The 144,179-nt window shown below is 40.9% G+C and overlaps 3 protein-coding genes across 4 annotated transcripts in view; 2 read left to right on the forward strand and 1 right to left on the reverse strand.

The window, feature by feature from the left end:
- Positions 1 to 35,342: 35,342 nt before the first annotated feature.
- Positions 35,343 to 91,094, forward strand: PARD6A (par-6 family cell polarity regulator alpha). Its single transcript, XM_063437244.1, has 4 exons — positions 35,343 to 35,428; positions 86,854 to 87,076; positions 88,810 to 88,884; positions 90,088 to 91,094. Exons 1-4 carry the CDS (start codon positions 35,366 to 35,368, stop codon positions 90,876 to 90,878), a joined length of 1,152 nt encoding a protein of 383 aa, XP_063293314.1. The 5' UTR covers positions 35,343 to 35,365; the 3' UTR covers positions 90,879 to 91,094.
- Positions 91,095 to 102,796: 11,702 nt separating this feature from the next.
- ENKD1 (enkurin domain containing 1) lies at positions 102,797 to 124,034 on the forward strand. 2 transcript variants are annotated; one of them, XM_063437745.1, is made up of 8 exons: positions 102,797 to 102,870; positions 105,070 to 105,167; positions 111,882 to 112,100; positions 113,303 to 113,478; positions 114,036 to 114,182; positions 116,216 to 116,379; positions 122,011 to 122,147; positions 122,953 to 124,034. In XM_063437745.1, the coding sequence occupies exons 2-8, from the start codon at positions 105,092 to 105,094 to the stop codon at positions 123,111 to 123,113; spliced, it is 1,080 nt and encodes a 359-aa protein (XP_063293815.1). In that variant the 5' UTR covers positions 102,797 to 102,870; positions 105,070 to 105,091; the 3' UTR covers positions 123,114 to 124,034. The 2 variants fall into 2 exon arrangements, with proteins under 2 accessions (XP_063293815.1, XP_063293816.1); XM_063437746.1 differs by having other exon boundaries at positions 113,303 to 113,472.
- Positions 124,035 to 143,751: 19,717 nt separating this feature from the next.
- Positions 143,752 to 144,179, reverse strand: part of GFOD2 (Gfo/Idh/MocA-like oxidoreductase domain containing 2) — a 15,741-nt gene continuing 15,313 nt past the window's right edge. The window contains exon 3 of the mRNA XM_063438710.1: positions 143,752 to 144,179. This exon is cut by the window's right edge and continues 964 nt beyond it. The gene's annotated coding sequence lies outside the window, so the exon portion shown is untranslated.

Consider the following 144,179-nt stretch of genomic DNA (forward strand, 5'->3'; position numbering starts at 1 on the left):
TATGACCAATATCTTTGATTAAAGTATATAGCTGAAAAATCTCTTTAACTCGATCCACACATTTAATGGATGGTTGGTTGTAATGAGTCAATAGAGCTGTTGTCTGACAGAAATTTAAGAAGGTCATCAAATCCCTCGGTAGAATGTTCATGGCTGGATCCTGAAAGGAGAAGCATGTCAAAGTCATCAATTTCCTCTTGTAATCCAGGTTTCTGGGGTGCATTTCTGGTGGTGGTGATTGTTTTGGAGCATCTGGATACCGGGTTAGTATTGGTAACAGGTATTCCTTTAACATCATTGGTTGCCATAAGGACACTGGCACCTTTGGTCTTGGTATTTGTCTTTGCATGTTTCCTCTTCCGTGATACATTTTTACACCTCCTATAATGTGTATAGATTGGATATATGTAATGATAATTGTTCTGATATTTCTTTATAGAACAAAAACCTTTGTTGGGTCTAAAGATATATGGGTTATTGGAATCAGCAAAATATTTATGGCAATTCCTACATTGGTATTTAAAATAATATTGTCCTGGTATAATTTCTTTAAAAGTTAAGATTGTTCTTTTATGCAAAATTTCTCTAGATCTTTTTGGTATAGTGGATAATTGAAAACAGGTAGAAATGAATTTATTCATGTTTCTTTGCCCTGTGAGGGAGAAAAGAAATTATTCTCCAAGTTACAATTAGTAAAAATATAATAATTATAGTTATCATTATTGGTTTCAAATACCAAAAAATACTAAATCCTGTTCCTATTACCCCTTTAACAAAATTTGCCAAAGAATCAGCTATGCTTTGAACAGTTTTACCAATTGAAGGTAAAATAGGAGTCAATATCTTACCAAGTTCTTTCAGCCAATATGGGAAATCTCTCTCGTGGGCTTGAATATTGAGAAGAGAAAGCCTAACCCTTATTAATATATCTTGCACTTGCTCATGGGTGGAGCTTAAGGTGATCTTGAATTGTTGTAAGTGAGCCAAGAAAGCACTCATGTATGGAAGTTTTAAAGATATTGAGGGTATATGTATTTTAATGATATCTGTTAGTTTATAATTTTGTAAAGGAGGTTTTAACAATCTTCCATAACAGTAAATGTCATAATCCGTGGTTACAATTAATGGCTGTAAAGCAGGTAACTTGCAATCTGAATAAGGGCTCATAATTAAATAAGAGCCATTTCTTAAAGATTCAAAATACAGAAAATCATTTTGTATTGGTTCTATATTAAGTAAGCAATCAGCTGATGTGGCAGGATTATTTCCACAAGGAGTCTGTACTTTTATATCTTCACATATTACATAACTTTTTTCTTGGCATCTAGAAACAGACAAATAATATATCTGATCACATGTCTTTGATATATATTGATATGGATGTTGTATTGTTATCTTTGCCAACTTTTCACCTGTTTGTAACAGGTGACCTATATTATCAAGCTTCCAATTCGTAGTGTATATTTCACCTGGAAGAGTTAACTCATAATAGATTTTAACTTCCCACTGGCTAACCTTGGCATTGTTTAAATGTTTTGTTTCTCTGATATCATAAACAAAGGTCTGTGAAATGTGCAATAACACTTCAATTTGTTTCTTAGTTAATTTTAACTTTTGAAGCACTTTAGTTATGTTAACCAGACTTGTATCAATTAAACCATTTTGTAAATTTGATCGAATATCAGAAATCTTCTGATTTAACATAGATATTTTCACACTTTCTTCTAGTGTAGAAATGTCATATATTAATGCTGCAGTAAGCGTTATCAGGTGGTCTTTAAGAATCAATATACCTTGACGTAGCAATTCATCATTTAAATCAGAATAATGGGATACAACCTGAATAGCTTCGACAAGTAATTGGCCAGTATGTATGAAGGAGTTTGTATTAGTTAACAAAGTCCTTCTTCTGCGAGACACACTTCTCATGTTACATTCATCTGGATCACTATTTTGTATATTTTTATATGTAATATCTAAAAATGTTTTATTGGTAGGCCATGCTGCGCTTGCAAATGGCATCTCTGCAACATTTTGTGAAGTACAGGTCTGAAACTCACAAGGTCTATCTTCATTAGCAATTAAAACATGCATTTGCGTTTTTATACCATTAATTACAATATCTGTATTATATATCATACTGTCACTGACACATTTCTGATACAGGGAGTATACTGAATAATTTGCAATACTTATCGGTTTTCTCTCGATGCACCACATTCCTGGAAGTCCAGAATATAGCAAAAATCCTTGGTCTATGTTTTTAGGGAGCCATTTAAAGTTCTGATTGGTATAATTGTACCAGAGAGAGCAAGGGGCACAACGATAAATTATATCTGGATTAGAACCATTACAGATTCCTTGCTTTATTAATGTCTCTGTAGTTATATTACAGGAATTCCTTGCTTTGCAGGTATGTACATAATATGTAGAATTAAGGAATGCTGCAAATCGGGGTTTAGTACAAGTGTCCCATGGTGTCAAATCTCTAAAAAGCTTTTGCTGACCATTTATATTCCATTCTTTCGGCAAGGCTTCTGCTTTTAGTAGGCCTGTCTTGTTGTTGCTCATCAATTGCTGCAAAGTTTCTATCATTAATTGATGTATTTCGTCTGAATTCAGATTCACACGCCACCATGAGTCATTATAAAGTTCATTACTACAAAATATGGTTCCAGTATGGTTTCTCACTCCACCAGGATATCTATACTCCTCTTCTTCTGCTCCTTCCCAGTAACCAATGTTTTCTGAATTGTAAGTAAAAATCCGTGTCTTATACTGAGAGGTGCTTAGATAATCGATTAGGTATTCTTTATATTGTATTCCATCTTGAGTAATACCTGGGCGTGGACAGTGATCAGCCTTTATTTCTGATTCCGGCCATCTTCTGTTTGTCTGGAAATTAACATAATAGCAATGTCCAAAAGTAGCATAGCACGTCTTTTCAGCATAAGAAGGCTGTTTGCGATAGTCATCCAATGGTAAACTATATGGCAAAGTCTTTTCTTGAATCACCTTCATGTGTGCATCCAAAGTTTCTTTGACAAGCATCTGTCCCGTCTCGCTCCTAATTCCAGCATCTTTAGCCATCACTGCTGAGTCTAATATTAGGATTTGAGATAGTCCAATCACCTGTTTCTTGTGTATAATCGGTTTTGGGTATGGTTTCCAGTAGGTTCCTTGTGGAATACCAGAGTAAGTCACATTGGCTATTACTTCGCTGTGAATTGTGTCTCTTTTCATAAGATGGTTCCTGGAGGTCATCCTCACGATCACGGAACTTGTATTGTGTGCAGTCCAATTCAATACAGGAGCTTCTTGGTTGTTAACATAATCCCAGTGCAGTTTCAAAACGACTACTAGGGTTGATGTTATCATGATAATGCTGCAGATAGTAATAAAGAGACACCACATCCAATTCTTTAGTATCCATTTGCTTCCATCTTTGCATTTCTTTCTTACTGTATTCCATAATTTATGTACAGTCTGTGTTTCTGGTAATGATGATTCAGATTCCAATTCTTCCATATCAATTGTAAAAATATCATCGTCTGTCCGTAGATCCTTCTCCTTTGCAAGCATCTGGTCATGAGTTAGTCTATTGCGAGGCTGTGAGACGGGTTGCTTTTCCATTCTCTTTTGCGTTTCCCTTGCTTCCTTCAACAGTATCCATTGTGTCAGGGTCAATGGCTCTGTGGACATTTTGGAAATGCTTTGCTGGTTTTAAATTATCAATGCTTACTGTTCTCTGTTGGCCTTGTTGGTTCTCTGTAATAAAAGTTCTCGGATTTAGAATCGTCACTATTTTCACAGGCTTTTTCCAGCGTGGTCGCAGGGGGCGTACTGTATGGACCCTCTCCAGGACGAACTGGCCAACAGTAGGAACCCAAGTAGTAGGTGACGGATTGTGGTGCGTCGTGGGTCGAGAAAACAATTCTCTAATTTCCTCTAACAGAACCAGCTGTTCTAATCTCCCTGGTGCAGAAATATGTTCAGTAAAAGTTGTGTTACAAGGGACACCATACAACATTTCATATGGAGTTTTACTATTAGTAGTATTAGGTATGTTGTTAATGCCCAATTGTACTATAGGAATAAGTGGATACCACTGTGTGGGGCGAGCAACTAGCAACTTGGTTAATAGTCTTTTTACCTCAGCATTTTTCCTTTCCACAACCCCACAACTTTGGGGGTGGTTAGGTGCACTGATTTCCCAAAGTAACCCAAACGAGGTTGCCCAGTTCTGGGTTTCTTTTGCAGTAAATGCAGGACCACCATCCGAGTGGATGGTCCTAGGTTTACCAATGCATACTAAGGAAGTGAGACTAGCAATCGTGGTATTAGAGGTCGCACTTCGCACAGGGTACAACCAAGTAAACCTGGTACATGCATCAACACATACTAAAACATATTTATAACCATGGGATGGTGGCAATGGTCCAATATGATCAACATATAACAAGTCGAAAGGTACATTGGGTATTGATTTTTCAATAAATGGTACGACTGAATGATTCGGTCTATTCACTAATAAGCATTGCTTACAATTACCAATAACATGAACAACAGTCCTTCTCATATTGGGCCACCAGTATTTCTTTTTTAGAGTAATAAGTACATTATCTCTACCCAAATGAGCTTGTGCCAATCCCGAATGAGCCTCTAGGGCAAGTTTTTCCCTCTCCTTTACAGGGGGAACAATGAAGTTATTACCATCAATGGTTACTATACAATCAACCCCTTCTAGATGATAAGCGTATTTGGTAGGATAGCCAGGTGGATTAAGTCTGGTCTTATCCAGGCAAGCATTTAACTCTGCATCTACTTTGAGAGAAAGGGTATGTTTCTGTGATCTAGTGACCACATTAACAGAATACCTGTGGCTGACACTCTGCGCCAAAGTGTCTGCCAGCTGGTTACCAACTGTATGAGGTGAAGAACCTAACTTCCTGTGTGCAGGTTCATACACAATTTCAATGTCAGGTTTCTTTTGCAAATATGCATCAATTTGTTTCCACAAAGAAATATGTTTCAACGGTTTACGTTGTACAGTAAGAAAACCATTTGAGCGCCAGGCTGAGAGGTCTTGTACAGTGGATCTTGCGAGATAAGCTGAGTCTGTCACTATCAAAACCGGTCCCACTATTGACAAACTTTCCTTTAATGCATGTGTATATGCATATATTTCGGCATACTGTGCTGAATGATCACCTATGGGTATTGACCAAGTCTGATCTACTTGTCCTGGCACACATTTTACAATACCGCAACCTGCAGATTTATTTTTGTTTTCGGCTAAAGAGTTTACAGCCGACCCATCTGTATAAAATATAGCTTTATAAAAATCATTAGGGTGTGTCTGCCTTTCCCATTTATTTTCAGAATCTGATGAGGTTGGTAGATCATCTAATGTTGGTAGTGTTTTGTCATGAATAAAGGTCAGTTGTGGATCTTCTAGCAGAGCATACCATTTTAGCCAACGGCCTTTTAGAGCCTTTCTTTCTGTAATCGTTTGTTTTTGCAGAGCATTTAGTGAAGCAACAGGTGTATATAACACAATATGTTGTCCTTGAGCTATGTCTCTTGATTTTAATAATGTAATCGAAATAGCTGTCAAAACCTTTTCCAGAGTAGTATATTTTAATTCAGTTTTAGTAAAAACATAAGATAGTAGACATAAAGGAATCACGTCATTATCATTATATAAACGTGCATATGCTACATGTGGTGAACATGTGATTATAGCTATGAGCTTTGTATCACAGTTTCGTTGGGCAAGATATGATGTGTTATTCACAGCATTAATAAGAGCTTTTAATGCCTTGTCATTTTCTGTTGTCCATTCAAAAGCAATTTTATTGCGTTCGTTGTTAATTTCTCTTGAGATGGCTGAGTTTAATGAGACTATCAGTTCTTTATAGTTTGGAATAAAAAACATTGCATAATTTAAAAGGCCAACAATACTTCTCAGTTGTTTTAAATTCTTTGGAGCAGAAATATTCGATATCTTATCTTTGTAGGACGTAGTCAAACCACGACCTTGATTCGAAATTTCAAATCCTAAATAGTTTACAGTATGTCTTGCTATTTGTGACTTTTTTAATGAAATGATGTAGCCAGCTATTTTCAGTCTGTGAAGAACTGTTTTCAAAACATCCAAATGTTCGCTTTCAGTGTCATGTGAAAAATATATGTCATCTACATAAACTTCCACATTAGGAATGTCAGTTAGCAATGAAATAACATCCGCTGTAAATAATGCGGGAGAATTAAGAAAACCTTGGGGTAATCTTGTCCAAACATACTGTTTACCTGCCCAGGTAAAACTAGTTATATTATAACTTTCAGGACTGATGGGATGGCTCCAGAAACCATTGGATAAATCCAATGTAGTTTTATATTTTCCTCTAAACATATGCTGTAATATGGATGGGGAATGTGTATTCTGAGCTGCTACAGGTGGTGTAACTCTATTCACCTCTGTATAGTCCAATACCATTCTCCATTTATGGTCTGATTTTGGTACAGGATAGATGGCGGAATTCATGGAACTATATTGTTCCTTAATAACACCTTGTTTCAGCAAGTCATTTATTACGATCTGTATATCAGGTATTGCAAGTGGGTTAATTTTATATTGTGCCTGTTTCTTAGGTGCAAGTGTACCTGTTGCTATATGATGACAAATGTCTCTCCTGTGTCCTACTTGATTTTCCCATTGTTGAAAAACATCCTTATTCTGCACTAGAATTTCTTTTAATTTTTGTTGATTTGATAATGAGGTGTAATTTAGTTGATGTTCTATTTGTGAATCAACATTAATTGGTACAGTAAGCTGTAATGTAGGTTTCGAAACTATATCTATGAAATGTGAAACATCTTTATAGGCAATTAAGAATGAAACATCCAAACTAGGATGTTCAGCCAGTTCAAGATTAACCTTCCTTCCATTAACTTTAATGGTCTCATGATATAAAGGATATGTACCATTGCCCTCTAACGTTTCAATAGTAACATTAGAAAATGGATTGGTTTTTAATATGTTTTTCTGTACAAGTGAGATTTCTGCTTGTGTATCTAAAACCCCTGCATATGTCCTCAGATCATATGTAATCTGCAAATCAAGATTATTCATCCTGATTTTCTTCTTGTTCTGGGTTTTGATTCTCAGTTTTCTTTATTTTTTGTATCTTTCTGGTTGTTGCTGGAGGATGTGGTGGAGGATGTGTAGATGATGATGATGATGATGTAGTAGGAGTTTTATCTTGTCCTGTATCTAGGTCTGTGTACTTAAATCTGGTAGAATATTAGGTAGTTCTGTAAATGTTGGCTGATCTAGATCCACATTTTCCGCATCAGTCAATTGAATGCTGATTACAGCATACCTGGCTCCTGCACCCCAAGGGCCTTGTACAAGTTCACATAGTACCATTTCTCCATGATGAAGATCTCTCTGTGCCTGGGCTGCAAATAGTTCATTAAATTCTCGATATCTCAAGAATAATTGTCCCATGACAAAGAATTGTGTCTTCTCTTACGTATAAGAGGTTACCTAGGTAATTTTGTTTAAAATGCGTAAAGTTAGTGCTTCGAGCCCCACGTTGGGCGCCAATGTAACCGCTTGTACTCCTATTTACCGCTATAACGTCTTAAAACCTAGAATTTAGCAGGGCTAACCATACAGATATCTTAGCTAAAATTTTGTATAGTCGGTATAGAGTTTCTCTATTTAAAATACATAAATAATTGAGAATACAATAAAAATAGGAGTTGGAAGCAATAACTTTGTCTTTAATATAGTTTATTGAATATAATAATCCATCAATAAATCATAAAGCAGAGTATATAAAATTAAATGAATAAATGCTTGCAAAAGTATTTAGTATAACATACCCTCCTGCATATACAGGTAATCTCTCAGTATGTCACCTCCAGAGTCGGTCAGTAAGTCTCTACCTAGCATTGATTATGCATGTATATATAGTATAGCATTTCTAATTACTACTGGTAATGTATGGGTTAATTAATCTTAGGGTTAAAAGCAGTTCATATATTAAAATAAAGGAAAAACATACTTAACAGTCTAACAGTCTAATGTCACCCTGATCAGTCTTATGTCATAACCCAGACATCTTTAATCTTTATTTGGACTAGAGGTTAGGTTGACATATACCTTAGGGTTGAAAGCAGTTCATATTTAAAAATAAAAGAAAAACATACTTAACAGTCTAATGTCATAACCTAGACATCTTTAATCTTTATTTGGACTAGACGTTAGGTTAACATAGGCAAAGCCTTGATTTGTTATTGCATTAGTCTAAAGACAAGATGGAGTAAACATGTTGTGTACTGTAAATAGGTAAAAGGTTATTAGTTAAAGAAACAGTTGCAGTTTAAAGAAATACGATTTAGCAATGTGTATTATACCTACAATTGCCCATCACAATATATATATATATATATATATATATATATATATATATATATATACATACACACATTCAACATATATATTTACATATATATTTAACTATTAACTACATAATTATTTCATTTTTTAATTATAATTTGAGGGACCTGCCTGACAACCCCGGCAAACAGTCCAGAGAATTTAATTTGCAAGCTCTAAATTTAATTGACCACTATAGTGCCAGGAAAACAAAGTTGTTTTCCTGGCACTATAGTGTTAATAGGTCGCCCCCACCCTCATGGCCCTCCTCCCGCTGGGCTCAAGAGTAAAAGTATCACCAGTAAAAGTGCAGTTTTTGTTTAAAATAAAAATGCAAAAGAAATGCAAAAGACAAATATGAATGCTAAGGATAAGTGGCTACTACAAAAGACTAGAAATTCTTAATTTTGAATACCCTGGGTTGTCTACTTTTTCAAATGGTATGTCATGGTGGGATTAATTTTCATTTCTGGGCTGCCATACCGTCTCAAAGGCAACATACATAAATAGCAATTTACAAAAACAGAAATTGGTAAATTTTATGTTTGAACTTTCCAAATCACCATAAAACCTGTACTTGAGGGGTACCGTTGTACTCGTGAGACATTACTCTACACAAATATGAATGTTTTAGAAAAGTAAAATGTATTATACTGATAATATCAACAGTGAAATGGCAGTTTACGTGTGAAAAATGCAAAAACAACAATATAAATGCTAATTTTGGCCAGGGTTTGTGACTAAGTGGATACTAAAAAAGACTGGACATACTCCATTTTGAATATAGTGGGTTGTCTACTTTTACAAATGGTAATGCCATGATGGGGTTAATTTTCATTCCTGGGCTGCCATATGGTCTCAAAGGCAACATAGGCCCAGCAAACCAATCTGGCAAATTTCAATGTGCAAACATGGAAAAGGGGAAAGCCCTACATTTGACCCCTGTAAGTTTGCAAAAACCCATAAAACCTTTACATTGGGGGTACTGTTCATCTGGAGATGAAGCTGAACACATATCGGGGTGTTCTTTGTCAGTAACACATAACAGGAACTGATAATCCATGCCTAAAGTACAGTGTGAGAGAAAAATAACCCAAAAAAATTACTACCCAAAAGTTTGCCAAAGACTGGTGGTAGAATCAGTGCATAGAAAGTGTTAAAATACCACAATTTGAAATACCTTAGAGTGTCTACTTTTCATAAATGTATGGTTTGATGTATGGTTTGAAAATTCCAAGTTGGAAAACTGGAATGCGCACCCTTCAAAAAGGTCTTTAGCCCCCAGGAAATCCAACACACCTATACATGGGTTGTATCACTGTACTCAGGAGATGTTGCTGAACACATATTGCAAAGAATAACCTTTCTTACAATTCTCAGTATATGTATTCTTAAATTGCTATGTGTGTCAAAAAATAAAAAATAAATGTTTTTCATTTGGCTAACTAAGGGGTTGTGGTCGGTGAGGACAGTAAATTCCCTTCCCTAGAGGTAGGGTTGGAACCTTTTAAGAGCCCACACAAAAGCCAGGCACTCCTTTTCAATAGCTGCATTCTCCGTATAAGGAAGTAGAAAAAGGTGGCGCCACAGAGATAATATGTACAATTAAAGGATCACTATAGGGTCAGGAACACAAACATGTATTCCTGACCCTATAGTGTTAAAACCACCATCTAGCCTCCCTGGGCCCCTCATGCCTCCATAAATATAGCAAAATCTTACTGTATTCAAGCCTGAAGCTGTAACTCTGCATGTTGTTTGCCTCAAAAACAGGGCCGGACTGGCCCACCGGGATACCGGGAAATTTCACGGTGGGCCGTCGGCACCTGGGGGCCGGGGTGACCTGCGGCCGCAGGGAGAACTTGAAAGGCGGCCGCAGGGGAAGCTCTTCATGAGGCGGGAGCAGGCTCTTCTGGGGGAAAGAGAAAGAGACCGGGGCCGGAATATGACGTCATATTCCGGCTCCGGTCTCATTAAGCTGCGCGCGAGGGAAGGGGAGCAGAGACAGAACAGCCTGCTCCCCCAGAAGAGCCTGCTCCCGGCCTCATGATGAGCTTCCCCTGCGGCCGCCTTTCAAGTTCTCCCTGCGGCCGCCAGCACAGCTACCAGTCTGCCCACCCACAGGTACTAAAGAATATGTATGTCAGTGGGAGTGTGTGTGTGTGTGTCATGCTGTGTGTGTGTGTGTGTGTGTGTGTGTGTTCCATGCTGTGTGTGTGTCTGTCTGTCATGGTGTGTGTATGTGTCTGTGTCATGCTGTGTGTGTGTGTGTGTCTGTCTGTCTGTGTCATGCTGTGTGTGTGTGTCTGTGTCATGCTGTGTGTGTGTGTCTGTGTCATGCTGTGTGTGTGTTTGTATCATGCTGTGTGTCTGTGTCATGCTGTGTGTGTGTGTCTGTGTCATGCTGTGTGTGTGTCTGTGTCATGCTGTGTGTGTGTGTCTTTGTCATGCTGTGTGTGTGTCTGTATGTCTGTGTCATGCTGTGTGTATGTCTGTGTCATGCTGTGTATCTGTCTGTGTCATGCTGTGTGTGTGTGTCTGTATCATGCTGTGTGTCTGTCTGTGTCATGCTGTGTCTGTATCATTGTGTGTGTCTGTCATGGTGTGTGTCTGTCATGGTGTGTGTGTGTCTGTCTGTGTCATGCTGTGTGTGTGTCTGTGTCATGCGGTGTGTGTGTGTCTGTCTGTGTCATGCGGTGTGTCTGTGTCATGCTGTGTGTCTGTTTGTGTCATGCAGTGTGCGTGTGTCTGTCTGTGTCATGCTGTGTGTGTGTCTGTCTGTGTCATGCTGTGTGTCTGTCTGTGTCATGCTGTGTGTGTGTCTGTCTGTGTTACGCTGTGTGTGTGTGTGTGTGTCTGTATGTGTCATGCTGTGTGTCTGTCTGTGTCATCTGTGTCACGGTGTGTCTGTATCATGGTGTGTGTGTCTGTCATGGTGTGTGTGTGTGTGTCTTTGTCTGTCATGGTGTGTGTGTGTGTCAGTCATGGTGTGTGTGTGTGTGTCAGTCGTGGTGTCTGTGTGTGTTTTTAAAAATAGTGTTTTACTCACCTTTTTTTTTTCCCAACGTCGTGCTGGTCTCTGCCTCTATGACTGAGATCATCAAGCTTGATGATCTCAGCCAATCCGCACTGACACAGGAAGCGCCTCTAGTGACCGTCTGAGTGTCTGTCACTAGAGGTGTCACTAGGAAGCAATGTAAACACTGCCTTTTCTCTGCAAAGTCAGTGTTTACATTCAAAAGCTTGCAGGGACAGTCTATAGACACCAGAACCACTACATTCAGCTGTGTGTGTGTGCGCCTGCTAGTGAGCTTGCTTGCATGTGTATGTGTGTGTGCCTGCTAGTGAGTGAGCTTGTGTTTTTATGTCAATGAGCTTATGTATATTAGTAAAATTGTTTGTCTATGAGGCTGTGTATCAATGAGCTTGTGTGTGTCAGTGAGATTGTCTGTGTCTGCATGTGAGTATGCTTACTGTATAATTAAATGTTTTACTCTGAAAGGACCAATGTATTATATTAGAAAAAGCAATATATATATATTGCGACAATATATGGCGCAATGACTTATGGGGCTGGCATAGATTTTTGTTTTCCAGGGCTGCTTTGTATCCCCAGTCCGGCCGTGCTCAAAAAAACAAGCAGTCTGCTGACATCATCAGAAGTGGTAGCCTGATCCAATCACAATGCTTCCCCATTGGCTGAGACTGAGACTGACGAGGAGGAAGATCAGGGGCAGAGCCAGCATGATTCAAACACAGCCATGGCAAATCAGCATCTCCTCAAAGAGATGAATTGAATCAATGAATCTCTATGAGGAAAGTTCAGTGTCTGCATACAGAGGGAGGAAATACTGAATGTTTGGATGCATTTTAGGCAGCTATGACCCAGGAAGCATCTCTAACAGCTATCTGAGGAGTGGCCAGTGAAGTTATCACTAGGCTGTAATGTAAACACTGCATTTTCTCTGAAAAGACAGTGTTCAGGGCCGGCGCTACCATAAGGCGGCCCAGGCGGCCGCCTTAGGGCGCACCGGCCCTGGGGGCGCAAAATCAGGGTGACCGGAAGGAGGGAAGCGCACTGCGCTCCCCTCCAACCGACGACCTATTGTAGCGTGGCCGAGCGCCCGGTTCTGCGGGCGCGCGAGGGAGCACTCTCCCATGTGTGCTTCCTCTTCAGCTCCCTCGCGCGCCACATACTGATACCGGAGCCGGAAGATGACGTCATCTTCCGGCGCCGGCATCCCTACGCGGTGCGCGAGGGAGCTGAAGAGGAAGCACACATGGGAGAGTGCTCCCTCGCGCCCGCCCGCCAGCCTGCCTACCCGCCCGCCAGCCAGCCTGCCTACCCGCCCGCCAGCCAGCCTGCCTACCCCAGGAGCCCAGCAGCACCACTGGACCCCAGGGAATCCCTTCAGCACTCCAAAAAGGTAAGGAGGCTGAGGGATTAAATTAAAAAAAAAAAACATGTGTTAGTGTGAGTGTTAGTGTGTGTGTGTGTGTGTGTGTGTGTGTGTGTGTCTGCTAGTGAGTGTCAGTGTGTGTGTCTGCTAGTGAGTGTCAGTGTGTGTGTCTGCTAGTGAGTGTCAGTGTGTGTGTCTGCTAGTGAGTGTCAGTGTGTGTGTCTGCTAGTGAGCGTCAGTGAGTGTGTCTGCTAGTGAGCGTCAGTGAGTGTGTCTGCTAGTGAGCGTCATTGTGTGTGTCTGCTAGTGAGTGTCAGTGTGTGTGTCTGCTAGTGAGCGTCATTGTGTGTGTCTGCTAGTGAGTGTCAGTGTGTGTGTCTGCTAGTGAGCGTCAGTGAGTGTGTCTGCTAGTGAGCGTCATTGTGTGTGTCTGCTAGTGAGCGTCAGTGTGTGTGTCTGCTAGTGAGTGTCAGTGTGTGTGTCTGCTAGTGAGTGTCAGTGTGTGTGTCTGCTAGTGAGTGTCAGTGTGTGTGTCTGCTAGTGAGCGTCAGTGAGTGTGTCTGCTAGTGAGCGTCAGTGAGTGTGTCTGCTAGTGAGCGTCATTGTGTGTGTCTGCTAGTGAGTGTCAGTGTGTGTGTCTGCTAGTGAGCGTCATTGTGTGTGTCTGCTAGTGAGTGTCAGTGTGTGTGTCTGCTAGTGAGCGTCAGTGAGTGTGTCTGCTAGTGAGCGTCATTGTGTGTGTCTGCTAGTGAGCGTCAGTGTGTGTGTCTGCTAGTGAGCGTCATTGTGTGTGTCTGCTAGTGAGCGTCATTGTGTGTGTCTGCTAGTGAGCGTCATTGTGTGTGTCTGCTAGTGAGCGTCATTGAGTGTGTCTGCTAGTGAGCGTCAGTGAGTGTGTCTGCTAGTGAGCGTCAGTGAGTGTGTCTGCTAGTGAGCGTCAGTGAGTGTGTCTGCTAGTGAGCGTCATTGTGTGTGTCTGCTAGTGAGCGTCATTGTGTGTGTCTGCTAGTGAGCGTCATTGAGTGTGTCTGCTAGTGAGCGTCATTGAGTGTGTCTGCTAGTGAGCGTCAGTGAGTGTGTCTGCTAGTGAGCGTCAGTGAGTGTGTCTGCTAGTGAGCGTCAGTGAGTGTGTCTGCTAGTGAGCGTCAGTGAGTGTGTCTGCTAGTGAGCGTCAGTGAGTGTGTCTGCTAGTGAGCGTCATTGTGTGTGTCTGCTAGTGAGCGTCATTGTGTGTGTCTGCTAGTGAGCGTCAGTGTGTGTGTCTGCTAGTGAGCGTCAGTGAGTGTGTCTGCTAGTGAGCGTCAGTGAGTGTGTCTGCTAGTGAGCGTCAGTGAGTGTGTCTGCTAGTGAGCGTCAGTGAGTGTGTCTGCTAGTGAGCGTCAGTGAGTGTGTCTGCTAGTGAGTGTCATTGTGTGTGTCTGCTAGTGAGTGTCAGTGAGTGTGTCTGCTAGTGAGTGTCAGTGAGTGTGTCTGCTAGTGTCAGTGAGTGTGTCTGCTAGTGTCAGTGAGTGTGTCTGCTAGTGTCAGTGTGTGTGTCTGCTAGTGAGTGTCAGTGTGTGTCAGTGAGTGTGTCTGCTAGTGAGTCTCTTACTGAGTGTGTTTGTGTGTGTGTATTAGTGAGTCTGTTTGTCTGTTAGTGAGTGTGTGTTTGTCAGTGAGAGTGTATGTTTTGTAAGTGAGTGTGTATGTATGTCTGTCGCTGAGTGTGTCTGTCAGTAAATGTGTGTCCGTTAGCTGGTGTGTATGCATCTGTTCGTGAGAGAGTGTGTGTGTGTCTTCAGCACTTACCTTTCTCCCTTGGCGCTGGGGATTCCTCCGCCTCTCAGCTCCGAATGCTCTTGCCGCGCACGCATTCAAACCGCCCATAGGAAAGCATTATTCAATGCTTTCCTATGGACGTTCAGTGTTTTAGAATAGCGGAAGCTCCTCTAGAGGCTGTCAGTGAGACATCCACTAGAGGCTGAATTAACCCTCGGTGAAACATAGCAGTTTCTCTGTCAGGGTGTCAGGGTTAAAACTAGAGGGACCTGACACCCAGACCACTTCATTGAGCTGATGTGATCTGGGTGTCTGTAGTGGTCCTTTAAGTGTGTGTGCATCTGCATGCACTGGCGTACATACCGCGGTCGCAGGGGTCACAGCCCTGCAACCCCTGCGACCAGGTGCCCGGCGCCATGTGTTGCGGCCCCGGCCCGCGCAGAGTAAGCGCGAGAGTGGGGGGGGGGCACGGATCAATTTGCGCACTGGGGCCCCATGGGTCATGTGTACGCCACTGCACCTACCCTGGTGTCTGCCGCAGGCTGTGTGGAGGGGGCGAGGATATGAATGACATCATATCCCTGCTCCCTGTGTACCACACAGCGTGGCTGGCGCCCTGTGATGGGGCTGGGCTGCAGGACAGGACTCCAAGGAGCCAGACAGCATGCATCCAGGGGACAAGATTGAACTGATGTAAGTATGTAATTGTGTATGTCTCTGTATGTATGTATGTATGTAGGTCTCTGTATGCCTGTATGTCTGTACAAAATGTATGTGTCTGTATGTTTCTGTATGCCTGTATGTCTCTGTATGTACAAATGTATGTGTCCGTATGCCTGTATGTCTCTGTATGTACAAATGTATGTGTCTGTATGCCTGTATGTCTTTGTACGTATGTGTCTGTATGCCTGTATGTCTCTGTATACCTGTATATATGTATGTGTCTGTATGACGGTTTGTCTCTGTATGCGTGTATGTCTTTGTATGCCTGTATGTATGTGTCTGTATGCCTGGATGTCTCTGTATGTATGTTTCTGTATGTCTATGTATGTATGTATGTGTCTGTATGACGGTATGCCTCTGTATGTATGTCTTTATATGCCTGCATGTCTCTGTATGCATGTATGTCTCTGTCTGTGTCTGTATGTCTCTGTATGATTATTTCTGTGTTTGTATGAACCTTATTTTAAACGAGGGTGGGGGGCACCAAAATGCATCTTCGCCTGTGTAACTAAAAATCCTAGCACCGGTCCTGACAGTGTTTACAGCAAAAAGCCTGAAGGTAATGATTCTACTCACCAGAACAAATTAAATAAGCTGTAGTTGTTCTGTGACTACAGTGTCCCTTTAAATATAAGCAAGTAGTAATATAGAAATAAACAATGACATATGATACAGAGAGCGAACAATAAAAATAATAGGCATATATATAGTCCAGTAAAACCTTAGGATGAGAGAACAATCACAGTTCTATATGAGGTAGAGACGTCTATGGAGTAGTGGGATGAAGGGGTTTGTGGGATCCGTATGAAAGAGAAAAGAAAATCTAACAGTGCAATAAAAGAGCAGCCATATTGGGAGGGGAAACGGAGAAGGGGAAACTAGCTCAATCTAATAGAAAAAAAGTGAGTGATGGGGAGAGAGTATAATAAATAACAGCTGATAACAATAATAAACAACAAAGGGACTAGTAAACTAGTTGGGTAAAGCAATAAAGTGCATAAGGAATAAACCACAAAATACATATATAAATGAATTAATAAAACAGATATGTGACAAACAGCAAGTGCAAACATGGTTACTTAGACCAGGGTTTTGTAGCATACATTTTAAAACATGATAGTATAAGATTGTAATAAAAATAAATATAAATGGTCACAGTAAATTGCAAATGTCACAGAAAAAATGCTGAAAAGTATAACAAATAATAGAAATAATGGAAAATAATAATACATGTAAAAAAAGATAAAAACTATAAAAAAAAACTAAAATAAAAATGGATATAAAGAAACACAGAAAATTACAGAAAATGAAAAAGATCAAAATCAGCATTAAGTCCGTCAGGGGCAAGGGTTTTTAAAAGGAATACCCAGGACATTTCATTTCTTCCAAGAAATTTTCTAAAATCACCACCGCTCCATGGAATCTTGCATTTTTGGATGCCGATGCATTTAAGATATTTGGTTTTTTTGTCATGTTGGATGAAGTGTTTTGAAACTGAGTGATTAGGATAGCCTTTAATGATATTCCAACAATGTTCTGCCAGTCTAATTTTGAGGCATCTTGAAGTCATTCCTACATACAGGAGGCCACAAGGGCACTCCAGTAGGTAGATAACATTCTTAGTGTTACAGCATATGAGGTCTTTGATAGGATAAGTAATATTAGTATTATTAGAAGTAAAATGTGTGGTTGTATATTTGATGTGTGGATCTGTTGTTCTACATACAATACACCTATTACACTTAAAAAAAAAAACTCTTGATTTGGTAGCAGCAGGGTCTTTAGTATAATTTTTGGTGAGAATAGATCTAAAATGAGGGGCTCCTCTAAAAATGACATTGGGTTTCGTTGGGATAATGTATTTTTAATATGTCATCCTGCTTTAGAATGTGCCAGTGTTTGTTGATGATTTTCTTAATAGTTTTACTTTGTTGGAATATCATTAAAGGCTTTTGTTCTTTTTAATTTTCTGTAATTTTCTGTGTTTCTTCATATCCATTTTTATTTTAGTTTTTTTTTACAGTTTTTATTTTAGTTTTATTATTTTCCATCATTTCTATTATTTGTTATCATACTTTTCAGCAATTTTTCTGTGACATTTGCATTTTACTGTGACCATGTATACCGTATATACTCGAGTATAAGCCGACCCGAATATAAGCCGAGGCCCCTTATTTTACCCCCAAAACCTGGGAAAACGTATTGACTTGAGTATAAGACTAGGGTGGGAAATGCAACAGCTACTGGTAAATTTCTAAATAAAATTAGATCCTAAAAAAATTATATTAATTGAATATTTATTTACAGTGTGTCTATATAATGAATGCAGTGTGTGTATGAGTGCAGTGTGTGTATGAGTGCAGTGTGTGTGTATGAATGCAGTGTGTGTGTGTGTGTGTGTATGAGTGCAGTGTGTGTGTATGAATGCAGTGTGTGTGTGTGTGTGTGTGTGTATGAGTGCAGTGTGTGTATGAGTGCAGTGTGTGTGTATGAATGCAGTGTGTGTGTATGAATGCAGTGTGTGTATGAGTGCAGTGTGTGTGTATGGATGCAGTGTGTGTATGGATGCAGTGTGTGTATGGATGCAGTGTGTGTATGGATGCAGTGTGTGTATGGATGCAGTGTGTGTATGGATGCAGTGTGTATATGAATGCAGTGTGTGTATGAGTGCAGTGTTGGTGTGTGATGCAGAGTGTGATGCAGAGCCTTGGTGGGGGGGGCATTTTTATTATTACTTTTTAATTATTATTATAATATTAATTTTTTTTTGTTATATTAGTAATATTTTTTTATTATTTTATTTTATTATTTACATTTGTATTTATTTTTTTTGTCCCCCCTCCCTGCTTGATACATGGCAGGGAGGGGGACTCTCACTCCCTGGTGGTCCAGTGGATGGGCTGTATAGGAGGGGGGCTGGCAGAGAGCTGTTACTTACCTTTCCTGCAGCTCCTGTCAGCTCCCTCCTCCTCCGCGCCGGTCCGATCAGCTCCCCTGTCAGCTCACAGTGTAAGTCTTGCGGCCGCGCAGAGCGTTGCCACGGTAACCCGTGGCAACGCTCGGACCCCGCGGCTCTCGCAAGACTTACACTGGAGGAGAAGGGAGCTGCACGGACCGGCGCAGAGGAGGAGGGAGCTGACAGGAGCTGCAGGAAAGGTAAGTAACAGCTCTCTGCCAGCCCTTTGTCTGTATTATGGCAATGTAAGTTGCCATAATACAGACATTGACTCGAGTATAAGTCGAGTTGGGGTTTTTCAGCACAAAAAATGTGCCAAAAACTCGACTTATAATCGAGTATATACGTTATTTATTTTTATTACAATCTTATACTATCATGTTTTAAAATGTATGCTACAAAACCCTGGTCTAAGTAACCATATTTGCACTTGCTTTATGTTACATATCTGTTTTATTCATTCATTTATATATATATGTTTTGTGGTTTATTCCTTATGTACTTTATTTCTTTACCCAACTAGTTTACTAGTCCCTTTTGTTGTTTAATATTGTTATCAGCTGTTATTTATTATACTCTCTCCCCATCACTCACTCTTTTTCTATTAGATTTATCTAGTTTCCCCTTCTCCATTTCCCCTCCCAATATGGCTGCTCCCCACCTTCCACTGTTTTTTATTGCCATCCCTAATATGGCTCAAACAAGTTTTATTGCCTTCCCTAACATGACTGATACATGTTCTATAATAAAGTTATGGGGAAAAAACCATGACGTCATTTTGGCACCAAGAATTAAGTAATTTGAGGCCTATATAAAGCCAGTTGTGTCAGGTACATGTTTTTATGTACTTGAGAAAGCCCTAAGGGGAGAAATGCGTTGTGGAAGTTTTAACTAACTGTATGTTAATAAAGGTATTTTGGCCACTTTCTTTGTTGTGAGTTAGCCATTTTATATTTTTTACCATTTTTATTATTTTACTACTTGGCATCTGAGTTTTACTTGTTCTAGAGAGATACTACTCCAAAGCATCCTTGGTGGGATTATACCACTTACGCCCTATCATTGAGCAGTACGTCTGCCCAATTAAATGTAAGTAACCATTTGGTATTTTTATTTTTTTTAATTCTTTATTTTCTGTGTGCATGGAATAACAGAACATCTTATGTTGCCACAACAGCATTAATAAGTATAGCAATAACACAGAAGGTCACATTTGTGGCTTTGAGATAACGGCACATTTTTAAAAATATTATTACGAAAAGCAAGGTTGTTACGCTATGGCAGTGTAATTTAACTCGGGTTACAAGCTTGAGAGTGCTGTGATAGCTGACATTTAAGTTAGATCAGATCATAAGATTAAAGTCAAACAATACATTCAACTGGTGCGCTGACTGCAGCGTTGAGTGCAAGCTTACAAATTAAGTTAAGCAAAATGATATGATTAAATACAAGCAATATGTAACTGCAACGGGTGCTCTGAGTCTAGGTGTATGTGGACCTTGAATAATCAGAGACAGGGTGTCCCTGGGTGTGTGAGGTCAGCTCAGGCTGGCGTGTATCCAAGTGGTGGTTTACGACAAGTAGAAAGTTATGCGTTTAGTAGTTTAGATTCCCTGCACTGTTTATAAAATTAAGTTTGAACATCAGAATACTCGTGTGGTTAGAATAAAAATAAAACTGAAACTACATAATTATCAAGGCAATAACAGTAAGCTGAATAACAGATTATAAGTGATTAGTCTGGGTACAGTCTCGGACCGGTTGAATACTGTCCTAAGCCTATGCCTGTGGTAATCAGGCTGGGTGAAGATTATGTAGCAGGGTCCTGGTCGGATCCACAGTGGTGAGTAAACCCTAAACAACTAACAGTAGCCCTGTACAAAATAACCACATAACTTTTTATCCAACAAGAACTTTTCAGAAAATTTGAAAAATCTCTATCCTCTGAAATAAACTAAAATGGGAGAAGAAATATATAGATGAACAAATCACTCTAAGAGTTCTAAGAATGCAGAAATTACCTACCTCAGATCAAGACGATGGGGAATTTATTTACGAGTGGTTAAAAAAATTAGAACTGTGCACTCTTAGCCTCATGGAAACTCTAATTACAAAAAGCTTTCTGTTCTAGACATTGAAATTAACAATCTCATGGATAAACTTCTACCATTTACAGAAACCCAAACCTATAAACAAAACTCCATCCTCATCCAATGCAACATTGAAAAAGTGGAAACAGACACAAAACATATTAAAATTAATAAATATATCCGTGACAAACAAAAAAGCACACAGTCCCCACCACCACTTTCCTGCTAGAAACAACAACAAAATAGATGCAAAAAACTCCAAAACACTATTACAAAGTTAACACCAAATATTATCAATCACCTAAAAGATAGTCACCACATAAATATTGAAAACCATTTCAACAAACAACAAAACATTTCACACAATCACCAGACTACCAAGACTACCCTAACCAAACAAATACGTCTGCAACAACCTATAACCAACCTATACACAGACAATTCACAAAGAACATCACCACAAGACCACAAAGACGAAGGTTTGGCCACAGAAAGTACATCTACCCAAAATTCAGTTTTAAGTAAAGGCTTAAAATATGAGCCCACACCACCCTTTTAAACCTTTCCAAGCTTTTTTAGACATCAATAAGTTTGTAAGGAAAGCAACCTTAAAAAGATTTTTTTATCAATAACACAAACTCAAATGCTGAAATATGCAATCCCAATCCCACATAAAACACCAACCCCTCCGTAGTTAGAACCAGCCTAAAAAATCACTAACATTTTTGCCCTTCTAGTTTTAAGTCAGGCCCCATTGAGGTTTTTGAGAAACGTCTATTAAAAGATTTTGAAAAAATCAAACATTAGAAATTGATCACCAAAATCTATCAAGCCTAGAATGGAGAGCACTTAAAGAACTACAAAACAACAAGGATATAGTAATTAGGCCAGCAGATGAGGGATTGGGACTAGTCATCCTATCAAAAACTATGTATATAAAGGAAGCAAACTGGCAATTAGAAGACAGAGGTATATGAAATACTATCAAATGACCCCATCCCTGCCATTAAAAGTAGTCTTATTGAATTTCTATCAAAGGGTCTAGACTCCAAAATTCTCAATAAACAAGAATTTGATTATCTCAATATCTATCATCCCAAAATTCCAGTTATTTACTTTCTACCCAAATTACATAAAAATGATAAAGACCCGCCAGGCAGACCCATTATCCAATCTTTCGGAATATATAGATATCCTATTACAGCCTTCAGTTAAACGTATGAGATCCTACCTCAAAGACTCTATGACCCTCTTATGATTTTACTTGGCTTCAAGACTACATTTTAGTTACTTGTGATGTTCAACCCTTTATACTATTATACCTCATAATAAGGGATGTGAAGCAGTTTCCAAAAATTAAAAAAACTGAAAACGTAATACCAGAACATCAAATAGATTTTGTTATACAAGGTATTCAAATGATTTTAACTAATAATTATTTTTGGTTTTTAGACTCGTTTTATATCCAAAAAAGGGGTACTTCTATGGGAATGAGATTTTCCCCCAGCTATGCTAATCCCTTTATGGCCGATTGGGAATCCTCAGACGTTTGGGGAGGGGAACATGGCTGGCGGGCAAACCTTGTTTCCTATTTCCGGAATATTGACGACCTGTTTTTTATCTGGCAAGGCTCAGAAATAACTCTCAAACTATTTATTTATTTATTTATTTTTTAATTCTTTATTTTATTTGTACATAGAATTAACAATCAGTTTTGTACTGCCACGACAGCTGGTACAAACACAAAAGAAACATGCGGTAACAGTAATGTGGCATAAGAAACACTGCACTTTTTTTTTTATATAAACAGGCTTAAGTCACTACGGTAGTTATGTGGTTTTCATCATACAGGCTATACATTATCAACACCCAGTAGGGTGCTAACTGCTTAATAAGTTTTAACCATGCCTCTTCGAGGTTAACTATGCTTAATGCGATTCAACTATGCGTAATAATAGATTGCCATGCTTGAGTGAAGAGTGGCGATGTAAATAATCTAGGCTTTTACCAGGGAGAGACAGTGTGAGTCATGAGAAGAGTGACAGCAGGACATGAAAAATAAAAACATAAGGTATATACTAAATAGGTGCTAGTTTTTTTTTTGTTTTAGTCAGTTCTATCTTCCAGTGTCAGGCAAAAACAAAACTAACAGAATCAAAAACATCAAAGAGAGCAATAAAATGAATCCTACGCAGAAGCCTCCCATTTAACTATAAATCCACTCTCCTAATATCCAAGCTGAAGTCATGGAGCTGATTTTTAGCCTCAAATGAAGTCTGAGCCCTGCCCCTAGAACTCAAAAGCTGCACCCTCTCTAGTAAATGATAGCCTTCGTGTGGAGTTAGAAAAACAAAATTCTACTGTTCAAGATAATATTTCAATCGCCTAAGGGTGGTCCAAGTAAGACTGCTAGTTTATATATAGGCAATATACAAATTAACAGTAAAGCAAATAATAACAAACAGAAAAAGGAACGTTAAATCCTAGAAAATATAACTGGCTGATACCCTTGTTATACTGGGTCTGGTGTGAGTCCGTTCATGGCGTTCAACCTATGCCACTTAAAGTCCAGGTACAATGAGGGAGCCTGATACCAGTCCCTGTTTCCCCCACCTGCTCTCTCTGTGTGCGGTGCAGCGGCAGGGGCAGGTGTGTCCTCCGTGTGCCGTCGGTCTCGTCTGCCGTGTGGCTTGAGGGGACTTTCCCAGGGTTGCGCTGCCCCTGACGGGTGAGTCTGGAGCTCTGCGGTCGAGGTGAGTAGAAATGTCCACGCTGCTGGGCTTTTTGGGAAGGTGGTGCTCGCCGCTGTGATTCCTTGTGCCTTTTCCTTTTGGTCATGCGGGGGGGATGGTTCTTCATGTCGCTATGTGTAGCAGGGCGGCCCCCAGTAGTTGCTGGGCTTTCCGCAGGCTTACGGGGTAGCTCTTTGGGCTGCTCTCCCTCAGGAGGTCGGCGTGTCGTTGCTGTGATACGGGCCTCCAACTTGGCCCAGAAGTTTGCAAAGATTGCTTCCAAGCGCTCCAGCACCTGTTCGGCGGCCCCTCCTTGTGGCTCCATCGGCTGTTTCAGGCTTGGTTGGTGGGACAGAGGTATTGCCGCCATCTTAAAGTAGTCAGCCGCGATCAGGAGTCTTGGGGTGGATTTCGCTTAGGGTCGGTATAGGCTTCAACCAGTGGATACCGGGATAACCCCCACCGGTCCAGAGGGGGGGGGGAGGATAGTTTTAGTCCCGAGTCCGTTCCGTTCATCCGAGGAGCTAGGAGAGCGGCCGTCTCCCCCAGCTCAGGCTTGTGTAGGCCGCGTGCCGCTACCAGAACGGACCGGGGTCGGACAGGCTCACAGCGGGTATCCTCCGGTGCACCGAGGACCCCTTAGCAAGATGTGTGCATATTGTAGCTTGGTCGCTGAGTAGCCCGGGCGTAAAACTTGATTTTGTCGGGCCAGAAGCAGGAGCTCTTACAGAGCACGTCTGGCTGCCTCGGCTGTCAGGCCCCGCCCCCCCTTCAAACAATTTTTAAATCATCTTAATTCTAATGATCGAGGCATAATTTTAACCTCAGAATACAGCAACACATCAGTTAACTTTTTAGATCTCAATATTTCTATTCAAGATGGCTCTATTCAAAAAGATTTTTTTTTTTTTTAAAGTATGCACAAATACCATTATAGATCAGTCCAGTTGCCATCACAAACCATGGTTAGAAAGTATTCCAGGGGGCAGGGGCGGGGCGCCGAGCCGACTGGAGGCCATCTGCTTCGGCTCCAGATCTTCTGAACCCGTGAAAAGGGCGCAAAATGCAGTCAGCAATGCGGAGATACACTCCATGGAGACACCCGAACAGGAGACGCTACACAAGTGAAACCTCCATGCATGGAGCAGTCACCTGGCTCAGGGCACGGCCCCGCTCCCCCCTCCCCTGGCCGGTGAGGGTCATCCCGTCCACATGGCGGCGGCTCTCACTACTGCGGAGGGCTCCCGCGGTGGCCACACGCCGCGCGCCTGTACTGCCAACGGACGCAGGAGGAACAGCCGGCCAGCGGACATGAACACAGACATGGAAGGGCTAAAGGGACGTATGCTACCTCTTTTCAAACTATATATAACACTAAGCGATTATAAAAGGCAGAACAAATTAACACCCTCTACACAAATAGCAAGGAAGATTGCAGAAACAGAAAAACAGATAAACAACCAGTTAATGAACAAAGCAGCTAAACAGTTAGAATCATTACAATCCAAGTGGTATCTAAGGGGCAATAAGCCAGAGGGACTAATGACTAACAAACCGAAAAAAGATGCGGGCGGCACAACCAAGAAGACACGCAGCGGTCACCTAGACGAGGGGTGAACTGCGGCCCGGGGCACGGCCCTGCCCCCCCCCTCTCGGCCGGTGGGGGTTATCACGGCCTCCAGGCGGAGGTGCGGGCCGCAACGGAAATCCCCGCGCGGCCCGGATACTGACCGTCTGCACTGGCACAGGCTGCGTAAATATCAGCCAGCCAGAAACATTGGAAGTCACCGCGGAGGGGATGCCACATCAGGAGCACCCCGATCAAGCACAAAGTGACTCGGGCACATACTCCACAACGGCGCTACTGCTGAGTCGGCGGAAGGAAGGTGGAGAAGGCAAAGCATGAGTGACCGATACTAAGAGCAATACTCACCAGGGGGAGCTGACCTGGACGGCCTGTGTGTTATTTGGCACTGATGAGGGCCGGACAGACCCCCCGGGATTGCAACTGGCCCGCAGGAAAAGTGAGTGCCCTAATCTCTGGGTATGTGGGGTCCCCAGAGAGCTATGTCCCTGATGCCGCGAGCCCTGTGGGGCGGGATAATGCGGCCCTTCCGGCGGACCGGTGGCTGGGAGCGGCGAGCACTGGCCCCAAGAGTGTGGCCGGCACCGGGAGAGACATTGGGACACGCGCTCCACTGAGTCTAAGGTGGTGATGGGGAGGTGCAGGGAGTGAGTGGCCCACGGACTCTAGGTGTGGGGGTCGAGTGGACTGATTCAACTCCCGAGTGCCCACAGCGCCGCTGAGGACCCGGGTGCTGGGCTGGAGTAGTCTCGGGGGGGACGGATGGAGACTCGAGGTCTTGAGTGACACACTGCGACCGCGCCATGGGAGGCCCCCCAGGGACTGACATCAAAACTGGTCTTGCTCCCATATTGACCTGCCTATTTTCATCTCATAATTTTTCATTTTCTCTTTTAAATGTTTACTTCCATCTGCCCTAATGAGCATTCTCTATAAGACTGCATGTTATTAATAAGTGCAACAGGACGGACTGTACAACAATAATGTTTAGCATGCTTATAATGTTACTGCAGGACCTGCCCGTTAACCACTGCTTAGGCTATCTGGGCAAATAGCTACATAATAGATATCCACGCGCATACAACTCCATTATGGACAGTTCTGCTTTTATATTGCTGTAATTCTTATAGTTGATAATTGTTTACGCATTCCTAAATATCGTAAGCCAGAGATGAGACACGCAATACGCGACCAACGCACTTACCATAAGTTCTTAATGCAAATTAAGGTTTTTAGTCTTAACGCTTTTTTAAATTCATGATTGATGCGAACATATTCTCACTCTGTCATTTAGACACAGTTTAAGCTGTTTAGTAACCAGCAGTAATTGCATACTTATGCCGCTTAGAATGGCTAAAATGCCCCTACAGGAGCTAAACTATACTGTTAACTGTTTAGTCGCACAGCCGTATACGTCACTGCTACATTGACATACTGGAGTGACTCTCCGCATTAGCTCCAGTATGCTTACGTCATCTAGGGTTGCTTATTAAGCGATAACCCAATTTAATTGCATATATCAGTTGACAATACGAATCAATATGTTCTGCTATACAGGCTATGATAAATCCGCTTCTGCGTAAGCGACAAAATGTTTGCACCTTTATTTACCAATGCTAATGCCCCTGCGCGGGCAACTACTTGCTTTATTACAAATCAGTTTGCTAAATGCGTTTATATTGTGAAAACAATAAAAATATTCAAAACAAACCGAAAAAAGAGAAACACAAAAGAGTAATATACAAAATAAAAGATAAAGAAACGTATTTAATGGCCCCAGAAAAAAATAGGAAGAGTGTTTGAAAGATTTTATCGGGATCTATATAACCTACCAGAAGAAATATACGGCAGGGAAGAGGAGATTGAGAAATGTTTCCAAAACATACATATGCCAAAAATCCTACCTGACCATTTAAAATAATAAACCAGCCCATAACAGAAGTAGAAGTTAGTAAATCAATAAATAAGCTGAAATAAAGACTGCTCCAGGCCCAGATGTCTTTACAATTTTTTTTTTAAATTAATGAAAGATCAACTGAAAGATGAACTCTCTAATATCTTTAACTATATAATGAGAACAGGAGGCTGTCCTGGAGAGTTATTGAGAGTGAATATTATCCCCATCCCAAAAGCAGATAAAGATTCAGAATTTATTGGCAACTATAGACCTATTTCGCTAATCAATACCAACATTAAAATTTTATCTTCTATTCTTGCTGAAAGATTAAAAATAGTTATACCACAATTAATCAACAATGATCAAAGATTCATACCAGGGAGGTCCTCAATCAACAATCTCAGAAAAATAATAAACATATAGAAGAAATAGATAACAATGGAACCCCTCTAATGTTACCGTCAATAGATGCAGAGAAAGCATTTGACAGGTTTGGTTAGGGTTTCGTGTTCGCTACTTTAATGCTACAAGCTATATCTGCTCTCTATAACTCTCCATCAGCAAAGGTCACAGGGTCAGGATTTACATCACAAAACTTCAATATTAAAAATGGGACAAGACAAGGGTGCCCTCTTTCCCCTTCATTGTACATAATGGTGTAAGAAACCTCTAGCAATTTCAATAAGACAAAACAAAAAAATTAAAGGTTTCATGAACTCGTAAGGACAAACAAAACTAAATATCTATGCAGACGACATTTTATTAACATTAGAAGAACCAAAAAATTTGGTTCCAGAGTTACTGGAGGAGATAAATAAATACTCAAAAGTCTCAGGACATAAAATGAACCTAGAGAAATCAATATTCAGCGCTAAAAATATGAACAAAAGATTAATTAACTTTCTTGTACAAAATATCGGGCTCCCTGAAAATAAGGACAGGCTAAATTATTTAGGCATAACCATAACCTCAGATTTAAAAGACCTAATAGAAGCCAACTTCTTACCCTAACTAAAACAAACCAATAAAAAATCTAAGGAAATTTTGCAATGTTATCTGGCTAGCAGACTTTTCCACATATTGCTCTCTCAAAACAATGCGGCAAACCAATAAATATGGTACAAAATGGATGTGACAAACTCCCCCTTAAATGGGGGAGTTTGTCACAATGGAAAAAGCTAAAACTGGGGTATGTAATCTATTTTTACTATTCTGGGTCTTAGATTTGAATAAAAAATGTATTAAAGAGACACAAACTAAAACACAGAATTAACGAGCTGGTGGGATAAATTCACAATTAACATAGGACTCAGGAATACAATAATAGATGTGCTTCCATTTTCTACCATTTTAGATATGTTAGATAATATAAAAATAGATGTGCAAGCAAGAAAAAAAAGTATAATCACTAAAGATATAGAAAACGTATAACTGGAAGTAATCCCAAGTGTACTTCACAACCACCTCAAGAAATATACAACTAAACAAAAAAGTGGAAAACACCCAGAATACGTAAAATAAATATAATATAAATTGAAACAACCTGAATTCAAGTTGAATATCCGTGGATATAAGCTGTATAAAAATCAGATAGCTAACATAGCGTAAAATAGTATAAAGCAAATAGTGTGAGTAAATATAAATATAGATACACTCACAAACGAATGTAAGATCAGGCTTGTCACCCTCTCAGGGGTAATATGATGGATATGAGCTGGTATATCTTACAATAAAGCATGTGGAAATAAAGGAAATCAAATATAGTGAAGTTTGTTGGTATAATATACAATCACATTTATTGGTTGCACTTACACATAGAAGGTATAAAATTAGCGTGTCTCCATATACTCATGGAACTCCTGAAAGATGGTGTTGAATTCCTTGCAGTAAGGATCCAGGAGCAGTGGTATAGAGGCAGCCAAAAGACCAAAATAACAATAAAATACAAATAAAATTCCAAATAAAATATACAGGAGATGAATCCAACGCGTTTCGTCCGGTAAGGTGCTGGACTTCTTCAGGGATATCTCCATATTCATCCTCACTGGTATAAATACCGTAACCAATCTCCATAAATCCGGAACACTTGGCGTTTGGCGTGCGTTTCATCCGTGGAGCGCATAAACAGCGCAAAACAGTCCAAGATTGTTCATAGTAGTTCCGGGTTGAAAAAACGCATGCGCGCGGTAAACGCGCATGCGTAAATGGGAAAAGACCGAAAGCCTGGAAAGGGCAAAAAAACATAAGGCCTACTCACGGCCCAGTTTGGAAATTTGAGATAGGAAAAAAAAGTATAAATTCCATGAATGCTAATGACCCATTTGCTCACCAGGAGAAAGATCTCATTTGAATGAGTGCCAGTTTCTATCGGTCAAAAATTCCATTATTGTAGCTAAGTGAGTGAGTAATTAAGATTTCTATTAATTTCAGCTTTTTATTTTTAACAGTTGTTGGTGTAAATTATTTGTCATCTATTTTTATGTATGCACTGTGACTGTTTTGTTCATAATAAATATTGCTTATTAAGTTCTGCCAATGTCTAGTAGAATCATGTTACCCTAAGAGACCAATCTAATGGTATTTTTAAATTGCATAGATGTTTTGTTTGTGAGTTTTTAATCTGCCTTGCTTGGGGAACCAATGCTTTCCATCTTATAAAATGCTTTAGTGGTGGCAGGTTTTGATACAAGAGTTAAATTTGAGTAATATTAAGAGAGTTTTTATATCATATTTTCAGTCTAGTGCAGACAAACGGTGATTTTTAAAAGTTTTATCAACGCAACCAAGTCGCAAGCACACTTGCAGTAGCGTGCAAACATGAAATTTAGTAACAGGTTCTTGAAAATAGAACATCTATTTTTTTCAACTTTTTTAGTTGAAATTACTCATTTTAGCGCATGAAGGCGTTACGTTGCAAAAAAAATTGGTATTCTGTTGCTGGACTTCTTCTGTCTAAGCCAATTCCCAATATTCTAGGGATTGCCTTCAGCACCCACACCCAAGCCACCCTCTGGACAATAGCAGGTGATGACTGAGATTTTCCGTTTCTGACCTAATGGCAGTAACTGAAGTAAGTTGGGGCATGTTATTCTGTAGACAATATTGACACCTACAGGTAGCTGGTGCATATCCTAGCATTTGCCTACTCAAGGGTGATTGAATACCAAGTCAGGATTTGATTGACTGGGACTATATCAATTGTGTAGCTAGCTGTATTGTATAGGAAACAGTTTAAGAAGGAAGGACAACATATTGTGCTGTGATTTATTCCTACTATGCACACATAAGGCCACTAGAAATGTATGGATAGACTGAAATTGCCATATATGTCAGATGCTTCTCTTTCACTCATACACATGTACTCTATTGTTAAAGAAATATATTTCAAGCCACTTAAGTAAGCATAGATTACTGAAAAGATTCTCAGTACAGATTCTAAGTACTCAGGGGTGCCTTTTTACACATCACCGGCCCTGCATACCCCTCAAAATCACAATCCCATGAAGTGGGATGCTAAGGAGCAGTGTAAAACACGACAGGTAAGTGATACGAATCACGTCATTGGCAAAGGGAGCAGACCTACCTGGGAGGGGGTGGAAGAATTAACAGATCAACCTGGTGTGAGTTCTCAAATGCGTTCTCAAATGTCGTGTTAACCTGTGGCAACGTTCCAACGAGGCACACATGCCTAGAGAGAGAAAGGACCTTTTTCCTGCTGGAAGGGAAAGGTGGCATTTAAAAAAAAAAAAAAAAAACTTTTTTCCCACAGAATGCAGCCACTTTCCCACCCCACATATTTACTTACGCACATTGCATCCACTATACAAAAACACACACTGCATCCACCACACAAACACTGCATCCTCTACACAAACACACACTACATCCATTACACAAACACACACACTGCTTCCACTAGACAAACACACACTCTGCATTAACTTTACACCCTGAATCCACTACAAACACTGCATCAACTTCACAAACACACAATGCATCCACTATACACACACTTCATCCCTGTAGGCTAACTCGAGGTGGGACCAGGGGCCCAGACCTTGATCTATGTAAGGGGCCCCAAAATTTCTGATAACCATCCTGGCTGTGTGTAATATTTGTAATGTGTGTGTGTTATGTGTGATTTGTGCAGTGGGTGTTTATTTTTATTTAATTGCATTAATTAAAGAAAAATATTTGTTACTTCTCCTGCTTAATTATTTTGCAGGGAGGGGACTAAAATCTCTGGTAGTCCAATGGGTGTTCTTCTCTGGTATCCAGTTGGGTTTCATAAAACTCAGATGGTCTGATGGGGTTTAATGGTTATCTGCTGGTCTAGTGGGAGGGGGTATTGATTCCCTGGTGGTCCAGTGGGGGTTATAGATCCCCTGGTGGTCCAGTGGTGAATAACATAGCCTAGTGAGGCTCCTTCTGCTTAGTTAGCAAGTCAGAGCACAGGCTGAATGTGTTCTGGATCCCTCACTGAGCATGTGAAACACAAGTAAGCAGTTAATATGATCTGCAACCAGCCAGAGTTGCGGACCATGTGCTCCACCACCAGGAAATCATTTTTATTTACTTAATAAAAACAAAATGTCTCTTTTGATGGGGGGGCGGGGATGTACCTTTGAACATTGGGCTGCCTGTGTTCCCTAAAGCAGTCAAGCTGTGTCACCTTATATTATTGCTGCAGTCGCGTCACTGGGGGGGGGGGGGGGGAGCAAAATGAGGCCATGGTCCCCCCTACATCATGCAGTGCTCCACCTTGTGCCTCCCCCCAATGAAAATTGAAGTCGGGAGCACTGAGTCTCCCTTCACAAGCTGCAGCAGCACTGTCACTGTGGAACTGTGCTCCATCCTTTTCCTACCAGCTGGGAGGACTTTCTCCCCCCAAACGCCCTGGCAAATGCCCTGCCAATCTCTTGTCGTGAGGGGCTCATGAGCTGGCCGGGTGGCCACCTCTGCCTCCCCTCCCCCCCAAAGCTGGCATGGGCTGATGTGGGAGGCGGGTGGCAAGGGAGCACTCTGAGCTCTTCCCTGCTCAGTTCCCTTGCGCATACCGCAGTGATGCCGGAGCTGGAATATGACGTCACTCAGGCATCACTAAGAGGTGTGCGAGAGAGCTGAACAGGAGGATCACTGCTCCCTCACAGCCTCCACGATGAGCCTGCCTGCCCGGGTGCCTGCCAGCCCAGCCAGCAGCAGCCCCACTGGACCCCAGGGAAGAAGCCACAAAATGTAACCAATAATAAAAAAAGTGTTAGTGTCTGTGTTTGTTAGTGTGTCTGTTAGTGAGAGTGTTAGTGTGTGTCTGACAGTGAAAGTGTTAGTATGTCTGTTAATGAGAGTGGTTGTCTGTTAGCATGGGCGTAGGAACCCAAAAAAATCTGGGGGGGATAGCATTTTTACTCGCCGGGTATATTCTTATTCCGTAAACTAGGAGTTGTTTATCCCATTGTACAGCGCTACGGAATTTGCAGTCGCTATATAAATGATTAAATAATAACATTAAAGGGTCACCACAGGGAAGGGGTTTTACTTACCCGGATACAGCGCCGGGATCCTCCTGATTAGAACCACCCCTACCCTTCCCATGAATATTAGAACCACCCCTACCCCTTCCATGCACAAAAGAACTCCACCTACCCCTTCCACGCACATTAACTCCCTACCCCTTCCATGCATATTAGTACCCCCCTAACCCCTTCCATGCATATTAGAACCCACTCTACCTCTTCCATTCATATTAGTACTCCCCTAACCCCTTCCAATAATTTTTCTACCTACCCCCTCCTCCCATCCATATTAGTAGCCCCCCTAAACCCTTCCAATTATTTTTCTACCTACCCCTCTCCCCTATCCTTATTAGTAGCCCCTCTAACCCTTTCCAATTATTTTTCTGCCATGTTAACTAACGCCAGTGCTGGAGTGCCTACATTAAAAGGCCTGCAGGGACAGGCTATAGACACCAGAACCACTACACTAAGCTGCAGTGCTTCTGGGGACTATAGTGTTTCTTTAATGTGAGGTAAATTAGAGATTAGTGCAACGAATAATATGCTAGATTGCCTACTTACAACCAGATGAGGATGATGATGGGCTCTAGCTGCAGTCTGGCTCCACTGGTCTGGTGTAGAACAGGCTCTCTGGAGGCTGTTTGTAACTGTGGTCACAAAAATCAATGTTCTGTGAGAACGGGAAGCAGCTCCATTTTTTGGGGGTCCTTTACACAGCTCAAGGTCTGGATCCCAGGGTCCACCTTCATGTTCCACCAATGAGTTTGTTCACAGGGGGTGGAGTGTGTAGGGGATGTCCTGATATGTGTGTAAGGAATGCATTGTGTGAATCTGTGTTTGTATGTGTAAGGGCTGCAAGGTGTGATTCTGTGTATGTACGGGATGCAGTGTGTGCGTCTGTAAGGGGTGCATTGAGTGTATGTACGGGGTGCATTGAGTGTGTAAGGTTGCATGATTGTGTGAGTGTGTGTGTGTGTGTGCACGGGGTGCATTGAGTGTGTGTAAGGATGAATTGTGTGTTTCTGTGTGTGTAAGGGTGGTATGATTGTGTGATTGTGTGTGTGTGTGTGTGTGTGTGTGTGTGGTGGATGTCAATCTCTCTCCCTCCCTTGTCACTCTTTCTCCCCCCCCCTCCCTGCTTCTTTCTCCCCCCCCTCCCTGCTTCTTTCTCCCCCCCTCCCTGCTTCTTTCTCCCCCCCCCTGCTTCTTTCCCCCCTCCCTGCTTCTTTCCCCCCCTCCCTGCTTCTTTCCCCCCTCCCTGCTTCTTTCCCCCCCTCCCTGTTTCTTTATTCCCCCCCCCCCCCTCCCTGTTTCTTTATTCCCCCCCCTCCCTGTTTCTTTATTTCCCCACCCTCCCTCCCTGTTTCTTTATTTCCCCTCCCTCCCTGTTTCTTTATTCCCCCCCCTTCCCCCCCCTGTTTCTTTATTTCCCCTTCCTCCCTCCCTCCCTGTTTCTTTATTTCCCCTCCCTCCCTGTTTCTTTATTCCCCCCCCCCTCCCTCCCTGTTTCTTTATTCCCCCCCCCTCCCTGTTTCTTTATTTCCCCCCCCCCTCCCTGTTTCTTTATTCCCCCCCCCCCTCCCTGTTTCTTTATTCCCCCCCCTCCCTGTTTCTTTATTCCCCCCCCCTCCCCTCCCTGTTTCTTTATTTCCCCTTCCTCCCTCCCTCCCTGTTTCTTTATTCCCCCCCCCCTCCCTCTTCCCCCCTTCCTGTTTCTTTCTCTCCCTCCCTCCCCTACCTATGATGTAGCGTGGCCGAGCGCTGTATAGTCCGCCGGTACAGGTAGCTTTTGTTTCCTGTACCCGGCGGACTAACAGGAAGTGCACACTCAGTGTGCACTTCCTGTTAGTCCGGCCGGGTACAGGAGACAGATGCTCCCTGTACCGGCGGACTATACAGCGCTCGGCTACGCTACAGTGAAGGAGTGACAGGAGGGAGCGCTGAGCGCTTCCCTCCTGTCAGCTCCTCTCTTCATGCTGCGCCCGGGCGGTGCGCTCTCATGGACGCACCAGCCCGGGCAAAGCTGCAGCCGCCTGAGGCTCTCTGCAGAGCGCTCGGGCGGCTGCAGCATCAGGGGGGGGGGGGGCGGCGGAGCTGGGGGGGATTTCCCCATACCTGTCCCCCCCGCATGATTTGCTGGGGGGGATGCGTCCCCCCCATCCCCCCCGGTTCCTACGCCCATGTCTGTTAGTGAGAGTGTGTGTGTCTGTCAAAGAGTGTGTGTATGTCTGTCAGTGTGTGTATGCGTGTCTGTTACTGAGAGTGTGTATCTGTCAGTCAATGTGTATGTCTGTTAGCGAATGTGTGTGTCTGACACTGAGTGTATGTGTCTTTCAGTGAGTGTGTATGTGTGTTTGTCAGTGTACGTCTGTCAGTGAGTATATGTGTCTGACACTGAGTGAGTGTGCGTCTGTCAGTGAGTGTGTAAGTGTCTTGTCAGTGAGTGTGTATGTGTATCTGTCAGTGAATGTGTGTGTCAGTTAGTGTGTCTGTCGGTGAACATGAGTGTCTGTGAGTGTGTATGTTTCAGGGAAAGTGTGTGTTGGTTAAACAGTGTGTGACAATGACTGTGTATCTGTCAGTGAGTGTATGTCAGTGTATGCATCAGTGAAGGTGTGTGTCTGTTAGGCAAAGACGTGTTGGTTTTTCACAAAAAGTTATATTTAGAAGGTGGGGGGGTCCCTGAGTTTTGTCATGCCTAGGGCAGCACAAAACCAGAATACACCACTGATCTTACTGCAATGTCCTAATTGCTGTGGTTTATTGCAGCCATTCACAGGGTACAATCTTATGCATCATCATTTCCCCTTACTACACTGTGTGCATATCACAATCTAAACTTACTATTAATTGTCGATAATTATATTCATTCCACTGCCCTTGGCTTGCTTTCCTTAACCTCATTCCAAGTACTAAAACCGCTCTGCAACCTCTAATCCCAAACAACGTGACATCGTCTGTGACGGAGCCAGTGACGGAGCCGACTCTCAGCTACTGATGCTGGTACCTCCTGCGTGTCAGTCTCCGGTTACCATGACAACCACATCCAGCCTAACTCTACTCCGTGCTTATTTATATTCACGGTCCTCCCCCTTTTGCCTAACACGCCCCCATATAACCCCCTGGTGACGTCATGGCTCCTGTGTAGCTCTGGAGCGGGTACCCAGAGCTGCCATCAATCTGTACCAGGGAGATGTAGGGAAGGAAAGGGGGGGCGGGCGGGCTTGCACCTTCTCACTACAAGGTCCACGGCTGGGTCATCATGGCTAAGCACCACAGGACCCCTTACCGAAATGCTGGGAGCATCATCGAGGTGAAAAGCAAAGTAAGGATCCTGGCACAGCCAGCCTGGCTACCTCCTTCCCCACCATGTCTAGTGCATCAGTGTGCATTCCCTGTGCACCACACAAGTCCATTCCAATAACAAGTTATATCCTCACAAGCATGCAGGATCTAAGCAGTAGCATTACTAGGCATCTTAATGGGCTCTTACCTGATTATCTGCATTCCTCTCCATCGCCTGGCATTTAATATCCTCTGTTTACATTGCAATACCGTATCAGACACGGCACATCTTGCTGGGCTCCTTTATTATGACCAGTGCAGCATAAAATTAGATGCAAATTGTGTGTTGTGGGGCAACACAGGCAATCGTCTGTTCAAACAAAGCAATACACAATATACCCCCACAAAACATGTTCATAAATAATTGGTTATATGTATATTTATATCCATTCTCAAATCTGATTAGATTCTATGACATGGCAATCCATCAAAGCAAATCTAGCTCATAAAATCAGTTTATTTATATACAGTTCATCCCCATCCATCACCTTGTATTCACCAAGCTCTTTTACTGTAATGTGGATGGCTTGAAATATTGTGTACATAGCTCAACAAGCAACATGGTTTTTTTTTTTTTTTTTTAAATATATGTTGTAGTGTATGTATACTTGGCCATGCACTCCATAAATGCAGAGAACTGTTCAACATTCTTGCTGTAAGATTTTCATTCTATAAAAATGTTAAATTCAGATTGCATCCCTTAGTGACTTCCTCTTGGCGTAAAGGAAATAATGCCTACATTGCAGTATATTTGCCAACTATAAGCTGTGTTAGTGAAAACATGAATTAACTAACCTTGGTTGGAAGAGTTCACGTGAGTATAAATATACTGAAGATTCAGAGCCTATTATATCTCTAAGAGTTTAGTGAGGTGTTATGTGTAGAAAAGGTATTGATGTCTGCAAAAACACACACTCTCTCACACACCACACACACACACACTCACACACACACAAACACTCTCTCACACACACACACACACACACACACACACACACACACACACACACACACACACCACACATACACACACTCTCTCACACACACACACACACACACACACACACTCTCTCTCTCTCTCTCTCTCACTCTCTCTCTCTCTTGCAAGCACATTTAATGAAACAAGCAACATATAAAGGGTTATTTAATGAAGCGAGAATTGTTTGGGATTTAAAGTGAATTTAAAATGCATGGCAAAAATAGCTAAACTAGAAAATGAATTTAAGCTTCCAGCTTGCTACTTTGATCTTACATTTTAAATTCCCTTTGGATTTACTTTGCATTTCTGACCATTCTCACTTTAACAAATAACACTGATAGTTAAGTACTGTAAGAAAAGTAGAATACGGTATCTGTATTTAGGATAACACTCAAAAGACCCACATAAGGTCAGGACATGCCATGATACACCTCTTCGCTCCTTTAGCAAGTTTGACCTCTAAGAGCACATGTGAAAAGACTGGAGGTATAATTTATAATTTGAAATACCAATAGCAAACCTTCACTGCCTAAAAAGCAGTGGTAAACCAAATTTAAACCAAATTCTAAATTGATTGAAACAGGCCAATAACTCCATGGTCATACCATCCTATATATTCATAAATTTAAATTGTAAAGTTTTAGACTTTGGAAATGTTGAGGGCCCTACGTGAATCTCCAGTCAATTTTAAATTTGGTTATGTTTCATGTTTGTGCATGATTTATTCCAGTTTCTTTTGCATATGGATTTATATGATTTGCTACTTATGATTGATGGTATTACACTATCACAAGGCTATTCACTAACCATACCTGCCAAGTGTGCCTGTTTAGGAGGGACTGTCATTATTTTGGTCCCAAATCCTGCTTTCCCTCTTCTCTGTCCAGGGACGGATCCAAAACCTAATCTCAGGAGGGGCACTGGAAGATTATTTAACCCCTTAAGGACACATGACATGTGTGACATGTCATGATTCCCTTTTATTCCAGAAGTTTGGTCCTTAAGGGGTTAAAGAAGCAATCCAGGCACAATAACCACTATTCGGGTGCAGTGTGTGTGTATTGGGGGCAGTGTTTTGTGTATATTGGGGAGCAGTGTGTGAGTGTATTTAGGGAGGGTGTGTGTATTGGGGACAGTGTTGTGTGTGTATTGGGGGGCAGTGTGTGTGTATTGAGGGCAGTGTTTGTATTTGGGGGCAGTGTGTGTGTGTATTGGGGCAGTGTGTGTGTGTATTGAGGATCAGATCAGTGTGTGTGTGTGTGTATTGGGGGCAGTTTGTGTGTGGGGAGTTATTATGGGTTGCGGGGCAGATAAATAAATTAATATATATGTGTTTTTTTTGTTTTTTTTTAATTAAAATAAATAATTTTTATATCACCCCTCCCTTCTTACCTTTGCTGAGGGAGGGGGGATATTTCCTGCACTCCCTGGTGGTCGGGTGGAGAATCTCTAGTGGTCCTAGTGGTGAGAGTGAACTCTAGCCTGCAGCTCCTGAGGCTAGAGTTCACTCTCGTGAGAACGGAGCGTTGCCGTGGCAATTGCGGCAACGCTCTGTGCTAGCAAGAGGAGGACCCAGAGGAGCTGAAGGTTGAGCTCCAGGGTCCTCTCTCCCTTCCCTGCCGGCTGCCGGCAAAGTGCGAGCGGACCAGTGAGAGAGATCACTGATCTCCCTTCTGGTCCGTGAAGGCACCCAGTAGGGCTGGCAGGGGAGAGCAAGGTACTGTTGTTTCTTGGGGGGAGGGGGAGAGGGGCAATTGCCCCGTTGCCCCCCATCTCCTCCCGGATCCGCCAGTGTCTCTGTCCTTGTGTCCCTATTTTCTAGAGGTTCCATATTGTTGTTGTGTCTTGAGTGTATAATAGAGTTCCACAGCAATAATATTCACAGTTATGTGTCCTTGAATAACAATAAAGGTATTTAAAAATCAGTCTGTGTAAATTAGATACATTGTTCTGTTCTAAATTGCAGTTTAAAACCTTTAGTATTGAGACTATTGTATACGCTCTGAACCAAAACAAAACTTGGAATTTGAGCTATGTTTGTTCAACCACAATTTACCTCTTTCATATTAGGCGCACCCACACTTATTATATATCATGCTGTTCAGGAGAAATAGGGCTTTTATGTCACATCAAATATTTATATATGAAACATAATTTAAAATTAATAATATCTAAATCAAGTGTGAGAAATTAAGAAATGTTATTTTCCAAGTTTTGCATGCCATTTTACCGTATATACTCATGTATAAATCAATCTCATCTATAAGTTGAGTGCCTTTTTTTGACCAACAATTGGGAAATATGCTATGACTTGTGGGTCGAGGGTACATGTTCCCTTATTTGTACCTTGTTTCATCTGATATCCCCCTGCATTCGCATGGTATTGTTCCCCTTCTGTTCGGTTAACGAACAGACTCTGTGTGGTCCCTCTTGTTAACACCTTGTAATCACCGACCACCCCTGGCTGTTAACCACAAACAAGCATTCCCTAAGTGGCCGCCATTTGTATATGCAAACGCACGTGTTCAAACAAACTTGTCTCCCGAATGCAGGCAGTGGTACATGGTCGTCGACGGCATGGATCTCTGAGTCGGCTACGCAAGCCCTGCTGAAACTTGTACCCCTGCCCTTTCAACTTTCAGACCAGCTAGGAGAAAGGCGTTCGGGGAGTCGACATTGCCCCGCTTTCAATGTACAAAATTCTATCAACGCTAGAACTGACCCGTGGATAAAGGGACTGCGTTTTAAAATACAGTTTATGACTAAAATTATACACGAGTATATATGGTAACTGTGAATTTCATAATTATGTTGGTTTTTACTCCAATAAAAAACACACATATTTCTGTTCAGCAAAGTGTCAGGAGTACAATAGTATCCCACATGCACAGGTTTTATAGGATTTTGGAAAGCGACAGGGTTAAATATAAGGCTCTTCCCTTTCCAGTTTATACATTGAAACTTGCCAGATTGGTTTGCTGTGGCTATGTTGCCTTTGAGACTGTATGGCAGGCCAGGAATGAGAATTACTCCCATCGTGGCATACCATTTACAAAAGTAGATAACCTAGGGTTTTCAAAATCCCCAGACATTTTAGTAGCCACTTAATCACCAACACTTGGCAAATTAGTGTTCATGTTTGCTTTTTGCATTTTTCACACAAAAACTGCCCTTTTACCGATGATATCATCAGTATAAGTATACTTGCATTCAGCAATGTCTCTCATGTATACAACAGAATACTGTACAGGTTTTATGGAATTTTGGAAAGTTATAGGATCAAATATAGGGCTTGCAATTTAAATTCTCTGGACTTTCTGCCTGGGTAAAATCATACATAGAAAGAAAATACATAAATAATAAATATTGATGTAGAATGAGATGATATATATATATATATATATATATATATATGTATATATATTCATTATTTGTACATGATTATATCATTTTATAAATTATGTTTGGGGATATGCCTGACAACCTGGACAGTCCCCCTGCAGGTAATCTGTCAATCATGCGTCATGTGATCATGGTGTCATTGGATAAGCAAGATTGACGGCAGGGAGTTAGCAGGCAGTCCCTCCGATCTGATCAGGCGAAGATGGTAAGTATTTCTGCTTCAGGGCGGTTGCAATCGTTAGGGCGCTCAATGCTGCCCTAGAGGCTTTAAAGCCCTCCTTTTGTAGGATGGCATAGCAGGCCATAATGTCGGGAAAGGGTTTATTGCAAACATTTTTATTAGCAAGTCACAAGTCATAGTTTTAAAGCAGCCCCACTCATGGCCACCCCACCACTCACACCCATAAAATTGAAGCGTCCCTCTTTTTCAATTTAAAATAAAAGGTGAAATTGCAAACTTGTGTAGACAGTAGCAGAGCTGGAAATAATGCTGTTTGAGGATATTACCAGTTTGGTAACTTCGGCTTAAAATTTGCAGTTTCTTGGTAAATTCCCAATAGTTCATAATTTAATGAATAACTCTGACTGTCTGAAATGACTCTGACATATCAAATCTGAGGTTGTCTTCCATAATATTTCCACTCTGGTAAGAGTGGAACATGTCCCATGACATGTCGTAATCAGTCTTATGAGCACAGAATGCATATATTGTTTCTGCTACTCTGTTAACTGTAACTTTCTTTATAATGTTTGTTTTTGTGTCTTTATCTGGTTTCATCGAACTCTGGAAGGGAGTATTGCTGGATTTCACACTTTATTGTACCACAGGCAAAGAACACATTGAGGGCACCTTGGGATTATATCCCCTACACCCCAACCTGTTCTAACATGTGTTACTAACAACAGACATATTCATGTTTTTAAGAAATTTACATTAAAACAAATAACTCAAGAGCATTTTCAACTTGAACTTAGTAGCAAGCTTAGTCATGATATCTGCTATCATCCAGTCGATAGGATAGTAATCAAGGACCATACCACTTTTATTGATCACTGACCGAATGAAGTCATATTTGATATCAATATGTTTCCATCTTTGACAACAAACTGAGTTCCTTAGAAGAATTATTGCTCCCTGATTGTCCCCCAAATCTTGCACTGGTTCGTATTGACATTGATTGTCCATTCCCCTAAGTACTTGTATCAGGTACAAACTTTCATGTGTAGTCGCAGCTAATCAGTAGTTTCTTGCAATCAGTGGACCCGTCTGTGTTAAACTAAAGCAATATCCAGCCATGCTCCTTCTATCATGCATATCAAAGGCCAAATCAGCATCACTTTATGCTTCTAGTTTAAGGTCTTGATTATACTTTTTGTAGCAAATGATATTTCATGGTATGTTTTAAGTATTTCATCACATCTTTAATTTAGCTGTGACCAAAAGTTGTTCTGTTGATTCTGAAAAATTTTGTGATGGTTTACTAATTACCTAACTTAAATATGGCCTTGTGTGGGTCATTGCATATAATACTGCCAATTAGTTCTTGATACTTTTTTTTTTTTTTTAATTCTTTATTTTGTTTGTGCATGAAGGTAACATACATGTCTGCAATGCCACAACAGCAGTAGCAGGTAGTTCAAAGCGTTTAGAGTCATAACATAGGATTGAATTGCACATTTTGTTAGGTTAACAGTTCGCTACGTATCATACTTTAGAATAAGTATAGTTTAGTAGTACGAGACAGCTAAAACTGGCATTTTGTTTTACACTTTAAGGTAACAGTGTTTGAAAATAGTAGGTCGAAAACATTAAAGGAATAGTTTGAGAAGATAAAGATGATAATGCTAATTTCCCGAGTGGGATCGTGTCGGGTCGGTTTGGGAGTTGCTATAGGGCTGGAGGTGTGTGGGAACGCTATCCAGTTTTTCTGTAGTTGTGGTGTGGCTGTCTAAAGATGGCCACATGTAGTGCCTTATATACTATTATTGCCAGGCTATATTATGGGACTGGTCTCACAGAGTAACAGAGCAGTTATAGCCCGTTTTTTACCCCGTTAAACTGTGTATATATTTATCACCTCTGTTCATGTCGTGCATGTCGCCTTGCTTCTCCCGGTCACTATTTTACCTCATTCACGTTCTCGTGTCTCTGCACCCTGTTCAGTGGTCATGCTCTCTCCCGTCCCACCTGCCTGGTCCCCTATTGTTATCCGCCCTCTCTCTGTCCTTGGGGGTGGTACTGTACCCGCTTAGGTTCTCCTGTCCTCTGCTATGTCCCTCGTGCGATTTGCTTATGTGTGGTTTGCCATATTGTAGCCTACTAGTGAGGTTGTGCTCTCTGCGGGACGTCTATCGGTCTCATTGAGACAGGTGGCCTATATGAGTCTTGGTGTCGTCTGACCTTTAAATAGCCGTAATGTGGCCAGCCTTGTTGTGTCATGGGTCCCTGCAGTGATGTGTCCTCCCCTCCTCCGTTCCCTGTATCGCTCACACTTCCCAGTCACTCCTCCTATCTTAGGTAGGGGCCGTGTGGCGAAAGGATTGGGTCTGTGGCGCCAAATATAAAATATCAAATTTTGCGTCTCTGAGGAAATAATTCTAAGTTAAGAAGGAAAGACAAAGGTGGGGAGCATTAAAATTAACGAGAAATTCAAAGTTTGAAACTTGGGGGTCTATAATGGGCTTGGTTCTCCCAATTGTCACCAGTACGTCCATCGGGTAAACGTGTGATCAGCCCTCCTGCGTTCGGACAGTCCTATGGAGGGTTCTGTAGACACAGCCTTCTCTGCGCTGCTGGGCCTTTCTCCTGTTCAATGGTGTCGCCGGTGACGCTTGGGGTCTTGTTTCTCCCTTGTCCAGGGGGTACGGGTTGTTGGAGTCGGAGCACCTGTAGAAAGTTCTTTGGGTCCTCCTCTGCCGATAGCGAGAGAACTCTGTCTCCATGTGGGACCACTAGGGTGCCCGAGGCCCCCCAGCGGTATCTGATGCCAAGGTCTCTCAACTGCCGGGTGATTGGCAGAAACCTTCTTCATTCAAGCAAGGTTGTAAATGGTAGGTCGTCAAATACCTTGATCTGGATGTTATCCACGGTGGTGGTAGGCTCTTTCCTTGAGTGGGCCATAAAAGCTGCTTTAACTGAAATGTCCCGGGTTATGGCGATAATGTCCCTGGGTGCGTCAGCCGGAGCGGCTACGGCCTTCCGAATCCTGAATGCCGCTGTGATGGGCCATGTTTCGCCATGTTTCTTAGCACCCATAGCGATCGCCATTTTTTTGGTGAGCTCCAGCAAGGCTTCTGGGCCTACAGTTTCTGGCGCTCCGCGGATGCGGCCGTTTCTCTTACGGTGCCTCGCCTCCATCGCGGTCACAGTGCGGGTAAGTCATAGGAGTTGCTGAGACAGGGAGGTCACCTGGGTTTGGGTCTCTGCGAGTACAGTGTCTCTATTGCCTTCCCGGTTCTCCACTTCTCCAAGACGTGTTGCGATCCCGGATATTTCAGTTCGCACCTCGTCCAGGTCCGACTTCCACACCCTCCGTAAATCAAGCAATAACTTTTTAATATCGCCTTTTGTTGAGGGCGAGTCGTCGGAGTCAGAGTCTTCTGTCCGGTGCACTGCATTGGCGGACGGAGGGGGGTCCTCTGCATGGGCCGATGCATCCGATTCACTGGAGCTTCGGTTCCCAGTCTGTGCCATCTTAGGCTGTGTCTGTTTTGGCGGCCTATTGAAGGACCTCCTAATATCTGGCATGTAGGAGCCCTCCAGGCTGGATATTTTTTTGTGTTTTCTTCCCATCTCGCTGCCGGGGGTATCTGGGGCAGTAGTAATCTAGGTTTCAGGTCTTTTTGCTGCAATTTTGTGGCAATTTTATGTTTTAATAAGTGTGTTTCAGCCGGAGCTCCACACCAGCACGTCTTGTTAGCTGCCTTGATACTTTTTTTAGTTCTTAGAACATACATCGTTCATGCAATAATAATATTATTATTCTTGCAAAAGCAACTGGAGATGCAGCCTCGAGTATATATGATATAAGATACCTATAGATTGTAAGCTTGTTTGAGCAGGGTCCTCTTCAACCTATTGGTCCTGTAAGTTTTCTTGTAATTGTCCTATTTATAGTCAAATCCCCCCTCTCATAATATTGTAAAGCACTACGGAATCTGTTGGTGCTATATAAATGGCAATAATAATAATAATATGATATGGTTAGGGTAATCTGTCTCCCCTAGGAATGTGTGTTGCTTAGAGTAAGGTAATATCTGCTTTCATTCTCTAAACAGCAATCACCGTTTCAAGGTGAGTTCAGCCCTTTTACATTTCAGGAAATTACATTAATGGTCTTTGGGGACACCTATCAGGGTGAGTTGTTGGTAGATTAATTGTGAAAATCTTAGTCTCTCTATAGAGGAGAGGAGATGAACACGTCTAATTCTTAATGAACTGCAGTAGGTGACTAGGAAGATGAAAAGAAAAGAGAAAAAAAGGAAGGAAAAATCAATAAACATGTAAGAAAAGAAAAACCAACAGCCTGGTCTTACTTAACCACTTCCCTCTGTGGACTGGGTGCTACCTGGCTGCCATCATACTCGAAAGGATGGCTACTGCTGCTGTTAAAAAGGGCAGTAACAGCCATTATCCCAACCGCGATCCATTTATTTATTACACCCCTATAGTGAATCAAATTAATGACAAATTATAACATTTTGTAACCTTAAATGAGTGTAACCTTCTCTGTCTAGACAAGCAGCCTCTGATCTTGAGTCCATAGGACCTCTTTATCCCCTTTCTCAAATGTGTTTTATATATTTTTATGTTTTATGGTGCAGCGTTTATGTAGTTGTGGCATTTTACCTATCATTCTATGTTTTGTTCTTGTTGCTAAGTTTACGTTCATTGTTTGTCACCAATGTTTATGGTTTTTAAACAATTTTTGTATTTTTTTTTTACAGGTTTTTTTGTCTTTTTATACTGTTAATTTGTTGTTTGTGTACAATGATTTGTAGTTGTCGTGATAACTAATAAGCTTGGAACTTGAGTTCATGTGATCTTAATGAGAAGGGTGTACCTAACGCATATGTGACTTTATACTGACATGTGTGCATTGCTGTGTGGTAAGATCCCTATTTTATTCTAAATATTTGACCCTCTCTCTCTGTTTCCAATACGTATCCTCCATCCGCTTTCTTTCCCTGCCAGTGAAGGCCGACCTTTTCTGATAGCACATACGGTAAAATTAAGTCCACCTTTTGCAAACGAATTGTGGGTAAAGCTAATAACTTTGTAGTCTGTCACGGTCTAAGCACCATGACTATTTAAAATCAGTGAAGTGGTCATGGTGCTTGGAGTAATTCTCTAAGTTTGTGCAGCGTATGTTGTATACCTATACAGTTTGTTGATTGTTACCACTTGTACCAGATGTTAGGTTTTCTGTTTTTTTTAGAGGAAAGAAGTTCATTGTTTTACATACATATTGGGGAGGAAAACATGTTTTTAGGGATGCTATTATCTATTTTATCTTGCATTATTTCTGATAAGGCCTGACATGCAATAAGTTTGACACATATTGCTAAATACAAATGGTATATTTTTAAGGACCCTTGTGGGATTTTTGAAACAGCAATATCCTCAAAAGGCAGTACAGTTATACAAAGCATCTGTACAAAACACACACACACATACAGAGACACACACACATACATACAGAGACACACACACACATATACAGAGACACACACACACATACATACAGATACACACACACATACATACACACACATACATACACACATACAGAGACACACACACCCATACAGAGACACAGACACACACATACATACAGAGGCATACACACATACATACACACATACAGAGACACATACATACACACATACAGAGACACACACACACATACATACAGAGACACACACACACATACATACACACATACAGAGACACACACACATACACAAAATGTTTCCTACCTTTTGTGACTTTCCCTGGGGTCCAGTGGTGGCTCAGCCTGATGGGAGTCAGAGTTCCCACACTGACTCCCTCCCCCTTCCTCCCGCGCGGGCTCTCTGTATGCTGGGAGGAGTGACCGGGGAGTCACTTCCTCCCAGCAGTGATGTTAAAGTGCCTAGCGCTGACCGGGCCCCCTGATAATCCATATCCATCGGGTGGTCCTGACAGCATGGGCCACCCAATGGACCCCTTAACAAGCGGTCCCGGTGGTTTGCCGCGCGGGCCGGGGCCGAAAAAAGTGGCAGCTGGTACCCAGTCGCGGGGGTCCGCAGGGTGGCAGGCCCCCTGGAGTGACGGGCTCGGTCGCAGCTGCGACCCCTGCGACCGCGGTATGTACGCCATTGGTTTCATATACAATGTTCTTGTTCTAAATTACATTTAAGTTACATAAATTATTATTAGTCAGTCCAATTTTCGCAGAACAGTCCTCACCCACACCCCTAAAATTAAAGTGTCCCTCTTTCTCTGTTTGAAATGAGCTGGAGCCAGATTTGTTTGTTACTAGCGGAAAAACCACAAGCAAATACGTTTTATGTTTACATTCATTGATTATTGGATATAAAAGTGTTAAATCTTTCATCCACTTTCTTTGCACTTGTGTTTTGTTTTGTTTTTCCAATAAAGCATATTCATAAAAATGCTGTCTCATTGGGAAACTTTAAAGGAACACTATAGGGTCAGAACATGTATTCCTGACCCTATAGTGCTAAAACCACCCTTTTAAATGGTTCCTCCCCTCCCCACGCTTGCTCCCTTAGAAAGAGTTAAAACATACCTTATATCCAGTTTGCCATGGGTCTGCAGGCGCTGGATCTGCCCTCCTTGGCTGATATAATCAGAATTAATGATTTCAGCCAATCCAATGCTTTCCCGATTGGCTGAGATTGTCAAGGAGGTGGTACGGGGCCAAACACCGCCCTAGCAGTCAGCATCTTCTCATAGAGATGCATTGAATCAGTGCATCTCTATAAGGGAAAGTTCAGTGTTTCCATGCAGAGCGTGGAGACGCTGAACATTAGTGCTGCTTTAGGCTTTAATGTAAACACAATCTTTTCTCTGAAAAGTGTTTACTTCATAAATGCCTGTGGGGACTGTTTATACTCACCAGAACAACTACATTAAGCTATAGTTGTTCTGGTGACTATAGTGTCCCTTAACCCCTTAAGGACACATGACATGTGTGACATGTCATGATTCCCTTTTATTCCAGAAGTTTGGTCCTTAAGGGGTTAAAGTCTATTCTATACCTTTTGGTCTCTATGTAGAATAGTATCACTTAATCTAAATGCATACCTCCCAAGTGTCTGAGTGTATAACAGAGCTGTACAACAATTATACTCCCACTAAAGTGTCAATAAATGTGTTTAGAAATCAGTCTGTGTAAATAAAATTTATTGTTCTTGTCCTAAACTGAGTGTCAGGAAGTCACATAAAGTTACTCAGAACAGTCCCACCTCTACTCACACTCCTAAAATTAAAGTGTCCCTCTTTGTACAATTGAAATGTTTAGAGGTATGCAAACATCATATTTTAGATTATTCACTAGATTTGTTGAGACTTGGCAATACAATTGTAATTTTAGATTAAATTGACTGTAATGTCAGCTATATTTGTATCTAAGCAGTATGCCCTATAATTTTCAGTAGCACACAAAAAATTGTCTTATTTAGAGATCACAAAAATCCCTGTTCAGTGAATCACTTCACTCTGTCCATAAAAAGGGCAAACATTTCAACAAAGATTCCTTCAGTTATGTTATGTTTTATTATTTAAAAGTCTTCCATATTCCTTATCTCTCTTTGCTACTTATTTTACTTACCTCCTAACCAAGTTTTTGTGGCATGTTTAAATATATATATATATATATGAAAGCATAGCCTGTAATTGTGGGAGTGGTCACCTGGTTATAAAAACTCAGTCATTACTGGGTTCATTCAGAACTCTAGACTTCCGGTTCGGGTTCACTCACCTGAGGGTTCGTTCCCTCGCTGTCTCCTTCGAGCCAAGTTTTCCCGGCAAGAAAGACTACTTCGCCCCAGGGCCAAGTATATCCAGCCTGATTGGAATACTTACCTGGCAGACCCAGATCATCGAAGTTCAACCTAACTTGATACAGCCTCTGTTTCCAGCCACACGCCCCGCTCTACTCCTCATTCCTGTTTGAGCCCACCGGACCTCTTACCTTACCGCTGCTTCCGGGTTACATTCTTCTTCCCCCAAAAGGGTCCTTTCGAACGCTACGTTCAGCCACCGCTCGGCTCACATTCTTGCGAACTGTCAAGACTACTAATGTGATTCCACACGCAAAACTATGTAACATCTACATAGAATAAAAAAATAGAACATAAACAGGTCTTTAGAATGGCTGGATTAATACGTTGAAAGACAGAGAATGGTCAATGGAAAGCCAAGGTCAAGGAAGCCAGAAGTACACAAGATTGATAAGAAAGCCAAGTCAGGAAAACCAGAGATCAGAATAGTCAGGAATAGCCAAAGTCAGGATACCGGGAATATCAATAACAAGGACAAGAAAACGCACTCTCGGGAACCAGAAACGGAAACCACGATAGGGCAATGAGCTAGAGAAATCCAGGGGTTTAAATATCCCTCCTTGGGCTCTGACCCCAGAATGTGCGTGTGCGTCGACATTGTGACGTCACATGCACGTTCGCGTGACCTTTGGAGGTGGAGCTACAAACGGCCGCGACCTCATGGTCGGCACCATTTTTGATCCCTCATGTGGAGGGGACGGATTCCCCAGCGGGTTGGCTACCAGCTCGTTGCTGAACAGGTAATTCCTCCAACCTGTCAGCGTGGTCGCACCGATCGGGTGAGACCACTTGCAGCCATGAGCTGGGGGCCATGACACGAACATACACTTCGTGTCCTTGTTCATCCCGATTCAATTCGTACGTTTCTGTTCTATGTTTCATGTTCCCGTTCAGGGGCATTGGTCTCACTGATCACAAGGCTCTAGATGTCTTATTTCCGACCCCTAGCGGCAAAACTTTGTTAAGACAGTTAAAAAATACCTTCATGTATTATTTCACCAGTATTGACTTAGTTAAAAATTAGGTGCTCTTTATTTGTAAATCATGAGAACTGCATAAATTACTGTTAATTAAGGAATAAATTGGAATATATGCAAGCGTATTACATATAAGAAGGTGGTTAGTCCTTATTAAGACATTAGAATTTTATTTTATCCAGTTGTTCTGTCATATTGTATTAAAGGGACACTCCAGGCACCCAAACCACGTCTGCTCATTGGAGTGGTCTGGGTGCCAACTCCCACTACTCCTAACCCTGCAAGTGTAATTATTGCAGTTTTTTATAAACTGCAATAATTACCTGGCAGGGTTAACTCCACCTCTAGTGGCTGTCTACTAGACAGCCACTAGAGGTCACTTCCTCCTTCATGGCACAGGAAACCTGTGCTAGAGCGTCGCTGGACGTCCTCACGCTGTGTGAGGACCTCCAGCGTCGCTCATTTCCCCATAGGAAAGCATTGATATAATTTTTCAATGCTTTCCTATAGGGAGACGTAATATGCGCATTAGGTCTCCTCGGCCGGTTGGCGGGATCAGTCTCACCCACCGGCCGACGCAATGCAGAGGAGGAGCGGCGCGGAGGAGGAGACAGCGGCGAGGGACATCGCCGCTGCCTATGGTAAGTGACTGAAGGGGTTTTCACCCCTTCAGTAACCGGGGATTGGTGGGTGGGAGGGAGAGGGACCCTCCAGTGCCAGGAATACGGATCGTTTTCCTGGCACTGGAGATTCCCTTTAAATTTCATGCCTTGTTTACCAAAGTCCCTTGTATTATTACATGTTCCCTATGCTAGGTATTATCAAAACCGTATAAATCCCTCACAGTCTCATTCGACTCCTGCAGTCCACTAAGCATCCCTTAGTGACGTATATGTCTCCCATACACAGGGTACGTATAAATTATATACGGTATAATTGTGCATTCTCTTTAGCATTGCTATTTTCAGGAAACATACCCCATGTATCTCTTTATTCCAAAATTCTCCACTAAGTACGGCACGTATACATAGCCGTATCTGCCCCCAAATGCACCGATCGCCACTGTGGCTATTCACTGGCCACATTCCTAGGGATTGGTAGGCCCCTACACCCCTACCCCTATTTTATAGCATTACCTATGTAAACTGTATACCTGATGAATCATTGTTACACACACAGGCATAAATGATTGAAGTTATGTCTTATTTCCACCATGCAGGTACATTTGCATGCATGAGAGTTACCTCACGTTTCCTTACGTTCTTGTCCATACTCTATTTTAGGTTTTATTACCGTTACTACTCTCTCCCAGAACTTTGAGGAATTCATTGGATTTCTTGCTCCACTCACGATTAACAGGTATACCTAGTGACACATATTCTTTACTAATTCTTAGAGGATAACTGTAGTTTTATCCTCAGATAATCACTACTAGCAACTCTACTACGTATCACTGTCATCTTTCTACAGGAGAGTTTTTCTCACAATACAGTACAAAAAAATTAGGCCCAAACACGACATAATCTTCCACATTTAGGTTTGCAAGCATTCATCCTTGTCTATGAAGAATCTTAGCTATATCGTAAGCTACGTACGTCTCCATCATTACATCATACTCCCGTTCCATCATAGGCTAGGATTAGTCAACTGGATATTTTAGTTTATTGCATTGTCCATGGCTTACTGTAATTAATCTACTCCTGTGAGGCCAACACCAATCCTCAATGGAGGTATATGCCCCTTGGACCAACGCATAGTTAGAGCCTCACATCAACCGCTGTTGGTTACTAGTCAGGGCTTCACAAAGTCATGCCCAATTATATAATGTCTTCTGTCTGTCACTGAAAGGCCAACGTTCCCGCCACATCATTCAGTGGCCCCCGCCCACTCAGCCCTCCTCATATTTATTTATTTATTTATATATATATTTATAGTAATTAATAATAATAAGGCTTCAAGAGATCTCATTTTTAGAGTTGAGCGGAAACCTGGATGTTCGGGTTCGCCAGGTTCGGCCGAACTTCGGCAAAAATTCGAGTTCGGGACTCAAACTTGACCCGAACTTGACCCCGAGTCCCATTGAAGTCAATGGGGACCCGAACTTTTGGGCACTAAAATGGCTCTAAAAAAGTCCTGGAAAGGGCTAGAGGGCTGCTCACTGTTTAAAAAAAAAAAAAAGGACCTATTGTCCTCCCCCCGGCCCCCACCCATGAGCGGTAGGTGGGGGCCCTAAATTCGAACAAGGGGGGCACTATTGTCCTCCCCCCGGCCCCCAACCCCGAGCGGCGGATGAGGGCCCTAAAGTAAAATAATGGGGGAACCTATTTTCCTCCCCCAAGCCCCCACCCCTGAGCGGCAGGTGGGGGCCCTAAATACCAATAAGGGGGGGACCTATTGTCCCCCCCAGGCCCCCCCCCGAGCAGCGGGTGGAGGCCCTAAATTAAAATAATGGGGGACCTAATGTCCTCTCCCCTGGCCCCCACCCGTGAGCGGTGGGTGGGGGCCCTAAATAAAAATTGGGGGGTGGACCTAATGTCCTCGCCCTTGGCCCCCACCCCTGAGCGGTGGGTGGGGGCCCTAAACACCAATAGGGGGGGAACTATTGTCCTTCCCCTGGCCCCCACCCCTGAGCGGTGGGTGGGGGCCCTAAATAAAATTGTAACCCCCCCCACCCAGGTGACTAGGGGTCCCCAAACCCCTAGTCACCCCTCTCCCCCCAAAAAAGTAACCCCTACCTACCCCCTTCACCCTAAAAATAATGAGGGGGGGGGGACTTTAACTAAGTACCTGTAAGAATAAAATAAAACTTACCATTTGATGTTTTCTTTCTTCTAAAATCTTATTTTTTCAGCCCCAAAAAAGGCCAAATAAAAATCCATAATAACCAACGCAAAAAAAAAAAAGAGCGCAAAAAAAAAATAATCCATCTTCACCCATGGAGGGCTCAGCGCAGACTGAGCTCTGCAGGGCGGGGGGAAGGCTTATAAAGCCTTCCCCCCACCCTGCAATTAGTCTCAGAGCACTCTGATTGGTGGGTTTAAGTCATCCAATCAGAGTGCTCTGACAGGTAAATGAAGAGACTGACAGGTAAGTCTCTACATTTACCTGTCACAGCACTCTGTTTGGTTGGCTTGAAATCCACCAATCAGAGTGCTCTGTGTCATTTTACACAGCGTGGGAAAGTTCTTTGGAATTTTCCCACGCTGTGTAATTTGACTCATAACACTCTGATTGGTTACTTAATCCACCAATCAGAGTGTTATGAGTCAAATTACACAGCGTGGGAAAATTCCAAAGAACTTTCCCACGCTGTGTAAAATGACACAGAGCACTCTGATTGGTGGATTTCTAGCCAACTAATAAGAGTGCTGTGACAGGTAAATGTAGAGACTTAAACCCACCAATCAGAGTGCTCTGAGCCTAATTGCAGGGCGGGGCAAGGCTTTGTAAGCCTTCCCTCACTCTGCAGAGCTCAGTCTGCGCGGAGTCCTCCATGGGTGAAGATGGATTTTTTATTTTTTTTAAGTGCGTCGGTTATTATGGATTTTTATTTGGCCTTTTTTTGGGCTGATAAAAGAAGATTTTAGAAGAAAGAAAACATCAAATGGTAAGTTTTATTTTATTCTTATTACTCAGTTAAAAAAAATTTCGGGAGGGGGGGTGACTAGGGGTTTGGGGACTCCTAGTCACCTGGGTGGGGGGGTTACATTTTTATTTAGGGCCCTCACCCGCTGCTCAGGGGTGGGACCCAGGGGGAGAACAATAGGTCCCCCCATTGTTATTTAGAGCCCCCACCCGCCACTCAGGGATGGGGGCCAGGGGGGAGGACATTAGGTCCCCCCTCCAATTTTTATTTAGGGCCCTCACCCACCGCTCAGGGGTGGGGGCCAGGGGGGAGGACAATAGGTCCTCCATTGGCATTTAGGGCCCCCACCCACCGCTCAGGGGTGGTGGCCAGGGGGGAGGACATTAGGTCCCCCCCAATTGGTATTTAGGTCCCCCACCCACCGCTCAGGGGTGGGGGCCAGGGGTGAGGACATTAGGTCCCCCCTCAATTGGTATTTAGGGCCCCCACCCACCGCTCAGGGGTGGGGGCCAGGGGGGAGGACAATAGGTCCCCCCACCTTATTCTAACAGGCTGCTCACTGTTTAAGAGACATGCCCCTACTAGCTTATATAGAGGCTAGGTCACATGCTGCAATCACAGCCATGCCATTAGTAGGCATGGATGTGATGGCTTCTAAGGGCACACAAGTCAAACGCTTGTTGATTGGCTGCCCTGCAGCTTTTCAAAACACGCCATTAAATCGCTGAACACCGAACTCGAACCCGAACTGTTACTGAAATGTCCGGGCTCGGGTTCGGGGTCAATAAATCGTAATGTTCGCTACGAACCCGAACTTTACAATTCGGGTTTGCTCAACTTTACTCATTCTATCAAAAAACATCTGTTTAATATTTGTCTATCTCTTTCTTTGCAAAACACCGACAGTGAGTCATGGCTGGTTGGTGGGTAGCCTGGTGACACAGACCATGTGGTCTGTTGTGTGCCAGAATCTAAGGTTGTGTGTTTAAACACCCAGTCAAAACATAGACCTCACACATGCTCAGTCTGCTCTTAGAACTGATATGTGATATCACTTGTTCACTTATAATGTGGGGCTATTAAAAGGAGTATTGTTAGTGTCTTTGTCCTTCTGTGTCCTCCTTCTTTCTTGCTGTGGACTGCAGGTGCTACACGCCATATCTTCTACAGTTGCATGAAAAAGTATGTGAACCCTTTGGAATGATATGGATTTCTGCACAAATTGGTCATAAAATGTGATCTGATCATCATCTAAGTCACAACAATAGACAATCACAGTCTGCTTAAACTAATAACACCCAAAGAATGAAATGTTGAACCTCCTTTGGCAGCAATAACTTCAACCAAACGTTTCCTGTAGTTGCAGATCAGACGTGCACAACGGTCAGGAGTAATTCTTGACCATTCCTCTTTACAGAACTGTTTCAGTTCAGCAATATTCTTGGGATGTCTGGTGTGAATAGCTTTCTTGAGGTTATGCCACAGCATCTCAGTCGGGTTGAGGTCAGGACTCTGACTGGGCCACTTCAGAAGGCATATTTTCTTCTGTTTAAGCCATTCTGTTGTTGATTTACTTCTATGCTTTGGGTCATTGTCCTGTTGCAACACCCATCTTCTGTTGAGCTTCAGCTGGTAGACAGATGGCCTTAAGTTCTCCTGCAAAATGTCTTGATGAACTTGGGAATTCATTTTTCCTTCGATGATAGCAATCCGTCCAGGCCCTGACGCAGCAAAGCAGCCCCAAACCATGATGCCCCCACCACCATACTTCACAGTTGGGATGAGGTTTTGATGCTGGTGTGCTGTGCCTCTTTTTCGCCACACATAGTGTTGTGTGTTTCTTCCAAACAACTCTTTTTCATCTGTCCACAGAATATTTTGCCAGTACTGCTGTGGAACATCCAGGTGCTCTTGTGCAAACTGTAAACGTGCAGCAATGTTTTGTTTAGACAGCAGTGGCTTCCTCTGTGGTATCCTCCTATGAAATCCATTCTTGTTTAGTGTTTTACGTATTGTAGATTCGCTAACAGGGATGTTAGCATTTGCCAGTGACTTTTGTAAGTCTTTAGCTGACACTCTAGGATTCTTCTTCACCTCATTGAGCAGTCTGCGCTGTGCTCTTGCAGTCATCTTTACAGGACGGCCACTCCTAGGGAGAGTAGCAGCAGTGCTGAACTTTCTCCATTTATAGACAATTTGTCTTACCGTGGACTGATGAACAGCAAGGCTTTTGGAGATACTTTTATAACCCTTTCCAGCTTTATGCAAGTCAACAATTCTTAATCGTAGGTCTTCTGAGAGCTCTTTTGTGCATCATTCACATCAGGCAATGCTTCTTGTGAAAAGCAAACCCAGAACTGGTGAGTTTTTTATAGGACAGGGCAGCTGTAACCAACACCTCCAATCTAATCTCATTGGTTGGACTCCAGTTGGCTGACATATCACTCCAATTAGCTCTTGGAGATGTCATTAGTCTAGGGCAGTGATGGCGAACCTTTTTGAGCCCGAGTGCCCAAACCGCAATACATGCCAACTTTTTTTTCCTTAAAGTGCCAACACGGCAATTGCGTGTGGGGGGGGGGTGCGTGTGTGTGTGGGGGGGGGGGGGTGCGTGTGTGTGTGGGGGGGGTGTTGTATGTGAGGGGTGCTGTGTAAGTGTATGAGGGGTGCTGTGTAAGTGTATGAGGGGTGCTGTGTAAGTGTATGAGGGGTGCTGTGTAAGTGTGTGTGTGTGTGTGGGGGGGGGGGGTGTTGTGTGTGTGTGTGAGGGGTGCTGTGTGTGTGTGTGAGACGCGTGCTGTGTGTGTGTGTGAGACGCGTGCTGTGTGTTTGGGGGGGTGCTGTGTGTGTGTGTGTTTGGGGGGGTGCTGTGTGTGTGTGTGTTTGGGGGGGTGCTGTGTGTGTGTGTGTTTGGGGGGGTGCTGTGTGTGTGTGTGTTTGGGGGGGTGCTGTGTGTGTGTGTGTTTGGGGGGGTGCTGTGTGTGTGTGTGTGTTTGGGGGGGTGCTGTGTGTGTGTGTTTGGGGGGGTGCTGTGTGTGTGTGTTTGGGGGGGTGCTGTGTGTGTGTGTGTTTGGGGGGTGCTGTGTGTGTGTGTTTGGGGGGGTGCTGTGTGTGTGTGTTTGGGGGGGTGCTGTGTGTGTGTGTTTGGGGGGGTGCTGTGTGTGTGTGTTTGGGGGGGTGCTGTGTGTTTGTGTTTGGGGGGGTGCTGTGTGTGTGTGTTTGGGGGGGTGCTGTGTGTGTGTTTGGGGGGGGTGCTGTGTGTGTGTGTTTGGGGGGGTGCTGTGTGTGTGTGTTTGGGGGGGGTGCTGTGTGTGTGTGTTGGGGGGGTGCTGTGTGTGTGTGTTTGGGGGGGGTGCTGTGTGTGTGTGTTTGGAGGGGGTGCTGTGTGTGTGCGTTTGGGGGGGTGCTGTGTGTGTGTTTGGGGGGGTGCTGTGTGTGTGTTTGGGGGGGGTGCTGTGTGTGTGTTTGGAGGGGTGCTGTGTGTGTGTTTGGGGGGGTGCTGTGTGTGTGTTTGGGGGGGTGCTGTGTGTGTGTTTGGGGGGTGCTGTGTGTGTGTTTGGGGGGGTGCTGTGTGTGTGTTTGGGGGGGTGCTGTGTGTGTGTTTGGGGGGGTGCTGTGTGTGTGTGTGTTGTGTGTGTGTGAGGGGGGTGCTGTGTGTGTGTGAGGGGGGTGCTGTGTGTGTGAGGGGGGTGCTGTGTGTGTGTGTGAGGGGGGTGCTGTGTGTGTGTGTGAGGGGGGTGCTGTGTGTGTGTGTGAGGGGGGTGCTGTGTGTGTGTGTGAGGGGGGTGCTGTGTGTGTGTGTGAGGGGGGTGCTGTGTGTGTGTGTGAGGGGGGTGCTGTGTGTGTGTGTGTGAGGGGGGTGCTGTGCGTGGGGTAGGGGTGCTGTATGTGTGTGTGAGACGGGTGCTGTGCTGTGTGGGTGTGAGACGGGTGCTGTGCGTGGGGTAGGGGTGCTGTATGTGTGTGTGAGACGGGTGCTGTGCTGTGTGGGAGGTAGGGGTACTGCTGGGGGGTAGGGATACTGCTGGCGGGGTATGGGTACTGCTGTGGGGGGTAGGGATACTGTGTGTGGGGGGTAGGGGTGCTGTAGGGGGTAGGGGTGCTGTGGGGGGTAGGGGTGCTGTGTGGGGGTAGGGGTGCTGTGTGGGGGTAGGGGTGCTGTGTGGGGGTAGGGGTGCTGTGTGGGGGTAGGGGTGCTGCTGGGAAGTAGGGGTACTGCTGAGGGGTAGGGGTACTGTGTGGGGGGTAGGGGTACTGTGTGGGGGGTAGGGGTACTGTGTGGGGGGTAGGGGTACTGTGTGGGGGGTAGGGGTACTGTGTGGGGGGTAGGGGTACTGTGTGGGGGGGTAGGAGTACTGTGTGGGGGGGTAGGGGTACTGTGTGGGGGGGTAGGGGTGCTGTGTGTGGGTAGGGGTGCTGTGTGTGGGTAGGGGTGCTGTGTGTGGGTAGGGGTGCTGTGTGTGGGTAGGGGTAGGGGTACTGCTGAGGGGGGGTAGGGGTACTGCTGAGGGGGGGTAGGGGTACTGCTGAGGGGGGTAGGGGTACTGCTGAGGGGGGGTAGGGGTGCTGGGGGGGTAGGGGTACTGTTGTGGGGAGGAGAGGTACTGCTGGGATGGTAGGGGTACTGCTGGGGGGGTGGGGTGGTGCTGTGGGGGGTAGGGGTGGTGCTGGGGAGATAGGGGTGGTGCTGTGGGGGGTAGGGGTGGTGCTGTGGGGGTAAGGGTACTTCTGGAGGGGTGGTGCTGGGGGGTAAGGGTACTTCTGGAGGGGTGGGGGGGTGCTGTGGGGGGTAAGGGTACTTCTGGGGGGTGGGGGGGTGCTGTGGGGGGTAAGGGTACTTCTGGGGGTGGTGCTGTGGGGGGTAAGGGTACTTCTGGGGGGTGGGGTGGTGCTGTGGGGGCTAGGGGTGGTGCTGGGGAGATGGGGGGGTAAGGGTACTTCTGGGGGGGTAGGGGTGCTGTGTGTCAGTATCCCCCCTCCCTCCTTCTTACCTTTAATGAAGTGGGGGGGGGACACACAGCCATCCCTGGTGGTCCGGTGGTGGCAGGCAGTGCTTCCGGTTCGGGAGGCAGGGGAGGGATCTGTGATGCTGAACCCTCTGTCTTCCCGCGCGATGCTGTGTGGAGCGTTGCCATGGTAACGCTCGGCAACGCTCCACACAGCATCGCGCGGGAGGACAGGGATCAGCATCACAGATCCTTCCCCTGCCTCCCGAACCGGAAGCAGAGTAGGCGCCTGCCGTTTCGGGCAGGCAGGTGCCTACTCTGCAGTGATGGCGGACCTGTGGCCGCGTGCCCACAGAAAGGGCCCGGCGTGCCACCTGTGGCACGCGTGCCATAGGTTCGCCATCACTGGTCTAGGGGTTCACATACTTTTTCCACCTGCACTGTGAATGTTTACATGGCGTGTCCAATAAAAACATGGCAACATTTCATTCTTTGTGTGTTATTAGTTTAAGCAGACTGTGAGTGTCTATTGTTGTGACTTAGATGATGATCAGATCACATTTTATTAAACAATTTGTGCAGAAATCCATATCATTCCAAAGGGTTCACATACTTTTTCTTGCAACTGTTTGTATACTGACAATATACACCTTATTTTCCTTTCAAGACTACACATGATGCCTCCTACATTGAAAAAAGAAGGAGATCGCAGAAAGCAAAATATTAAATAAAAGCAGAGAGAATAATGAGAACTGCTAGGTCTGGGTAGAGAATGGTGGGTAAACCAAGAAATAGAGTGAAATATTGCATTTGAGGTGTAGACATGGTTGTTATATCCACAAAGTTATCCAGAACAAATATTACTTATTCATTTTTATATTGATTATATATTGTTTAAAGGAAGCTGCAGACCCCTAAAACACTTTTAGCTTGCAGAAATACTTTATGTGTGAGTGCATGCTCTTTTTTATTTTGCAGATTTCAATAGAAATTGGTACAGTTATAAATTAACCTAGTTTACACTCTCTGGTGTTTAATTAGATAGCAGGTCCTGTTACTTCCTGGTTTGTTTAGCTCATTGGAGCTAAACAAAAGAGGCCGGCAACTGCCCAGAGCTCCTGCCTTGCAAAGACCTATCATTGAGCAACATTGGAAAGTATGTGATTGAACAGCCACAGAAAGGCTGTGGAAGAATGGGAGGACTTGCAAAGGCAGTAAACAGGAGAACTGCAGCGTTTGCAAGCTGTTTTTAGATATACCCCAATGAAAAAATGCATACTTAAATGCATGCATGTTTCTGTTTGGTTTATATATGAAATAGTATTTTTTTATTTCTTTTTTAATTGGGCAGTGGAGTGCCTCTTTAAAGGCTGTCATTTTTATTTGTTTTTAGTTTTTTTTAACAGAATATTTAAGGATTTAATTTATATTTTTGAATGATGATAACATGATAGAAAAGCTTTCCAAATGATTTATCTACAGAAGTCACCAATACAATCTATGGGAATTTGTCTAGATACATGATTTGAAAAGTTTTTCTTAACAGATATGATCCTTTAAAGCGCTTACCCAAAAATATTAAAGGAAGTCCAGATTGTGAGCTTTTGAAAAACTGATCAAAAAATGTGAAATTAAGGCCATGGTACCTCACATTGACTGACTCCTTTGTCCCTTCATGCAGCCAAAATACCCGATAAAAGTCCCCAGTTAAGCCTGGCACAACATTTTGTCACTCCCAAAATGATGACCGAAACAATTCTGAAAGACCCCTTGGCAGACCAGCATACAAATCTAGATGTAGATATGGAAACGTTCAGGAAAGATATCGTTGGGTATGTGTCAGGGTACCTTTGGTTTTGACCTCCCTGAGATGCCCACGTAAAGATCTGGAGGTGCCATGCCTCTAGCTCTTCCTCCAGCAAAATCTGGTCACTTGAAGCTGTGACTTCGCCCATTTTATAACGCAACAAGCACACATCAGCGTCATCATGCTAATGATGCCCAATCATGTCAGTTTTGACAGTTCCTCACTTTTGGAGGCGTGACTACTCACCTAATGAGCCACATTATATATAGTTTGTTTGGGATCTGTTCTATGCTCTATTGTGGTTCCTTGTTGCTTCCAATAGTGCCCATATATATTAATGATATATGTATTTTCTTGTTTATAATCAGCTTATTCTGACTATTCTCCTCACTGGTACCCTTGAGTCAGATTTTTTCTATCATTCTCCTGATTTCTGGCTCTCAAATACATGACCATTCTTTGACCATTCTCTGTCTATTTACATAAAGCCTGGCCACTTGTATGACCAGTAGTACATACTTTTATTCCACTCTGGAATGTTACACCCTGCATGTTGAGTTTTACTATGCTGTGACTATGCTTGTCTCATTTTCTTCTGAGGTTATTTGCAGATCTCCTGTCACCTACATTAGCTAAAGCCATGCAGTTAGATAGACTCTTTCATCTTCCATACTCAGTTAATGCCTCACAACAGCCTCCAGTGATCTGCTGTTACAGTTTAAAATTTGCTGGAAGTACGCTGCTCTCAGTAGTTAAATTCCATTGTCATTGAAGGATACTCTCTTAAAATTAAAAAGAACGTACAATTGCCACACTTGCATAGTGGAAAACCCTAAGGTTCTTTATTTTACTTCTGCTCGGACACTTGTTGTTCCACATGGGAACTCTGCATATTGAGTAACTGACCTGGCAGAAGCTAGATCTAACTTGGCCTCCATCAGATTCTCAACTTAATAATTGGGATCAATATCTGTGCCCTCCAGCTCACCCAGCTCGCCATACTTAGAATTGTTACAAACTGCTTTTTGTAACTGGCCCTTTAAATGGAAAATTGCCCTGCTTCCCTGGATTGTGGAGAAGCCTATTTGCCAGCCTCCTTCCTTATGACTATGGCCCTGTGTGAGCGGTGATACCCCAGATAGCTATGCCATGGAGCCTATTCATATAATGAAAGACTATGGGAAAGACTTTAGCTCCATGGCAATTGAACTGTATGAATAGGATCTGCGCGCTATTCGGTAGTTTTGTGCGCTCAGATCCCAGCTATCTGGGGATATGTGAAATGTCTGTGTGTTATGTGTAAAAGGTGACTTTCTGTATTTTAAAGTGTTTTATGTCTTTCTGTAACCATGTGGTTAATGGAGTCTACTTCTAGCCCTAGATAATTGGATTACTTTCCTCTTTGTCTCCAGGATAGAGGCCTATGTAAAACCTGTCTAAACCGGTTTGCCATGCGGCTAGTAAGGGACAAAAGATACTTTTAGTAACTTTTGAACCCCTGGTCAGATTCGTGCCATTTTTTAATATGTTGTTCCCCTGAATGGATTGATTGTGGATATGTATTTTTATGTGAATGTGATGTATGGTTTTAGAGTTATGAAAGTTGTGTAAAAAGTATATTTTAACTGTATGTATAATGGGATTAGGTGTCACACTAAGGGGAGGGGATGTGTGGGTTGCACCCATGATACTATTGGTTATTTTATGCCTCCCCCTGGGTGTGGCCTGTATGTGTACACTTGTAATAAAAACCAGGCTGGGTGTTCCAGCACCTCAGACCTCTTCTGACCCTCTAACTTGCAGCCTTGACTCATGTTTGTAGGGGACAGCTATAATCATTACAGGTATTGCTATGCTCTTCATACTCCCTTAGCTACTGAGCTCTTGTAAGAGCTCTTGTTCCTGATCCTACTTCGCTCTACAGAAGGAAGAGGTTCACCTACTGGAACCTGGAGCCTGGTCGTAGGTCCAGGGCGCATAGCAGACGGCGAGATACCAGCCCAGCAGCAGTGGTTCGTGGAGTACGCCGTAGTTATGGTGTCTACGGTGCTGATGGTCCTTTGGTGAGCGCTAGGAGCATCCTTTTCTACGGTCCAACTTCCAGCCAGCCTCGAGGCAACCGTAACAAGAATGTTTCAAGTACTTCACCATTTAAGGTCATCCTTGGACTCTTATGGAAAAGTGACTACCTGAATCCTCACTTTTGAGTTGGGACTTCCAAATATTTTTAGTTTGTCTTTGCCACCCTATTTGTTCTCTTTTTTTATTTGCTAGTTCTAAATCTCTATCAAACTTCCCTTAACTTAAGCAAGCTTCCATGGCCGTGTTTTTAAAAACGTGATACTGTTATTTGGTTTAGTATACCGGTACTTGTTTTCTTTTGTCAGACCATACCTAATCTGCGAGATAGGAGCTCTTGATTTGCTGTCTAACCGATGAAAGCAACCTTTCTCACCACTTGTTTTATATGTTGTTTTTTGTTCTTACTGTGCGTCTCATTTTATATTGTATTCTCCCTAACATTTGAGTGGATCTTATCAGCTGTTATCTCTGGTCCTTATAAAAGTATTGTATTTCCATATCTCTACTTGAAAAATAGTGGTTCTCAAAATTACACCAATAAAAAAAGGTAGTCATCCAAAAGTGTTAACGTGAACGTGATTTTATGCATATTTTAAAGTGTTTTAAAGTGTTTTTATTTTCCCATACATTTTTCTAGATTTATGGTGATCAGGGCATTATGTCCTGTTTTGCTAAGGTTGTAGTACCTAGAATTTTTTTCTTTTGGGAAAACGTACATCTTAAGCATCTTTTACACTATACTGTTGTCACCACTAATACTTGTTAATATTTGTACATTGCTATGTTGCATCATATCTGGACATCTTTTTTTTCCGCATGAGATTTTCACCTACATTGCTTTCTGTTATTGACTATTGACATACCATAATATACAAAGCATGAAATGTGATTAAGAGATGCATAACTGATGCTAAATGGTTTATTGATTTTTATTCCATGTTATGATTAGGGGTCTCAACTGGATATCTATGAGTGATAGATTGCTTAAAATTCCTAGTACATACAGGCTGGTGATTCAAAAGGCTAACAAATATCATCTGAACTTATCTATATTCAAGAGACATATCTTGCATATTCATCTTTACTGAAAAAAAAAAAAGAAAAAAGTAGCTATTTTCAGCTTACCTATTGTGATAACCTAACCCTCAACATTGGTGTCCTGAGAAGCAGGATGCTGGTGGGAGGGGGGAGAAATGGACTGGGCTAGTGATGTACTTTCATCAATGGCATCCCAAAGATGATGATCCATTCAAAAGGGGGCAGGTCTGCTCGAATTACTGGCATGTCAGCCTGGTGTGAATGTATTCCCTGCTACCTGACAATCAAGTAAGCCAGCCCACTGAGGGCAGACCATGCATAGAGCACTAACAACAGTAATGCAAGGCTGCGCCAAAATGTATCAATATGGACTACAAATAGTAAAAAGACATAAATAAAACTTATAAAGGTTCAAAATAAAATAAAATATAAAGAATAGTCCAAAAAGATTTTAGAAGTTGCACTGTGGCAATAGATGTCTTTTAAGGTGCTTTAGGTGATGGGGTCTCTTCTCTGTTTATAGTAGTCCAGTTGGTCTCGTGATATGGAAGACACAAGATAAGAGACCAATCGTATAGAGTGTAAGGGTTACTATATGTGAGATAAAGATATAAATATTCCACTCACATTTAAATGAGCTATAGCCAGCTCAGGTATAACAGGCGTACAGCGGAACAATCCCCGCTTATGGGATATATGGATGATTGTCCTCCGGAGGGAATGATGTCCAACTCTCAGGAAAAGGGGATATATAAAAACAACTAATAGTGCTCTCTGTTTAACACGGTATAAAAGTTGTTTAAATAAATAAAAATGTACTCACAAGTGTAGTGCAGGCCAACTGCACTATGGTAACAGCGTTCGTGGTATAATCCCCACCTCGGATAGGCTTTGTAACTGACAGTTTTGCTCACCAGAGGTTAAAAACCGTTTAGGCGATATTCCCCTTTCCAATGCACAGGCAGCTACTGCAAGCACCAGTCTCCCGAACTGCAAACTACACGAATCCTCCAACTCCCGAACCGGAAACACACGAACACTGGAAACAGCTGAACAGGAAAAGCATACAATCAGCTTACACTCCTGGCAATCAGCATACAATCCAAATCCCCCAATAATGAGACGACACTTCATTTTGAGGTCAAGCAGAACCTGTTTTACTGGGGCTAACTGCCAGGCTTTTATGCAGGTCTCCCACCTGGTGGACACTCCCCTAGGGAACCAGATGGAAGACTGGGACACAAAGGATACAAGAACCAATCACAGACTTACACATTTCAACAATCCTACAATGCAATACAATCCCTCCTCTCTGCCACCTCGATTAACCACATGTTAGCAAAAAGACATAAAATTACATACGGTTACATTTAACACATATAACATCCTACATATCCCCAGATAGCTTAGATCTGAGCGCACATTACTACCGAATGGCGCTCAGATCACATACATACTGTTCAATCGCCATGGAGCCAAAGTCTTTCCCATAGTCTTTCGTTACACGAATAGGCTCCATGGCATGGCTATCTGGGGTGATGCTGTTCATACGGTTAAACTACCGAATGAACAGTCAGTCGGTTCCACTACCAAATGCAGAGGTAAGGATGCTGGAGGCTCAGCGGTGTTCGCGCAATTAAGTGTCCATTTTCAGTTCCATAGTTTGGGCGCTGAACACCGCTGGCCATCGGGAGCTAAAATGGCTGCTGCCACGTGTTCGGCAAACGAACAAAGGCCACCCAGCGTTTGTCAATTAAGCTGCGGTTAACCGCAGCTTCTGGGCGGTTAAATTGACGGCACACTCCAGTTCCCAGATGGTCCATAGTTCAGTACTTTGTTCGGTAGATTGAATCTACCGAACACCCCGGCAGAAAGGCACGAATAAACCTTTCAGCAGGGGAAATAACAGGGTTGAACTGCAGGGCCATAGTCTAAAGGCAGCAGGCGAGCAACCAGGCTTCTCCAGTGCACGGTGGCGAGGTTGGTTCCGCCACATTTCTCCCCTTTACCAATCAGACTAACAGGGTATCGGACCTCCTGTTGGTCAGTGCCCTGGTTAGTCCAGCAACCCACCCACAGAACACAATCAGCCGTACACCCCCCCCCACTATAAAGAGTTACTACACCTGGGGTAGTGGGTCGCTTGTCCATGTCCCTGAGTTCCATCTCGGCTCTGGGGGGTACTAGTGCTCCGGTCCAGTGGGTAGCTGAGTGGGCAGAGACCAGCGGTACTCTGCCCTGCTGCCAGCGCTACCATGGGAGTAGCCTGGTTGGAGTCCAGTTGAGGAAATGGCGTAGTAAGCTCCTCACTCTGGACCTGGTACTGCTGCTGGAGGGCAGGACAGACCATCCCTAGCCCCTGTGCGGCACATGCAGAGACCACGGTCCCATCTGCACTGGTGTGGGGCTTATCATCTCCCCTTGGTGGGCTAGGCTGCTGCTGGGGAAAGGGAGTGACAAGCTCCTCTCCCTGACTCTCTCTCTGCTGGTGGAGGGAGGGACAGACTGTCTCCCCTTTCAATATATTGTCCTGCTGCTGTGGGGCGAGACCGCCTGCCTCATCTGCCCCATCCGGGAGAATAGGGTCTCCCCTTTGTAAACTAAGCTGCCGCTGGGGAGAGGTGGTCACCGATTCCTCTCCCTGGAACACTTTCAGCCGCTGGGGAGAGGGGGTAGCAGGTTCCTCTCCCTGACACTTTCTCTGCTGGTGGAGGGGGGGGGGCCGATTGTCTCCCCTTTCAATATTTTGTCCTGCTGCTGGGGATGAAGGACGGTACCTTCAGCCCCCTGTGACACACACTGCCACTGGGGAGGAAGGACGGCACCTTCAGCTCCCTGTGACACACACTGCCGTTGGGGAGGAAAGACGACACCTTCAGCTCCCTGTGACACACACTGCCGCTGGGGAGGAAGGACGGCACCTTCAGCTCCCTGGGACACACTCTGCCACTGGGGAGGAAGGACGGCACCTTCAGTTCCCTGTAATACACACTGCCGCTGGGGAGGAAGGATGACACCTTATAATACACACTGCTGCTGGGGAGGAAGGACGGCACCTTCAGCTCCCTGGGATACATACTGCCGCTGGGGAGGAAGGACGGCACCTTCAGCTCCCTGTAATACACACTGCCGCTGGGGAGGAAGGACGACACCCTCAACTCCCTGTAATAAACACTGCCGCTGGGGAGGAAGGACGGCACCTTCAGCTCCCTGGGACTCACTCTGCCGCTGGGGAGGAAGGACGGCACCTTCAGCTCCCTGTAACTCCTTTTTGGCCAAATCTGCTTGGAACTGCAGGTACTCTGCCACTCTTCTCCTCGTGTTCTGTACGTATTTCTCTTCTGGATTGGGTCCGAAGAAAGCCAGCAGCCTTTTCAGCATAGCATTGAACTCCTCCTGAGTGTAGCCAGGCGCCATGCTTGTTCTGCTGAAGTTGGTTCTTTTGTAGATAGGGTCGCTGTACGGGTACTAACGTTGCCCTCAATTTGTAAATCCAGGGAATGGTGTTACCTTGTAGCTACGCACTACATTTCCCAACATGCAAAGCATGTCTCACGCAAGTCACGTGACGCGCTTAAATTAAACATTTCTAAGTCTACAGACCTCGCTTTTCAACAATTTTAATGGCATAAGACCCTATATAATGTTACTTTTAATGTAAACCTTTTTATTTTCACTTACAATATATGTGATATACAACTCTGATTCTATTGGCTATTGATAAATGAAGTTTTTTTGGAGTCAAATTTTAACTTATTAAGTACCTATATATACTCCTATCAGCCAGGTTTTTAATGTTATCCCGTTTTGAAAAAGCCCTAGTGGCGAAACGCGTAAATGGTTTTATTAATTGTGTATTTTATATATCAGCCAGGTTTTTAATGTTATCCCATTTTGAAAAAGCCCTAGTGGCGAAACGCGTAAATGGTTTTATTAATTGTGTTTTTTATATAATTAAAGATTTTTTGGTTACTATCTGTGCCAACTATCTTTTTACACATTATTTTATTTATTTTTACCTGGCATTCAATTGATTTTACCACGTGCTTACAAGCCTATCCGAGGTGGGGATTATACTACCAACTCTGTTACCATAGTGCAGTTGGCCTGCACTACACTTGTGAGTACATTTTTATTTATTTAAACAACTTTTATACCATGTTAAACAGAGAGCACTATTAGTTGTTTTTATATATCCCATTTTCCTGAGAGTTGGACATCATTCCCTCCGGAGGACAATCATCCATATATCCCATAAGCGGGGATTATTCCGCTGTACGCCTGTTATACCTGAGCTGGCGATAGCTCATTTAAATGTGAGTGGAATATTTATATCTTTATCTCACATATATTAACCCTTACACTCTATACGATTGGTCTCTTATCTTGTGTCTTCCATATCACGAGACCAACTGGACTACTATAAACAGAGAAGAGACCCCATCACCTAAAGCACCTTAAAAGACATCTATTGCCACAGTGCAACTTCTAAAATCTTTTTGGACTATTCTTTATATTTTATTTTATTTTATTTTGAACCTTTATAGGTTTTATTTATATGTCTTTTTACTATTTGTAGTCTGTGGCGAAACCGACCTCGCCACGTGTCCTTGGAGGGGGCTGCTTGCCCACCTCTTGCCTTTGGACTATGGACCAGACTTTATGTGAATGTGTTAACCCAGATAGCTATGCCATGGAGCCCATTCGTGTAGTTAAAGACTTCGGCTCCATGGCAAGTGAACTGTGTGAGTAGGATCTGCGCGCTATTCGGTAGTTTTGTGCACTCAGATCCCAGCTATCTGGGGATATGTGAAATGTCTGTGTGTTATGTGTAAAAGGTGAATTTATGTATTTTAAAGTGTTTTACTGTCTTTGTGTCCCCATGTGCTCAATGGAGTCTGTCTCTGTGCTGGGAGGTAATTGGATTACTTCTCCAGCACAGAGAAGGCTCTGTAAAACCGGTCTGAGCTGGAAAGCTAGGTGTTTTAAAAGATACTTTACTAACTTTTGAACCCCTGGTCTGATCCATGCCATTTTTTAATATGTTGTTCCCCTGAATGGATTGATTGTGGATATGTAATTTTATGTGAATGTGATGTATGGTTTTGAAGTTATAAATATTGTGTAAAAAGTATATTTTAAACTGTATGAATAATGGGATTATGTGTCACACTAAGGGGAGGAGATGTGTGGGTTGCACCTGTGATACTATTGGTTATTTTATGCCTTCCCTGGGTGTGGCCTGTATGTGTACTCTTGTAATAAAAGCCAGGCTGGATGTGCCAGTCCAGAGTTCCTGTTTAACCCTCAAAGTGAAGTGTCGTCTCATTATTGGGGGAGGATTTATTGCATGCTGTTCCAGTTGACTGCTAGGAGTGTAAGCCTATTCGTATGGTTCCTATTCAACGGTCTACAGCATTCCTATGCTTGAGAAGATTCATATGCTGCATCGGTTCAGTGATTGTGGTGTCTGCCAGAGTGCTTGGAGTCCTCAGGAAGCGCTAGGAGCATCCTTTAACGGAGGTACCCAGTCGGGGTGCCAGGCGATCCGTTACATAGTCCATATTGATACATTTTGGCGCAGCCTTGCATTACTGTTGTTGTTGTTTTCCATTCTTGCCATAGAGGGTTAGAGGGTTACCCTCTGCTAGGCCGCTGCCCATCCACCTTTGTATTATTAGCGCTAACCTCCTTTCTTGTTTTTACATGCATAGAGCACTATCTAATATAAAATTCATATAACCATTCATAGTGTCAGCTTGTGGATTATAACCTTTATGTGTTGATTTTATTCAATATTTTTTAAAGCAAAATACGAGTATATTAGTTTAGAATAGTCAAACATTTTTTCAAAAACCATTGCCACTTTGTTTCCTAAAATTGATAACTTGCAGTGCAATCCCACCATATATGCTTATGTGCGGCATTTCTATTCCCACATCTCCAGCAGGTATTTTGTGTATTAGGTTGGAATCTGTTTATCCTATCAGGTACCAAAAACCATCATTATATAATTGTTAAATATATGAATATTATGTATTTTTTTTTATCTTAAATACCTTGAGCTATTCTTCCTCTGGGAAGTCTATTTTAATTGCTTGTTCCCATTTAATGATAGTATTTATTCCCCTTAGGGTTAAAATCATATATTTTTTTATTTTATTTTTGATATGTCTATTTTTATCATCTAACTTGAATATAGCATCTAAGGTATTTATATTCATTGCTTTGTTACTTAATAGATTTATTATTTTTAAGTAGCTTAAAATATCTTTAAAATCTTTTAGAATACATATAGGAACTCGACCTCATTAAATATTAAATTTTAGGCATAATGTAATCTTTAATTACATTAGTTCTGCGATTCAAGAGATATACACCGATTTCTATTTCCTTAGAGTAATTTTTATTTCCTGAAGTAATTAAGTATAATTATGTGGAACTATGTTATCCCAAATAAAGCTCAGTCTTACTCCTGGATATAAGAAATCTTTAGTGGTCCAATTAAATCCCAATTTCTCTTCAAGCCTTTCCAATTGACTATCTTCGAAGTTAAGATGTATTATTTGTGATTTATTAAAATATATTTATAGTTTGATAAATTACTAAATTATTTTATACAGCTTAACATGGCAGGTATTGATTTTTCAGGATCAGAAAAGATAATAATAATATATAATAACGCATATAGTGGTATCTTTTATTGTTGTTTAGCTATTTGTGCACAGAAAATGTCTTTTGATTGTCTAATATATACTGCGAGAGGTTCAATTGAGAGAACGTAGAGAAGGGGAGCCAAAGGAAGGCCTCTGACAGATATCGCCAACTAACCTTGTCAAAGTCCTTCTCCACATCTAGAGCCACAAAAACTGTTGGATTAGTGCTATACCTAGCTTCCTGTACCAGATTTAGAATTTCACACATTATCAACCCCAGATCTATTGATCACACAACCTGTTTGGTCTGGGTGGATCAAACTAGATATTACTTTCTTTAACCTTTAGGCTATTATCTTCGAAAATACGTTTCTGTCTGTCTTAAATGTCTGTATTCAATAGAGAAATAGGGCGGTAATTGGTAACAAAATTACTGTCTTTCTCTACCTTCAAAATGTCATTAAACAGTCTTTGAAGTATAGGGGCAATAATCGACTCTAGTTTCAAGTTTTTTAATATTCATTGAGAACTCTTTCACTGTTATGGGGGCATTGAAACTTAAGAGTCTCCTGACTCGGCTCTGGGAGTTTAAGCTTTTTTAGGAATTCCCTCATAGCTTCAGGGGACGGATCTACTTTTTGAAAATTATAAAGTGATTTGTCATATTCTCCGAAGGCTTTACTTATATCGACAGGAGATAAATGGACCCTATTACCCTGAATTATTTTCTAATTGGTATCAATGTGTGTTCATTTAAAAAAGAATTCCCACTCTATTATCTTCATAGTACCATTATTGGTTCAAATTCATTATTGCACCAGTGGTCTTAAATTCCAATATTTTTTATAATTTCCAGTTGAACCTCCCGTATTTGTTCCATCCTTGCATCTGCGATATTATGTTTATTCTCTTTTTCTAGTACTGCCAAGGATATATAAAGATCTTTAAGGGATTCCCCATAGTTTTCATAATATGATACCCCATCTTTATCAGTACACCTCTTGTATAACTTTTAAAAGTACACCATAAGAAATCGGTAGGGACTTCTCCGTTGTCTTCAGAACATAGGACATGTTCATTGTGTCTACAGGGTAACCCTTAATTTCCAAATAAATTGGTACGTGATCCAACCAAGAGACATTGTTAATCATTGCTTTATCAAAATAGCTTAAATTTGTAATAAAAAAAAAACCTTGAGTAAGTTTTAGGAGGTTTTGAGAAGAAGGAAATGATTTAGATTTTGGATGGTGGACCCTTCAAATATCAAAAAGATATAAGATGTCCTGAAAAGATTTACTTTTCTTTAACTCCCTTTGTATAGATTCTCTAATATTCTTAGAACTTATTTTATCATTTTTCACAGCAGGCACAACATTTATATCCCCTGCTATTAGAAGATTACCTTTTTGAAATGTAGGTATTTTAGAAAAAAAATAAATTGAAAAGTCTATGTGAGTAAATATTAGAGGCGTAAATGTTTATGTAGAATCAAGTAAAGTCCTTCTGTGTCCTTTTGTTCCATGATTAACTCAAATTGTAAACTATTTGAGAAAATAATCGCTACTCTCTTTTTCTTATTTTGAAAATTTGAAATATATACCAATGGATACCTATGAAACCTCCATTGGTGAATATCATTACCTTTCTAGTGTGACTTCTGGTCAAAAAACACATCTCTATTACTTTTTAATAATGTATCATATAGAAAACAGCTTTTCTGAGGTGAGTTTAACGCCTGGGCATTTATCAAGAGTAGTTTAATAGTCGCTGATCAATCTTTGGGTTCAAAGTGATATTCTCTCCGATGGTCGAGACTCTGCCTCCCTTCCCACATGGATGGCAACGATCCCAGAATGACACATACATACAAATCCCATTCATCCCAACTTTGAGCATCTCTACGATGAGAGGTGTTCTATAATCTATTCCCTGGCATAAAAGAACAAAAAAGAAAAAAGAACAAGGGTACAGTTTCTGGCCTAGGCAGGGTGAATCTATAATTAATAATATGTTTTTGAAAAGCGGCAAGCTTTTAACATTACTTAAGTAGAGGGGAGAAATGGTAAATAATTTGTCTAATATCTGCTTCAAATATTTGTGTAATATTTAGTCAAAATCATTATAAAAGTATGTTCTCAAAGTGTCATTTGAGTATGTTGACTTTGTACTTAATATATGCTTATTGATATTCAAATGAAATTAAGTTATCTTTTAATCTCTTAAATAGTGCTAGGTAAAATAAAGTGAAATAATTTATCATTCTAACATTGTATATGTCTTAAAGTGTAGTTTTTAGTTTTTTTTAATTCTTTATTTTTCTTGTGCATAGTTTGACATCAAGCGTGCAGAGCCACAACAGCATCTACAAGCATTTCCATGACATTTCAAGGTTTGACAGTTTATACGGCACATTTTTTTTTTTTTTTTTAAATTCTTTATTTTATTTGTGCTTGAAATGACAATAGACGTGCAAGGCCACAACAGCCGTCGCAAGCTTAACAGTAGTAATACAATTTGTGGCAGAGTAGACAGCACAATTTTATATGTATAATGTGAGACTATTAAACTTTATGACATCTATAATGAGTGATAAAATGCTGGAACATAAGGTTAACAAATCATGGATTTTTAGTAACTTGTTAGTAATATTACAAGAGCCAATATATGTAGTGAATGAGTCATGATACCTTAGTAGGCTATCGTTAGAGATGGTTAAGCCAGACTAGTTATGTATACACTCTAATATATTTGGAAATGGGGTACACGTGAGAAGAAGGATTAAGCATTTAGCTAGAGTGTACTCCTATGGGTTTCATATTGTAAAACTTAACATTAGAAATGCCAGTGAGAGGATAAACTATTGAAAGACAATACAAGATAGCCTTGTGTGTCAGTTGAGCAATAAGTGGGCTCAGAGTCTATGGGCAAGACATCAGCCGATTCCACAGTCCTGGCTCAGTGCGTCTCCGGCACCGCTGTCAGGCAAAGGGGTTATACGGCACATTTTTTATATTACATGAAGACATCAGACTATTAGACATCATATTTGTGGTATTACATGCTAGGCTAGACATGCATAGAACAGAACTAGTTGTGCTTAAGGCTATAGGTGTGTAGCTTGGGTGTAGTGTGACATATAGGGATTAAGAGCCCAGTGATTCAATTAACTAGATGTGAAGCTAGCAGAGGTAACAGTGTATTATGTGAAGCAGGCTAGTTGTTTAAATGTATGCCTATATTGCGCATCATTAAAAATAATAATAAAAGAAAATGAATTGTTTTATAGACATAAATAAAACCTATGTGGGAATAGACCAACCCTGTTATCGCTGGTTGTAAAACAAGCTTAATTTGCCACTTTAGATAGGACTAGCTAGTAAAATATTATGGTTTAGGTAAACACATGTAAGCAACAACGTTAAAAACTCTGCAAGGGGTGAAATGGTGGCAATTCAAAGATTGGTACATTACGTTTAGCAAGTATGCAGGCATCAGTTCTTGTGTAAAGAGGCATGGTGGGGAAGTCCAGCTGTAACAAGGTGTGCCTGATAGACCCTGATCCACTGCCTGTGCTCATCCGATCCCTTCTGGGTGCCAAGCTCTTGGCGCCTGGGGTGTCAGAAGCTTGTGCCAGGCATCCGGCATGTGGCAGTGTTTCCCGCGTTTGTGCAGGTCAGTGAGGTATTTCAGGCCTCTGGGCTCCGGACTTGGCATGTGGGGCCGGTCAGACCTGCGGGTAGTGGTTGGTGAGAGTACCGGAGGTCTGCGGCGATGTGCATAAGTAGATCTCATGTGTTTGAGGCTTTGCTTCTGCTTTAGCTTGTGCTGGGGTGATGCGTGAGGCCTGATCCGCCTTCTCCATGTGAGCCTCTTCCCTGCAGCTTTAACCAGAATGCTGCAAGGATAGCCTCCAGCTTGGTCTGTAGTGTGGACTCAGTGCTGAGATCTTGGTTGCGAGGGAGGCACGAGGTGTCCGCCATTACGATTGAGTCGGCAGTTGTGTTAGTCGCTTGTCTGCTGGCCCTCATTCATCCCTCTCTCCTGTGGAGTGTAGCTCTCCTGGGTTGGACCGTGATCACCCCCGACGGTCCCGGGGGGGGGGGGGGAAACGGGGTGCCTGCCCCACCAGAGCAGTCGCTGGGTGGCCCCAGAGCGGGGGAGCGGCCGCCGCTCCCGCCTGGTGCACACAAGGCCGCATGTGGTCACACGTGTGGCTGCTCGGCTTTCACTGGGTCACCGACCCCTAAAACTGGGCCCAGCTTTGTCAGGCGTCGGAGTGGGCTCCAGGTGGTCCCAAAATCAGGCTTAATGGGGCTGTGAATCTCTTTTGCTGCGAGGCTGGTGGAGGAGCTCCTGTGAAACACGTCTGTCCTCCATGACAGTTAGGCCCTGCCCCCTTAAAGTGTAGTTTTTAATTTTATATTCGTATTTACTAATACAGAGTCTTTTATATTCCCCTTTCTTTTATTTTCCTTCTTCAGTTCCCGTTCTACAACTTACTGGAAAAGTAATCTATCATATCTTGTTATTCGATATATTTATGTCTATCTCCAGGTTTTAAGTACAAAAAGAAAGTCAATTGGGTAGAAAAAAGTTTAAATTGATATCTATTTGTAGCGGACCCTAGGTAACCCGTCTGGTTACCTCCACTATTAATGAATAAAGAGACCCATTTCCCCCCCAGTAACTGGATGACACACAGTTCCAGGGATACAACAACAACTTTATTGGCCACACTCGGGTTTATACTTTCCCCATGCAAGGGGTGGATCACACATGAAGACAATGTCCCCTGCCAGGTTACTCCCCCTCCCAGGGGTCGTGTAATGGAAGCGGAACCCCAGTCCCTTTGTCCCCTGTTCCCGCCACTCAGTGTCCCCTCCCAGGGCCCTTCCACTCCCAGGGGTCCACTGACGGAAACAGAACTCAAGTCCCTTTTTCCCCTGTTCCCGCCACTTAGTGTCCCCTCCCAGGGCTCTCCCATGGGTCTTCTTTTCCAAAAGTCTCTGTAGCTGGGGGGTTGTAGCGCGGGAAACTTCCTTCCTCTTTACCGTCCAGTGACAGAGAGCCCGCCAACCTCCACCATTGTCCCCAAAGGATGTCTCCACCAATCTCAGGGACCCACAGAACGATAACCGTCATGAAAAGCCACCATTCACGGGGTAACTGTGTGAAACCCAGCAAGGAAAGTGTCTCTTTCGGGATTTGAATGCTCCCCCTGGCCGGCGTTGGTCTTGAGGTTTCACACTATGTTGCGACTTGCCAACGTTCTAATTGATTGGTGTGAACATTCCAAGGGGTGCAAGGTTGTCCCTTCCTGTTCTCCAGCTCCCTCCCCGTGCTCCCTAACTAGGTCTAGGGGTCCTCTAACTCGCCGGCTGAACACCAGTTTAAACGGGGAGAAGCCTGTAGATTCCTGGGCACCTCCCGATATGCGAACAGGAGATGTGGCAGGAATCTCTCCCAATCCTTATGCTTCGCTGCAAAGTTCTGGAGCATCTGCTTCAACGTAACGTTGAAGCATTCACATAAGCCATTAGTTTAGGGGTGATAGGCTCTGGATGGATTTAATGCCACAGAACCTCCACAGCTGGTTGGTTATCTCGTCTGTGAATTGTGTGCCCTGATCCGAGAGGATCTCCTGGGGAAAACCCATCCAGGAGAGCACTCGCATCAGGGCTTCTGCCACAATTTCAGACTGAATGTTGCTCAGGGCGACTGCCTCAGGGTAACGAGTCGCATAGTCCACAACGGTCAGAATGCACTTCTTCCCGGTGGGGCTAGGCTTGGCTAGGGGACCTATAATATCAACAGCTACTCTGCCAAATGGATCTTCAATGACCGGTAGGGGCTGGAGCTTGGCCTTGTGCCAGTCGCCCCTCTTCCCTACCCTCTGGCAGACATCACAGGTCTGGCATTACTACCTCAGATCCTTGTAGATTCCTGCCAGAAAAAGCTTTGAGTGAGCCGGTTCTTCGTATGGCTCATTCCCAAATGCCATGCCAGGGTAATATCATGGGCTATCTTTATTAGCTCATGTCGATATTTCGGGAGCCACCAACTGCTTGGTGGTAGTAGGACCTGTCCCTGGCTTTCTTATCTCTATGTGATACAGTAGCCTCTGATCCCAGGTGAACCGTTCCCCGTTCTTTCCCACCCGACCAGAGGCGGAAGATTCCCGCCTCTTTACCGCCCAGCGACAGAGAGCCCACCAACCTCCGCCATTGTCCACAAAGGATGTCCCACCAATCTAAGGGACCCACAGAACGGTAGCCGTCACGAACAGCCACTGTTCGTGGGGTCCCTGTGTGAAACCCGACAAGGGAAGTGTCTCCTTTTGGGACGCGATTGCGGCCACCCAGCGATGCACTTACTTCCCTTGTGGTTTCACTCTATGTTGCGAGTTGCCAACGTTCTAATTGATTGGTGTGAACATTCCATGGGGTGCCAGGGAGGTCCACCATTTCACCCCTTGCAGAGTTTTTAACGTTGTTGCCTACATGTGTTTACCTAAACCGTAATATTTTACTAGCTAGTCTTATCTAGAGTGGCAAATTAAGCTTGTTTTACAACCAGCGATAACAGGGTTGGTCTCGTCCATTCAAACATCCCCCAAGCTGAAGCTAAACAAATTCTCTAAAATAATAATTTTAATGTGCTTTAAAGTGAAAGTGCTTTCAAGATACTCATAAGTGCATAACGTGTATTTAGGATCTGGTTATAGTCAGGTATCTTTATATTTTATTTTTATAGTGCTGTGATTAACATTCAGTTAATTCACATTTTTACCCATTGCATCTCTACTTTGAATAAATCTTTTTCAAGGTCATAAATTAAATTAGATTATGATCAGGCATCAGGACTTCATACGGGATACCTAATCTAGCTAGATGATCTGCTATGATAGTTTTATCTCCATAGAAATCAGGAGTTTAGTAGGAAACCACCATTTTGTACAGAACCTGCCTTTAAAGTCATATTTCTGTATCTTTTACGACTATTCCTTGTGGTAATGGTAGATCTGGAAAAATAGAAATATTGTTAAAATTAACATTCTTTGGCTTATTGAATCTCACTTTCCTAAGGAGAAAGTGAGATAAACAGCTCCATTTAGAAATTGAACAATTACCTCTCTTGGTTTCGTTGTCTTTATATTGGCTGTATTTTGTGGTATCTTTCAAAAGGAGTTAAACCAATCTCTTGTTTATCGAGAAATTGTAGCCGATATTCTTTTAAGAACTCGTGTAGTTTTTTGCTGCATTAATATCCTCTCGGATGCCCCTGAACCTCAGGTTATTCCTCTGGGATCTATCTTCAATTGCTAATGTTTTAAGCTCAAGTTGTTTTCTTGACTTTTTAAATAAAATTTTAAGCTTGCAGGGGCTTTAATTCTTCACGGATGTCTTGAATATTTGCATCCTGAAACATTATTTTCTGATTTAATTCAACCACTTCAGATTTTAGTTCTGAGATGTATTTTCATATAGGTCGTCAAGAGCTGCAATTAGACTTTCTTGAAAGACACTTTTAATTTTAGTAATATTGCTTTTTTACATTTGAAGATATTTCCAGTTGGGAGGATACATTAGATGTTTCAGGTTGGACTGTGGAGAGTGATTCTTCTGTGCTCTTTGAGAGAGTTGTATCTACTTTTGGAGAAAAGAAGGTGCTCAATTTAGGCTTTTTGGAATGTTCAAGTGTGTCTTCCTCATATGTTTTAACTTTCTTAGACCCCATATTGGTTAAATAGGACGTTTCTTTTTCTGCTTCCTTTTTTCTTTTCCTCCTCACCTAGTCTCTGTGTCAGAGAAATCTTTTATTTCCTTATCTTTTCCTTCTTTGTTGTTCCTTTCTCATCTATCTTCTTGTTTATTTCCTTTTCTTTATTTTATTTCCACCCTCCCCTCCTCTTCCTCCTACTTTCTTTCACTCCTTATACTGATGTTCCTTTTCTTCTATCTCTATTTCCTATAAAATTCTGGGACTACCTTTTATATGTAAGTTTTTTGTAACAGTATTATATACACGGTGCTATAGTAGAACATCCATCAACTACTATTCAGTTTATGAGCACCACTATTTACATTAAGACAGATATTAAAATTATTAGATCAATAAAGAAAAAAATATTAACTACTTATCTTGTGTAATATTTTGCCCTAAGATGTCTTCCCCTAAGCTTTGGGTGTTCTGTGTGGACTGGGGAGTCTCCAATGCTCTGCAGAATACTGGCATCTGTCCGCTTGCAGCTGTGCCGCAGCGTGATGCCACAAATACTCCGTTGGCCACTCTCCCTCCCAGTCGCAAACCGCAATCGGGAAGTCCACATCTCACACTACGCAGTACGTCTTTGGGCCACACACCAAGCTGCCAATTATGTGATGTTGTAGCGTCTCCCAGTATTCACCTGCCCAGGTCGACATTCTACGTCATTGTGTGAGGATCTATATTTTCGCATAGAGCACTGTTTCAGTGCTCTCTGCAGGATCCTAGTGCCCTGATGGCAGCAAAAGCATTTCTATTAATGCGCTTGGCTTAAACCTTTTCGGAACAGTTCTGTATTGCTCTGCTTTTGGAACAAACTCAGGACCACAGGACATGACCTGAAAATCAGGATGGTTGGGAGGCATATTATAATTATACTACAAAAGAATTATGATCTTTCTATAATGAGAAACATATCGCTGTTATTACTACTAACACTGACGTTAATAGGTTAATATTTAATCACTACCTGCTCAGTTTGTAGACAAGATTTTGCAAAAGACAAAAACAATAAAAGCAGGCTTGTTACATAGTTACATAGCTGAAAAGAGACTTGCGGCCTTCAAGTTCAGCCTTCCTCACATATGTTTTTGCTGTTGATCCATAGGCGTGCGCAGCCTATTGCATTAGGGTGTGCACCCTAAAGCACAAACACACGGCGCATGTGTATATATGTAATATATATTTATATATATATATATATATATATATATACATACATACATACACACATATACACACACACACATACACTGCTGTGTATGTGTGTGCTGCTCGTGTGCTGTGTGAGGGTGGTTTGAGGGTGCTGGTAGTGTGCTATGTGGGTGAGGGTGTTTGTGTGTGTGTTTGTTAGTGTCCTGTTACTGTGCTGTGTGAGGGTGCTGTGTGTGTGAGGGTGCTGTTTGTGTGATGTGTGCGTGTGATGGTGCCGTTTGTGTGATGTGTGTGGGTGTCGTGTATTTGTGAGGGTGCTGTTTGTGTGTGTTTGTGAGGGTGCTGTTAGTGTGCTGTGTGTGAGGGTGTTGTGTGTTTGTGAGGGTGCGGTTAGTGTACTGTGTGTGTGAGCGTGCAGGCTGTATGTTTGGAGGGATTGTGGAGGTGGGGGCAGATTAGTAAATATCCCCCCTCCCTACCTTATATAGGGAGGGGGGATCCTTGCTGCCATGTGCCATCCCTGGTGGTCCAGTGGAGAGTGAACTCTAGCCTGCGGGGCTAGAGTTAACTCTCACGAGATCTGAGTGTTGCCGTGGCAATGCTCAGATCTCGTGAGAGGAACCTGGCGGAGCTGCTGTCTAGAGCTCCCCGGGTCCTCTACTGCCTCCCTCCATGTTGCTGTGGGCTGGTGAGGTAGATCTTTGATCTCCCCGCCAGCCTATGGAGGCTTAGAGCAGAGCCGGCACTCAGATAGCGCCGACTCTGCGTGAGCCGACAGGGGAGATCCGGAGATCTCCGGTGAAGTCCTGGGGAATAAAGTGTGGGAACTCTTTTCCCACCTCCCCAAAAAAATAATATACACGTGTGTGTGTGTGTGTGTGTGTGTATATATATATATATATATATATATATGCGTGCACACACAGACTGACACATACACAGACACACATATATACGCGTGCACACACACACATTCACAGACACACACACACCCATACACACACACACTCACAGACACACACACACATTCAGACACACACACACCTACATTCACAGACACACTTACAGACACACATACATACATTCACAGACACACTCACTCACAGACACACAGACACATACCCACATTCACTCACAGACACATACACACAGACACACACACATTCACAGACACACTCACTCACAGACATATACACACAGACACACACACACACATACATACATTCACAGACACAATCACTCACAGAAACATACACACAGACACACACACACATACATACATTCACAGACACAATCACTCACAGACACATACACACAGACACACACACACACACACATACATACATTCACAGACACAATCACTCACAGAAACATACACACAGACACACACACATACATACATTCACAGACACAATCACTCACAGACACATACACACAGACACACACACACACATACATACATTCACAGACACAATCACTCACAGACACAGACACACATATACATTCACAGACACACTCACTCACAGACACATACATACAAATTATTATTTTTTAATTAAAAAAGTCCACCCAGCCTCCCTACCTGGAGTGCTGGTGGACTTGTCCCTGGGGTCCAGTGGGTCGGTCAGGCGCCGGTCTCCACTCAGCCGCGGCGAGGGAGCTGTGAGCTCTCTGCTTCCTCTCGCCGCGCGGGCTGTCTGCTGTAGCTGGGAGCCGGAATATGACGTCATATTCCGGCTCCCAGCATCAGCAAACAGCGAGCGGCGAGAGGAAGCAGAGAGCACACAGCTCCCTCGCCGCGGCTGAGTGGAGACCGGCGCCTGACCGACCCCAATGACAGGGGGAACATAGGGTGAGGATGGGGGAGCTGAGTGCCTGCAGGAACAGCGTTCCTGCTCAAATAAAAGTGCAGGAACGCTGTTCCTGCAGGACTCAATACATAGGCGTGCCACGGGGATTAGGGTGTGCCCAGGCACACCCGGCACACCCCGTGCGCACGCCTATGTGTTGATCCAAAAGAAGGCAAAACACCCAGTCTGAAGCGCTTCCAATTTTTGCAACAAACTAGGAAAAAATAGCTTTTTGACCCCAAAATAGCAGTCAGATATCTCCTTGGATCAAGCAGCGATTACCCCACTAATTACAAATTATATCCCTGTATGTTATGTTTTTGCAAGTATTTATTCAGTTGCAAGTATTTATTCAACATCTGTATGGACTCTAATAAAACCACCAGGCAGAGAATTCTATATCCTTATTGCTCTTTCTGTAAAAAAAAACTTTTCTTTGCCTTAGATGAAATCTTTCTTCCAGCCTGACCTCGTGTCCTATGTATAGCCCTGTTTATGAATAGATTTCCAGATAATGGCTTGTACTGGCCCCGATTATATTTGTATAATGTTATCATATCCCCTCTGAGGCGCCGTTTTTCCAAACTAAAGAAATGTAAATTCTTTAACCTTTCTTCGTAACGAAAATGCTCCATTCCTTTTATCAATTTTGTAGCTTGTCTCTGCACTTCTTCTAGTGCCATGATATCCTTCTTTAAAACAGGTGCCTAAAATTGCATAGCATATTCATGGTGTGGTCTTACCAGCGATTTATAAAGAGGCAAAATTATATTTACATCCCGAGAATTTATGCTCCTATTAACAAAACCTTACTAGTCTTGGCAACTGCAGATTGACATTGCATATTGCTGCCTAATTTGTTGTCTAATTATTATTATCTAATTATTATCTAATTTGTTGTCTCATTATTATTATCTAATTATTATTCCCAAATCCTTCTCATGTGTGGTTATCCCTAATTAACTACCATTTAGGGTGTAAGTTGCTTGTGCATTCTTTTTTTTTTTGTCGTACAGGTTTGTACATAGCAGGTTAAAACGCCACAACAACGTACACGTTATTTACATGGCAAACAGTGGCATGAGTAGAAGCACGGTTTATATTATAATGCATATACAAGTGTAGTAATGTTTACATATGTGAGGTTAAGTGTTAGTTGGGTACAAATATCTAGTACGGTGTGTCAAGTTGGGGTTTACAAGCTTTCCGACAGTACTCAAAGGTTTCTGCTCAGATGAGTAGGTGTGTGCTTGTGAAGGTTTTAACCCCTTAAGGACCAAACTTCTGGAATAAAAGGGAATCATGACATGTCACACATGTCATGTGTCCTTAAGGGGTTAAAGTCACGGCTGGGTCACTGTGGTGCTACCGTGCTATCTGAGCGTTGATCCGGCGTTAAATTATATGCGTGGTTAAACTTAACGAGTACAAACTATAACATGTAAAAACAATGCCAACAATGTCATGATAAGACTGGGCTGCCTTTTTATCTAACTGCATATAAGGATTGTGTGGGCTACGAGGCTATTACTTGCACTCAATGGTAAATGTGTGTGGGCTGTTGGAAATTATGCCTTTTGCACATGCTAGCTGTGAGTGGGTCATCTGACTAATTAAGAGCATCCAGGTGAGCACGTATATACTTTCATGGTAATTCAATTTCTGTTGGTTAAGCTTTAAAAATTACAAAAATTTAAAAACTTAAAAAAATAAAACGAAACATATATATCAAAAGTAAAGATAATGTCACCACGTTTGGGCTGTAGTCCGAAGGGTATTGGTTTATGCATGGGAAAAAACATCCCTGTATAAATGTGGTAGATGAGAGTCCCGGTTTAAAGTGTGTTTGACTGAAGTGGGCTTCGTATGTTGGGGGTAACGTCCCAGTGGTTTAGATGAAAGACCTGGCAGTTCATTCAGGTGTCGGCTGCATCCATGGGTGCTTCGGTCAGTCGTCTGGGAATAAATTCCGCTGCATTGGCTGTGCCTTAATTCAGTGGGTTCTTGGGTCGTCCTGTTGGCCCTTGTAGTGATAATGAGTCCGTGGGGAGATCCAGCTGTCCCAGTATTGCTGGTGCTTCTTGCATGTGTCGCGCTGGGAGTGTGGTGTTGCCCTTGGTAATCAGCAAGGTGTGGGCAGGGCCCCAGCGGTATTGTATGTGGTGAGCTCGCAGGAGGGATGTTAGCTGTTGCAGGGTCCTTCTCCATGCCAGCGTTGCCCCTGAAAGATCTGCATAGAAGGAGAGAGTCATCTCTTCGAAGAGGTAGGTGGGATGGTTTCTAGCGGCCACCAGGACTGTGGATCTGTCCTTTAAGGTCTGGAATTGCAGAACTACATCTCTTGTGGCTGCGGTTGGGGCTTTGGTGGGCTTAGGGATACGGAATATGCCGTCGAGTACTACCGCCTTGGCTATCTTAGGAGTTAGTAGGGCCGTGAGGAGCCGCCGAGTGACATGTGGTAGCTCAGCATCAGGTATATTTTCATTGATGCCCCAAACCTTGAGGTGTTTTAGGCGGTGTTTGTCTTCGAGCTCGGCAAATTTTAGGTCGTTTTGAATAGATTGCTGTTTCAGCTCCTGTAGCTTTTGGATTTGGCTGGTGGGGGTGCTTGAGGTGTCTTCTACGGCTCCTAGTCACCCAGTTAGGCCCCGCAGTGTGTCCCTAATCGACGCAACAACATCATTGTTATGGTGTTCCGCCATAAGTTCTCTGATGGCCTCCATGCTCACTGGCGTGGAGGCCGCGGCTGGAGGCGCGTGTTGTGATCGGGCTGGTGGTGAGTTATGCCTTGCCAGGGTGAGTTCCCCTCCGTCTTCATCCGACGTCTCGGCATAGAAATCAGAGCATCCGCCGTGCAAGGACGCCATATTTGAGCTCAAAGGTGCTTCGGGCCTGTTGCCACATCTCGTCAATGTTCATGCCCATCGTGGGCTTTTCAGGCTTGAGTTTTTTATTTTTTCTTCCCATTGGGCTTGTGTTAGTGTTGTGGTCACCCTGGGGTGATATCGACCCTTAGAAGGGGGTTGATTATGGGTTTTTCCCGTTTGGCAGCTCGGAGCCCAGCCGGCATGCGACCGTTCTCCTCAGTAGCTAGGCGCCACCCCTTTGCTGCTTGTGCATTCTTGACCCCGAAGTGCATAACTTTGCATTTCTCTACATTAAATTTCATCTGCCATTTTAGTGCCCAGTCCCCAATTCTATCTAAATCCCTCTGCAGCAAAGCAATATCCTGCACACATTATATCACATTACAAAGTTTTGTGTAATCTGCAAACATTTAAACATGACTTTTAATGCCTATTTCAAGATCATTTATAAATATGTTAAATAGAAGCAGTCCCAAAATAGAACCCTGAGGGACACCACTTACCACTTTTGTCCAGCCTGAAAATTTACCATTAATGACAACTCGTTGTATATTCATCTAGACCGCTTTCTTTTAGTTTGAAGACTAACCTAGTGTGAGGAACCGTATCAAATGCCTTGGCAAAATCCAAGTAGATCACATCGACTGCAACACCCTGATCTATACTTCTACTTGCTTCTTTGTAGGATGCAATTAGGTTAGTTTGACATGACCTATGTTTCATAAAACCATGCTGATTTTTGCTAATAACACAGTTCTTCCCAATGAATTCCTGAATATTATTCCTTAATAGCCCTTCAAATATTTTCCACCTGGATCCACTCGTTAATTGTTTTGAGGAACTTAATTTTTTTTTTAAGGAATTCTAAACAGAACGTGTCCCAAAATGTACCTACTGCTTCTTATGGAACTTTACAAAAAAAAAAAAAAAAATGGATTAATACACATACGGAATTAGTCTGATATGACCGTTACATTTAATTTTACAGTACACCGCTCATACATCCAAAATGATGTAGTGGATAACACAACATTGTAATCAATCCAGCAATCCATAATACAACATACTCAGATAATGCCCCAATCACTTTAAAGTTGTAAGAGTCCTTTTGCTCAGGCATTAAAGTTTAGTGGGTAATGGGAGTATCTTCAGTTCAGGATCTAGCAATTAGGAAGAAGGCAGAACAATTCTACCTTTTTATAGGGCAAGATGGTCACTACACACCTAGAGATCAGCTACTGTGAGATGGCTTTCCAATTCAAAAATGCTTATTTGATGGATGAATCAAATGCGATTGTCAATCCCTCAGAGATTAGTGCCACTTTTGCTAAAACTTAAAGAGACATACAAAATGGGCAGGTCCACCTGGAAGGGAGTGCAAAACCACTCAAAAAAGGTGCTGTCTGAAGGACTGAAAGAGACATGTCTCATTTCTGGCACCTACAACCTACAGGGTCCGAGCGCTAGTGTCAGCGCTAGTCAAATGATGTGCTTGCATTTTGCTGTCCCAGACTTCTGATGTATTTCTGAACAGGCAGTGGATTCAACAGCAAACTTGAAATTCGACAACATTTTATAAATAATATCTGCCAGGCAAGCAAATCATTTATATGCCATGTTAGACAATGTTAAAAGCACAAATTATTATGTTGCTAAAACCAAATAAAGCTCTCACCCACTTCCGACGTAACCACCTTAGCAAATAGCCTGTGATCAATTATTTGTAATATTCTACATAGCGATTGGGTAGGTTTTGTTTCGACTAAGATGACTATTACACTTGACTTGAAGAGAGCTGTTATATAGGCTTCCTTGCCATCTGACCCTTGAAGTGAGAATTCACTGTGAATTTAAACTTCAAGACCAAAGTACCTGGAAGCATAGCTTAGTTAGAGATTCTTTTCCAGTTCAGCTAGTTTGACCTTAAAGTTTAAATTCACCTTGAATTGACTGTGAATTCACTGTAAGTCTTCATTTTGTATCTGTAGAAAGGTAATTAGTCTCATGGAATTAGCTTCAGGTGCAGCAGACACATGGTTCTTCTGCAGCTATGATCTAAATGGACATTTGCATTTTTCTAAATATTTTCTAAAGGTGCAGTTTGTTCAGCAGTTTATCTTCACAAAGACACATCTAACTTACCAATGGTAATTACATTAATCTATTTCAAATACTTTAGGTAAGTCTGTTAGCACTACATATTATCATATGTGTTATGGCACTTGGCACTATTTTGTGATGAGACCTTGGTTTTCAGGTGAAGATGTGAAGTTATTATGGGTGTTTACCCAACACAGTAACACAGAAGAAGCTACTGTGATTTGTTTTGGTAACCCTATCCTCCATTTATTCTGAGCTCTGCCTGACAATGATATAGGTGAGCCTAAGTGAATGATCTCTTCAAGCATAGCTTATGGAGTTTGAAGAGACGTTTATTTCTGTTATCTGGAGGCATTACCTGATCTATGGTCCTTTAATATTGTTTCATGTTTTGTAAATGTAATTTTAATTTTACTTAATGTTGCTGTATTAAATCCAGGATTTTTTTAAATGATTGTATACTGATGGTGATATTTAACACCAAAAGTTTAGAAATACACGTTTGTGTTCCTGACCCTATAGTGTTCGTTTAACCTTACCTGCTTGCTGCTGCAGTTTCACACAGAGCAATCACGACAGCAGGAAAGTCAGGTCAGGTAACAGTGCAGTCTGATCCAACATGGCTGCTCAGCCAGATTAAAAAAGGGTTCTCTTCTATTTAATCTGTTAATTAATTATCTAAAAAAAAGAAACAGTTTATCGGATACTAGTGTAGAAGAAACCTTAACACACAAAGTGCAAGTGAGGTGAGGTATTTTAGTTGCTCTCTTAATAGGTGCGACTTCCCCAGTGTTTAAAAACCACTTAAAAAACACAAGATTAAAATATAAAACAAAAACAGATAGGGGGCGCTCCAAAATAGTAAATCAAGGCAAAGAATACTTATACAGACTGGTTCTTCAGTTCATATGTACACCACCTAAATATCAAAGATAATAGCACATAGCATAATACTGTATGGTGGAAAACTGATTAAAACAGTGTATCAATTGCCAACTCACAATCTGCAGAGCCACGTATAGTAGGCTCTGACTATAATCGCATGCTCTGTTATCTCAGGAAATACACCTCCGCTCTCAATGCCCAGAACTCGACTGATCCCAGGAGTCAGCAAAGAAAAATAGTCGGTAGGTCCAGAGTATTCAAAATGCTAAAAATAGCTATTTAATCAAAAGTATTTTAAAATAAACAATAAAAGATATATTGTATACAGCATACATTTTGCTGTATACAATATATCTTTTATTGTTTATTTTAAAATACTTTTGATTAAATAGCTATTTTTAGCATTTTGAATACTCTGGACCTACCGACTATTTTTCTTTGCTGACTCCTGGGATCAGTCGAGTTCTGGGCATTGAGAGCGGAGGTGTATTTCCTGAGATAACAGAGCATGCGATTATAGTCAGAGCCTACTATACGTGGCTCTGCAGATTGTGAGTTGGCAATTGATACACTGTTTTAATCAGTTTTCCACCATACAGTATTATGCTATGTGCTATTATCTTTGATATTTAGGTGGTGTACATATGAACTGAAGAACCAGTCTGTATAAGTATTCTTTGCCTTGATTTACTATTTTGGAGCGCCCCCTATCTGTTTTTGTTTTATAGTTTATCGGATACTGCTTTACTGCAGAAGGATATGGATTAATTAGCAGACTGGGCAGCCAATGACAGAGATTATATAATTTAGATATGTGTAAAATTGCACATTTTAAGATGAGGATCACACAAGCAACTTGTACCCTAAATGTGACTTTGGAAAAGTAACTTTTCACATTGTGGTCTTTGGCAAACAAAATTGTAATTTTACTTTGTAACTAACTTTGTAGCTCAAAGTGGCTATTAACTGTATATAAAAATTGCAGCAGTTCTAAAATAGCACCCAGATCTGTCAATCAGGAACCCTGAATTCCTGTTGCCAAGGTGTCTGTGTCAATTTTGTCTATGCTGTGTGAACAAAGTGTATAAATTATATATAAAATGCCAATAATTCTATGATACATATGTACTTTAAAAATCTTATTAATTCTAGCTTCCCTGAATCATGGCTTAAACATGAAACAAATATATAGCAAAACTAATGAGTGTTTTTGTTTCAATCTTTTTTTTTCCTTTTTAAAGTTTGATGCAGAGTTCAGACGCTTTGCCATATCCAGATCCTGTGTTGGAGACTTCCAAGAATTTTACCAGTTGATTCAGACTGTGCACAAGATCCGTAGTTTTGACATTCTTTTGGGTTACACTGACATCCATGGTGACTTACTACCCATCAACAATGATGACAATTACCAGAAGGCACTGAGCTCAGCAAATCCATTACTTAGAATTATAATTCAGCGGAGAGGTAAGTTAAGTTCATTGAATATTTTCCTTAAAATAATACATGTAAAAGAACATTGATTTAGATAATGTAATATGCTCCTCTGTTGAATTAAACATGCAATTTGATAATTCTTTACTGTCACTCTATAATGATGAGGAGATTCTGAGATAGATGAATCCATAAACAATATAGTAACAAAAATAACCAGCATTTCAAATATGTCAAAAGCCATGCTTTCATCGTTTCTCCAAAAAGCAAGCTACATTTTCATCCTGTAAGACCAAACCATAGTTGCTTGCTTGACTTTCTTGTAGTGATGGATAATTTGATTAGGATTTGAATTATTATTATTTTATTTTTTTTTCTGTGGTATCTTTAGCAACCTTTACAATATTAATGTAATTATTTTCAGTAACTGTATTAAAGAAAAAAAAAGTTAAGAGCAAATTATAATCATTTGGGAGCTTGTAGATCAATCTTTGGCAAGCTGCACTGCAGTTTTAAAAGGAGCATTCAAAGCACCATAACCACTACAGACAACTGTAGTGCTTATGGTGCCAGGAGTGCCATGGTGTTCTACTAGAGTAAGTAGTCAAAGCATATGCAAATGGTTTGACATTTACCTGAAGTCCATCGGGCGCCAGTTGCCTTCACTTCTGCTGCAAGGAGCTCTCTGCATTAAGCTAAGCTCAGCTGGTGCTGAAGTAAATACCACCATAGCTGTCTTTTATTATCCAGTTTCTAATAATATTTGTTCTGACTACTCTAAATAATCTTATTTTATTACAGGAAACCTGTATGGTGTACAACTAGATAACATTCACTGCTATTATTTATACATGCCATATTAGTTATTTTGTCTTACCGACAAAGCTCTCAATGTCTCTGCTCCCCATTACATTTCTTCTCTAATTTATAGGTACGTCCCTTCTCAGTCACTCAGCTAATAGGACTTCTCTTGGGCATCTTCATTACTGTGGATTTGTCTACCTTTTCCCCTAGTCTACAAACGTTTAAGAAATCCCTTAGTACCAACCAAATGTCCCTCAATAACTCTCCTTTAATAGTTCTGCATTTTGGCCTCTCTTCTAGAAAGAAACAGTGTTGTTTAAACCAATGATTAAAGGACCACTATAGGCACCCAGAACACTTCAGCTCAATGAAGTGTTCTGGGTGCCAGGTACCCCTAGTTTTAACCCTGCAGCTGTAAACATAGCAGTTTCAGAGAAACTGCTATGTTTACATTGAGGGTTAATCCAGCCTCTAGTGGCTGTCTCCCTGACAGCCACTAGAGGCCGCTTCCTCGATTCTCAGTGTGAAAATCACACAGAGATCACGGTGGACATCTATAGGAAAGCATTGAGTAATGCTTTCTTATGGGCGGTTTGAATGTGCTTAGCTCTTGCCGCGCATGCGCATTCAGAGCTAACATCGGCAGGGGGATTAGAGGTCACCAGCGCCGAGGGAGCCAGGTGCTGGGTTAGGGTAAGTGGCTGAAGCGTTTTTTGACCCCTTCAGCCCAGCTGGAGGGGGGCCCTGAGGGAGGGGGGGGCCTAATAACCCCATAGTGCCAGGAAAACAAGTTTTTTTTCCTGGCACTATAGTGCTCCTTTAAGTAGTATGTGATGCCTATTTTGATATTCTTATTTAAAAATACAATCACAGAAAGGAAAACCATGCTCTGTGTTAATATCAGCTAAAATGTGTTAGAATGTTCTTTTGACAGATTTTTTTTTTTGCACCTTCAATTTCAGAGGTTCCCAGATTGACCAGATCATTGCATATGAAAGAAAAGCTCAGTTCTGCTACGCGACAGTTATCTTTGGAACGTAAGTGACCTTAATATTTTACAGAAGTTGAAAGTGCAGGAAACTTACCTGAATCATAAGACTAGAGATTGCTAATATCAGGACTCTCAGCTGGGATAAATGATCTCCAAGGACAGATTTACATGTCAGGTTACTGTTCTCTAAAAATTAGCTGAACAGTTATTGTTAAGATAAATGTCCCATGATCCTCGCAAGCACAAATCTGGATCATGTGAATTAAAGATATCAATATCTGGGGATAAATACCTAGAGATCAATAGCTGGAGAGTTACTTCTACATTGCACACGGTAAATATATAGCACACGGTAAAACATATTCTTTCAATATTATGTGGATTGTCTGCAATGTACAAATATGACATTTTTTAACCTAATTTACACATTAAGGGGACCCTGAACTGCCTAAATAGAAAATAAATTACAATCATTGTTTTGCAGATATTCCCCAAATTAAATCATGCATGCATTTAATTATGCACTGGGGGTGTATTTAAAACAACTTGCAAAAGTTACAGTACTGAGCTTTCAGGTGGAAATAGTGGAAGTAGGAAGCAGCACCTAGTGGCCTCCAGGTAAGAAGTCAAACTGTTCTCAAACGGTTTGACTACTTATAATGGGGGTACTTCAGTGCACCCCTGGCACAATAATTACTGCAGTGTGCCATAGTATCCTTTTGATGTGTTATCAAATATTTTTTTAGTTCATTTTACAGTAATTGGGGGGGTGGAAAAGAAACTTTAAGCCTATAGTAAACCTGTATAGGAATGTTTTCTGAAATGTTTGCCTTCCATTTTTTTTAACTGTTTTTTTTTTTCATCTTACAATTAGGTGCATAAGAAGTTTTAAATCTACACTCAAAGCACCATAACCCCTGTAGTGCGAGGACCGCCCTAGCCTCGTGCCCTGAGGAGGCCACTGGGCATTGCTCCCTGCTTCCAATGCTTAATACTTAGAACTGGAAGCTCCAAAGCCAGAGCTTCCATTAGCTATCACGAGCTAAGCAACGCAATTCCGACTTGCTCATTGGCTAAGAGCCAATGCACCTTTTTTATATTATGTCACGTATATTTGTGTACATTAAACAATGTTTTACATAAAAGGAATCCAAGCTGCATTTTATACACAGTTTTCCCTTTATTTGTATGTAAGTAATCGAGCAATTAGAAAAACTGTTATAGTAACAATGTTGTTCTTTATCTACAGCAGAGTCAGAAAATTCTATCTTTACATCTAATTCACTGCAAAGGAAAAAAAAAGGTCTCCTACGTCCCGCTCAGCATCGTACTCGGCCACCGCTTCTTATTGGGATGCCCCAGGACTTTCGACAGATATCATCCATCATTGATGTTGATATACTCCCTGAGACACATCGGCGGGTTCGTCTACACAAGCATGGTTCCGATAAGCCTTTGGGTTTTTACATACGTGATGGCATTAGTATCAGAGTCTCTCCTCAAGGAGTGGAAAAAGTTCCAGGAGTCTTTATTTCTCGACTTGTTAAAGGTGGCTTAGCAGAGAGTACTGGGTTACTGGCTGTTAGTGATGAAATCTTGGAAGTCAATGGAATTGACATAGCTGGAAAATCATTAGATCAAGTCACTGATATGATGGTTGCAAATAGTCACAATTTAATAGTAACAGTAAAGCCAGCCAACCAAAGAAACAATGTCATCCGAACAAGCAAAGCATCTGGAAGTTCTAGGGAGAGTACTGCAAGCCCAGTGTCACATTATACAAGCAATTATAGCACAGCTGAGGGTGACAGTGATGAAGATGGAGATGTTGTCATTGAGAGCGACTATTCACCTGTGGTCATTCACACACAAAACCAACTTGTCAATGGAGAACTGCAAAGGAGCCTTCAGCAGAGCCTATCACTACATGGACCCCAGAACCCATTACATTCTGCACATAATCGTAGCAGAAGCCCTAGACTGACTATAAAAGGACAAGAGAATGGAATGAGGGAAGATGGTACCATTATAACACTATAGTGATCACTAACTGAACAAAACTATATCCACTTGTCACTCATAGTGTTTGGAAGGTCTGTGTCTGTTTTATACATGTAGCCCATATTGGATGCCCTAGATATTATCTTATTCAAGACCTCCTATTGAAGTGCATTTAATCACTAATTGTATATATCAAGGCCAAGCTGCAATAGGTGTAACCTATGTAAATGACCTGAAATAAAATGCAAAACATCACCATGGCCTAAATGGTTGATTATTTTGTAGTGTAAGAATACAAAGAAAAAAACAAAAAACTAATATCTAACTAAAGACTAATAAGATTACCAGGAGCTAATATTTAGATAGTAAAATTGCTAATAAAATGTCAAATAGAATTGTAAAATATATAGCAACAAATGTGGTACAAACATATAGCAATATAATAAGTACAAAATATACAAAATTGTAGTGTGGTAAAACCAGTAGTTAAAGCAAAGGTAAAAATGTTTGACAGTGAATGGCTTAAAAAGCTATAAAACATTGGAAATCAGTATGAAAAGTAGTAATATCTAGAAAATGACCATATCGCACAATTGTAACTGGATTCCACTTGTTAAGCCAGGAGTCCCATGAATTAAATATGAATGATCCATGGTGCTCACTGTAATATAAAATAATCGTATCTCATAATAAACTTGTTATATGACAGTGAGCACCATTGATCATTTGTTTTGATTTCAGGGGACTCCTGGCTTAACAAGTGGAATCCAGTTACAATTCTGTGATATGGTAGTTTTCTACATATTACCATTTTTCAGGATTCCTGTACTTCCCTGATTTATCACTTCGTAAAACATAGAAATATAGAATGGGACGGCAGATAAGAACAATTTGGCCAGTCTAGTCTGCCCAGTCTTCTAAATACTTGAATTAGTCCCTGGCCTTATCTTATATCTATGATAGCTTTGTGCCTATCCCACGCATAAGCTCCCTCATTGCGTTTACCTCTACCACTTCAGCTAAAAGGCTATTCAATGCATCTACTACCCTCTCAGTAAAGTAATACTTCCTGGTATTATTTTTAAACCTTTTCCCCTCTAATTTAAGACTATGTCCTCCTGTTCTGGTAGTTTTTCTTCTTTTAAATATACACTCCTTTACTGTGTTGATTCCCTTTATGTATTTAAATGTTTCTATCATATCCCCCGTATCATCTTTTTTTCCAAGCTATACATGTTAAGATCCTTTGACCTTTCCTAGTGAGTTTTACCCTGCAATCCATGAACCAGTTTAGTGGCCCTTCCCTGAACGCTCTGCAAAGTATCAATATCCTTCTGGAGTTTTGGTCTCCAGTACTGATTAGAAAACTCTAAGTGAGGTCTCACCAGTGAGACAACAAAGGTAGATGTATCAACCAAAAGAGGTCTCCACCTTTGTTATATTGTTGCGTTTCTATTTGTTGCAACAATATTCAGATCCCCATTGCTACATTCATTGTGAACTTTGTCTTAAAATATTTCTAAGGCCGTTCTTTCCAAGAGATATTTAATTACAAAATACTTTTGATATATATATATTAGAGATTTCCAATGTTTTATAGCTTTTGAAGTCATTCACTTTCTAACGTTTTATTTTTGCTTCAATTACTGGTTTTACCACCCTGTCCAATTTTGTTATTTTGCTTATCCTATTGTTATATTTTTGTACATTTGCTGCTATATATTTTAAAATTCTATTTAAAATTGTATATCTGAATATTGGCTCCTGGCAATCTTTCTAGTCCTTAGGTAGATTTTAGTATCTGTTTTTATACCCAGGGGTTGGTGTAGTCTGATGCAGTCTGAGCACTATTTTGTTCATGTTGCCCAACTACCTCCGTGCAGTAGGAGGAACTCCCGCCCCGGTGTTATTCTCCCTGTTTGCTTCTCTCCAGACTTTCTAGAAGAAAACATATATTTCTAGTAAAGCAGCATAGATACAAAATACCAAATATTATAATAGTACAATTATTGTTGCTTCCCCATAAATTTTAGCACGCCTGTGATGTTTCCTCCTCAGCATGAGCAATCTGCAATCAGATATAGAGGTGAGGAGACACAAATGGAAAGAATGGTGCATAAATGCTAGCCAAAACCTTACTGGCTACGGACAGCATAATGAATAGTCACCTTGATCATCAGTATTTCTACATTGGATCAGCACCATGCAGGCATGACAATATAGTGCGATTATAGGTAAATCATACCTTGCATTGGACATTTTTAGACAAATTCTATTTTTTTTATTTTTTAGTTAGTTAAATAGTTTGATATTAGTATATACACTTTCAATGTCTTTGTGTAAGATTCACTTTTTATAAACATGATAAAGTCAATTTACCAAAGCCTAACATTCAAATATGTTGCATTGTGAAAAGTTACAACAAAAATATATATTTAGTTTTTTCTTCATATTCTAATTGGCGTAACATCGCCATAGTGTCACATAGTAAAAGTCTGTGATGTAAAGAAGATTTCTATTTAACAAATGGTTGAGGTTTCACAGGCGTATAAAAGCCATTTTTAGCATACAGTCTTGGGAAAAGGAAAATACACCATATTTGATGGTTTTACATATCCGGACACAATAGCAATCATCTGTTCCTTAATTAGATAAATACAAGCTTGGATAAACAACAACCCATGACATGTTACAGCATGTCATGAATTATATAACAAACATAAAGCCAAAATGGAGAAGTCATGTGTGAAAAACTAAGTACACCTTATGATTCAATACTTATAAAAAACACCTTTAGTAGCAATAACTTGAAGCAATCAATTTCTGAATGAATTTATCGGTCTCTCGCATCTTTATGAAGGAATTTTGGCCCACTCTTCATCAAAGCGTTCCCGCCATAGCATTCCAATCGGGCTGAGGTCTGAACTTTGACTAGGCCATTTCAACATTGATTTCTTTCTTTCTGAGCCATTCTGTTGTAGATTTGTTGGAGTTCTTGGGATCCTTGTCTTGTTGCATGATCCAATTTCCATCAAGCTTTAGCTGTCAGACAGCCTGCCTCACATTTGACTCTAGAATACTTTGGTATACAGAGGAGTTCATGGTCGACTCAATGACTGCAAGGTTCCCAAGTCCTGTAGCTGCAAAACAAGCCCAAATCATCACCCCTGTCCCATCGTGTTTAACAGATGGTATAAGGTGTTTGTGTTTATATGATGTGTTTGGTTTTCGCCAAACATGCACTGTGTAGTATGGCCAAACATCTCCACTTTGGTTTCATCTGGCCAAAGGACATTGTTCCAGACATCTCGTGGTTTGTTCAGATGGAACTTTGCAAACCTAAACCATGCTGCTGTGTTCTTTTTAGAGTGAATAGGCTTTCTCCTGGCAACCTTTCAAAACAAACCATACTTGTTCAGTCTTTTTCTAATTGTACTGTAATGAACTTTAACATGCTAACTGTAGAGTAGAGTCTCAGATGTAACCCTTGTTTTTTTGCAACTTCTCTGAGCTTTGCACGCTCTGACCTTTGGGTGAATGTGCATGGGTGTCCACTCCTGGGAAGACTGTCAACTGTCTTAAATGTTTTCCACTTTTAAATAATCTTTCTCACTGTAGAATGATGGACTTTAATTTGTTTGGACATGGCCTTATAACCCTTTCCTGGTTCACAAGCAGCCAGAAATGCTTCTCTAAGATCATTGCTGATGTCTTTCCTCCTTGGCATTGTGCTAACACACACCTGAATGCTCCAAAGTAGCAAACTGCTAAAACTGTGGCTTTTAGAGAGGTTGTCACACTTGCTGATGATCACTTAATCAAGTGCATGTTGAGTATAGATCTCAAGCTTTCTCAATCTGTTCCAGGAGTTGAAATGGCCCATTTGTAGGGTTATTCAATAAAGTAAGGTTTGTTAGAAATTCAAAAAGAATTTCAAATTTAAAACGAAAATACCTCAACTGAAATAATTCTCCAAGTCAGCTATGCTTCCAGTTTGGTGATAATGTGCACTAGGACATATGGAAGCTGGAAGTCGTTTGTGTAATAGTTCATAACTCTTACAATCCAACTGCAAAGGATTATTTAAAAAGTAGTAGAGTCTCTAACTTGGCAGTGGAATGTCTAACTTTTGATGTAAAAGTTGATCTATGTAAAATAATATATTCACTGTATATACAGTTGCAAGAAAAAGTATGTGAACCCTTTGGAATGATATGTATTTCTGCACAAATTGGTCATAAAATGTGATCTGATCATCATCTAAGTCACAACAATAGACAATCACAGTCTGCTCAACCCCTTAAGACCGGAGGGCATACTATTACGTCCTTTTTAAAGCGGCTCTAAACGCCGCAGGACGTAATAGTACGCCCTCAGGTTTTTTGTTACTTACCCGGTCGCTGGCGATCCCACGCCGGCGATCGTGGTTGGGGGGACTCCCAGGGAGCCCCCCGCAGCACCTCCGTCCTCTTCAGCCCCCCTGGGCCATGTGAGAGTGAGGTCCTTGCGAGGACCTCACAATCACATGGCCGGGATAGCTGGCTGCAGCAATGCCAGCAGGGGGACTAACTGTAATGACAGTTAGTCCCCCTGCTGGCTGAAAATACAATTAAATTAAGTTAAATAAGTGTAAAAAAATATATATATACTTAGATCATATATATATACTAGAAAAGCTACAATTTCTGGGGAAATTGTGTGAAGTGTTCTTGCCTCCACCAGTAGTCTACAACTGGAGTGGGCGGAGTAACTGTTATTATTTATTTTTATAGCACATTTAATTGCAATGTTGTTGCCCAAAGTGCTTCACAGTTACATTAAAACATACAGTTATAAAAACATTAGCAGGTGTAAAAGGCCCTGTCTATGACATCACTTGCTGCTGCAGCCTGGCAGGGGTCAGAGTATTTTGGCGGTTGCCATCTTCAAACGGTCATATTTTAAAAACTATAAATCCTACAGCGAAGAGCTTTATATTGTGAGAATCACAAGACCTACATTTTGATGCATAGTATGTCTCTGAAGTATTACAACTGAAGGCACAGTCGCAGTTTAGAAATTGCCCTTCAAGTTTGAGCTGGCTTGAGTGAAGTTTCAATGAATGTCAATGGAATGTCAATGGACGGCGTGAGTTGCAAACAAATGGTCATATTGCGAAAACTATGGCTTAGCTCTGGACATTTTTAGTGGCAGCAGGGATAGTTGAACGTTTTGATATAAGATTTGTGTAGATGGGCTTGAAAATGAGGTAGTGGTGGCAGTTTAAAAATCATGTCCTGAATTTTCAGCTTTTGCCAGCTCCCACTCTAGTTTTGAACATTTTGCCATTCATTCCTATGGGACAAATTTCGCCACAAGAACGACGATATTCCGTGAACCAATCGGCGAAACGTTCCACAAAGTAATAGCAATCCGATCAGGAACAATCCGCACGTTTCGGTATATTTCTGTCTATGTAGTGTAAAAACTGTTGGAGGAGTTAGGGTGGCAAATTTGACTATAATAATAATAATAATATATATGTGAGATAACATTAAGTGGTCTTGCTATGCAAGAACACTTAATTATATATATATGATCTAAGTATATATATACACATATATACACATACACATACACTGTCTAGGTGTATTTTAATATTAATATATATATATATATATATATATATATTAATATCAAATTACACGTAGACTGATACTGATTAAATATATATATATAAAATTAAATTAAATTAAATATGTAAATACGTAAAAAAATAATTAAAAATAAAATATTAAAAAATATGTGTTTTATTTCGTTCTAACTGTATTGTGATATTAATATATATATATATTTAGATCAAAATACACGTAGAACGAAATAATATATATATCTATATACATAAATATATACGTATATATCACTATATATATACCTATATATAAATAAAAATATTTTTAAAAAATTATATATATATATATATATACCTATATATACACATATGTATATATATACATATATTAATTCTACACATATATTTATGTAATAATTTTACATAATTAGGTATCCTAATTAATTACAACTAGCGGGACCTGCCTGACAACCCATGCCGAAAGTATAGAGAATTTAATTTGCTAGCACTATATTTAACCCTATAACTTTTCAAGACACCATAAAACCTGTACATGGGGGGTACTGTTTTACTCGGGAGACTTCGCTGAACACAAATATTAGTGTTTCAAAACAGTAAAATGTATTACAACGATGATATCGCCAGTAAAAGTGACGTTTTTTGCATTTTTCACACACAAACAGCACTTACACGGACGATATTATTGCTGCAATACTTTTTACTGTTTTGAAACACAAATATTTGTGTTCAGCGAAGTCTCCCGAGTACAACAGTACCCCTCATGTACAGGTTTTATGGTGTTTTCAAAAATTACAGCATCAAATATAAGGCTTGTGTTTCATTTTTTTCACATTAAAATTCGCCAGATTGCTTACGTTGCCTTTATGACCCTATGGTAGCCCAAGAATGAAAATTACCCCTATGATGGCATACTATTTGCAATAGTAGACAACCTAAGGTATTGCAAATGGGGTATGTCCAGTCTTTTTTAGTAGCCACTTAGTCACAAACACTGGCCAAAATTGGAGTTTTTTGCATTTTTCACACACAAACAAATACTAACGCTAACTTTGGCCAGTGTTTGTGACCAAATGGCTACTAAAAAAGACTGGACATACCCCATTTGCAATACCTTGGGTCGTCTACTATTGCAAATGGTATGCCATTATGGATGTAAATTTCATTCCTGGGCTACTATACAGTCTCAAAGGCAACGTAACCAATCTGGTGAATTTCAATTTCAAATGTAACACGCTATATTTGACCCTGTAACTTCCCAAAACACCATAAAACCTGTACATAGAGGGTACTGTTTTACACGTGAGACTTTGCTGAATACAAATATGTATATTTTATTGCAGTAAAAGCAAACAGTATTATGACATTGACAGTTAAAATGTCATGTAGAACTAAAAAAAAACAACATTCCTTATTTTCTCCCATTTTTTTTCATATTAAATTATGTTTCATAGCTAAATATTTGATATTAAATGAAAGCCCTGTTTCCCCTGAATAAAATGATATATAATAAGTGTGGGTGTATTTAATATGAAAGAGGTTAATTACAGTTGGACAGACATGTAGCGCAAATGCCAGGTTTTGTATACTTTTTGTTTTGTTCACAACATGTACATTTGGCTCAGTCCTTAAGGGGTTAACATATTTATACACGATCTTGAAATAGACATTGAAAGCCATGTTTCATTGTTTGCAGATAAAACAAAACTCTGTAAAGTAATACAATGTGAGCTGGATATTACTTTGATGCAGAGGGATTTAGATAGATCGGGGGAATGGGCACTCAAATGGCAGATGAAAATAAATGTAGATAAATGCACAAGCAATGTAAACCCTTAACCCCTTAAGGACACAGCTTCAGAAGCTTGTCTTACGCTTAATGACACAAGCAATTTTTGCATTTTCTTGCTGTATGCGTTCAACTTCAATTTGCATCTCTCTCGTTTATTGCACCGACGCATATTATATACTGTTTTTTAGAGGACAGAAAGGGCTTTAATTTGATGTAACATATATATATATATATATATATATATGTGTGTGTGTGTATAAATGCTTATTTATTATTAAAAAGATACAGAAAAATGCAAAAAAAATAGTTTTTTGTACAGTTTTTGCAATAATAATGTGTGCCTAATTAGTGCAGGTTAAAGAAAGTAATTAAAAATAAATTCATTTAGTTGTTCTGATTTACAGAATATATAATGTGTCTGGGATTTTAAGTTTTTTTTGGTAGTTACAGGTCACAAAGCACAAGGAGTAAAATAAACTTTTAATATGGAGCGATTTTAGAATTTGGTATGTTTGTCTTGTAAGCTTAATAGCCATAAAAGAAAACAAAATTGCCACACAAAAGTATATATTTATATAAAGTAGACATCACAGGCAATTGTCCTAAGGTTGTTTTGACACTTTCTAAGTAGCCATTTCACCGCCAATCTCTGCTAAATATTGGAGTAAAATTTAGTATTTTGGGGGTTTTGGCACACAAACTTATAACAAAGAACTTCTCATGTGTATTTTGTAAAGTTGGTGTGTGCTATTCCTGTACAAGGTTTTATTATGTGTTCAGTTACTTCTGCTGAGTACAACGGTACCCCCATTGTATCTCTTTGGCCTAGGGCAGCACAAAACCAGGATACACCACTGGGTATTATAGCAGTTTGACTGTTCAAAAAAAACTCACAAAGGCCTACCATTTGTAAAAGTAGACACCTCAGGGTATCTCATATGGTGAGATTTTTACACAGGGGCAGGATCAGTGAAGATCCGTCTCCCTGCACTTCACACAGAACCCGGACGTGCAGGGAGGCGGAAGGTGAGTATTTGGAGCACATGTGCTCGCTCTGACATGCTGTCAGAGCGAGCACCGGTGCTGGCGCAGCCCAATCGGGTGCTCCCGGTCTGCCTCTAATACAGAGGCAGACCGGAGCACCGTTAACCCCGCGATTGCCACGATTGCGGCGATCTGGGGTTAACTTTAGTAAATGACGAAAATTTTCCGTCAACGGTCCTTAACTGAAGGACAAGGTTGACGGAAAATTTCCGTCACCGGTCGGGAAAGGGTTAAGTTTAGGGCCTGAACAGTAGTGAATTAGGGAAAACAACACATGAGAAGGATTTGGAAATTGTTATAGACAACAAACTAGGCAACAATGTTCAATGTCAATCAGCATGTATGAAAAGGGGTATTAACTGTCGGGATGAAAATATAATTTTGCCTCTTTATTAATTAATTGTAAGATCACACCTTGAATATGCTGTGCAATTTTGGGTACCTGTTCTAAAAAAGGATATTGTAAAAGTGCAGAGGCAGGCTTCAAAATTAATAAGATGAATGGAACATTTTAGAGATAAGGAAAGTTTAACAAATTGAAATCTGTTTAGTTTATAAAAATGGCGCCCTCTAGAGGGGATATGATAGCATTTTACAAGTATATTTGGGGACAATTACAAACCATTGTCTGGAAATCTATTTATAAACAGGACTATTGGTAAGGCACATTTAGACTGATAGAAAGGGGATTTAGTCTAAAGCAAAGGGTTTTTTTTTTTTTACAGTAAGAACAAAACGGATGTACAATTGTTTGCCTGAAGAGGTGGCTGTATCAGTCGGTACAGATGTAAAAACAGCAGCTCGACGAATCAACAGCAAGAACAGATGTGAGAAAGGCTGAACTTGATACACGTATGTCTCTTGTCAGCTATGTCATTAAATAAAAGAAAGAAAACATTTGTGGCTCAAACTTTTTATTCTTGACAATTTACACTTCAGTGAATAATCCCGCTTCTTGGCTATTTTAGCCTAAATTTTACTACTCGGCTTTTAACCCCTTAACGCCGTTACGGCGTGCTATGCCGTCACGGGTTAAGTGGGCTTTAACGCCGTTATGACGGCATAGCACGCCGTAACGGCTTGCAGCCCCAGGAGGTAAGTTATACTTACCTCCGCCGCGATCCGCTTCGGGAGGACTGCCTCACAGCCCAGGCAGCCCTCCCACGGCAAATCAGGCCCCCGGGGGCCATGTGATCGCTCTCAAAGAGCGATCACATGTCCCCCTATAGCTGGCTGTGGATATGCCAGCAGGGGGACTGTTTGAAATATCAGACAGTCCCCCTGCTGGTGGGAAGTATAAAAAAAAAATAAAAGACAAGTGTAAAAATAAATTAAATATATTTTTATATATATATAATATGTATATATATTATATATATAATATATATACATATTACATATATGTAACGTCATACAAAGTGTATTTTAATATTAATATAAGTATATATATTAATATTAAAATACACTTAGAATGACGTTACATATATATAATATGTATATATATTATATATATAATAGATGTACATATATATATTATATATAAATACGTATAATTAAAATAATAAATAAATAAAATAATAAAATAAATAAATAAAATATGGAAACAAAATTTAATATAAATTATATATGCATATGTAATTTCATTCTAACTGTATTTTGTTATTAATATATATATATCGGTAACAAAATACACTTAGAATGACATTCTATATATATCTATATATATATAAAATACAAATAACCGCAAATATATATATATAGATAAATACATATAATTACATAAAAGATTACATTAGTATACACGTAGAATTTAAATACCTATAAATGCATATATATTAAAATTCTACATGTATATTTAAATAATCTTTTAACGTAATTATGTGATTTGATTAATTAAAATTTGATTGACATGCCTGACAACACAGGGAGAAAGTGCAGAGAATTTAATTTGCAAGCACTATATTTGACCCTGTAACTCTCCAAGACACCATAAAACCTGTACATAGGGGGTACTGTTTTACTCGGGAGACTTCGCTGAACTCAAATATTCGTGTTTCAAACTGGTAAATTGTATTACAACGATGATATTTTAAGTAAAAGTGACGTTTTTTGCATTTTTTACAAACGAACGGCACTTTTATGGACTATATTATTGTTGTAATATGTTTTACTGTTTTAAAACACTAATATTTGTGTTTAGTGAAGTCTCCCGAGAATAACAGTACCCCCCATATACAGGTTTTATGGTGTTTTGGAAAGTTAGAGAGTCACATATAAGGCTTGCATTTCATTTTTTTCACATTGAAATTTGCCAGATTGGTTATGTTGCCTTTGAGAGCGTATGGTAGCCTTGGAATGAGAATTACCCCCATGATGGCATACCATTTGCAAAAGTAGACAACCCGAGGTATTGCAAGTGGGGTATGTCCAGTCTTTCTTAGTAGCCACTTAGTCACAAACACTGGCCAAATATTCGTTTTTTGCTTTTTTCACACAAAAACAAATATGAACGCTAACTTTGGCCAGTGTTTGTGACTAAGTGGCTACTAAAAAAGACTAAACATACCCCACTTTCAATACCTTGGCTTGTCTACTTTTTCAAATGGTATGCCATTATGGGGGTAATTCTCATTCCTGGGCTACCACACCGTCTCAAAGGTAACATTACCAATCTGGCAAATTTCAATTTGAAAATGTAATGTTCTATATTTGACCCTGTAACTTTCCAAAACAACATAAAACCTGTTAATGGGGGGTACTGTTGTACTCGTGAGACATCGCTGATTACAAATATGTGCATTTTTTTGCAGTAAAACCTAACAGTATTATGACATTCACAGTTAAAATGTCAGACGGAAATGCAAATTTAAAAAAAAATCTTATTTTCTCACATTTTTTTTACTTTTATTCATAATAAATGATGTTCCATATATGAATAGTTAATGATAGATTAAAGCCCTGTTTCTCCTGAACAAAATGATATATAATAAGTGTGGGTGCATATAATTTGAAAGAGGGGAACTACGGGTGAACAGACATATAGCGCAAATTCCAGTTTTTGTTTACGTTTTGTTTTGATCAGAACGTGCACTATTGACTCCGTCCTGAAGGGGTTAATTTAAAATAATTACAATTAGGGGTTAGACGCAGGCTTCCCCAAACTCCGGCCCTCCAGATGTTGCTGAACTACAACTCCCATGATTCTCAGCCTATCTATTTCATTCATAGAATCATGGGAGTTGTAGTTCAGCAACATCTGGAGGGCCGGAGTTTGGGGAAGCCTGGGTTAGAGAATAAATCCATGTCAGTTGTAAACAAACAAGCAATAACTCTGAGAGAGAGCGATAGAGGAATGTAGAAGAGCGGACACCCATTCCAGGCAGCACTTTCTGCTGTGCCAAGCCTCTAGCAGTGGAGCCCTCTATCTATTTACATACGGACACACGCGACACTCTAGTGTTTACAACTAGCGTGGAACGCTGGGGGCGGAAACGGAAACTGTTGTTGCTAGGAGACCGACGAGTGGCGTGCTATCTGCCTAGAAGACGGACAGACCCGAGCGTCAGGTAAGAGATTCCACACTAATGGACGGTGGTTACTGTCACAATAGATGAGATATGTGCCTGGGAATGATGTGTCAGCTAATGGGGACAACGTGAAGGCAGTATAACCGAAATATCTCAACGGCTTACTCTGACGTCTCATCTGTGGCTGGCTTAGCATAATGAGACATGTTGTCCTTAAATGCTGGAGCACCAGAGCAAGCCATATATAGTGCATCACCTGGCCAGATATCCATGGAATGTTCTTTAATCTGGGAATACTGAGCATGTCATATCTGTCCCCTTAGGGCTGTTGTTTCTGAGATGATTCCTATGATTTTTCTATTTATGTATTTTTATCAATATTAAAAGTTTAGTAAATTAACATTGCCTGAGTTGGCCAGGTCAATGATCTCTCACACTATTTATTAACCCCTGGTCCTACTTTAGTGTACGCTCTGTCACTCCTGATATGGGACATAATGACAGGATAATGCGCCATTTGTGCAGGAGAATTGGCTTCTGCATTAACGAGTAGTTACTGGATCTATTTGACGAGCAGCTGCCAGAAGCCACAGCCACTGGCCAAGTGGCTTCTTGACTGCGAGCACACATATACTGTAACGATTTAGTCACAGAGTGCTCAGACTACTGATCTATTATAAACGCTGTTGTATGGGCAGGTTGCTTTCTAAACAAGAATGGGAGGGGGGAGCAATACAACTTGACAGTTAAAGCCAAACGTATAAATGAAGTGATGTCAGATTTCTCTAGCAGTAAAGTGAGCCGAAATTCTGTGCAAGCCATAGGGGTTTATTTATTAAACAGATAACTAATGAATTGGGACAAAACTTGCTAAATTTAGGCAACAATAACTGATTTGGATAAATTCTCATAGTCACAGCTTGACTATTTTTGCCTGCCAATTGAAATCTGCTACAAACCAGTGTTGAGTGAATATACCCCATAAAATTTTCATGATAAAAAAAACAACTAATTGGCACACAATTAGAGTTCAGTTTATTCGCTAAATCCCAAATTGCAGTGAACTGAATGGAGCATTTTTGTAAAAATAACGACGATTTGATTATATCTAATTTGAAAACTTTGACAATCAGCTGTTTTTGTCTTAATTTTGCAATTTAAAGGGACACAATAGTCACCAGAACAACTACAGCTTATTGAATTTGTTCTGGTGAGTAGAATCATTACCGTCAGGCTTTTTGCTGTAAACACTGTCTTTTCAGAGAAAATGCAGTGTTTACATTACAGTCTAGTGATAACTTCACTGGCCACTCCTCAGATGACTGCTAGAGCTGCTTTCTATCTCAGTCTTGCCTAGTTTGAATCACAACATTCAGTATCTCCTGCCTCTGCATGCAGACACTAAACTTTCCTCATAGAGATTCATTGATTCAATTCATCTCTATGAGGAGATGCTGATTGGCCAGGGCTGTGTTTGACTTGTGCTGGCTCTGCCCCTGATCTGCCTCCTTCACAGTCTCAGCCAGTCCTATGGGGAAGCATTGTGATTGGCTCAGAACAACACTTCTGATGATGTCAGCAGGCAGCTTGCTGTTCTGAGGCAAACCGGGACAAAACCAGCAGCTTCAGGCTTGAATACAAGTAAGATTTTACTATATTTAGGGAGGCAACAGGGGGCCAGTGGGGCTAGATGGTGGTTTTAACACTATAGGGTCAGAAATATGTTTGTGTTCCTGACCCTATAGTGCTCCTTTAATTTCACTGCAGTTTCCGCTTTAGTGAAGTATACTCTGAATTAATAAATACGATTATTGGCTACTTGTGCATTGTTTAAAAACTAAACAATGCACACGTTGCAGGGAAAATGTTACATTGAAAGGAATCCTTAAATAATCATAATCACTACAGCATGCTGTAGTGGTTATGGTGCCACACGTCCACCTTTACCACCCAGCTGTTTTATGGGTCTCCTTAGAGAACAATTTTGTGAAACCCCCTGGCACACACTCACAGACATATATACTTTACAAACTTACAGCTACACGTACGTTTATCTCTCCCAGAAACATACATTTACACACACACACACAAACTATACAGTTTGAAATCATAAATTAGTGCAATCTGTCCATTGTTAAATCAGAGTACTCCTGTTCAAGCATTGTAAGTGATGCTGTTTTATTTTTTTATTTTTACTAAGTAATCTTACTATCTATAATTAACTTCTTTTATTTTCAGTGGTGCTGCTGAAGTTGAAACCATGAGTGGGGGCAATTTCGGAATTGCTGGGCCTATTCCCCCAGATCCACCAATTGTTTATAAACGCCCAGCATCAGGTGAGATGTTATCAATGTATGGCAAACAATACATATATTTTGCTATTAGAAACATTTATATTTTAATCTGCAATTACAGCTGTGGCTCCCTTGAGGTAAGTGTCTACTAGTCTTGCACATCTGTATCCTGCAATTTGTGACCACTCTTCTTGACAAAGTTGCTTAAATTCTGTCTGAATTGAAACTGTTGTTGAGAAGCCATTTCCAGTATTTTCACAAATTCTTAATCAGAATTAGACTTGGACAATTGTAAGACATTTTGCGGTCTTGATTTAAATCACTTCATTGTTTGTTAATGTTTTTAGGGTCATTATTTTCCTGGAAGGTGAGCCTTCAACATACTTTCTGATGTCTTGGAGAACGAGACAGATTTTTGCACTCAACTTTTCAACTCCATCCATCTTGTCCTCAATCTTGACTAGTTTCCCAGTCACTGCTGATCTTTAGCTTCTCTCTGTTCGTCTGTTAATCTTTGGTTTGTAGAAAATCTGGGTTTTGCTTGTCACATGGAAGGTTCGTCAGTTTTCAGCTTTGGATCTCTCCAAAGTTGCTACTGGCCTCTTGGTTGCTTTTACAATTAATATCCTTACCTGGTTACTCAGATTTTGTGGGTTTCTTTCTTTAGGCAATGATATGGTCGTATCATTGTTTCCATTTTTAATGGTGCTCTGCTCAGGCTATGGGACATTTCGTTTAAGTCAACCCTAATTACTGCTTCTACAGAACTTTATCCCGGACTTGTTTTATTTGTTTCTTAGACTCTGTAGGCACCAAAACAACTTTGGCTTAATAAAGTGGTTTTGATGCATAAATCATGCCCCTGCAGTCTTTCTGCTTAATTCTCTGCCATTTAAAAGTTAAATCACTTTATTCATGCAGACTTTGCCATACCTTCCTAGATTTCATGAAGGTTGTGTGATTCACAGCCAGACGAGGTGTGGTTAGGGCTGTATAAACAAAGCAATTTAATTCCTAAGTGGCAGAGAATTGAGCAGTGAGGCTGCATTGACATTATCAGTACACCTAAATTGATAAATCAAAACTGAATCATAAAAAAGGTACATACTATTTTTTTTTTTTTTTTTTTTATGAACAGTGAGTTGCTGATTGGCTTAGAGTGTCAGGTGACCACTTTTAGCTAATCAGCAACACTCCGTGCTTCCTCAAACTGAATTGGAGAAACTGGATGCTGCTGGGGACAGAGTTACGGTGCTGGCGAGTAACCTATGGGTTAAACCGTTCACTGGAGTTAAACGGTGAATGGTTTAACCCCTTTGGCTAAGAAAGTGCCAGGGACCTCTGGGCAACATAACTTAATTTTGATGAAGTTGTTATGGTGCGCAGAGTGTACCTTTAAATTGATAATATTTTATCTTGACTCCAATGCCGGGCGAGATCTTCCTCACTTTGTGTCTACTCCCTGTCTGTTTAAATGTAGAAAGTAATCCAGGCACTCCAACGAATTCCAGTTAAATAGGCAATTTTATTAGAACCAGAAACTACACAGCAACGTTTCAACCCCTTGGGGTCTTTATCAAGCTAATACAGCACATGCAAAATGCACAATATATAGGTGCATGACATCATTTAAAAAGTGAAAAATCATGTGAACTAGCATCCAAATTATTCCCATAATCAATCAATTATTAATAATAAACATATGGACCACACATAATTGTCTCTCCAGTGATTATCACATATATTAGGGGTGTCTAAAAGCACAGAGTAACTTAGCCAATAAGATCTAAGTTTATTTAATCATTAAGTTAAATTGTTTAATCATAAACAAGTTGTGTCTAATAACTTTTAATTAATTGTAATTAATGTCTCATTGGCTGTCTCATTAATGTCTCATTGGCTGGGGAGGACCACATGACTTATTTCATGTGATCGGACCCGGAAATGTGAGTATTTGGCGGTGTTTTTGAACCTTAACCATTACAATTAATTAAAAGTTATTAGACACAACTTGTTTATGATTAAACAATTTAACTAAATGATTAAATAAACTTAGATCTTATTGGCTAAGTTACTCTGTGCTTTTAGACACCCTTAATATATGTGATAATCATTGGAGAGACAATTATGTGTGGTCCATATGTTTATTATTATTATTAATTGATTATGGGAGTAATTTGGATGTTAGTTCACATGTTTTTTCACTTTTTAAATGATGTCATGCACCTATATTTTGTATGTGCTGTATTAGCTTGATAAAGACCCCAAGGGGTTGAAACGTTGCTGTGTAGTTTCTGGTTCTAATAAAATTGCCTATTTATCTGGAATTCGTTGGAGTGCCTGGATTACTTTCTACATGTATACTTCATATTTTGGTCCATTTGGTACTGGGACTTTTCCATTGGAGCATCCTGGATTCTAAGACAGATGGGTTGAGTGCACTTCCACCTTCCATTATACATTACTCCCTGTCTGTTGTCACACCTCCTCATCCGTGGTCCAATCAAATGTTTCTCACAGAGAAGCATTTGATTAAAAAAAGAATCTGCTTGCAAAATATAGAAAAAGATCCAATGTTTCATTTCTATAGTAGATTTTTATTTATTTTTAATCGAAATGCAGGAAAACATAGGGAAAAAAAAGTATACTAGAATTAGTGTATCAGGTACAGGATACCAATAAGATATTTGTGGAGGCTACACAGGACAAAACCGCATGTAGTGGAGAAAGATAGGAATACAGACTGACTGTGGCCCCTACAGCTGCAGACTGGGGACATACTAAGAAATACCGCGACTGAGCGACCTTGCTATGTGATTTAAAGGGGGGCTAGGCATAATTGCTCAGCCACAGTATTTTGAAGGATTTAAAGGGCTACGTGCAGCTCTCACTTTAAGCACTTGTAGCTCATCTGTCTTTTTGGAGCTGTTAACTGTGGCCCCAGTTGACAGCAGGGATTTAGCTCCTGCTGGTATTTCTAACGCATGAGTTTCTGCCATCAAGGGGTGTTTAAGCCCTGCACTGCATAACTACTTAGACAAAGGGTTAAGAAACAGCGAACACACACACAAATGCAGTATTAAAACTTACAAGGTTACTTTTCTCAGAAAAGGCAGCATTTAGTTTGAAAAGCCTGCAGGGACAGTCTGCAGACACCAGAACCACTACATTTAAGCTGTAGTTGTTCTGGGGGCTAAAGTGTCTCTTTAAGTTCAATTTTTTTTAATCAGAATTCTTTGGCGACATCTTGTGGCTAAATTCTGAATTACACTTGTAATTTGATTGAGGCCTCAAAATGGCCAATTTGTTTAATTCATTAATACGTTTATGCCTATATGGTTTATGCCCTATGTATGGGACTGTCCATATATATTTGAAGGTAATATCATTAGATCTAGATATTCCTATTCATGATTAAAAACCTTCATGTTTACAGTCTGGAACCCCATTAAATGTCACCCACCTCCAGTGGTCAGAGCTTGGCTGTTTTAGTCTAAATTTTACAATTTGGATTTCCGCTGATTTTTATTCCCAGTCAATCCCTCTCTGCAGTAACACTCTTGGTACCACCAGGATCTGGCTGTGTCTGTGTGTGGGCATATGCAACCTTAAGGTGCCTTAGGGCGTACCAGCATGGGGGTGTGGTAACTGAGGATACTGCCACCCTTTCCATTGAAAAATAAATGTAATTTTAATTGGATAGAGTCTGTAATATTTATGACCATTTATAAAAGTGCCGATTTCAATGGCAGTCTACACTTTTATAATTGGGGTAGAAACACCTCTCTGGCTGTCACTCATAGAGTTAACAGAAACGGCAGACATGCTGGGCTAGCATGCACCTGTCTTCAACCCTTCTTAATGAGCTTTACTACAGCTGATTGTAAAGCATAAAAAAAATTGCAATCACACTCCCGGTTCCAGCACAGAGGCTTCTACAGGAGAAGCTTCTCGTGAATATGATACTAAGATATGTAACAGGGTTGATGTTCCAGGAGGGATAAGCCAAATGGAAAATGATTTAGGTAAACTAGAAAAATGGTCAGAGTTGTGGCAACTGACATTTAATGTGGATAAGTGCAAGATAATGCATCTTGGACGTAAAAACCCAAGGGTAGAGTACAAAATATTTGATAGAGTCCTAACCTCAACATCTGAGGAAAGGGATTTAGGGGTGATTATTTCTGATGACTTAAAGGTAGGCAGACAATGTAAGGAGCAGCAGGAAATGCTAGCAGAATGCTTGGTTGTATAGGGAGAGGTATTAGCAGTAGAAAGAGGGAAGTGCTCATGCCATTGTACAGAACACTGGTGAGACCTCACTTGGAGTACTGTACACAGTACTGGAGACCCTATCTTCAGAAGGATATTGATACCTTAGAGAGAGTTCAAAGAAGGGCTACTAAACTGGTTCATGGATTGCAGGATAAAACTTACCAGGAAAGGTTAAAGGATCTTAACATGTATAGCTTGGAGGAAAGACGAGACAGGGGGGATATGATAGAAACATTTAAATACATAAAGGGAATCAACACAGTAAAGGAGGAGACTATATTTAAAAGAAGAAAAACTACCACAACAAGAGGACATAGTCTTAAATTAGAGGGACAAAGGTTTAAAAATAATACCAGGAAGTATTACTTTACTGAGAGGGTAGTGGATGCATGGAATAGCCTTCCAGCTGAAGTGGTAGAGGTTAACACAGTAAAGGAGTTTAAGCATGCGTGGGATAGGCATAAGGCTATCCTAACTATAAGATAAGGCCAGGGACTAATGAAAGTATTTAGAAAACTGGGCAGACTAGATGGGCCGAATGGTTCTTATCTGCCGTCACATTCTATGTTTCTATGTTTCTATGTTTCTATGAATAATCTGGTAGTGGAAGAAGAGGGAAGTGTTTGCAAATACAGCAGATTAGCAGCTTTTGCACGCTGCTTCCCACCCCATCATCCATCCTCTTCTTCTGTTCCTTTCTTCTCTACCACTTACAATCATACTTGGTGCTAGTCACATCCACTACTATGGTATTCACTCATGCTATCAACACTTTTGCCCATCAACACAAAGGGTCTTAACATCCCTGAGAAGAGATCCATGCTCTAAAAGATTTCAGTTCCCTCAGGGCACATGTGATATATTTTTAAGAGATTCCCTCATGGACTGACTGGGTCCTGAAACTCACAAACCAGATTTACACACAAGGCTACTTTGTCAATAATCACAAAGAGAAATCCAAAGGCACTGCTATCTTACTCCATAGAAAGTTACCCCTTGTTCATCAGGTGTTTCTGACAGACCAGGGAGGATGATACGTGTTCATAAAGTGAACGATCCTTGGCCATATGTATACCCTCCCCAACAAGCAACAGTGCTAATTCCTTTGGTCTGCACTTCTCATTCTTGCTTCCTTTACAGATGGATGCCTTATACATTTAAAAAAAAAAAAATTTTTTTTTTTTTAAAAAGGAGTGCGGTGAGAGTGCCCATTCTGGGAAAATAGCGCTCTGATCCTTGCAGAATTAGCCAAATATCACAGTCAAAGTTTAACCCAACCACTACGACAACAGTAGCCGAAAAGAGTTCCATGCGGTCGGGGGCAATCCTCGGCGATTTGCCAGTTGTCACAGCGTTGTGGGGTTTGGGAGCTCTCTGGGTATTCCAGGGAGCAATTACTCCATTTTGTGGTAAGAGGCTCCTCTCCAAAGAGCGCTCTCCTAGGTCGTCATGAATGGGGTGAACATGGAGGTCCAAGGTGACCGGGGAACCTGTAACAAGTGGCTGGAGTGGAGTTCCAGAATGGTTGGTGGTTAGTTCCACTGATAGTGTCTGGACACTCTGAGTCTCAGTGAAGGGAGAAAGGGGAAGGCACTGTATATGGGGGGGAGCTCAGTGGATCATAGTCCTTAGAAGTGAGTTTATCACATTCTTGATTTATACTGCCTCGATCTGTTTTGTCTTCCAATATCACCTCTATGTGGATAACATGCTGATCTATCTGCACTCTCCTGATCTCTCGCTGTCTCTCTTGACTTGTGTCCCTGACTGCTTCTCTACTATTTCCAACTAGATGGCTGCTCATTTTCACTCCTTTACCCTTCAAGTCCAGTCACTCGCCAAATACTGCCGCTTCCATTTTAAAAACATAGCTCGCATCCGCCCCTATTTAACGCCGAATGTGCCCAGGATGCTGGCCCATGCCTGTTTTTTTTTTTTTCCAGAAAATTTTCATTATTTCCAGAACAAAAACCAGGGGAAAAAAACAACTTTTTTTATTTATCTCCTATGGCGTCACAATTTCCAGAAATGTTACATGTCGAGTTTCACGTTGCCTATCTTACTCTTGTCCGAAGTAGCTGAAGTAGATCAGGTGAAACATGTAAAAGGGGAACCAGATGTGTTTGATTAGTCCCATGAGCATTAGGTCTGAAACAGTTTGGCAAAGCTGTATAAATATATTGAACTGGTAATGAGGAAGTAAAACTTCCTTGTTATGTCATCTCAAGTAGTGAGAGTCAGCTTTGGGTGTCAGAAAATATATAGTTTTTTTGCTAAGCTCACTGGAAACAAATACATAGGGACTGCACCCATAGCCTCATTGCACAGAGAACTACATTATGCTGTTTATCTATACATTTTAACATTTTGTGGTGAGGATTGCCAATGGACAAATCTGCCTCAGATGTCCCTTCTCTTTGTGATAGTCCCCATTTATCATTTATTAGCTTTACTAAAGTTTATTTATTTTTTCCTTTGTAGCTCGTGGGAGACTTGAAGGCACCAAGTTGGATTTCTTATCTGGTCCGCTGGCCCCAGATCCTACATTGTACCCAGCATGCTACAGTGCCCGTCCAGCAAATCCTCCTCCAAGAATACTCCCTAATGCACGTGACATCTTGGAAAGAGGCCAAAGGGGGACTGTTGGTATCCTTCTACAACTTGAAGGAATCTCCCTTAATTCAGATATACAACCCAGAAGTAAGTTCCATCTATGAATTGTTAGACATTTCACTGCTTTTATTTTTATCAAGAAGGCAAACTGTAAACCTCATTAGATACTCAGGAGCTCGTTATGTAACTTGGTGGAGCATCAGAAACTCCCCATTTAAGGACCAAACTTCTGGAATAAAAGGGAATCATGGCATGTCACACATGTCATGTGTCCTTAAGGAGTTAATAGACTTGTTGATGGGAAACCTAAATAAGCAAAACTAATGTTGGCATCTCCCGCGGGGGCAAAAATAAAACTGAAGATGAGTGACAGTGCAATGTTTATCTCATGCACTGATCATGAAGGGTGGTATAAAGTAGCTCAAAATGTTAACACTTGTCAACAATAAAATGGCCTAATAAAATGTCTGCATATAGAATTTAAGGGATTATGTAAATAAAGCCCATGTACAGAATTCCTTCCCCCACAGTTGTCATGTTTCCATATGTACCGCATCCTAAGATCACCAACAAACTAAATGTGAAGGATTGAAAGTCTTTTTGATGCCAGTAGATTGGATAAACAGAGCTGAGAAACAAGTGGTATAGGAGCATGAAATCTATTGGCCAGTCAAAGACGCAGTGCAGTAGTGAAGGACAACAATTTCTGTCCAACCATTGCAAGGGTGAGAAGGCCGCCGCCGCCACCACAAAAACGGATAAATACAAGGCTATGAGCTCATAGCAATTTAGCTTGCTCAGAAGAGTGTTTAAATCAGGGAGTGATATGGTCTTTTGAAAGTACATGTTGGACCTCAGCTACGTAGCATTTAATGGAGACTAAGATCGTTTTCAGCTTAGACATATTTGGGTCTTATGGCTTAAAACAGTGAGGAGGAGGCGGCAGGAACCATAGGCGTGAAATAGGTTGGGGATGCTTCTTCAAAAATATTGCTGTCAAGTCCAAGAATGTGTTTAAAGCACTCATTGACAACTGCTGTAATTTTGAATTATGTTAATGATTGTACAGGTAGTTGAGTCTCAAAGTTGTTCTCTTTACTATGGAGCAGACTCTGAGTATTTATTTGTGGGAGGGAAATGTAATTAAACCACTTGGCAAGCTAATAGAAGCTGGCATACATTTTTATTGTACATGGCCAAGGAAATAGGAGTATAGCAAGTATTTGTGCCACTTTCGCACAGCTTGTATAAATTATTGCATGTAGTATAATATGTTGTATTACTCACAGAAAATATCAAGGATCATGGAAAGGAGAATGTCCGAAGGTTAAGAGAGATTCAGAAAAAATGCAAAGAGAAAGAATTGCAGAAAGAACATTTGGGTCCCAAACCTGTTAAAGCCCTTTGGAAATCCAACAAATATGAGAATGTGGAGTCTAAAGTAAAACAAAAGCTTCAGGTAAATGTTAGTGTCCCAAACATACTTTTTATATTGTCTATGCAGAATATAATAAAATAAGAATATTGGAGAATTGCTCATTTTAGACCCCAATATTACGAAAAGTGATTATGGTAGGTGTAACATTTAGGCAACTTGAACAACTCAAACCATTATCCTAATTAATGAAGTCACAAAGGTGCTTTTTTGCCTATATAATCATTCGTGGTATTTTTTTTTTATTTAATCACAACAGTTTCTGAAGATGCTAGAGTTACTTTAGTGTGCTGGCGCCACCACATATGCACTAATAATGATATCATCATGTTACACCACTCATCTTTCTCATTTTAATGTTTGGTCGAACAGAAATTAAGCCTCCTAACCACAACTGCTTGCTTTGTGTATGTAGTTGCAGATACGAGTCACTGTGGCCACTCCATGTAATCCTTTACAGTCAAACTACCTTTTCAAATTATTATCATAGACCTGATCCTTTCTGTGTAGAAAAATATATATTATTATGGAATGTCCTTGGCACAGAGAAAGCCTTCTCTTACTAATGTTGTGTTGATTACTTGCAGGACAAAGTAACCACCCACAATCAAGAATCACTGAATTTCCTAAAGGCTCATTCTCATTGTGGCTCAGGAATACAACCTAAACGATCGTTGACCCCAAGACCAAGAAGTCCAAAATTTCAATCTGATATATCTGAGCAAGATTTTAAGGTAGGTTTCATCGTGTAATTGGACTGCTTTAGTTGGGACATATATGTATTTTTAAAAAGTATTTAAGGATGGTATCTTAGCACAGAAACGTTAAAAACAGGCTGCCAATTTCTACTTTTGGACCATTTGGCAAGGAGGCTACATTGCCGAAGTATTCAGCCATTAGGCATGAGCTAAGTTCGTCCTACCAATATGGAATATGTAAGGAATGAGACAGTTGTATAGTGTCAGAATATGCTGCTCTAAATAAAGTCTTAAAGGAACACTAAAACACTTTGAAGAGCGATTTTTTTTTTCAATGTAACAAAAGTGCAGATTTTAATAGCTTTTATAAATTAACTCTTACATCCTAACTATCCCCTTTAACACGATTAATCAATTCAATATGTGCAGTAATACAGTACTTTAAGATGAGTCCATCTTTGTCAGAGTTGCATGCTGCGTTAGAGAAGACAACAAAAAAAAGTTTGGCCTTGTGCAATCCACTGTACCATAACCATTGCTAGAACCTGTAATGTCACCATCCAACTAGTAACATGGAGATACTATTTAGATTGGGCTAATTAAATTCCTCCTTTCAGATGTGAACAGAGGTAACTGTAGCGGTACTTACCCTTTCCAGGGGCCGTCCGGGGTCCTCTGTTCAAGCCGTGCGCGGTCCTGCTGCTGCACAAGCCGCGCGCGGCTCATCCGACGGCTGCAACAGAAAGGCGGGCAGTGACCGCGAGGTCACGTGTCCCGCCTGACTCGAAGAGCGCGCCGCGGGTCTAGGGCGCGCTCTTAAAGGGACAGTGGGAGCCTAAATTGGCAAAGGCCTCCCATTGGTCCCTGTCATGCCACACTCCCCATACACTTACCTTTTGGGGGCGTGGATGTGACAGGGGCCAATCAAAATAGATGTTAAGGCATATATACTCACATTTTTCCCCTTAGTTCCTTGCCCTATCGTGGTTTCTGTTACAGTTCCCTTTAGCGCTTGTTGTGTTCAGTTGTGTTCCTTCGTACTTGACCTTGGCTTTGTTTCTGACTACGTTCTCTCTTTATCCTTATCTGTTCTGTTTGCCGGCTTGCTGTTTTCTGTGTACCAGACCCCGGCTAGTCCTAGTTTATGCTGTCTCTTTGTGCCCTTGACCTCGGATCGCTCCTGACTCTGTACTCCTCTCATATACGTCGAGTCCGGCCATTCTAAGGTCCGGTAGACGTATCTCTCCTCTGTGTTGTCTTCTGTTGAGTTGAATCCTGCGTGTTGGGGTATATTTTCGTTACAGTAACTCAGTCTGTGCTTATACGGCGATAAGTGGCAATTTCTTTCAGATTTTTTTAGCCTGTGCCAAGACCAGAAGAGTTGAGCAATGTTGTCCCTTGCAGGACTAGGCCATTCACTACTGGTCCATATTTATCATCCCTCTCTCCTATGAGTAGTCACATTATCCTGTGCGCAAATCTATTATGCACTAGTCGTACACGCTGGAACAACTTCCTAGCAGAACTCCTGTCCTTTCCAGTTGTAGAAAATACTGTTCTGGAGTTTTGTAGTCCTCAACTACAGATTTGACCTACTTTTGCATCATTTTCAATATGCATGGCAGTGCTAGCTGCAGGAAGCTGAGAACAGTGTGGACTTGCAATAAGAATTCGAACTTAAAGGTGTGTATTTTTATTTTATTACATACTTTTTATGTATTATTTATATAATGCATTAAAATGGGCCAGACTATTAGGAGAGAAGTAGAATAACAAAAAATGATCACCTTGGGACCTATAACCTAATATAAAAAAAAAATGTGTGGGGAACTAGTGAAATCCTGTTTTTTTACAGTAGTGGTGATATAAATCCACAATTGTACCATGGAGAGAATCTATTATTGTTTTTTTTTAATGAATACTTTAACATTTGTATTCATTTTTACCATCAATGCGGTCGACTTTATTTTTCTAATCATTGTAATTCCTCATTTGTTTTATGTATTGCTACAGTGAATACAAATAATTAAAAAAAAACTGCCTTTACTATCTCTTTCCTGTGGATGCAGGTGCAAGGAACTGGCATTGATTTTGTTGCACATAATGCAAGAAATGCAAACAAAGTCAAAATAAGACGGTCCCGTTCACTGCAGGGTCTAAATGAGGTTCTAGAGCACAAGCAAAACGAGCAGAAACAGTATGACTCCAATCAAAAGGGACATGTTCCTCAATAGTAAGTAGTATTACTTGTCAGATACATTGTTAAAGTAATTGAAGGGACTGTCCAAATACAAAAATAAATCCAATCACTGCTTAGTAGATACACCCCAATGAAAACATGCATGTATTTTTACACTGGGATGTTTCTAAAAACAGCCTGCAAAAGCTGGGAGACTTGAGATTGATAAGATACCATCCTAACAGTAGGGAGCATTATTGAAATTTCTTGAATATTTAACCTCTTAAGGACCAGTGACATCATGACAATCTGTCCACCTAATGCCACAGTCCAAATTGGAATGTCCCACCGAGCCAACAAACCTGAACAACAGGGCTGCATGAGGTCCCAGACCTAAATCAGCAGGGCATAACTTGTTGGTATGTGGCATCCCTGGATTGGCACGCTGTCCCAAAATGGTACAATCCGCTCTACCTCAAAGGATTGTGTTCTCTTTGACTCTGACCTCTTCTTCACCCCTCATGTCCAGACATTCGCCAAATCCTGCCGCTTCCATCTCAAAAGCATAGCGAGCATCCGTCCCTATTTAACACCTGATGCCGCTTTCCTCTCTTGCCTTCTAATTCCAGTGTACACTTGGATTCATTCAGTCAAGCTGAAAAACATTTCCTGTATTTGGGTGTACCATACAATAGAGGGGTAGGACTTATATCAGAACATTAAGAGTATATATTTGGCTACATTTAAGAAAATAATTGTCAGTGATTTCTTATAAGAAAAAGGTTTTGGGGTGGCATTGTTTAAAAAGAGTGGGGCTGGCCGAATGGGAATTGGATTATCCAAAAATGTGTTGATTAATCAGCGTATATATTTCCGATAAGGTTGTATCCAGGAGCAAACCCACCAGATAAGTAGAAAAGTACCTAGGGAACTAGTAAATCACATGTACTATGTAGGGAATGGTCAATGTGTTGACAGACATTTTTTATAAGGAATGCTACAAAAATACCTAACTTCTATACAGCTGATATTTTAACTGTCTCTTGGGCATTGTTTATTATGAGACGTTTTTAGTCAGAAATTATTCAAAACTGGATGTTAAAAAAGGACTTCATTACACCATCTCAGTGGATTACAAAAACTACAGATGCCGCTGAACACATGGCGTGTTCATCTATTCTACAACAACATTTATCACACTGTGTCTGAGAAGAACAAAATAAAGATTAATCATCCAAGTTTACAGAACTAACGGCAGTCAGATGTGACTTACGTTTGTAGAAGATCCACATATTAAAAATACAATTGGAAAAGCTGACCACAGATGCCTGTTTAACTCCTTACTGATGTTAGGACATTACATGCCATCCTCCACAGAGTGGACTACATTTTTAGTGGCTGCAGACTGAGCCGTATGTAGGGTCTCCCTACATGCCCGAATTCCACTGTGATCAGTGCTAGCTTTTGTCATGTTGCCCAGCTCCGGTCACAGTGTAATTGACTGGGAAATCATGCTTCAGTCCGTAATACAGGAAAATGGAGAAAGGAAAATAGACTTCTTATTTATCAGATGGAATAAAAGAATTGTGTGGTTGGATGGTAGAGGTAGGCAAAAGGGAAATAGGGCAAATAGGCCATACGTCACAGGGATCATTTCTAATTTTAATTCAAATGATTTAAAGGACATTTTTTTCTATGGGAGTTAAACATGATCCTGTCAGCTCTCCAGGATCTGGATCTCAAGGCACCAGGTTACTCCAACCAGCTTGACCACTTCTGCTTTTAGAAGTGGTCATGGTGGTAGGAATTTGTATGTGCAGCATTCTGCTTCTAACACTGCACATACAGAGTAATCCGCACTTTTTTGCTGGCGGCTGTACAGGAGTTGCACTCCCAGCACATGTGACTTGGGCAGCCCAGAATTGAGTTCAGGGTTGCATAATGTCAATTCTGAAGATTTGGCAGGGCCTCATATTTATTTGCGGTCATTTGTTATCTTAGCAACCAGGGTTGCAGCACATCCAACAAAATAATTATTAAAGGCATTTGTTACATCTAGGGGGTGTTGCAGTGTTTGGTTGTCCATTTTGACAATGAAGGGTTGGGAGTGGATTGTGGGGGTTTGTATGTTATTTATGATTTTCCAGAAGTTTCTTGGGTTTGATAGGTTTGTTGTTCAAATTTTCACTGAAATATTGGGTCTTTGCCATTTTTGTTTGTTTTGTGCATGCATTTCACCATTGTCTGTAAGTACAGGGATCATTCATGGAGCCAGTACGCTTGAATTTGACCACAGTGAATCTCTAAACTGGTACATTTTAATGAGTTTAGCTGTAACCCAGGGAAGAATAAGAGATCTAGAGAAAGGGACAGCGCTAACAACACCTTCTAGAAATAATATTTATGAGGCAGCTAACCCCAAAAGTGTGGATCCATCTTCCCCGCTTATGGAGACAGACAACAGAAGGGGTACCGCCACAGAGTAATTATCCCTAAGGTACAGTGGAAAACAACTTAAATAGGAAAAATATGGAATATATATATATATATATATATATATATATATATACAGAAATGTCCAGATTATAAAGTCCAAAACTAGTATTCTATTATGGATGCAAATGTAGATTAGCCAGGGGTGGTATCCTGAGGTTTAAGAAGGATTCTTCTATGGGGATGTCAGAGATGATCAGCAGTGGATCCGTATATGGAAAAAGAAAGGAGATGATGGTGCAGTATGTACTGGCAGGGAGAGTATAAAATATAGTCCTACTCATGTTTTATGGAGCTAGAACCAGCTTCAGTATAAATAGCGTGCAGTGGTACAATCCCCACTTTAAAGGATACGTGAATATAGCTTCTCATTTGGGCGAGGACTATAAAATAGAAAAAGAAACTGCAAATGGTACTCAGTTTAAAATACCAGGAATATGAATAGCGAATATTTTACTCACTTGTTCCAGAGCAGGCTAACTGCTCTATGGATAGGGCATGGGTGGAATAATCCCCACCGAGGATATTACTTGGAAGTGATGTTCACTGGAAATAAAATCAGGTGAGTGATAGGCCGTAGGCGCCATCTTGGGTCTCTGTGGTGTCCCAAAACATACTCTTATATCGAGTTGCCTAGGCGTACCGGAGCCCTGATACTTTTTATTCTTCTTCCCCATTGTCTCTGCGTGGGGGTAATCTGTCGTTTTCGGGTGTATTCCCCGGTTTTCCTGTGGTTTCACTCGTTTGTGTCTTTGATTCCGAGCAGAGCTCTGCAAGGAGACGTCCGCTCGGTGCAGCTGCTGGCCACGCCCCCCGCTGAACACAAATATGAGTGTTATAAAGCAGTAAAACTTATCATGACGATGAAATCACCGGTAAAAGTGCAGTTTTTGTGTAAAAACAAATTAAAAAATGCAAAAAAACAAATAAAAACGCTAACTTTGGCCAGTGTTTGTGGCTAAGTGGCTACTAAAAAGCACTGGACATACCCCATTTTGAATACCCTGAGCTGCTATACGTTCTCAAAGGCAACATAGGTCCAGAATTAGTGCATGAAATGTGTTAAAATACCATCATTTGAAATTCCCTAGGGTGTCTACTTTACTTTTCAAAAATATATGGCTTGATGGGGGTAAATTACATTGGGCAGCTTAAAAAAATTTCCCAAATAGGACATGGGTGCATGATGACCAGCTATGAAAATTCCAAGTTGGAAAACTGGAATGCGCACCCTCCAAATAAGGCCTTTTAGCCCCCAGAGAACCCGACAAACCTATATATGGGGGGTATCACTGTCCTAAGGAGATGTTGCTGAACACATATTGGGGTGTTCTTTGGCAGTAACCCTTAAAGTTATTCGTACATGTATTCTTAAATTGCTATGTGTGTCAATAAAATCACCAATTATGTTTTTTTATTTGGCATAGATTGGTGGTAAAATGGTTGCATGAAAAGAGTCAAAATACCCCAAGTTTAATACCTTAGGTTGTCTTCTTTTAAAAAATATATACATGTGAAGGGTTATTCAGGGATTCCTGACAGATATTAGTGTTACAATGTAACTTGCGTTAATTTTGAAAAAAAATGGTTTGGAAATAGCAAAGTGCAGCTTATACTTATAGTACCCTATAACTTAAAAATAAAAAAAGCAAAGAACATGTTAACATTGGGAATTTAGAAACTATTTAGCACAGGTGTTTTTTAGTGGTTGTAAATGCGTAACAGATTTGGGGGGTCAAAGTTAAAAAAAAGTGTGTGTGTGTTTTTTTTTTGTTTTTTTTTACATTAACATAATATTCTATAAAAATAAATTTATAGTAAATTATATGATATGATGAAAATAATGGTATCTTTAGAAAGACCATTTAATGGCGTGAAAACGGTATATAATATGTGTGGGTACAGTAAATTAGTAAGAGTAAAATTACAGCTAAACACAAACACCGCTGAAATGTAAAAACAGCCCTGGTCCCAAACGGTAAGAAAATTGAAAAACGATCTGGTCACTAAGGGGTTAAAGGAGTAAATTTTATGGATTTGTCATCATAAATAACAATGCCTCCTCCTCTCTTTGCTCTGTCATTTCTAAAACCTGAATAACCCTGTATTGAAATGGCGATATGTTATAAGTAGGTGTTTAATCAATAGCATCTATTGGAAAAGGGTACAATTCTTTATCCTTTGTCCTTTGTCTCTTCGTAAAACATGCATGTATTGTTTTTTAAAGGAGAGAAACGGCTTTATTTTAATATCTTCTATGTATACCTCATAAGTGTGAATAAGGTGTTAAAAATGAGTCGAGTGCGTTTTTTCACTTTTTTTTCACATTTTTCCTTATAAATTTTTTTTTACATATTAGTGCAATTGAATGTAGGTCAAAATAGATTTACGTATCAGTCCTGATTGTTACATGCCTCCTATGTCTAGCCTCTAAATTAATTTTTGGTAGTTAACGCTGACCCTACACCAACCCTCTCCCTAATGCTATGCTTTCACTAACTCTAACCTGAGCCCTACCTAACCTGAGCCCTACACGATCTTTAACACTGAAATAGCAATAACCATTTCCTTACCCTAGCACTAATTCTACACAAACCCTATTCATACCCTACTACTAACCTTAACCCAACCCTAACCATATCCATGCTCATACCAGAACATTAGGATGTGTCAATATGTCATAACTGCATTAACCCCTTAAGGACCAAACTTCTGGAATAAAAGGGAATCATGACATGTCACACATGTCATGTGTCCTTAAGGGGTTGAAGTCTAGTATAGTACTAACACATCCTAATGTTAAGTGGTTAAATATGTTGTTTTGATATCCACTTATATCCCTTTGTTTTGAACTACATAATAAAATTTTAAAAAACCAACAAAAAACAGATGACCACTTAAAAGCTGTGTTTTATCACCTTCTTGTGTCGACTAAACCTCAAGTCTTTCAGATCCTGTAGTGTCTGCCACTCCCTTCAGTCTTCCAAGTCCACGTTGTGTCTACGTGGTGCCTTAGATATATCCCACAGTGACATATAATTCCTCCAGCTATATTTCCTCCACAAACACCTCAAGTGTGTCAATTCTGTTTCTGTGTTTGGGAGAATAGATATTACATTGCATTTGAGAATGGCTCTTGTTTACCATCAGTCTGCCATAATCCGGATCTCTCTTGTTGTGTTTTCTCAATAGCCTTATTGATTTGAAGGAGAAGTGGCTCAAAGAAAAAGAAGAACGTAAAAAGCGAACCCCTGATCCATCCTTACCACCAGGACACACCATGATGCCAGAAGCTGAAAGACTGGAAACTCTGAATAATATAAAACAGAGTAAGGAACCATTTCCGCTTTAAGTTTTCAATCTGTGGTGATGAATGTCTCTCCACCTATTGTGTAACAAAATATCTAAAATACCTTGCCACTCCTTAACGATGGGACTCTAACCCTACATCCTAAAATATTAGGAAAAGGGTAAATTTCCTTAGATTACAAAAAAAAAAATGCATTACATCATGTGCATGCCTGGTGAGGAAATATCTCTAAATCTCCTCTTTTTCCCTTCCTAATGCCTGCATGGCAAATGTCAGGAATGCATGGTAGGGCCTCCTTGGGTTTACTGCACTGTGGGGACTCCCTGGATCATGCAAGAGTCAACACAGAGAACTAATGTCACGACACTCCAGCTTGACAAACGCCCTTAGGGGTCGAAACGTTGCTTTTTGGTTTCTTGTTCCAATAAAAAATTGCCTCTACTTTGGAATTTGCTGGAGTGCCTGAAATACTTTCTATATTCGACACTCCAGTATGTGACGCAACACTGGAGGAAAATAAGTGATCAGCCAACGATAAAGTTGAAAAAGGCCGTGGAGCTACACAAATACTTCAGTCTTTGTTAACTTTTTTCAGCCTTTTTTCCCTAAGCATAACTTTTAACATATTTATAGGTTGTTGGGTTTTTGTTTTTTTGTTTGGCCTGCTTATGGGGAGGTAAACACATTAGAAGAAAAAAAAAATGGAAAGAAATCACGGAACCGCTTTAAACAATATTGATGTTACAAATGTTCGGTGCATTTCTTATTAAGGTATGAAGAAAATAACCATAATTTTTGTTTTTCTGTTTTTATTTCATTCATAGCCCAAGACCAGCTGATTAAAGAGTTACTGAGACTTCCAATCAGGGCAGACACACTAAGCATTCAAAATCGACGCACAGAACTGGAGAAAAAACTCTCCGAGATGGAAGAAGCTATTAAAATATTTTCTCGTCCAAAGGTCTTTATAAAAATAGATACTTGAGTTTTCTTTTTTTGGAATCCCTTATTAATTAGTATGTTTGCATTAAAATCTTCTAAACCAGGGACAAAAGCTACAAACTTACATGGCAATATCTAGTATTTTACATTCTCTAAATCTATACGCAAAGAGAACTTACATCGGACACAACAATTATGAAAACCTTCTTTCTTATTTTTATCATTGCTCATTCCATGATTTTTAATAAACAGTTGTACCGTTTGTCTTTAACAAAATAGTACAATTAAAAGACAGTCTAAGCAACATAATCACTACAGCTGTTTTTCTGTCAAACTATTTTGGAGAGGTTTTGCACAAAAAGGCACTTTTAAAACAATCCTGGTGCTAACCCCCTCCAGCCAACTTTATAATGTGGAAGTCATATTGAAAGCGGCACTGTCATAGGTTGTTGTCTTTTTTCCCCTTTCCTTATGCCCCTTATATCTTAATGATTATTACCCCCTTCTTGCCATTAAAGGGAAACTCCACTGCCCATATATAGAATAAATTAAAACCAATGTTTAGTAGAAATACCCCCTTCTTGCCCAGACATTCTGTCTAACCACAGACTTCCCAATGTAACTCAAATAAGAAGTCTCTGCGAGGCACGTGCTCTAAGCAATTGTCTGTCCCATGAGTTTAGCTCCACTGAGCTAACCAAAGAAAGGAACAGGACTGTTGTGTGCTTGTAAGCAAGAGGGTGTAACAGAGTTAATTATAAGTGTACATTTCTATTGAAATCAGCACTTTTTGGAAAATGAAGAAATAATAGGACAACTCTTCACACATTAAGCTTTTCAGCAAACTAATGTGCTTTAGGGGTCTGGAGTGTCCCCTTAACTATATTTATTATCTTATCTTTTGTACTGGATTTCAATGTATAGGTGTTGTCATTTTGTTCTCATCTATTTGTGATGTCTGCTGTTTGCCCTTCTGTGGGATTCTTGGAGCTAATTGTGAGGAAATTAGCTTAGAAAATGCAATGGAACTTTGCTTAGAGCTCTATCACCAAAAATAAACTTTAATCTACTCTGCTTCTGTATAGCTTACGGTTTCTGAATTTCTTTCTTTATTTTTTTTTTATTTTTTTTTATTTCTTCCCCTGAATGCTCTAGTGTTCATAAAATACATAAAGAACAGTAGGGACATTTTTTTCATTATATGTAGCAGTCAAGTTGACAAAACTTTACAATGCACAAGAAAGATTCTGTTTCGGTTGTCAATCAAATTTATTACCAATCCACCAGTTAAATGAAATCTACAGAAAAGCAAATCGCAGACATCATAGGCAGAGGAAAACAAAATCGCAGCACCTAGATACTGAGATCAGGCCCAAAGAAAAAAAGATCTTGAATATAGAGGCAAGGGGTATAAGGCAAGGAAAGCTTAAAGAAACAATAACATGACAGGGCCGCTTTAAGCTCCATTTATAGCCAAAAATCACCCTCCCCTTACATTTTTTTCATGTATGCTTTTTGCCAAGGTGAATTTAAAAATATATAAATAAAAACAGGGTTAAATAGAGGGGCATACAATTATTATGGGGTTAATCCAAGCTCCAAGAGCACTACAGTCTGATGTAGTGGCTATGATGACAGGAATACCCTGGTCTGGTTCCCTATTAATAGGGCAAACTGTTTAACAATGGTTTACCATCTTATCTGCATCTGCCACCTTGCTCTGATGTTACCTTGTGGTCTGGTGATGCTCTTCCAGCTTCTGCAGAGCTGCAGAAACTAGAAGCCATTCATTGGTTGAGTGCAGCAGCTGATCACTTTCAGCCAATGAGTGACATTTTGTTGTACAGAATTGACATTAGCTTCCTAACCATGACGTGGTCATGGTGCTTAGAGTAACCCTTTAATTTAAGAACTCAACCTGCAGTGCCAGAGCCACTCTAAGCTTTCCCAATAGTAATTCCACCCAATTTGTACAGCAGTGGTAGGCAAGAGAGCACACAGCTAGCCTGCCCCAGCTTTTAGCTTATCATTGCTCTTCAGACTGAATGAAGTAGATTTAATAATGTAAAGGTCACTTCCACATTACCTAGTCAGCTGGAGAGGTGGCCATCTCTGAATGCCAGAATATCCCTATTTTTCTTCCAAATCATTTTAAAACAATTTATCGACCAGAGCAGATGACTTTAGTTTTTGGTTAATTGATTTTGTGTTGTTTACTTGGTGGTGGTGATGTCACACAGACTGCCTCTTTTATATACTCTGGAAAAAGTCCCAAACTATTTTTGTAGATATATGTAATATAATTACACAAAGAATGTATAAAATATATGCATTATTAACAAAATTGAGAATAGAGGAATGTGCTCCATGCCATACAGCTTTCTGGTTCTGTAGCGCACATTTCGCAGAGAGCACAGTAAACACATGTAAATATTAATTTAAACATGTTTTCATTGAAAATTATCAAAACATGCATGCCATGAAAAGCATTTTTATTTTACTGTAAAACCAACCATAAAGTTTACATAAATAATATAAATATTTGTACATTTTTGTTTTAATGGGTGATTGTAATCATTTTCTTCTTCTCGCATGTTAAAGCATTACTATATTAACAAAATAAATGTCTACAAATAGTAACATATAACTACAAAGTAAATGATAAATTACAAACTCGAAGAAGAACCAGCCCACCAAGATTACTTTTTCACAGTTTAAATGATAAGCTGGTCTCGTTGTATGAATCATAGGACATTGATAGATAACCACGATAGCTAAAGGAACACTTCAAACACCATAATCACTATAACACACTGTGTTGGTGAGTATGCTCTATGTCCGTGTGAAAGCCTGGCCACCTGACATCACCATAGGTGTGAAGATGCTGATGTAGAAAGTAAGAGTGTATGTCATTTTTTTTTTATTGTACGGTAAGTGTAGAATCCAATAGAAATTTACATTTTTAGAAATTATCAGTGTTACAACCCTCTGGCTTTCAATCAGACTACCGGTCCTGTTACTTTTTAGTTGCTTAGCTCAGTGGAGCTTGACTCAAGAGACAGGCAATTTTCCAGAGCTTTGCAAAGACATCTCATTGGGTTGTGTTGAGTTAGAAGGTAAGGGCTTGCAAAGACAGCAGACTAGATCTGCACATTTTAAATGCTTAACCCCTTAAGGATACAACTTCTGGAATAAAAGGGAATCATGACGGAATATTTCCGTCATGTGTCCTTAAGGGGATAATTAAATGTGTGTATGTTTTCATTTGGGGTGTATCTACTAAACAGTGGGGTTTTTTTGTTCGTGTATTTTGGCAGTAGAGCGTTCCTTTAGGAATTCCACGTGAAGTCTGAGACTAGCTTTAATTGGTGTGGCTCCTTTAAGATGGGAAGATACAGCCTTGTGGCTTACTTTTGGTTTCCAGACTTGAGCTTTCCTTTCAGAGTTAGGTTCTTTTTGGCATGTGCTTAGATGCTATTCTTTTTCACAGTTACTGAGGTCAAGAGCATATTCCTACTACAGGGGCGTGCCTTGGGACCTTCTTATTTCTTTTGGTCTCCCAAAGGCACTCCTCCAATTCCCTTGGTTCCTTCATAGCCCTGTTGGAAGCAGTGCTCTTTCTTCTAGAAGAAGCCCAAAGAGATCAATAAAACTTGTGAAAAGTTTCCCCTAATGCGGCCTAGATTGTCAGTGGGGAATTTTCTGCAACACTTCCAGGAGGCTTGTAGCATAGAAACTGTAGTTGCCCCATAACCCAGACAATATCCTGGTGCAAGCAGCTTCTAATATCTAGAGGTACTCCACACTTATATTATGGTCTCTCAATTGGAGGAGCAGGGTTGGTGCATCAAACATCCCAAGAACTCAGTAGTTTAGTGAGAACATGTGTCTTTTTAGAGGAAAATTGTGGAGTTCAGTGAGATGTGGCTTTTTCTGCCAGAATTGTTCTTGATTGTGTAAACTATAGATTAACTGTATCTTCCTGCTGGCTTAGCCTATCCCCTTGTGAGAACTGCATAATGCGCTTGTCATTGATGGTGGCTTCCTCAGAGGCAGCACTCTTTTCAAGTTTCTGCTTGTTTCCCATTCATTAGTCCACACTCTGGCAGTGAAACATAAATTGTTTAGTCTGGTAAGGTGGGCCTAATGTCATTTTGTCCAACCATAAAGGTGTTCAAGAAATTAATTAAATGAAGTAGGAATTATAAACAAATACATAAATAAATCTAAATTATTCAATCCGTAAAAAAATAAAAAAATAATAATCCTAGTTCGTGGTTAGGAGGAGAATCTCTGCAATGGTTGTACCCTAGAAGAACCAAGATAAAAGAGGCTAACCCCATATAACAGACCTTTTAGGTTGGGGAGCACATTATAGGAAGAAACAGACTCAATGCCTAGTCACCTTAAGAAACTCCTCTGCCGTCAATCTCTCAATGATTAAGAGCAATCACAAAGGTGCTGGCATTTTAAAGAAGGATTTGATCAGGTCTTAGTGGCCATCCCAGTGGACAACAGATGTGTAAACCATTAATGCTACACCAACTGTTGAAATAAATGAATGATGCTACAATGGGCCACATTCACCTAGAAGGTGTAGAGGCAGTTTATCTTCTGATGTTGATAACTCCTACCAGACTGTCCGAGCCTTTCTTCCATCAATCCAGAGGAAGGGAGCCTAAACAGTAAGTGTTCATAATAGGAAAAAGTGACAGGAGAGGAAGGAGTTGTAAAAAGTTACACAATATTTCTAACTACCTCCAGACCAACAAACAACAGGACTGGAAGCACTGTGTCAAGTATGAGATTCTGACCAGGTAAATACGTTTCATTCTCTACCCATAACCTTCTAGAGGTTAAAAAAGAACTGGATAGAAAGATGATTGCCATAAATCCAATTTGGAAACAACAATCGTGGTGTCCCAAATTTGTGGCAAATGAGTCCAGAACAACTTTGGTAACGTCTCAACTTCTGATAAGATGGTATATGTTACTTCAAGGCTTCACTTTTTATTTTAGTTTGCAATCCCTGAATTGGATCTTGAAAATAAGAGACTGAACGACCTTGAACAATCAGAGGCAGTGATGGAAACACTCTGCAAATATTGAAAGATATCTACTTGTTATAATCGCACAAGGGTGTTTAACAATTAGGAGTATAATCACTTTTGTTTCTGTTTATGCAGAAACATCTTCCCTGGCTGTGACTGACACAGCCTTTGTGAAAATGGTTTCATTTTTAAATCAGATGTAACTTACATTAAAAGTTTTTATCTCCTGCTCTGTAAATTTAAGTTTAATATACAGGAGGCTCCTGCACGGCCTAGCAAGATATTAATAGAACAGGAGATAAGAAATTCAAAATTAAATTCAGTTTTCAAAAAAGGAAGTGTAAGCATTCGCTGACTCTTTACAGGAAATGTTTAGGAAGACTATGTAAGTCACATTCAAAGAAGTGTGCCTAGGGCTGCAACAAAGTGATTTAACTCAAATGGCAGGGAATTGAGCAGTGATCTATACAAGAAAACTGCTTCATTAAACTGAAAAGTGTCCCTTTAATTTCCTTTATTCTTCTCAGCTTGACATTCTAAAATTAATTTCAGCAAGTCTTGACAAGGACTAAGCATTGGCACTCTAAAAGTGGAAATGTTCACATTATCTTTGCTTTTTGCCATATATCCTGTATAGCTTGGGTTGAAAATGAATTGATCACCAGGTTTCTAAATGCTGCCATTAAAATTACATCTCCAGTAAAAAAGATTCCCTACCCTCCCCCTTGACTTTACCATTTGTATTGAATGCTAATACGTATAGTGTCATGCAAATACTTGGTGTGAATTGTAAAAGAAAAAAAAAAATTTGAATACTAGGATTAGTGACTATACTACCAATTCATTTACTCAGTAATCTACACTTACACCAGTGATTTAACCCCTTAAGGACCAAACTTCTGGAATAAAAGGGAATCATGACATGTCACACATGTCATGTGTCCTTAAGGGGTTAAACAGCAGGGGAGGGGTTTCAGAATGTAATTATAAAAGGGCCAATTCCTCATGGAAATCAGCACTTTTATAATGTGCCATTAAAAGAGGATACTCTGGGCACATAAAGCACTTCAGGAAGCTGAAGTGTTTTATGTGTGAGGGGTGGTGCTTTAAAAAGCTCATCGGCTATTATGGTAGTTCTGATGAGCTCTCAGTTAATTGCTTGGAGGGCAAATGTTTGAATACCCTGAAAGTACATTCACAGTTAATGCAGTGCAAATGGCCTTCATCACCAATATCAAAGCCCCCTCTTGACAATAGCAGGTGCGGTCAGAGATGTTATCTTTCCTAAATGACAACAACCAGGACTGTAACAATAACAAGTCTTAAAGGACGCAGCTTTTTCTCTGAAAGGGTAGTAGATGAAGATTCGACACCTACCGGTAGCTGGTGCATATCCTGTATTTTGTCAACTCAGGATTTGATTGGCTGGGATCATCTTCACTATTTGGCAGTGTTGCGCTATATATAGAATATAATAATATAGTGTGTGTTGTATAGGAAGCAGTGTAAGAAAACATATCAGGGACTCCACCATTTCTACTATATCCACATACAGCTAATGAAATAGTGTAGATTGAATAGCCTTGTATTTGAGATGCCCTATTATCTCTCATACATATGCCTTGCTAAATAAATATACCGTATTTACTGCGGATCACAACCACAACTGCAAGCACATTGATGGTGATTCTGACACCACTTGGAAAACTCATTAAAAGCAGAGGGAGGGCTTGCAGCAACAGGATAGGCCGGGATACAACCTACTTGGAAAGCAATGAGTAATTGCTCAATTCACAGGTACAGATGGCACCACTAAGGATATAACCATTCAGGTTCAGCAAGATGGCAAAGATCCATAATTAAAAGTAGTTTATCATCACATATAAAAACAGAAAACTTAAATGAACAACTACAGCTTAAAGGGACACTCTAGGCACCCAGACTACTGCTTGAAGTGGTCTAGGTGCACCGTCCATTTTGCACTTAGTGCTGCAATGTAAAACATTGCAGTTCAAAATAAACTGCAATGTTTACATTGCAGCTCTAAATCTACGCTCAGTGGCCGTCTACCAGACAACCACTAGAGGGCCTCCTGAATTAAAACGGACCTTTCGGTATCTGACGCTGGATGTCCTCTTGCTCTGCATGAGGACCTCTAGCGTAAGATTTTTCCTTATAGGAAAGCATTGATTCAGTGCTTTCCTATGGGGAGATCTAAAGCACACGCAACATTTGCCCTACATGCGCATTAGACCCTGCTCGTCGCAGGATGGAGAAGGGGGCGGGGCGTCGGCACACCAATGAGGGACATCAGCACTGGGAGAAGGTAAGTAAATAGAAGGTTTTTAACCCTTTATTTACCTGGGCGGGGAGAGCGGTAGTGCAAGTAATACAGTTTTCCCAGCACTACACTATCCCTTTAACTGCAGTCCCTGCAGGATTTTTTATGTAAACAGCAGTGTTTACATTTCAGCCTAGGAACACTAATGGCCACTCATCAGACGACCACTAGATGTGCTTCCTTCAGTGCTGCACCGATTCATTGATTCAATGCATCTCTATTAGAAAATACTGATTGGCCAGGGCAGTGTTTGGCTCCGCCCCATCACCCGCTTCCTTGGCTGATATAATCAGAATTGACAATCTCAGGTAATCCAATACTTTCCTATGAGAAAGCATTCTGATTGGCTTAGATCATCAATTCTAATGATCTCAGCCAAAGAGGCAGATCGAGGGGGTGGGGGCAGAAGTGAGGAGCCCACACGGCCCTGGAAAAAGGTGAGTAAATTTTCTTACGGAAAGTAAGGGCGGGATAGACCACCTAAATGGTAATTTTAGAACTACAGTGTCAGGAATACCATTTGTGTTGCCCTTTTAAGATACAGTAAATCAGGTTTTAGCAAAGTTTCCCTCTGATAAAGTGATACTTTGATAAAGCCTTATTTCAGGAAAGATTTGTGAGTGTATTTTAATTCACATGGAATTTTCTGTTTCCGCCACCTCTATTCTCCTTGCAAGTAATTCGAAACTAGCCATAAAGAGAGACTCCTGGCTTGGTTGTGTTGCTGCCTATTACTCCTACATCTAATTAAGTATGGAATTGCATACTTGTGTTTTTAGATTAATTTTTTTTAATGTAGACAAATACATTATGCACTAAGGGGTGAAAAATACACAAACAACATGAGAAGGATTTGGGTATTGTTACAGGCAACAATGTCAGATGTCAATCAGCAGTTGCTAAAGCCAGTAAGGTATTGTCATGTATAAAAAGTGGCATTAATTCTCAGAATGAAAATGTAATTTTGTCTCTTTCTAAATCAATGGTATGGCCATGCCTTGAATATGGGTACCTGTTCTAAAGAATGATATTATGACACTAGAAAAAGAAAAGTGGGGCTACAGAATTAATAAGGGGAATAGAAGATTTATGAAAAACAGCTAAAATTATTAAATCTGTTTAGTTTAACAAAACGGCGATTAAGAGTGGATATTAACAATGTACAAATATATATCCAGTGCCAATACAAAAGATTATCTGGAAATCTATTCAGCAATAAGGTATAATATTTAAACTCCAAGAATGGAGACTTAGTTTAAGGCAGAGGGTAGAGTTCATTACAGTAAGAACCATAAAACTGTGGAAATTTCTGCCTGAAAAAATGTTTTATCAAAGTCTGTACAGATGTTTAAACAGAAGACTGGATGGATTCTTGAAAAAGCGTAATATTACGGGATATAATATTTAATTTGTGTGTTAACAGCTTATTGATACAAGAAGATATCTGCCAAGTAGTATATATTAAAGCATATACGTTGCACTTTGGGAAATGCATTAAGACATAGACAAAGCATTCCTTGCTGTGCCAATTTAATAGGACTGGTGCATAGATTCACTAGAGTAAATTCAAAGTATTATCATTACTAAAATTCCAACAAATTCCGCAGCACTGTACCATGGGTTGACTATCAGACATGTATTTGTAACCAGATGAGTTAGACTCACAGGAACAGAGGGAATAAGTGCCCTACACAAAAGGTTAGGTTAGGGTAGAAAAGTAGGTTGCTAGGATAATATTAATTGAGGGCTTAATGTTTTGTTTTGATGGCAGTTGCAGGAGAGGAATCCGGGTGCGGGGAGGGAAAGCTGTTGACAGTTTAATTGATATGCTTTCCTAAAGAAGTAATTTTTAAAGATTTTTTGAAAGAGTGGAGACTGGGTAAAAGTCTAACAGAGAAGGGAAGGGCATTCCATAGGAATGGTGAAACCTTAGAGAAGTCTTTAAAGCGAACATTAGAGGTAGGAGTACGAACAGAGGTTAGACGTAGGTCTTTGGCAGAGAGTTAGGGCCTAGACATGACATATTCGTGTATTAGTGAGGATAGTTAGGTAGGAGCAGCATTGTGTAGAGATTTGTAAGCAAGTACCAGGATCTTAAATTGAACCCTCTATCTAACGGGAAGCCAATGTAGGGACTGACAGAGGGGGAGGCGTGGGAGGACAGGAAGATGAACCTTGCCGTTGCATTCATTATAGACTGTAAGGGGGCAAGTTGGGAAAACGTAACATCAATGAGAGGCGGCTTACAGTAGTCAAGGCAAGAGAGGACAGCAACATGGGCAAAAACAGAGGGGGATGCACACTATGTTTTGTAGATGGAAGCAGCAGGATTTGGTGATTGACTGGATATGAGGGGTGAAGGAGAGGTCAGAGTCAAAAAGAACACCTAGGCAGCGAGCCTGTGAGGTAAAGGTGTTGGTAACGCCATTGACTTGGAGGGAAACAGACAAGAGAGTAGCAACAATTAAAGGAGGGAAGACCAGAAGTTCTGTTTTGGACAGGTTAAGTTTAAGGAAATGAGCAGCCATCCAGTTGGAAATAGCTGAGAGGCAGTCAGAGACACGAGTCAAGAGGGGTAGTGAGAAATCAGGGGAGGACAGGTAAATTTGCGTGTCATCCACAGAGAAATTCTACTGGAAGCAGAAGGAGCTGATGAGTTTACCAAGGTAGGCAGTATAAATTGAGAACAATAGGGGACCAAGGACAGGCCCCTGAGAATCACCAACAAAGAGGTATTGGGGAAAAGAGGCAAAGCAAAAGAAAGAAACACTGAAAGAGCGCTGGGAGAGGTAGGAAGAGCAGCAGGAGAGAGCAGTATCTTGTAGACCGAAATTACGGAGGATGAGAAGAAGCTGTTGATGATCTCAACAGTGTGAAAAGCAGCAGAAAGGTCAATTAGAATTAGGATAGAGTAGTGGCCACAAGATTTTGCAGTGATAAGAACATTGGGTACTTTGGTTAACTAGCGGTTTTAACAGAGTGACGAGCACGGAGTCCAGATTGAAGCGGGTTAAGCATAGAGTTGGATTTGAGGAAGTCTGTCAATCTCGCATACACAACTTGCTCAAGGATCTTGGAGGCAAACATCATTAGCGAGATAGGGTAGTGGTTAGGGTCAAGTTTGGGCTTTTTCAGAATCGGTGTAACGGTTGCATGTTTGAAGGGTAGAGGAAATATGCCAGAGAAGAGTGAGAGATTGAAATTTTTTGTGAGAGGCAGAGCAAGAGAGGGAGACAAATGCGGATGAGATATGAGGGAATAGGATTAAATAGAAACAGGTGGTGGGGTGGGGTGGGAGGACCCGAGCAGAGCAGAAATCTCTTCTGTTGTAGCGCGTGCAAATGAGCATAGAACAGCAGAGAGAGTGGTGTTGGGGGAAGTATTGGTAGGGGGAGGAAAGAGATCTATCCCGGATTGTAGAAATCTTCTCAGTGAAGTGAGTTGCAAAGTTTGTGGAGGTCAAGTTGGTAGAAGGTGAAACAAGGCAAAGAAGAGATTTAAAAGCATGAAATAGGTTCATGGGAGAGTGTGGTGAGGTTTGGGAGAAAGGAGACTTTGGAGGTTGGTTGAAAATTGCTGTAGGTCAAGACAGTGGAAGTTTCTGCGAGACGGATGTGGTGAGGGTGGTGTAATTTGGGTACGGGGTATACCGATGTCAAAGGTCAGCAGGTCAGATAGAGGAAATGGAACATTGTAGAGATTAGTGGTGTACAGAGATTGGTGAAGACGAGGTCAAGAGTGTTTCCTGCTGTATGAGTTGCTAATTAGACCATTGTAACCTCCTTCGTTGGCTTTGCACAGAGAGCAGATGGGAGGCATCAGGGCAGTTGGGGTTGTTGATTGGGATATTATTTTATTATTTAGCAAATTCTGTAGTGCTGTACAATCGATATTAAAGTACCCAAGAATGAGGGAAGGAGTCCGAGAGGAGAGGAAATGGGGTAGCCAGAAAGAAAAGTGTTCAGTAAATAATGATGACCAGGGGGGAGGGGCGATAAAATATGGCAAATTTTAAAGCAGTGAGTTTAAGTAGGTGGACAGTGGGAACTTCAAAGGTAACAATATTCCACAATCAAAATATCTTCGCATGGGATAGAAAAGGGAGGGGAGGAGGGGGTTAGAACAACCTAAAATCTTAGAGAAAACCTGAACTTATTTTGCATTCCTGTATAGATGCTTTTTTTTTTTTTTTCACACACCATATTTAAAAAGGCAAGACAGGGGTGTTAGCAAATAAATCCATATTGACAGAGACTAACTAAAGCAAAATTTAGCAAATCAACCTTCAGCCCTCACTACCATGGGGTAAATTATAAACATGAAACATTGGGATTTATCCACCCAAACAGGACGATTCATGGCAATATTGACCCAGGATCTTAAAAATAAAAAGGGATGGGGGCGGAGCCTTACCGCGAACCGGGAAAGACGGCATTTCTGGTAGCTCCCGACCAGGCATTAAAATCCTCCGTAATCCAGCCGCTTACCAGACCCATCCAGCTCCAAAACCTGCGGGAACGGACTGGGGAACATCTGCAGCATCCGTTGATGCCGTTCATATACTCTCCAAAGCAGGGGAAGTCGAAACGCAGGTCTGGGGCCTACTACTCACAGGCACCCGCGTACCTCGAGGGGCTCCTCTGCAACCGGAGCCTGTACGGCGCCGCTGACACGCCTGATTGCCGCACACACCTACCGCCAGCAATGGGACGCAGATCCCAGAAGCCACAGCCTGGCAACATTGCGGAGCAGAGGGACATCGGCACTTTCATGAGGCAAGTACCGACCAAAATGGCGGCCACAGATGGCCCTGACCTCCCAACAACCCCAAATATGCCAAGACTGACCCCCAACCTGCCGTCAACAACACAAGGGGAAGCACTGACTACCTCCACAGACATCCCTGGGGGGACAGCCCCTGCTACAAAGCAGGACCTCCATAACATGCAGAATACACTGCTAGAAATACAGAGGCTCCTCACTGCAGATATGGCCACCCTAAAATCAAGCATGAGACAGATCAGTGAGAGGACGACTGCTGCTGAAGGGGACGTGGGACAAATACGCAGTGAACTAACAGTAATGCAAAGCGAAATGCACCAACTCCAAAAGGCTCAGCACAACATGGCGCTACAAATAACCGCGCAGGAAGACAGACACCGCCGCAACAATGTTAAAATCAGAGGGGTACCCCCCGCGATCACATCGGAGGAATTGCCCCACTACATGAGGAGACTCATTACCACTCTGTTACCTGCAGCCCTAGCCAAAAAGTTCACCATGGCTGGACTGTACCGCCTACCTACCATCACCAAGTCCTCGACCCCAATCACGGGCGATGTAATTGTTCGGTGCTTGTCACCCCAAGACAAAAGCTGCATCATGGCGGCAGTGAAGGGCAAGACTCCATTGTTGTTTGAAGACTCGCAGCTAACATTTTACCAGGACCTTACCAAAGCCACGCTACAGTGGCGCAAATCACTGTCAACTCTTACTAGCCGCCTACGCTCAGCAGGAGTAACATACCGATGGGGGACGCCGAGATCCCTTATTGTGTCCCATAACGGAACTGTTCACAAGCTCTTAGCGGAATCCGAAGCAGAGGCACTGCTCCAGGCTCTGGGTCTTGCAGACACCACACTGGCCACATCTACTACACCTCTCACCCAAGCCTGGGACCCAGAAGCAGTAATACCATGTGTGCCAAGAAGCACACCAAGACTCACACCAGCCACCTGACTGATCGGGGAGAAGACACTGCTCCGAGTTTGGAAGCAACCTGCAACAGTTCATATATGTCCTGTATTTGCATTTATACTTTTTGCTTTAGTTCTTTCCGTTGCCAAAACTACTAACATGTTACCCTTTTGGTTCTCATACTATACAAGGCCAGACCCTACTGGGAGCAGTTTAAGTTTAAGTCCTGGCTCGCATGCACATACACGTTAGGCGCACCCACCAGAGGTGTACTACCCCCCCCCCCGACGCCCCCTTGGTTATGGGCACTTACCTCTCTGGGGAACCAAAAAGCCCTCCTGACACCACTTACTTCATCACCTTGGCTACCCAAACGACCGACTCACGCCCTAACCTCATGAGCTAAGAAGCTACACACCACTACATACTCTACAACCACCCTCACGTCACTTACTTGTTACTAACAAGCATCCAGAGTGCCTACACCCCGCATCCACCCACTCTAGCTAGCACATACACACTGCCTCCAACCAACCTGATGGTAGATTACCACCACATAACCTAAATGAGCTAGCATGCACCGACTCCAAGAACGGGGCTACAATCATACTACATATTACAAAAAATGCGTAATATCCTCAATGATGTAACAGTCTTTTGCAAGCCTAGATCACTGTGTGATGAATGTTACAATGTATTATTATGATTGCGCCCGTCCTTGTTGTTGTGACAAGGCGGGCTTCTGTATAACTCGCTGCGCACCAAAAATAAAGAATTTAAAAAAATAAAAAGGGATTCACTAAAAAAAATATTTAAATCACTAAATGGAACATTAAAAAGTAAATAGGACATATGCCCTTTAAACTGAAGCTGGTATACACCTGAATAAACCAAATAAAATTACTAAATATTTGCCAGTATAATATCTAGCAAAAAAGGGAATCCAAAGTTATTTTAATTAATTTATAAAATCCAATAAGAACAAGGAAAATATGTCCAAAATTTAGTTGAGCAAGTACAGCCAAATTAAATCTCTCATCCACCAGGATCATCCAGATTAATATCCTGCTTTTAATGATCACCAGCAGAATAAAAACGGGTGATATATATATGAGCTTGTTCCCCTATATGATATAATTTACAATGTTCCCAAAATACGTGCTATCAGAAAGGGTGGAGGTTAAAACATGCTGTCAAAGAGAGGGGAAGAGACATTTTTTTACATTATATTATGATTTAAGGAATAAATTAAATATCTAGCATAAATTACAATAGAATGAATGGTATAATTCAAAGCTTCCCCTAATTAAGTGAACGTAGTAATGTCAATCTTCCAATATCTCATTCGATCCACCAAGTGTTAAACAATGTCATGCGCTGGATGTCTCAATCTCCCGGTTTCGGTCCTCTATTAAAAATAGGATGACAAAACATCATCCAAATGAAAAAAAATGGAGAGATGGCATAACAAAGGGGTGTTTAGCTGCCAGCTACCTCTCTAGAATTCAAAAGGAACACTAGATTAAATTTTATTTTGGAATTACATGCAAAAATGGATAAATATTAAATTACATTTTCATACTTACATATAATGTTGAATATTATTAAACGTCAATGGAAATCAGTTCATAAACAGTCTCTATTAGTAATATACTCTTGTCTGAAAACCTGAATCAGATCCCACTTCAGGTTAAGTCCATTCGGTATTCTAGTTTAAAGGGTAAAAATCCAATATGCCTCATTTCTGAGGAGGACTTTTGTTATGGTCCCTCCTCTAGAACCCAATTTGCATCTTTGGATGCCTAGAAATCAAGAGAGATAACTCTCTCCCTTCCCAATCCTAGTTTTAAGCCTTCTTTTGGCTTGCCCTATATACAGTCTAAGGCATTTGCTACAGGTTAAGCCTCTGTAGAGCAATTGAAAAGAACCTTAATTGGAAAGTTTCTGCCCGTAACAGTGGATGTGAAAGACCTCTTATTCTGGTTCTGCACCTACTGGCAGCATCTACATCTATTAGTTCCACATTTATGCATGCCTGTACAGGTGAGCCAAGTGTGCTTGCTATTAAGATCACCTGAACAAAACAAATTTGATGATAAAACAATTTTAGAGAGTTAGCCTTAGGGTTAAAAGCGATCTAATTCCAAAATGTAGAGAGGTTTCCATACAATGTTTACCATTAGATGTAATGTCTCACTATATTCCGTACAAAAAAGGGGAAACTTTGGTTCCCCTTTTGAAACATCATCTCATTTGTAACCAATGCACCTTTTTATGTTTACAATTTGTATCAGTATCCACTAAGGTATTTCCTTGGAGACTCTAAAGCAAGCATGTCAAACTCAAAGTCTGGCATGGGCCACATAAACAAGGTTTAAGTTTATGTGGGCCGCAAAAAAACAAAACGTAGATTTTAAAAAGTACAGTATAAAAAAACAAAACAAAAAAAAAACCAACATCCCCCTCTACTAAACCGCAGCACCCCCCCCATACTAAATCCCAGTCCCCCCGTCCCCGCCACTCTACTAAACCACAGCACCCCCCCTTTACCAAATCTGATCCTCCCGCTGACAGACACATACACACTCACTGATAGACACACACACTCACTGACAGACACACATTCTTGCACATCATTTAAATTTATTGTTCCCTACCTTTCGAGGCTGGTGTTGGGATCTTCTTTCTGGAGACCTCCTTCCTGCTCCTCACTGCTCCCGCGCGCAGTTTAGTGGTGCCGGAATATGACATCATATTATGGCACCCAGCTTCACTACAGACGGCGCGTGCAAGGGAGCAGTGAGGAGCAGGAACACTGAGCTCCCTCGCTGGCTCTCCTCCCCTGCCGGGTAAGTGTTAGCAGAGTAGGCACCTGCAATGTGGAGAAAGCAGGTGCCTACTCTGCTATAACACCAGCATGTACTCGCAGCTCACAAAGATGGTCCGCAATTTTGACATGCTTGCTGTAAAGCCTCCATCAATTAGGCTCTTGGAGTAGCCCTGTTAGGTTAATCTGTGGGCTAAATCCTTGGTCTGATGCTCAAAACTGCTCATTAAAGAGCAATTCCTTCTGAGCCTTATAAACTCCCCAACCAGAATGGCTTTAAAAGTATTAGAGGGATGACAGTTGTTGGCCCATTGCAGAGTATTGTCCGCTGTGACTTTTTATAACTTGAACTAATAGATTGATTTTAAAGATCCTCTTGCAGATGTAAGTCAAGAAAATGTATTTCTAAATCATTTGTTGTCCTCTTAAACTGTAAATTTCATTCTTCGTTGTTCAGGCCCTTGGCAAAATCTAAAGAAGTGTTCATCCCCTAAACCTCCTATATCATTTAATCCTATTTCGATGGGGATTACCCTCGACGAAGATGTGGCAGAGTTCCCACATAATCATGTAGATGTTGGCACACAATGGGGGCAAATGTAGTCCCCATTGCTGTGCCACGTCTTTGGAGATGGTGATCTCCAACAAGCATGAAATAATGATGGGTCTGTAGAAAAAGGGTACTCTCTTCCATAAAGTCCCTGAGTTCCTATGAAAAACTGAACATTTCTCTAAAAGGAGTTCCACCTTTCATACTCCCTTTTGATGTGGAATGGAAGAACAGAGGGCACGTACATCCAGTCCTAGCTAGAGATAGCAATCATGAAGTGGAATAAAACCAAAGTGTAAGAAAACATGTTTGCTATCCAAGGCTGTCTTTCTGCATGGGCATGCTGGGCACCTGCCCCAGTGTTGCCCATGCGTTGGGGCCTACAGGAGAGATCCTTTGCCAGCCCACGGAGAGACGGCCCTGCTCACTTGCTTTGGACCTTCTCGGGCTGGTGGGGAGATCAAAGATCTCCTTCAAAGGCCTTAAGTTAAGCAGTTTTCCCCGCGAGCATGCTGTCAGAGCTTTGCTGCAGCAATGCTCCACTGGCTGCAGGCTGTCTTCACTCATCCCACGAGCAGAATTCTGGGTCAGAGCGTTGTCGCTGGAAAAACTGCCTCCTAGGTCCTACCTCTCACTAACGAAGGGCCTACTCATTACTACTTACCACTGGACCACAAGGGCTGGTAGTGTCCCTCCTTCTTCAAAGGAGGAGACATGAGGCTTTTTTAAAAATTTTAAATAAAAATAAATCTTTCATCCTTTTGCACCCCCTCGCACATAAAGCACCCATCATACACACATTGCACCTCTCACATACACACAGCACCCCTCACACAAACACTGCACCCATCACTGCGGTCTGTCTGTATTCAGCAGTCTGTGTGTTTGTGTTCAGCAGCCTGTGCATGTATTCAGCAGTCTGTATTTGTGTATTAAGCAGTCAGTGTGTGTACTCAGCAGTATGTATGTATCCAGTAATCTCTGTGTGTATTCAGCAGTCTGTGTGTGTATTGTATGAATGTATTGCATTTGTTGGAAGTACCAATAAATATAAGCTTAATTTTATCGATAATTTAAATTTTAAGATGGCACTGTTGCTATCCCTTATAAGCCACTTAGATTTCTGGCAGGGGTTGGCAATCAGGACACTCCGATAATCAGACCCAATACGCGAAATGATGGGTCATCCTGGAGGGTCCTTTAAGGATTTGTGGATCGTGTGGGAGGTGGGTTAAAAAAAAAAAAAATCTGTTTCAGGATGATTTTAAAGTATATTTTTCTTTCATTGGTTGATAATATCCCTTATGACACAAGAAAGTTAATTCCTCTCCAAATTGAACAGTGGAGTCACCAAGCAGGAGTGATCTGACTGCCATTTTGGAGTCGAGAAGGATTTTTTTTCCTAGTCTGTTGAAAAATTAGAAAGCATTCCAAAATGAGTTTTTGCCTTTTGTGCGTCAACAGCAGTAACAGATGTGAGAAAGTCTGAACTCGATTGATGCAAGTTTTTTTTAGGCTATGTAACTATATTTGATGGTTGATTACTGTATAGCAGCTGTTACGGTTTGGTCCTTTCATGCTAGCAATTTGTATATATAACTTTATTCAGTTTGTTGCAACTTTGTTTCTATCTTTATACTACAGCAATATTTTTTCTGTAGCTGCAGATAGTTTTTCAATTTCTTAGTCTATAATATACTGCAATCATGTATCACACTACTTTTTTAGTTCATAGGATGACACACTGTATTATAAGTGACAATCTACATGACTAACTTTTTAAAAGCTGAACTCTAATTAGCTATTAGTGCTATGTGATTTATGTTATGTGATTTAAACAAATATTATCTAGAAATACTGAGGTTAGTTCATTCGAGTAATTTAGACTTGAATTAACATACTTAACCCCTTAACGACGCAGGACGGTTCAGGACCGTCATCGGCATTTTTGCATTGCCGACCGACGACGGTCCTGAACCGTCCTAAATTTAAAATGTACTTACCCGATCGCCGTCGTTCCCCCGGCGGCGATCGGCGGTGCTCCCGTTGTGGGGAGACTGCCTGCAGCCCAGACAGTCTCCCCATGGCGGTTTAGGACCCCTGGGGCCATGTGATCGCCCAACAGGGCGACCACATGGTCACAATAGGTGTCCTAGACTCTGCCTGCAGGGGGACTGTCTGTGCTGACAGGCAGTCTCCCTGCAACTGTAAAATCAAAAAAAAAATTTAAAGTTATAGTTAATAAAAAAAAAATAGTATTATATATGTGTATATATATGATATATAGACATATATTATACCTATATAATATATGTCTATATATCATATATATAATGTCATGCTAAGTGTATTTTTATATTAATATGTACATATATTAATATAAAAATACACTTATAATTAATTTGCACACGTATATATATAATAACTATATATATTGTATATATATATTATTATAAAATACGAATAATAAATAATTTAAATTAAATTAAAAAAATTAAAAATAATAATAAAAAATTGAAAAAAAATTATATATCTATACGAAATTTTATTCTAACTGTATTTTGATATTAATATATATATATTTATATCAAAATACACTTAGAATGAAATTGTATATATATCTATGTATATTTAAATAAATAAAAAGAATGCGAACTATTCATATGTCGATATACAAAATTACATAAATAATTATATAAATATACACGTAGACTTCAAATATATAAATATGCATATATATTTAAATTCTACGTGCGTATTTAGGTAATATTTTTACATAATTAAGTTATTTTATTGATTGCAATTTAAGGGATCTGCCTGCCAACCCAGGCCGAAAGACCAGAGAATTTAATTTGATATCACTGTATTTTACCCTGTAACGTTCTACGACACCCTAAAACATGTACATGGGGGGTACTGTTTTACTCGGGAGACTTCGCTGAACACAAATATTAGTGATTCAAAACAGTAAAACATATCACAGCGATGATATTGTCAGTGAAAGTGACTTTTTTTGCATTTTTCACACACAAACAGCACTTTTACTGATGATATAATTGTTGTGATACATTTTCCAGTTTTGAAACACTAATATTTGTGTTCAGCAAAGTCTCCTGAGTAGAACAGGACCCCCCATGTACAGGTTTTATAGCGTTTTTGAAAGTTACAGGGTCAAATATATAGGTCAAATATTTTTACATTGAAAATGGCCAGGTTGGTTACGTTGCCTTTGAGAGCATATGGTAGCCCAGGAATGAGAATTACCCCCATGATGGCATACCATTTGCAAAAGAAGACAACCCAAGGTATTGCAAATGGGGTAAGTCCAGTCGTTTTTAGTAACCACTTAGTCACAAACACTGGCCAAAATTAGCGTTCAATTTAGTTTTTTACTTTTTTCACACACAAACAAATATGAACGCTAACTTTGGCCAGTGTTTGCGACTAAGTGGCTACTAAAAAAGTCTGGACATACCCCATATTGAATACCCTGGGTTGTCTACTTTTAAAAAAATATGTACATGTGGGGTGTTATTTAGCAATTTATGACAGATAACAGTGTTACAATGTCACTATTGATACATTTTAAAAATGTATGTTTTGAAACCGCAATATCCTACTTGTACTTATAGCCCTATAACATGCAAAAAAAAAGCAAAAAGCATGTAAACACTGGGTATTTTTGAACTCAGGACAACATTTTGAATCTATTTAGCAGTTTTTTTCATTCGCTTTTGTAGATGAGTAAAAGATTTTTCACATAAAATTCAAAAAACGTGTATTTTTTTCAATTTTTCATCATATTTTTTCATTTTTTTTAAATTAAATTAGATGAGATTATATAAATAATGGTATGTAAAGAAAGCCCCTTTTGTCCTGAAAAAAACAATATATAATTTGTATGGGAACAGTAAATGAGAGAGCGGAAAATTACAGCTAAACACAAACACCACAAAAGTGTCAAAAAGATGCCTGGTCGCAAATGTACAACATCGCAAAAAAAGTCCAGTCCTTAAGGGGTTAAAGTTGTGTTATTGAATTGATTTAATAAAAGTAATTTTTTTTATTTATTTTAATTTTAAAACTATATCCTGTTTTTTTAATTTGTAGCTCACAGTTCAATGCAGAATTTTTTTTTTATTAATATTCAATATACTTCTACCAACATATAGTATTCTTTATAGTAAAAGAGTTTATAAATAAACAATCCATGTGTTATACATTTCATTAAAAAAGGCAATTCCATAAAGTATAAAAATAGAAAATGAAAAAAAAAAAAGTTGCCTGTTATTTTGTACACTTCTTTATGTTATTTCCTTACCGTAAAAAGTATTTCGGCAAATAATGAAATGGTGTCAGTTATCAGTAAGAATAAAAGGAAGTGATTTGCGTATTCAGTTTGTAATATACACTGTACCCCCCTCCCCCCCCATGCATATCATTTAGAGAAGTCTGAAACTTTTGAAAGTGGGGGGGGAGAACCCAACTATTAATGTAGTGATCATTTCACAGTCACATTCATAACAAACTAGTGTTGAAGAATCATAGGGAGCTCTTTAAAAGTTCACATCTTTTTTTTTTTTTTTTTTTTTTTTTAAGGGAATTGAAAATCATTTTCCCGCATAAAAGCATCTATTTTTGAG

The sequence above is a fragment of the Pelobates fuscus genome, chromosome 12 (genome assembly GCF_036172605.1).
Source record: "Pelobates fuscus isolate aPelFus1 chromosome 12, aPelFus1.pri, whole genome shotgun sequence".
Lineage (NCBI taxonomy): Eukaryota > Metazoa > Chordata > Amphibia > Anura > Pelobatidae > Pelobates > Pelobates fuscus.

Bases quoted from the DNA above. Each gene is read 5' to 3' on its own strand.
- PARD6A (XM_063437244.1), top strand. From the start codon at position 35,366: ATGGCTAAGCACCACAGGACCCCTTACCGAAATGCTGGGAGCATCATC. The intron at 35,429-86,853 runs GTAAGGATCCTG...TCCTTTTTAAAG, and splicing joins TCATCGAGGTGAAAAGCAAA to TTTGATGCAGAGTTCAGACG. The intron at 87,077-88,809 runs GTAAGTTAAGTT...CTTCAATTTCAG, and splicing joins AATTATAATTCAGCGGAGAG to AGGTTCCCAGATTGACCAGA.
- ENKD1 (XM_063437745.1), top strand. From the start codon at position 105,092: ATGAGTGGGGGCAATTTCGGAATTGCTGGGCCTATTCCCCCAGATCCA. The intron at 113,479-114,035 runs GTTAGTGTCCCA...GATTACTTGCAG, and splicing joins AACAAAAGCTTCAGGTAAAT to GACAAAGTAACCACCCACAA. The intron at 122,148-122,952 runs GTAAGGAACCAT...TTTCATTCATAG, and splicing joins TCTGAATAATATAAAACAGA to CCCAAGACCAGCTGATTAAA.